Raw genomic sequence first — 144,179 nt, 5'->3', positions numbered from 1 at the left:
GAATTTGTCCCTTGCTAAAGTTCAGGTGACTGGACCTGGTGGAACTATGACAGTCCATTCTTCTCATCAGTGACTGTATTGTGTCCTGGCAAAAACTGGTTTGGTTTGAAGTATTTGTGTGCCTGCAGAGTTCATTTAAAATTATCAGCTATTATCAAGGATAGGGCCAAAATTCAAGGAAATGGCCTTTGTGTACCACAAAAGCCAGTATTATCGATCAGTGCTAAATGTTCTCTTGCACTAACATGGTAAAGACTCAGTCCTGAAAGCTTCGAGTTATTCAGTTTTTCAAGTTATTACAGCACAAAGTCTTAGCATGAATATACCCGTAAGTCATGCTCTGTTTTGCTAACTACAGTCATACAAAGACTACTCAGTGACCTCTGCAGGTCTCTTGGAAGACTTAAAGACTGAGACAGCTTCTTTTCGTTTTCCACCTTGTTACTGTAAAGCCTTACCTCTTGGCTCCCTTGTGGTCTTAAGCCAGTGCTGAGAACTGCAGGCTTTGAGTTTGCTGAAGAGGGTAGCATCTTGAACTGCCTAGTTTCCTGGCTGGCTGCTGGCCTAGGGCAACACTTGCTGGTCTCAGAGAGGTTTTCAGGACAGAAAATACTGTCCTGATGGCACACACATTTGCAATTTCTACCCAAAATGTTTTAGTTCCTGAGAAAGCAAGCTTGAGATTGACTATGAGGGTTTGTAAATGTATGCCTTTTGACCAAACCATTACGGACAAGAAAAATCCCAACCCTTAGGGAATGTTGCAGAACATCAAACATTTCACTCAAGGTCTATCTAAATATGGCTGGTTGTAACTGTACTTGGTATTACAGAAGCAAGCTTCTTTCCCTTACCAAGAGAAACTAGCAATCCTGGGAGATGTCCGGTTTTGCCAAGGTCAAGAGATGGACTTGCAGCAACTGAACTTGTATAGTAGGAGGTCACATCTCCTCACCATCCTGATGATCTCAGCTGGCCCAATGCAAGTCTGCAGTGTCAACTTAGCACCTCCCTGGCACCTCACCCTCTCCACTGCTTGAAACAAATAGCAGATAAACCAAAATCCACCCTATGCTACTTGCCAGAGAACGGTCGTCTTCTTCTCTGAAGGTATGCTGATTTCCTAATGAATCTCCCTGCCCTGATTTTGGCAACAGTCTGTATTCAGTTTCTGGTGAGGAGCAGCTGTCTTCCCTATATGAATCTTTTTTAACTTGACAGCGTCTCTTGAGGTGGTGACAAACTGTGCTTTTATGAAAACTAACTGGTAATTTTTCAGTGCTGCTGGTTTGACTGGAAGTGGTTTACCCAGAACACATTGCTGGGACCCAGTGCACTGCTGTAGTTAAGTAGTTCATCTTTGTTAGTAACGATATTTACTTCAGTCAATTCATTAGCCTTACAGTACTTCAGCAACAGAAAGAGTCCCTTTTGACAATTAGGCCCACAAGGGAGGGTTTGGGAAGATGGTTGCTCCCTCTTGGGAGGAGATGAAAGACTACAGTGGTAAAGAGAAGAGATTTTTCATTATAGATCTTAAGATTAAACCCAAGGGACTGCTTGTGCTGGAAGTCTGCCTTATGTTTTGTATCAATAAGTGATTTTCAAATGCTTGGCTCCTAGTCATGTTTTTAGGTAATGGTTCTCTAGTTTAGCTCACTCTGATTTCTTGGAGGTGGATTAGTACATAATTAAATACGTGGAACAGTGTAACGAAAACCATGATTCTATCAAAGCAAATTAATTGCTAGGTCTGGTTTTGAACTTAGCAGAGTCACTGCAAACAATAAATTTGGTGCATCTTCCCTAAGTACTTTCCCACTGCCCTGTCTATTTACATTATAATCCTTAGCATTTACTGCAAGCAAACATAAAAGTAATAATTTTCTTGTGCAAATAAAGAAATAGAGGGAGAGACCTATTTCTCGTGTATATTAACGCTTCTGTGTCATCTGGTGGAAACTAGTTGGTGTAAACTATACTTAAGCCCCTATTAGACTACAACAGATGTATAAAGGAGCCTTCTTGGAAATTGAAACTAGGTCATTTATCTTCTGTTGCATCTGTAAACAGAGTTTTTCTTAAATGGCAAAGAAGCCATTAGTGCCTGTCTAATAGCGCATCACCAAATATTCACTTTTGTGCTAAGGAGTTCATGTGGAGACAGAAATTTAGCAGAAATCTGAGCCAGAGGTGGTTTTGGTCTGTGGCTCCGTGGGCAACTCCATCTTCTCAAATGCTTGAACTGGTACTTTTCAAGACTGCTAAATGGAAAGGCAAAACTGCTGCTTTGTAGAACAGGGCAGGGAGAAGTTTCTGCTAAAGGCAGACTTTTAAATGTGAGAAAAGCTGAAAGTTCAAGCAATGCTGTGATGGGTCTTTACGGGAAGAGGCCCTGATTTGAAGGTAGATGAGTCTCCATCTGTCCCATACACCCTTTCCCTGTACTCAGCCTCAGTTTATCCTTTTAAGATTGCTACATCTTCTGGAGAGACTGAAGATGAGAGGAACAGGAGATAAAAGAGGGTCTGGCTACCCAAAAGCTAATTCTCCTTTGTTGCTGTGGTTGCTGGAATTATATATGTACCTTTGTATGATTTTCAAGTGTGAGGTGCTTATATTATGTTAATGCAGTTCTTTGGATTTGTTTTAATTTCCTTTTTGGTTGTCTCAGTTATTTTAAATGAGAGGAAAATGTTTGCTTATAACAACACGAGCTCTGAAACAGACCTTTTTAATCCTCTGCACTTTGTCCATCACTGCTGTGAACAAGGAGCAGAGAGCCATCCACCTTGGTTGCTGCTGCTGTGTGACAGTTCTTGGCATGGCTGGCTTTCCCAGAGGAGCAGTAGCCCAACTATTTACACTGTGGTTGTGTCTACAGTAGCATACTTGAGGAAATCACCCATCGTTTGACTGCTGGCAGAGACAGTAACAGTGGGAGAACTAGCGCTGGCAGGGCATTGGAGCTTTTAACCATCAAACTGGCTAATCCTCTGGGTATTCTTTGTGCGCCTCGAAGTAAAAATGAGGGCAAGCGATCCAATCCAATCCTCAATGTGGCTTTACTTTTCTCAACTTGTTTGCTGGGTCCACTTCACTAGTTCAGTGCACACGAGTACATAAGCCTTACTGAGTCCTCAAGGTTTCCTCTCACTTCATGCAAACCGATCGAGATTTGCTACTGAATTTTGTGAGAGCAGAATCGGGCTTTAATACTGAATAATCAGGCATTTACGAGGACAGGAACCAATTGTATTGATTATTTCCCCTTTGGCATAGCCTTGCTTTATGCTAGAAGCACACATAGTTGTTAACCTAGTTTTCAGTGCTGTGATGTGTCCTCCAGCATGGAAAGAACCAGTGCTGCAGTGGTAGTTTTTTTTTTGTTTGCAGTCAGAGGCTGTTTTTCTGCTCTCTGAAATGCAGGCTGAGAGAGTGAAGAGCTAGGAGAATGGCATCATAAGAGAGAGATTCAGACATCGAGTCAATCTTACTCAAGATGCTAAATCACAGCTTTTCCATTTGTCTGATGTTTCTGGCTTGATGATATTTTTTATTAATAGCTTAAAGATTTAGAAATCAGCTTCCTCTGCAGTAATATCTGAAAGGAATTCTAAAAATGCCTTGGATGGCAATAAGACCTCCTTATTTATGGATGTCTTACTTCCAGTTAACCTGGTTCAGTTCAGAGTTTTTCTTAAATGGCAAAGAAACCATTGCTGCCTGCCTAATAGCGCATCACTAAATATTTGCTTTTGTGCTAAGGAGTTCATGTGGAGACAGAAATTTAGCAGAAATCTGAGCCAGAGTATCAGTGGTTTTGTTCCATGCTGATCTGCAGGCACAGAGAGGCACCTTTGGGTGGGCACTCAACAACCTGCTCCTTTAACCCCCTCTGGACTGGTAGTGTCAATCTGAGTGGTGTCCAGCATCGTTTCTTCTGGGGGATATCTCTTTGTATCAGTCCAGCTACCCTTGCAGTCTAGCTGTATCTAGGCTCTTCATCCTCATTCTCCCTGGATACTACACCTATCTAGACACCCACTTTCTGAGGGCTCCATCTGTGCTGTTCCTCCTTCCTGCCTCTCTTCAGAAGGCGTCTTCCTGGACAGCCGTTTGCTGATCCTGTTGCTCTGATCTACCTTCAATAAGAGTGCCTGCAGAAAAGCCACGCAGATTAAAAAAGAACCCGCCTAAGCACAGATTTCATCAGGCAGCCTACCTCCTGGCAGTGTGATTTCTGGGGTCAGAGTCCTGTGTGTCAGATTTTTTTCTTGGTTTCTGTCTTACGAGATAACTTTATAATGATATTCTGCATTTTGGAAGCCTTTCAAATTTGGTAACTCACCCTAAAATATATTTCAAGAAGTTTCTTCCATTTGATGCCAGCCCGCTGGCCTTGGTGGATTATTTCTTTATCTGTTTTCTAGCCTTTGGGTTGCTTAATTCACCTATTGTTTTATTATGAATGAAACTTTTTAGGCTGTCTCAGATGTGGCTGATGACCTTGGTTACCCCACCTGAGATGCCTTTGAGAATCTGATAGTCAATTGTCACTGTCCAACCTGAATAATTTTCCTCACTGGTTTTGCCTCTGCTATTTAAACCCCTACCATTTACTGACAGAGCGTCAGGGGTGGCTTGCTTCTTGACTGTTACAAAGCCCATACCAAATCCTTTAGATAGCTGAGAGGAAGGGGAGCCCTCATAGGTGGGAAGGAGAGGGCTCCACACCAGACCCAGTGCTCTTCTGTGGGACTGGACTGTACCTGAACCAGTTATTTATTTATCCCATGAGAGGCCAACCCATGTGGTGGGGAAGCTAGCCTGGTAGCTAGTATGCTCATGTGGAGAGAGAGGTCTGATTCTCACCAGAAAAGGGAACTTGCTCCAGAGACCTTGAATAATGCTCTGTCAGTTCCTCTTACTGGCTGGGATGGTGAACCCATGCAAGACAAGAGTGGCATAGCCCTGCTCTTTCTGAGAGAAGATACTGAGGTGCTTCAGGACAGGGAAAAGTTCGGAGAGTGGAGTGGCATGGATACTTCATACAGCCCAGAATAAGGCCTCTGAGCCTTGGGATGGATGGAGGATTTGAATGTACATCCTTGGCCTTTCCTCTGAGGCGTCTGAAGCATCTGTTGCCTATTGAATGGCCTCTTGTGAATCCCTTTGTATGGGCAAATCCCTAGGCACACCGTAATGAACCTGGCCCCCTAGCTCAGTGCTGGGAATCCTGCTGTGAAGCCCAGCACCCAGACATGAAGCAGCTGCAGTGTTGAGTGCTGTACATCCAGGTACCTGTGTAGGTAGGGCCATGCTGGTAACCGTGTCTAGAGAAGCACAAGGCTCTCATCGACTTCAGATTGATTTGTGAGTCTTTGGGATACCGTAGCATGTTGTTATACATCCACGGCCCTGACTACATCATAACTGGATGGATGCATGATAATAACCAATATAAATAAATGACAATGCATCTTTCATAGAGGGAAATACAATGTGCATTTTCTGCACACCCCCAAACCTGTGTGCTGACAGTAACAAATAGCGAAGACCAGCTCTGAAGTATTTTCTTCTCTTTTGTTTTACTGATTAATCCAGATCTAGACTGGCCTTTCTGCCTGTGGTAGTCATAGTCCATGTGAAATACAGCAGAACACAGAATGATGGGACTAACATAAGTCTAAAGGATATCTTTAACCAAGTAGATATTCAGCTTTTATTATTTCAGAACAAAAGTTAGCGTTGCTGAAACTTTGCTTCTTTATGTGCTTGTGATGTTCTTACTAGCTACAAAACCATCTCTATTCAGACTGAAACCATCTTTACTAATGAAAATGATGTGAATTTTCCTAATTTGGTTGCTCTTCTTGACAATAAAATTATTTTTTCACCAATGAATTGGTTACCAATTCCCATGGAAAAGCAATTCATCTGCCTTCTTAATACTCTCCAAACATTAGCTGGGTTTGTCTATCTAATAAAATAAAAGTGCACTTTTTACAGATGGCTCCTCATTCATTCAGCAGATGAGTTTGTCTTGAGAACGTATGAGAACCAAGTGACAGCATAAATCTGTGATTGTCCTTTTCTCAGGTCTTAGAGAAGATTCAGTATCTTAGTTGAGTAACTGGCCACCAGACAAGCTAGCCTGCAACTGTAAGCCAAACCAGCATTTTAAATATGAGAATTGGAAGTTTCCAAGTACAGCAAAGATGTTCGTGACTATGTTTTGATTATCTAGTGTAACAGCTACAATGTCCTGCAGTGTGTGTTCTCAGCAGAACTACTTGTATGGTCAGAGTTTGCACGTGTTTAGGTACATTGCCAAATCAAAGCAACTACTTCTTTCTCTCTGCTCCAGTCTAGATATTTATATTGCACCAGTGCCTGCAGTAGAAATCTCTTTAGAATGTCTTTTCAGTGGAATTTTTAACTTGAAATGGCATTTTAAACGAAGACTGTAATGTTAGCCAACTGGAAATTTCCTTGGTAAAAATATCTGGGTTTAATTACATTTTCATGTCTTCCATTAGGAAAACTGAGAGCTAAAAAATCTTCCTGTGTCTGGCAACCTAAACTTAAACAAACTGGCTAGTTGTCATCTGACTGGCTGAATTTTGGAGTTATATTTTTTGATTGTAGAAAACTGGAAAATAGTTTGTGGAAGGGTTTCAGTTTTGTGGTGAAAGTTTGAAAAATTCTGTGGAAGACTGTAAATGAATTAAAGTATTTGCATTTAGTAAATATGTTTTTAATGTAAAAGCGAGCTGAACTTCCAAGTGTGTTCTGAAAGCAATCATTTACCTTGTTCTATTGAAACACATTAGTTCATACTTGCACTAATTTCAGGTATCTAATTCAGAAGGTTGGCTCCTAGGCCGTGTAATCCAGAGAGAAAACCTGCTACACAGCATGCTTCTGGACATGTAAATCAGGCTCTTGCTCTCAATTTCCTCTTGGAGGGACTTCTCTCTGTCCATTGACCATATGGTATGCCCAGGGAGATCAGCTCCAAAGTTTGGTGCTTTAAGATATCCTGTATTGGTATCACCCTCTGACGAAACCTGATTAAATAAAGAATATCACTAAGACAGTTTCTGAGACCGTTGTGATATGTGAGATTACCCATGTGTATTTGTTAACATAAGTGGGTTGGATAATTTTTTCTATGGGTGCACCACGTGTGTGTTTTTCTGCATTTGAGAGAAAGGGAAGGAAAGATTGCGTGAATAGCTAAATGAGGTTTCCAAAAATATTCCCTCCCCAGGAATGTGTGTCTGCTGGCTGTCTTTCCCTACCCATCCTCTTGAATTCTCTATCATTTCTGGCATTTTTGGATCTCACAAGGCATCCTCCTCCCACAGCATCATCATTCCTCCCTTGTCCTCTCTTGCTTTCCGTCTTAGAACCCCATGCTTCTCTTGGCATAGTCAGAATCTCTCCTTCATGCTTTCAGAATCTTTCTCCACTACCCTTCAAGCTCTGTTTCACCACTTCCAAACTCACCTACTGCAGAAGCAAAGCTGTAGAAGGACCTCAAAGACTACCTGTCTTTCTTACTCAGCTGATTGCCTGGCTATGGTCTATTGCTGAGAGTAATCTGAGCCAACACAAAAAAGAAACACAGGCACCCCTCAGTTGGTGTGGATGATAAAGAAGGTACTTTGCTATCGAAAGTTAAAATAGCTCCGTAACACTGAAGGAAAAAAAATAAAATCATAGAAATAGTGGGCTGAACGGCATCTTGAGAAATCTTTTTGTCACGTCCCTGTCCTGCAAGAGGGAATGTATAAATTGTTATATTCTGATTAGCTTTACTCCCCTTTCTGCTCTCCTTAGCTAAGTAGAGGAATTGTTCAACTCAAGTCTGCTGGGTGATGGTTAGGTTTAAGGCAGGGTCAGCACCTGGCTCCTGAGGAACCCTCCTTTAATATTACCTCTGATGTGTTTTCAGTTAAAAAGCCGAGTGTTTCCATGAGGTCTCAGTAGGAGAACTGTGGACTTCAAACAGCACCTCTCAGCAAATTTAACTTCACCCTCATGTCACATAGCAGACAGTCCCCACATGCTCATGCCACTGAGAGGTTTGCAAGGGCCCTGGTGCTTCATCCTCTCCTACTTGAGAAGCCCCACCAGACCCAGAGTTAGGCCTAGACTGTCTTTGCTTATTGAAGAGAAAGCAAGTCAGCATCTGGTGGCCGATCAACACCTTGTATCATAATGTCCTTGAAACCACTAGGTCTGTTGTATTTTCTAAGGAGGGAATTGTATTAGTTTGGCACAATTTGTTCTTGACAAGCCCAGCATTAACTGTTTGTTGTCATCTTCCAGGTGCTTGAAAAACGGCAGTTTTGTTTAGTAAGACTTTTCTGGTTTTCAGGGATCCCTGTTTTGCTACAAGGTTGGTAATTCCCCCATCCTTTTTAAAGAGAAGTAATGTGCTCTCTATCTACCAGCCGTTCAAGGTGATCACTCAAAGCTTTCAGATTACTGTAGCTAGCTCCTTATCATGTGAGGAAGGACTTCCTCAGACCCTGATGGTTTCAACACCCTTAATTTATTGAAGTATTTTTAACCTGTGTTTTCTACACTGTGGCCTACCTTGCTATTTTCTTGTTAATACGAAGTCATAGTTAACTTTTTTTTTGTGAATACAGAAAGAAGCATGTTATCTTATATTTTATATCTCTTCTCCATTCCTGCTTGGAAAAGTAACACTTTTATTATTCTAATTTATTTCTTATTGCCTTTATATCCCTTGTCACTTGACATTCATTTTTATTCCTATGTGCTGTATCTATTTCACGTCACTCATCCTTAGTTATGTGCTTTTGCTTTCATTATTTGCACAAGCCCTTTTTGATATTCAGGTCACTGTGGAGCTCAGCATTGCAGGCTCAGAGGTTACATCAAGACCTTTTTTTTTTAATCTTGTGGTTTGCTACTGCACATTCAATATAGTATCTTTTACTAACAGCCCCCAATTATCTTCCTAGAAGACTCTACCAGCCACTTGGCTGGTGAAGTCTGATCTCCTGAGATCTATTATTCCTTTTCTTCTGCTCTCATGTTTCCTTTTTCTTAGAATACTGAACTCTGTCACTTCATTCAAATTATCTCTCAATTTGTCACTCGCCAATCAATTGGAATTGGACAAAAGGCATAGTCAAGCCTTAGCATCTTCCTCTACCTAAAATAAAAAGCTGCTGTCAGCAAATTGTAGGCAGTTGGCCTACTGAACTGTTTGTCTAAGAGATGACCATATACCATCAGATATTCTCTTTGGATCCTTCTGATATTTGCTCAAGAAAAAACTCATTTGTCCCTCTCTCCCTTTTAAAGTGGTCTTTAGTAACTTTCTAATGTGGTATTCGTGCCATTTTCTTCATCTCTATTTTTAACCTGATGTTCAACAAAGCCATCTTTTCCCTTCTTTGAGAGTCAGAGACCTATCTGCTAGAGGACAGGTGAGTCTCCATGTTTATTCCTGCCTTTCTTTGCTGTAGTGATGCTCTAGTCCAGAAATTTGTCCTACCAGTGAGGTATGTATGTGTTAGTCCTTTAAGAGACGATCACTACACTGGGTAGTCTAAATCCGTCATGTCCCTGAGCACTCCATTGACCTCACTGGAGTTGTACAAGCACAGCTAAAACTGATGTTTGGACAAATTAATCTCTAAAACTTTTCTCTCTTTCTCTCTTTTTTATTTTTTTTTTGTTTTGTAACCAACAATAATACAAGGATTACAGTGGACTATTCCACCAAATTTTCTGCAATAAAGGGTGTTTTATACCATGCTACTTCTCATTTAGTAAGCAGATTCCTAATTTGGGGGAAAATGGTTTCTTTTTCTTCTGGTTAAATAAGTTCTTGGATGCTTAAAAATGAAATCTGATTCCTAATTGAAATAGTTTACTTCCATTGTGAATTTGCCAGTTTGTTATTGCAGAATTGCACATGATTACCAGGCTCTGTCACTGCTGTGGATAGTGAGGGTGGGGGGAAAATCACTGAACTATTTAATTTGGGGATAATAGTCCTGCAAATGAATGTCATAGGCCTTGACAAAGACAAAGAGATCTCAGCCCTCTCTGCTAGATTGTCTCCACCGGAAACCACCTCCTGCTCAGGGTTATAGATTTGGGTGAAGTAATATTTCTGCCACCTAATTAAGAAATCAGGTGATTTTCACATATTTTTCTCTCTTAAACAATTACAGCAAGAGCAAAAACATGCCTACAGACCATGCCCGGGTAGGCATTTTGTCACACCTCTCTTTCCGTGGAATGGTTTTTGACCTCTTTTCCATTCATATGCAGCTTGTAAACAATGTTGTTTTTTTTAATATATTTTTATTGTTCCAATTCTGGGACAGATTTATGGGGGCTCAGGGACTCTTTCACTCCTTTTTCATCCTCTCTATTTGTTCCCAAGTCTTCCAGATTCTCGGGGGCATGGTGAGAATATATACCACGTTCTGTCCTGCACTGAGGCTACTCTTCACAGTCACCTCAGAAAAATTTCAAAGTATCCCTCATCTTGGGATTATACTTGCTGCATTTACTGTATGGTCTTTTATTAGCTACAACTACTGTGTAATATCAGCAGAAGAATTAAGCAAATTCACAGCTCTTCTGTCCCAAGCAGGTCATTGATGCTTTTCTTCTAGACTGCACCACCAGTCCAAATAAACTGTGTGCTGCAGACCCTCTTCCTTGTTCAAATCAGGGATAAGGAATAGGGAAGTAAGGATTTGCTGACAGCACTTTTACAGCCTCAAATCAGGGATAAGGAATAGGGAAGTAAGGATTTGCTGACAGCTGACAGGGGAAAGACTGTTTTGGACATAGAAATGCTCCCAGAGTGGTGGGGAACTTTAGACCCTTCACAGCTTTTCCTTTTTGTGACATGTGAAGAGAGGCCTTCCCAGTGTGTGAAATCTGAGGATTGTGGATGGATCCACCTGGGAAAAGAGAGAAATGTGGAAAAATGGCAGCATTCTCTATAACAACATGCAGATATGCCCTATCTACCTGAAGGCAGAGTTTGGTAACTGCAGATGTGAAAAAGGAACCTCGTGGATTCAGATGACCCCCGTTCCATGTGAGAACTAAGATGAAAGAAAAATTAAGACTAAGGAGGCAAGCGCTCGCAAGTCATGAGCTCAGAGGGAAGGTGAAAGTTCAGACTTAGCTCTGTGTCCTACATAGAAGCTTCCAATGTAGTATAACTTGGAACTTCTTGTTCTGCCCTCAAGTAGTGTCTAATGTGCTCTGAATGGAAATTTCAAGTCATAACACTTAAAACGCGGAGGCATTACACAACTGTGACTTCTGGATGCAGCCCCAGCAGCTGCCCTGGCAGGCTTTGGGCACGATGGTGATTCTTATCAGTTTCTGTGTTGTGAGAGTGTCTAGAGATCCCAGTGTGTCAGGCATTGTACAAACACCTCAGAGAAAAAACGTCCCTGGCTGAATGAGGGTACGGCCCAAATAGCCAAGGCTGACAGAGTGTTGCTCAGGACATGGAGGTGTGGGGAAATTTAATGATTTTCCTAGCTCTGCAATTTGAGAGCAATAGTGGGGGCAGACAGCCATCCTCTGTGTTTCAGGAGGGCCTGCTATCTGTGCTGAAGGGTGGGAGTGTTCCTGTTCTACCAGACTTTAGAGTAGCATGGCCAGGAGAAAACCCGTATGCTCACCATCAAGCTAGTGCAGTGTGGCCTGTTTAATACTTTGGGAATTCAGCTTCTTGAAAAGATGGGAGCAGGAGTGACATATAATACTGCAAATGCAGCTCCTTGCTTGCCTGAGGAGACTTTATCGTGCAGTGTCCTGTGGTTGTCCTGTGTATTCAGACTGACGTTGTAAACTGTGGGAATATTTCTACAATCAACAACAGTTTTACTGCATGTTAAAAGTTTTATTTTCATACATAGTTTGCTGACAGCCAGAAGGTTCCTTTCTTTGTATTAGAGTGTATCTCATGAACAATTCTGCTTTGGGCTACAGGACATCAAAGTTAATCTTTTTTCTACTTCTCTCCCAGAAACCATGATCTGTGAAGTAGACTCCCTTGAAATAGAGTTGCCTTCAGGGTAGTACACGTTCATTATAGCATGCTGGAACATGAAAGAACAAAATAAATATTATTTGATTGTAAAATAGATTTATTTTTCCTAGCCTAATTTTAAAATGGAACAAAATAATGGTCAAATCCATATGTTCTAAGAACCACTTGTTTCAAAGCACATAACCCTCCAGCTTGCTCACTCTTAATCCAATTTATATCACTTTGTGCCTATTGTGGAGGAAGGACTTCAAATTCAGAAATTTTCCTTCGATTTCACTGGACTTTGTATTGAGATATAGGGAGCAGACCCTCTGGAGGCCAAAACAAGTGGCAAAACACCAGCACTGTGACAGGGTACCTTAATGAACACTTAACCATAACTCTTTAGGTACTTCTACTCTTCAAATTCATGGGGACAATCAGTTCATACTCTGTTATGAGAATGACATCTGCAGGATGATATATATTGGCTGAACAGAGGTTAACAGAAAAGATATGAAACTGCTGTCTGATAGGTGTTTCTGGAGAAGAAGGGACTATTATTCAGGCTGATTCAGCAATCTTGATCTGGTCCGAGATTCTTAAATTCACTCTTGATTCATGTCTGAGTGTGTCTTCACAATGCTGTACTCAGAGTGGGCCTAAGACTTGTGCGCAGGCACAGCATGGTGGTTGGTTGAGCTTTCTGGGGATCCTGCAGCATCATATGGCATGCACCCCAGCAGCATATTTTGAGTTTTTCTGAATTCATTTGGAATTTTAAAGGAGATTATTGGAAAGAAAATTCACATAAAAATATCACAGAAACATCTGGAAAGAGACTGCTAGAAGAGAAAAGAGCCACATCCCTAACGACAATAAATTTTACTGATGCCCAGCTCAGTACTTCAGACTATGATATGAGCCATAAGTATTTTACAAAGGGCTAAATTTATTTGTAATTCTCACTGGGGTTTGCCTCGCTAGGCATTTGCAACAGCTGTGTGAATGACTGTTGGCCACCTGCAGCACATATTGCCACCACGTTGTTGAGCTTCTGCTGCCAATGCAGTGACAGAGCTTCACTGCTGCTTCTATCTCAGCGTCTCCTGAAGGATAAATGGTTGCAGCAGATGGTGGCAAATTTGCCATCACCTTCAGGAGTAGCAGACTTGGGCCTCTAAATTGCACCTTTTTATATATAGAATCCAGTACTATTTTGCCTGGCAAACATTCAGAGCAAGTGTGGTTCCATGTGGCTCCTCCCTCTGTGTCGCTGGATAGGGCTCTTCATGTGCATGTGAATATCTCCCAGATGTTGTGCATTGGACAAATTTAGCATTCGAGATGGGATGTGGCATCATAGCACGTAGACAGGATTTTCCTGGAAGGAATGGAGAAGCTTGTGTTATACTTGAAAGAGTAGGCTGCTATGTAATCTGCTTCACTTAGTTTTGTGCTGTGAGAACTATTTCTTTTTGCGTGACCTCCAGAGTGGTCGGGATAGCCAGGCAGGAGTACACAACATCTAAATTTGGCAGAGTCCTTTAAAATGTATCCCATTTTGTTTGACAGATGTCCTCTGAGATGGGAAAGAACTTTTCCCTGCCCCCTAGGTTGGCTGGGGACTTCAGCAAGCCTCCTCCAAGGGAATCCTGATATCATTCTCCAGCACTGAAGCCAGGTAGTTGTATTTCAGTTCTCTGTTGAGAATTTCAGTAATTTCTCCAGGAGCTCAAGCAATGTGTTCATATCTTCATCGTTTGCCGTTATATTTTTAATATGTGTATCCTTGAGATCTAATTTGGAGATCCTATCATAATAACCTACCAAAGTTGCTTTGAAGTTGCACCTGGCATTTCTGAGTCATCAAAGTAGTCAGGGCTCAAGTTGGGAAAGATCTGGAATGTACATCTCATTAGCTTCATACAAGTGGTTTTTGTAGAGTGTGCAGGAGGATTGGCAGGACACAGCAAACAGAAATGCCTTTGATTACATGGAAGTAACCAACAGTGGAATCTGACTCCTTGCTGCTGTATGGGTTTTGCTTTTTCATCTCAGTAGCATAATCTGCAAGTGCCTTTGGCGGCTTCATTTCCACTCTCTTGGCTTTGCATGGAGGCAGGCTTTGTCCAGTAAAACCTGCAAGGAGTTTAAGCCTTTTCCAGCTTGTCCCTGGCTTTGTGTGCACCCACGTCTTTGGGTATAGGTCAACTCAGCAGCATATGGGACACTACTTCATTGAAGCCATTGATTATGTCTATATTAGTAAAATGAAGACTACAATGCCTGAGCCCAGGCATTGCATTTTGATTTTCCCTACCATTTAATTATTAAGTTAATAATATAATAGTTACTTGGGTGTTGGTGGCAGGGGGCAGCCAGCTCCCTCAGCACAAGGACCATTCATAACAGGCAGTTTGAATGCATCCACCCTGATTTGTAGGCTAAGAGAGTTTAATAGCCCATATGTGACCAGTCTGTGCCAGTTGACCTCGGGGTCAGTGTGTGGGCCTTGTCACTGTGCAGTCTACAGGGAGAGCCAGTGATGCAGGGTCTGCTTCTATACGTGAGATTGTGATAGTAAGCCTGTCAGTTACTGTCAAGAGGAGGTTTTTTCCAAGCTCTTTTAATGACTGTCTCCTCCATCACAATAGGGCTGTGTACCACTCCCTTCAACTGACTCGCTCCTCTGGCAGTGTGGAAGACCAGGGCTGGTGGTTGCTTCTGTATAAGATCTCTTTCAGCCCCAGGAATAGCAGGATTGTGCAAATTCTACTATTATATGACTTGCCAGTTAAAAGCACTTATTTTCCCCGTAATACATATGGAGCTTTCTGCAGGGTAGCCAGTTACCTGCAGGGTTGCAGTGATGCAGCCCTGCCTTGGGTTATGCTTCTGCTCTCACTGAAATCAGCAGTGACTTCAGCAGTTCAGGACTGGACCACAAACTGCAGCATTTCTGGGATCCTGCAAGATGAAAGGCACTCCACGTGGGTAAGTTATCATTATTTGTTATTATCCTCTCACTGATCCACTTTGGAAGACAGATGCACATTCTTCCCCCCCCTGAGAACTGATGAAACATGAAAATCACTTCTTAGATAAAAAAAAGCCCACAAAGTCAACACAATACATTGTGAGTTATTTGGTTTCTAATCTCTGAAAATGAGCCAGGTCAAACAGACACAGCTTCTCTGATAAATTGTTATTCTTAGAGATTTCATCCTTCCATGGAAAAGTACTGAGCTGGCTCTCTGATCTCCTCTTACACTGTCATCAGCATACAGCAGCGGGCCAGTGGAAAATTGGAGAAAACCAGCTGCATGTAGAGTGTTAAGGGCATTATTTTTAGATGCTTCATTTCTTTCTGACTCCACACACTTCCCTGTGGAAAACAAGGCTGTCTATCCTAGTGACTTACTGGCAGCTGCTGCATTATGCACGGTGAAGCTGCTCCTTAGAAATGGGATGCTAAACAAAATAAATAGGAGGAAAATAGACCTATAAATTTGTGTAGTGCACAACAGGAGAGATTAGGGAGATTTGGGAGTGGATGCATGGGAGTTCTAGAAAGTGTGCAAGTTCTCCCTTCAATAGAGGTATGACTTTGAGGGGTGTAACTCCAATTGAATCTTCCTCTTCCTCTGACTGGGGAGTTTGCTTTCTTATTTCCACTGCCTGTTGTGACATCTAACAAGAATCAAAGCTGAATGCCAGCTTTCCTTGCAAATGCCAATCTGCTGTCACAACAGGGCTGCTGAAGACAGGGATTCCCAGTCCACATCTGCTGAGAACTATGAGAGTAACTAAATGCATGACGACTCTGGTGCAGGCGGTAGTTTGAAACGCATGCACACACAGACTACTCCACTGCCTCCTGCTGACAGCCAGCCCATTATCTCCTAAAGGTGATTCGTCAGGTAAACTGGATGCAATTAGATATGCAATCTGCCTGTGTGCTGAAAAGGCTCAGTCTTCCTCTTTCTTCTGGCCTAGCAACGTTTCACCTGAGTGGGAGAAGGAGGCGTCTCTGGGATTGCAGCAAAGCTTGCATCTCTAAGTGTTAGGTCACCCTCTGTACAGTGAGAGCAACACCTTGCATGAATAAAAGACAAATGTGAAATCACTGGGAGAAGGACAGCAGGGAGCATCTCTCCCCCACTCAAAAATCTGTTTTAACCACTCACTATAGTCATTCTGGTTATCAAACTTCCCTTGTCCAGATGCCTTAAGGGGAAGAAGAGTGTAGTGGCGACTGCTATGGTGGCTGCACGTCTGGGTTAGTGGGGTGTTATGTAGATTCTGGATGTGAGTAAAAGAAGCTTTATATGAATTTTCACTTATGTCAGTGCTTCACATTTGGGATGCAGATGGATATGGCTAAGATAGCTTGTCAGAGGCCTATTGTTCGTTGCAGCGCCTGGGAAATGTTTGGTATAAGACAACGTGTTCCCCCTGCCCCAGAAACTGTTACTATCCTAGAGAAAAATGTTACATTTTTTGCCTGACTTTAAAAAAAGCTAACAGTGTATTAAATCTCTCTGTTTTTCCAAACACTCCTTCCTCCTAGCTTTTGGGGCGCTTCAGCTGCTTGTAAATTGTTGCTGTTGGCAGCACATCTTACCTCTGAGTACACATCTTTGTGAGCATCCTGACAGCCAGTGGGGGCGAAACCTGTATGTGCTCCAACCTCTCTTGCTACCCCAGGAGACTTTTTTGATGCTAGACAAGCTAGTGAAGAACACAAATGGTGCCAGAGCAGGATGATGTCTGTTACTGAAAAATTAATTATTCTCTCTTGTGACACCTTTTATGCTTGCACATGTATAGCATAGGTAGGTCTCCTGCCTTGTCCAAAGTTCAGACATACACATTTTTTACTTGGTGTTGCCAATCTTGAACCATTTAACTAGGTATTTCCTGGGTCAAATAGCCACTTCAGATTGATGTTTTTAGGGAAGACTTGCCTAGATTCGTTCAATCATTTCCAAGAATAAGGATATTGAAAATTGTTGTTTTATCCACAGTGCATTTAAAAAAATGAAAATTCTTTCAGTGGTTTTGCTGAGAAGCTTTGGTGTTTCCATGCTTGGGATTTCGCAATGGGATGCCGTAGTGTCAGGGGCATGCCTTTTGCTATTTTTCCAAGATAAATTGTCTCTATTTGGCCTGCTTAGCAACTCTTGAAATTTGACAGGCACATATAGTCAGTAGAGAGATTTAGAAAACTTGGCATTGAGGCATGCTTCAGACCACGACTTCAGAAGCTAAGCAGAAGTTTATAGGTGGCTGTTTGGGAATGCTGTAGTGCTAGGCACAGAGGCTGAGAGCAGAAAGACCATTTTGTGTGCTCTTAGTGCTCCAGAATGAATGCCAGAAAGCAAGATAGAGGAATTTTTCTGGATTACTACAAAGGGAATATAAAGTGGAGTACAAGTGGCTGAAAAGGAAGAGAGAAAGATTTCATCAGTAGAGCCCATCAAGTAATGGAGATCTGTTTTCACAAAGTATGTACAGGCTACAACTGGCTACAGTGGTCAGACTGAGCATGGGAGATGGTGAGGATCAAAGATAAGGAGGGAACTCCAGTTTAATCCCTGTTGCTTTATATAAGCATTGCTGGTACCACCTGCATTTACATGGGCTGTTTGGGCATACTCACCTCCTCCAGGACCCAGTCTCCTGGGTGAACTGTAGTCATGCACAGACTGAGACTGGTGTGGGATGCAGGTTTGCCTGGGGAGTTGTTGAAATGGCAAGATGCATTGTCAGTGATGCAGAGCGTACAAAGCAAAGTAAAAACAGTCTGGGTCTGGACAGATGAAGATTGGCTTTGCAATACAGATTCTGTCCATGTATCCTAGAGGATGTGTCCAAGAATGACAAAGTGATGTAGTTTGTGACTGGAGAACTGGAAGACTTCTACTCCACTTGAGGTCAAAGCCCTTGGTACTTATGGTCTTGGTGACAAAGGCTGACACCACCATCCCCTTGTTCCTGCCTCACAGTGTCATACAGGAGGCCCATGCTATGCTAAGAAACCCCTTTCCAGCCTGCTAGAGGAACGATAGACAGGCAGGGCCAGAATGCTTATGGGAGGGAAAACTTGCCGTGTTGGGCAAACTTGACCAAAACATGCTGGGAGCCGAGTCTGTAGTTTAGTCCTTCTGCAGTTACTCATTTGACACTCTTAGGCTACACTGAGCAAACTGGGCCTTGTGGAAACAGCAAGGCATAGGGACACCTGGTCCTATGCATGCATGGATAAGCACAAATATTTCTAGTGCTTGTTTTCTTTCTGTTTCCCTCTTCTATAGATGTCCTTTCATTCTGGTTCACTTTCTAATGTGAACATGGGTCTGGAATATAAGTCTTTGTGAGTACATGGAAAGGTTGTTCACTGTTCATCCCTCAGTGACTGAATAGTGACCGGGAAGCTATTCCCAAACTAGTCAAAAGCCTTCTTCTTTGACCCTCCTGACCACATAAACCCTGTGGTCATCATCTTGAGTTTGGAGAGGACAAAAACCCCATATGAATCTCTGAGGAAAAAAGGTAAAAAGCATCTTACTTGTTTAGATATTGTATCTATATCCTAGTATCCTAGATAGCAGTGTTTTGACTACCTGGGAAGGTTCTGGAGCTCTCCACCTCAGAGGGGGACTCAAAAGTGCCAACGTAGAGCAAATCAGTTGACTTAGAGAAGTTGAAGGATAGAGGAGATTGGTTTTGTTTTCAATCTTACAGTGGCCAATGAGATCAAGCCTGAACAATGTTTTTGTTGTTCTATCTCTGTGATAAACACTGGAAACTGCTCTTTCTGATAGAATACCTGGAAACTGCTTTGTTGTTAAAGTGCTTCAGAGCCTTCTTTTCATTATTTACAGCTTTGCAAGTGGAACGTGGGCAGCTGAGACGCTGAGAAAGATCAGGGAGGCCTGCATGCCTCAAGGTTATTCTGATATGTTTAGTCCCCTTGTTCTATACACGCTTGGGACTGATAGCATTTCCCTTCCCATTTTGGTTATTTTCTATTCCTTCATCAAATCTCAGGAGCCTCTACCATTGTTTCCTAAGGGCAGCCTCCTGCCAAGTGTCTGTTTATTGTGCTTGTGTCATTATTTACAGGCCTAGTGTCTGCTTAATGTGTCTAAGGCGTGATTTATATTTCCAACTAATGTAAATTTACACCCTGATCTTGTTAATCTCCTCCTGCCAGGCTCATGCACTTGACTGCGTAGTCACAGAACAGATTTCTCTCTATTTGATCACATTGGACTATTCAAATTCAGACCTCTACCCTTTTCAACACCTTCTAACTGCAGACCCAGAGAGCTGGCTGGATAGGTATGTACCGTACCTATCCTGATACTGTCATTTGGAAATCAATTTTGTTTGTAATTCTGGGTTTGTGCAACAGCATGTTGAGTATAGGGTCTCATATGAAGTCTCTGCAAATCAGTAGAGGCGGCACTGGGATGTAGCATACTTTGAGGAGTAATAGAGGGCATTATACATGTGAAAAAGTAATGGACTGTGTCTTTACAAGAAATAATATAACTTGGGAGCTGCATCTAAGTAATTCTTTCCTTACTGTGCTGTTCTGAGTCTGGCTGCTTTGCCCAAGCAATACAGACAGAGCTGCCATTACAGTATTCACGTCTCATTTCTCAAGGTGAACTGGGAAGAACAGGCAATAATAATGCTTCTTTATTGTGAGTTGCCTCTGCAGATCCTCATTCTTGAGAACACGCCTCAGCACAGTCTATAGAGCGTCTCCGGCACATCACTGGGGATTGCTTCATGCATAGTTATAAAGCACTTAGATATCTTCAAAGCAAAGGTGCGAGGCATGCATTGTGTTATTTTTAAAATATACTGGTGAATAATATGGTGAATATACCGCTTCTAGCACGGCACACTGCCTAGACTAGGCCTTCAGCGTCCACACATTCAAAGCAGGCAATAGCAGGCAGTAACAAGCAGCACTCAGAAGCTTTGAAAACCAGTTATGCAAAGCAGAGCACTGGCCATGTACAAGCATAGGCCTCCACATGTGTGTACATCGGCAGAGTGCTACCAGGGTCACTGACCTCTGCTATTTGCAGAGTTGTCCCCTGAAAGAAAGTCTCTGGCTATTTCTCTTCCTTCCTGCCTTTATATTATTTGGAAAATGCAGTCTCAGTTCATTGGGAAAGTGCTGGTAATGAATGGCTTCCTCTGAGCACAAGTGCTGTCAGTATCTGGGGCAATGGCACCACTCATAAAGGCAGGTTGGGGAGCGGAGGTGAACCCTTGGTTTCACTAACTTTTGGGCTGTGGGAGACCCGATCCAAGGGCTGCCTCTGCATGGCTAATGAGCAGATCAAGCTAGGTGTCTCCCCTCTTTGGCCATGTGATAACCCCAAGCATTCTGACTACACTCTGTGTTGAAATACCAAGCAGGTCCGTGGTCCTACATCAAGGATGAGGTTTTACAGCCACTTCTGTGCTACTGAGTCCCTGGCCCAGGGAATGCATTACACACAGCAGAACAATTTCAAGAGCAAATGATATGTTGCCCCAAAGGGGTTCAAGCTGATCTCTGTTAATGTTCCCCTTTTTCTGATGACACTTTTCACTCTAGGGGAGCCCTCACATAAATCTGACCACCAGTGAGCTGACTGAAAAATTAACCTGGAGATGAGATCATAGGCAGATCTGGGTTCGGGCAGTTCCCTGAACTCTCTGCTTGCTTGTTAGTACTGACAGAAGAAGTTGGGAAATTGAGACTCTGTAGGGAAAAGAGAAGACTTGAGCCTCTAGGATTTAGATCACATTGCTAACTTTCTTCTATTGAATTTGTAGTGACATGTGAGGCCAAGTTTTAATCCAATAGTTCAAGTGTCATGCTCTAACTTTTCCCTCATGGAAGCTAAACATGAATGTCTAAATTGAGCAAACTGGTACCCCCACCTGGAGTAAGATTTACAAAAAAAGTATCATAACCAAGCAGCATCTGATATGACAATGAACCGCTGATTTTTGCAAAGAGCTCACTATGCTTTGTGGGACAGGGTTTTTTTTTCTTTTAGAAATATGGCCCATAGCATAACATGAAAAAACAAAAAAGCTTTTATGTCTATACGTATAATACATATATATGTAGTACTAATACATACATATTTGTATTACTTACAAATGTGTATATAATATATATTGTGCTTATATACACATACATAAACTTAAAAGTGGCATGGCTATTACCATTGTCAGTCGCTTGCTAGATATATTTACCCTATATTTACAGTAATAGTGTTACATGTACTTTCAGACTTGATGGTAGGAGACAAATTAAAGCCACAGTTGCTTAGATAATAATTTCCAAGCATTTTGGGGCACATATTGATGTTATGTTGCTCAATTTAACTTTTAAGAGACAAAGATCTCTAGATGTTTTCCTTGTCTCAACCCCTTTGCCACTGCAGAGCACCTCTGCAAAACCTAAGCTTAGCATGGTTCTAGGCAGCTGATGGGAGAGCTAAAACCTGAGCTGCTCACTAGCATTTTGCCATTTACAAAATTTTTTGGATCTATTGGTCTCCAAATTCAGTGTTAGTGCTCTCTGTTGTTTTTTTGTTGTGCTCTGTATTCTGTTGTAGGAGGTGGCTTTGCAGAATGTTTATGGGCCGGAGGATGAGATTTCATTTTGAACTCAATTAGGAGTAAAGGGCTACTTCAGCACTGTCCTCGATAAACCCTTGTTTGACTAGCAGAAAGCTCTGCTTGCTCTGAGCCAAAGGACTGACGTAGGAGTTGTGTCAGTAGAGGACTGACAAGGCACAGCAGGAGCTGAAGAGGAAAAAATTCGATCAGGGCAATGCTGAGGAAGAAGACGGTTTTGAGCGGAGTGAGGGAAGGAGCACAGCCTCACTGAACAGGCATGTATTTGTCTCAGGTGACAGACTGAAAACTTTCTATGCCTTTTCTCCACCTCAAGGAGGAGTAGAAAGTCCCTCTCTTTTTCAGGCTTTCCAATGGAAAGGGGTCCAGGATGCAGGGCTGGTCAGCTCAGCCCAGACCCAGGCTGACATCTCCTCCGGGCGCTTTCTGTGCTAAGGGTACAGATCAGCTCAAGTCACTGCTGGTGTTGCAGTAGCTGCACTGGCTCCCAGTCCGCAGGCACAGGGCTCCTGAGCAACCTGATCTGACTGAAGATGTTCCCACCCATTGCAGCGGGCTTGGACTAGATGATCCTTAAAGGTCCCTTCCAACTCAACCCGTTCTATGATTCCCCTGGGACTGAGGTGCAGGCAATGCAAGTGGTGTGTGTGTGGGTGTGCAGAGCCCACCTGCAAGAGGTGAGTAGACACGTTCTGCGCTCCCATTTGGGCTTGCACTGGCAGAGGAGTGAGGCATAGACTTGCATTTGACCATGTGCCTGATGTGAAGATGCTGCACCAAACAGGTGCTGAAACACCCAGGACAAAACAATACCATCCCTTCCCTTCTGTGCAGGACTTACAAAGAAAGTCAAGTGGGGGGCCATACTTGTGCCGTGAAATAGGCATGTTAGGCACTGATAAAGGCCAATTTATTTGCCTTATTAAAGGGAAGCTAAGATGTTGGAGACATAACAGTTTTAGCTATTTACATAAGTAAAAAATCCTGAAAACAGAGAGGATCCTGTAATTTAACCAGAAGAGAAAGACCATTTTATACTGGCAGAAACCAGTGAGTGAAACAGCCTTGCCCTTTCACCGCTTTGGTGCTTTCTTCAATTCCCACAGTACCCCTCTCTTGGACACATTAGCACAAGTGTTTTCAAGGTCATAGAGTGAACTGGATTGGCAACCAGTCAAAGTTAGTCACCCTCTCAAAAAGGAAAGGTTTGTTTTAACCCAGATGGGGATCCTGATTTGATTCCACGTGACACCTCAAATGCATAGGTTAATGGGAGGAAGCAAGCAGCATGGGTTAAGATTGAGTAGCTGGGGGCTAAGGACAAGAGCCCTTTTTGGGATTCTGGTTTGTCTGATGGTGATGGTAAAACAATGGCCTAACCCCATCCCAATTCCATCACTTCTCTTGAAACCAAAATAAATCTCTAAGAAGTATGTTCTAGCTCAACCAGGTATAACAATTCTATTAAAATAGCTGTTTCTGTGGTAACTAATGACAAGCCTCATACTGCTTTCAAAGAGGTGCCATTCCCAGTGGGTTCATATGTGCTTCACAAGCAGAAAACCAGCAGCTGACTGGTAACAGATTCCACCTCATCCCATGGAAGAGGCCTTTGATGGAGAGATTGCTTCTTCCTGTCGTGGGTAGAGGAAGCCACTATGGTTTGAGACATCTAAAATGATCCAAGGTGGGGTGCTTGAGAATTTACTGTCTTCTACCAAGCAGGGTGTAACAGGACTCTCCCAGACCATATTTCTCTGGTAGTCTGGAGTGTGACTTCTGATATGGAAGTGGTAATATTCATCTAATCTGGCTTTTGATTTTTTTATTGGATTACTTATACTTTATTACTTATACTTTAGGGACAGGGTGAATGTTGCCCTTTAAACAAAAAAAATGGAAATGTGGTCTTCTGCAAACTAAGAATTTCTGAATAATACTTCTGTGCTCAACCACAATGAACTAAGAAGATTTTAAGAGGTTGGGAAATCAACATTTTCTACGCTTACTTATTCTTTTAGATGAAGTCAATTGTAAAAAAAATGTGCTTGGGTAATGAATGGTAAGTTATTCATGACTTTTTTGAAGAAGAAATAACAATGTGCCTTCTGTGAATATTAAGTAAAAGTAACCTTAGGGGGATGGGTTGGGCAGTGTGAGTCATACACAGGTTTTGAATTATTGATGTTCTACAACTGTCAGCCCTTACAGGCTTGCACTATGTATCTTAGTCCCTTCAAGGCAGGTGGAATAAGTTTCTGCAGATCCATGTATGTTTCCACAATAAGATACTATGGCAGCACACAGAGGAATTTGTAGTGGTGCTGATTTTTGAACTACCTCTCTTGCAAAACAGCATGTAGCCATGCTTTTCCCAGGGGCTATTCAGGCACATTTTGTGTGCTCCAGCCCAGTACATTTCCATGAGCTACTTCCCATGCACCTATTGTGAATACTCTGTGATTGCTTTAGGCGTGCGATTTCATTAGTTGTTTCTCGGAGCTGAGCTTGATGAAGGTAATGCTGATGGTTAACAGGTCTCTGCCCTGTAACCTATCCGTACCTTCAATCTAAGCAACCAGAAAGTGTGAAGATTGGGACACAAAGCATTCAAAAGTTACGAAGAGGAATTATTAAACCCCCTTTGTGTTGTCCATCCCAGCTGCTTGCATGTATGCAGTGTGATGTGGTTTCCACTTACATGCTCCTGTGCTCTATTTTCTGTGACACGATGGCCTCTTTAGCACCTGATGGTGCTCATTGACTGGGTAGCAATCCGTTATTACTGGTTCATGCAGTGTGTGGCCCCAGGCCTTATTTACTGCAAATCATCTAAATCCAGCACAGACTCCACTCTAATTGATTTCCTCAGCTCTACTTTGATTTAATTTATGCCAGTATACAGTATGCAAGCAGTAGAGATAAAATTCATCCTTCTGCCATAAGTGGAAAAGCTTATGCTCTGTTGAAGGCTTCCCTGCAAGATCTTTGAAGAGAGGTTGAGGAGAATTACAGTGATCAATAGTCCTTGGACTGCTGGAGAGCTTCATCCCTGTGTTTTATGGATAGCAGTAATGGGCAGGCACTACTAGGCTTTGCCTCTCATTAGGACTAACACCAGGATGACTGTACCAGAGTGACACAGGAGGTTGTGTTGAGGTCCTGGCCTGCCTTTTGAACGAAGGTCAAGGAAGCATTCCCAGACGGAAGGATTTCAGGTCTCATCAAAAGACCTCTGCACAGACATGCCACACGTGTTTGCATGATTCCCTGTGTCTTTAATTATAACCACAGTGGGGAAGTCATAGGCATGTGGACAACAAGAGTCAACTGGCTGTTTCTGGTGGAAGGGTGTGACAGCAGTCTTGGCAGCTGTGCGAGAATTGGATGTATGTCACAACCCCAACACTGGCTGGGGGTAGGACAGAAAATCTATTACCTATGTGCTTCCTTCTTTTAAAAGACATGTTGGATGTTTTCTTGCTGGTGCCTCTTGAAGCACAGTGGTGGCAGAAGTCCTGGTGACTGTTTTGGCCCCATAGTTGGTGGTCAGAGATGCTCTAGTTCCATCCATTGCATGTTAAACCCCACAGCAGAGGCACTCCTCCTGCTGCAAGGCCATGTGCTGGACACCAGCTTCAGGGCCCGCAGGCAAGGAGGGGTGGAGAGGGAAAGCAGAGGGAGTTGTCATCCTACTGTGCTTGCGCACAGCCATGTATTTACATGAACAGCTGTCTAATAGGTGTGATATCATTTAATCCTAACTGTCTTAATAGGCCTACATTCAGGATTTAGCATGAGGTGATACAGGAAACAATGTGTAGTTACTATTAGAGGCAGATTGTAATAAGAATAAGAGTAGTAATTTAGGATGGATGAATAGCTGTTGCAGGCAGTGTGTGTCAGCATAGAATTAAGTCTGTTAAACAGAGGTTTGATGATCGGGAAATATGGGAGGTGCAGAGAGGAGATGGATGAGCTGGGCCAAAATGTCAGAAGAAATTTTCTGCTAGTTGGGTAGCCAATAAACATATTTTTTATGTTATTTAGACTAGGACAGTATCATGTGATCATATCCAATTATCACATCTAGTCTAAGAAATTTAGTATTATTAATTAAAATGAATTAAAATTATTTTTATCTGTTACTGCAAAAGACTAATCTTGTCAACTGTTGTGGCTTCCAAGGTCGTGCCTGGGGGCCATCACAGTCCAGGCAATAGGGGAGTTGGAGACCACATGGACAGCAGCTCTGACCTCCCTACCTGCCTGGGGCAGGAGCCTGCTGGAGCTGCCTAGGGCTTCAGGGAGGCAGGGAGCAACTCCACCCTCTGTGCTACAGCTGTCCTCCTCCCTCCTCCTCGTATGGCCCCTCTCATCCCCGTTGCAGCAAATGGCACAGCTGCTTGTGGGGCCCAGCTGGCGTGGGGGGGAATGTGGGGGTGGCTCAGAGCAGGGAAGGGCAGGGCTCAGCCCCGAGCACTGGTGACATTCCCCGTGCAGTGAGCTTTGCTCTTCCCTGCCAGCCTGGTTCCCTCTACTCTCCTGCCCAGAAGGGCAGAGATGTTTTGCCTAGAGGGCTGGGATCAGCCTGTAGGGATACAGCGAGAGAGAGAGAAACGGTCTTGGTTTGGAGCAGTTCCTCTGCTCCTCTTCAGTGTGAGCTGTGGTGGTGCAAGGAGAATCATTGTTGTGCTACTGTAGTGGCCTCTACGTGCCCTGTCAAGGCTCAGCTGTGTCCAGCAAGACACCTCTAGATTTCCTCCGAGCCTGGCAGAAGTGGTAAATGAGGTGCCAGGTTGCTGTGTCTTGGGTGCAGAAGTGCAGCAGGCAGAGAAGCTCTTCCCATCTCCTTTCCTCCTCAGCCAGGCTGTCAGCTATGGGAAAACAGAGGGGGTCTTCCAACGAAGGCCACTGTTCAAAGACCCTTAGGAGACAACCTGAGAGGGGCCTGTGATCAGCACTCCCTGGCTGCTAGCAAGGGTGGAGACCGCTCCTAAGAGTTTGAATACTCAAGTACATTGATAGTCTGCTTAAAATAGAGTGGCAGGGAGTTCATGACAATCCTGCAGTCTCTTGGGAAACTCTGATGAAGCAAATGGTTCAATGCAAATAAAAACAGACAGGTCAGGAAGAAGCTTTTCAAGCATAAAATACCAGAGCCAGAAATATCAACTGAAAAATGTGCAAACTTTTTTTTTTTTTTTAATATGAAGCCTATACCAAATTATCCTTGCTGGTTGTAACCATTTCCTCAGCCCCCACACAGTAGTCTGTCTTCATTTGCTGCTATGTTTTGTTTAGATTCAAAGCTTTTATGGAATGAGATCTATCTGCTTTATGTGTTTATAAAACTCCATATATGTCTTGGGAGTTGTTTGAACAATAATAGTTAGTAAATAGGAGGTAGTTTTGGCTGAAATGCTGCAAAATGTATATGTCAGAGCCCTGTAAGGTGTGTGATTAAGCATATATTTGATTTGGGAATGCATCTGTGCATGAAATCAGATGACAAAGGTCCAGGTGAGCTCTCAAACTGGAAATTAGCTATGCTGTGAAGATGTTTCCATTCTTATTAAGCCCAAATGCTGTCTGAAAGGCTAGTCTTTCCCAGACATCTGTGGTACAAGCTTGGAGTTTTCAATAAAAGTACAGAAATAAAAAGTACAGATGAAAGTATCTGCTTTTTGCTGAGATAAATGACAGTTATTGATAAACTGGGTCAGCTGAAAAGTGTCTGGAGGTGGGATTCATGTTACTGAACTTTAGATGACTGGAGGTAGGTGTCTACATCAGAGCTGCTCCCCTGAGGTCTTTCTTGCCCTAATTTAGATACCTGCTTGAGATTGGGATGAATCATGCCCTGCAAAGCACCTCAGTTGGTTGACTACAAAGGAAGCCTGGCTCAGTGGTTGGTGACTGCAGCCAGGGGGGAAGCCTGCATTTGGGGTAGACTAATCCTGACTAAGAGGGTTTTATGCACAACAAGAAATTGATGAATATTGTGAAGGGAAAAAAAATATGTTTCCTTTTATCTTTCACAGCAGGATGAAGGGGATTGCACTTTTGGGAAATGGAGTAACTTTTTTTGTCCTAGGATGCTTTTGCTTTTCTGGAGTTGGTGCTTCCGGAAATGACATGTGCAAGGTAAAACTTTTTTTCCAGGCTTGTATTTGGGAGTATCAGAAAACCTGTCAGAGGGCATACCTTCATGGGCAGGTATAGGCTAACTTCTACCCAGAAGTCAAATAGCTGCCTTAGCCCACCTGGCCACAAAGGCACCCTGCAGCATATAGAAGACCTCAGGTCTGTCTATACATGTCTACATAGGCATGATCTGAAACATGTGTCTAAAAAGGACAACAAAAACCTATTACTGTGATTGAGAAAGGTCTGGATCCAGCTTCTCTGAGGTACATATGCAGGTTATGCACATACTGGGTAATGATAAAGGCCCTTGATGTGTGTCAAGCAGCTAAATCACAGGAAATGTTTTTGGGATGGGGGAGTAAAAGAGTAGCTAAGGATGGAAGGGCTATGGAAATAGCAGAGAAGCAGTCTCGGAGAAGCTGTCATGATTTATAATAGCTGTGGCATTACAGGGTAGCCAGAGTCAGAGAAGTCCAGAAGGTGCAAAGTCAGTATGAAACCCCCAGTCGCACTCTGGCCCTGCTGGTGTCCTACCGTTCCTGGGAAAAACAAGTGGGGAACTGAGAAGGAGGCTCTCTGGGACACTCCTGGCAGCGTGTCCATGGCACAAAGTCACTGCTGTGTGAACCAGCTAACAGCGGTGACCGTTCACAGTCTGCCCACACGACCGTGCCTTCAATTGCTACGTGACCTGGCACCACAGAGCTTTCACATGACTTAAGGGATGAACTATGGCCTCAGAAGATGCAGAGCAGAATATAGCATGTGATATTGAGCTGTTTATAGCAAGGTGTTACTAGTTGCCTAGAGGAAAAATCTTTGCTCTATAGTAAGCTCCTTTCACAGTGAAATGGGAGAAAAAAAAATAGATGAAGCCTAGTCAGATGCTAAGAAATAAGGGCTAAGATATTCTGTAATTGCAAAATGGAGGGTCTACAGTCACTGGCAATCACTGTACACATGACAAACAGCAAGCCAACGTACAGAAACAGTTAAGTGTGTCATTATGAGAAAAAGCAGAACTGACAGAAGGGGGAGACTTAGTAACTTTGAGCAAAAAAATGTTGTGCTGTCATTTGTTTTTACTTTTTTTCTGGGAAACAGGACTTTGTGGGCATATTTTGTAAATAGGATCTCACCAAAGAATCTCTCTGATGTTGTCATTAATTTTTTCCTCCTTCCATAAACAAGCCTAATAGCAACTAGCTTTAATTGTACGGTAGAATTTGCTCCTCAGGAAAAAAAAGACAAGTTGCTTGAAGAGAAAAATCTTGGAAATATGATTTGTGGCACAGTTTTTATTTAGATCCGGATGTAGGATAAGATATATCCATATTTGGCTCAAACTCTTGACATGAGACTTAGAAGAGAAAAAAAGGGGCCCCATCTGAACTAAGGACCTGAGAAAACTTAGGTTCCAGGCATATCCACATGAGACTTTCCAAGATAAATTAACAGCGGGCCAATTTGTAGATGTTCAGCTGGACTTAGATTTACAGACCAAGATGTGAAAGGAGGCTAAGAGCACTTCACACAGCTGTGGAATTTGCCGGGGAAACTGAACCTTCAGTTGTAGCAGCTCACCGGCAAAGGAAGCAGACAAAAAGGTGGAATTCAATTGCTAGGAGCCCTATTAGTCAAGACTTGCTTCTGATAGCCATCAAAGACAAAAAGCTATTGTAGCTTGGTGTGTGATATTTTTCAACTCCTGGAAACATTATTAACATTGATTTAGAAAACAGGAGAATAATGCAGAAATCCAGGGAGGGTGTTCAGCTAATTGCTGGTGCGGTGATCAAGAGAAACTTCTGGCTAGAAGAGGCTTGTTATAACTTTAAGGTTGGCCAAGAGAGAGAACCACAGCTGCCTAGTGAAAATTCCTTGGAACCAAACTACTGAAGTGCAGCTTGCGGGTCCAAAGGTGGCCTGCATGCTTTTGGTTTGGATCTGGGAGTGGTACAAGAACAGTGGACGTTTGTCTACTGAACAGGCAATAAAACTAGGAAATGCACAGTGGTGATGGACAGCAGATGGACTGTTCTTCAAGGCCTTGAGTCTCTGCCTGCATCTTGGACTGCAAGGGACAGCACACTCTGTGCAAAAGAGAAGGGTTTTTCAAGTTCCCTGATAAAGCTTTAGTCTGGAAGAGCTTTTTATTAATCCGTTATTCATTGTGGCTCCTTTTTATTGGCACACAGATGAAACACCTAAGATTTGGGAGATGAAAAAGTTCTGAAAGCTCTGGTCTCTCCCAGAGTATGCAGTTTATTTCGGCGCATAATTGAAAATTGGCCGTGACATCTACTGTGTCTGTCAGACGCTAGCGCAGACACTGGCAATTAGCAAACTTTCTCATGCAGTAGCTGAACACACTGGTCGTCACCACAGCTGAGATTAGAACCAGGAACCACACACTCCAGAGATGCAACCCCATCACTGCATGATGTTTGAACCCAGGGAAAGCTTCTCTCTAACCTTGGCAGTGCTCAGCTCACAGAAGATGAACTTCAGCTATTTTCTCACATTCAAAAATCCTGATGTAACTAGATGTTCTTGTAGGAAGTGGGAGGTCTAGGCAAATGAAAGATTTTAGGCACTCCTATTTGGGGAGCACCCGAGGGAAGGACTGTTTGAGTAGTTTGTTTGTACAGCGCTTAAAATAAAGGGACCCCGGTCCATAGTGTTAAGGGAATAGAAATAATAACAACAGTAGTCTTTCCCTTTTCAGAGGGGGCTCCTCACAGGACGGATGTAGAACACAGTAGGCTGGGATTTGACCTAAGAGAGACTTGTAAAGCTTTTTTAAAGTTCTGTGTGGTTGGACCCTTTTTGACATCTGAATATGACTCATGTTTTATCAATGTGACAAGCGAGGAGGAATGTGAGAGTTGGCTCTGCCTTTGCATATGGGCAGATAGGTTTCCATTGAAGATGGAGGGTTGGACATGTGCGCCCAAGTGTGGAATTTGAAGTACCAAAAATACATTCTGTACATTCTGAGTACATAGTGACCACACTACAGGTTGTTGATATCCAAATTTCTTTTGTACCTAGTGGTTTTCTCCATGAAAGGAGCTATCCTTTTCCAAGGACTCTGGCAGCCCTGGCTTTGTACAAATGCTACACCTTCAGAAGGTGCCTGCATTTCATGGGGCATTTACTACTCAGATGTGCAGGCATTGACTCGTAAAAGAGCTGAGCACTCTATGTTCCCAGCCCAGCTTGACTCCCCTCTGGTGGATTTGAGGCACACAGAGGGAGGGAATTCAGCTGTTAGTATCTCCCTTTTTGTTCAAATATAACTGTACAGAAAAGTATATGAGTGCTTTCAGACTGAGTGTCCTTTGCCTCCTCAGTAATGAAGATGGCAGGATGGACAATGCAGTGTTTTCTTCCTTTAGCCTGTTAACAGCCCAGGCTACTGTGGAAGCTGCTCTCTGCCTGTTCTCTGCTGAATTTCACTCGAGAGGCAGCTGCTATTCACATGATGGTGTCACCAGGAGCATGCCTGGTGGAATCACCAGGAGCAGCAGTGGTCAAAGTAAGCTGGACCCATTTGTGTTGCAAGCTGCTTTTGGCGTGTTGTTCTGATCACCTCCCCGTGTGTCAGAGTTCCTGGGTAATGGCCATATAAACACCTTGCCTCAGAAACCCATCTTCACCTCATATGGTACATAGTCATGGGTTGGGTGGTACGGTGGGTTAATGCTAAGATAAAATGCTTACCTAAGATGTTGGAAAGGTCAGTGATGACTTCAGCAAAGAAAAGTTGCTGTACCCCGATCCTTGCTGTTTTATCCTGCAGTTTGTTCAGCTCTGTTTCCACAGAATACTTCTCTTGCCTTTTTTCCTGATTGTTCTGTCACTGAATTGTGTAATTAATGTCTGTAATATAGCAATCAAGACGTGCAGCAGTAACAGAGGCACTCTGGCAATCGAAACAAGTGAAAACCCCTGTAAGATTAATGCTCTTGTTCTTTCTCCCACGGTAAAATGTCAGTATTTTAGGACTGAAAATGTTTTCAGCTGTGCACAGAAGGGTTTTTATTTAAGTGACCACAATTTCAGAGTTTCCATTGTGTTCTCATTCTCCCTCTCTCTTTCTTTATGAACAGGCTAGTATCATTTATTTAAAATTCTCCCTGTTTTCATTGGAATGTAGTTAATTGACTTGGAAGGAGTATAATCTCTTGAAGAAAAACATGCTTACCATGTAAATAGCTCCTTCTCAAAAGGTTTGCAAAAAAGCAGATTATGTACAAATTCTTAGAATGCTCTGTTGTGCCAAACACTGTTGAATTTGCTTGAATTGGTCAAGTCCTGGCATTAACGCATGACATTTATATGATTATTTATGTTGTTTATTAACTAATGTATAGCTGTGGTAGTCTAATTACTGCTGCTCTTAGTATGGCCATGTAAGCTGTTCGCAGCAATAGCACAAACCGCACGCAATTTGGCTGGTTTCAAGTTTAAGCAGGGAAGTAAAAATTACTGGGTTTCAAGCAGAACTGTTTGGCCCATGAACCTTTCATCAAATCTGCAAGAATAACTTATTTGTTTTTGGTTCCCCCCCTCCCCGTCTCCCTACACACACCCCTATATTATGGAGAAGCTTAAATGAATGTTGTGTTTTTGTTATGTAACTTCAGGTCAGTGGCTGAAAATCAGGCATATGATAGGTTTCCTTGTTACTGATTGACCAAAACCATCGTATTTGAGTATGCATAGGCATAGCAATGTATCTCACTCCTGTGGCCCATCCTTCATGAAATGCTGAAAAGGACCTTGACACCATAGAATGGTTAGAGTTGGAAGGGGCCTTAAAGATTATCAAGTTCCAACCCCCCTGCCATGAGGAGGGACACCTTCTGCTAGACCAGGTTGCTCAAAGCCCCAGCCAGCCTGACCACATACTTCAGGCTCAGAACCAGCTCTGCTTGGCAGTCCAGGTGGGACACAGCTAGCTTAACTAAACTGTAAATGTTTGGATTCAAAATTTAGCTCCACTGCTAAGTTGCCTCAGGGGCAGCTGAAGTCTGTGTTCATCTGCCTCTTTGATCAGAAAGCAGCTAAGAACCCGTTTGTGGGTGTTATGGTAGGAATACTGTTCTGACAAAGCAACAAGCCTCTCTCTCACACCTAACCTTCCTAAAGATCTTGGGCTTGGTGCTCCCCCTCCGTGTTACCTGCTGCACTCTTGCTCTGACCAAATGTGCACAGGAAACACTCCCTGTACCACAACACCCATCACAGGAAGGTGGATTAAATATATGTCTCTGATTTCCAAGCTCCCCCATTCATCCCTGCCGTGGGACATTTGGGTTCAGTTTCCTCTCCTGCCTGACCAGATAGGGATCCATCTCGCAGGTGACCCAGGGGAGCACTTACTCTGCAGCCCCTTTGGAGCTTTTTCTGGGGCACAGCATTAGTAAAATCAGTTGAACCAGCAGGAAGGGTTGGGGGAGTCTGGATTTAGATGCCTGTGGAAGCAGTTGAAGTCACTGTTATGCCAGCTCCATGCTTGCACTGAGCTGGTGGGACCTGGTCCAGTCCTATGAGGCATTTCTATGTGTTGGATCAGAGCTGCATTGGCAGTAAAGAGGCCTGCTCTGCTCTTGGGTGTGCAAGTGGGTGCAGTCCCATGCTCCGTGGCAGCATGGGGCTGGGATTGGCACCAACTTGCACCCTCCTGGCTTGGGCAGAGCTAACCACATGCTGTGTCCAGCTGTAGAGATGTGCCCTGTAACTCCCTAGCCCAGCTGTTAAAGCAATATTTAGAGAAGAGGAGCCTGCAAATAGGTATCTATTAACCACTGCATAGGAAGACCAGGCGCAGGCAGGTTGTATAGGTATCTACAGCAGCAGCCTAGGTAGGAGCGATGAGAGGGCAAAACCACCCCACTGTTTCCTTTGTTAGCCTTGGAAAGTCTAGGCAGGTTGCTGCTGCTGCTACCCAGTGCGGAGTCCGGGTGTCTGGGACTGTGACAGCAAGAATCACTGCCCCTAGCTGTCTTCCTTGGAAGCCAGCAGGACTAGCAAATCCTGGATTTCCAGCCTCTACCCTCTGATTCTCCACCTGGCACTGCCCCTTTGTCTGCCTCTTTCCTCCTGGTGCCCCTTAGTTTTGGAGCAGCAAAATTCAGTTTTGCCTACACTGCTGAACAGCCTTTAGCTGGCTTTGGGAGGCAGAGGACTTTTCTGAAAACTGCTGATGGCATCTGAGTCCTGGAGAGGGACAATATTGAGACATACCCATGTTTTTGGCATTTCCCTTGTCTGGCTCAGCAAACTGTGCTTTGTGGCTCTTGCTTTAAGGCGTGCTGTTCTCATGCCTCCTTGTGGGAACAGAGGCCCCCGTATCTTGGATGCTGCGAATTCCCCATGGCAACCCAGCATCTAAAAATTGGGCATGGCCTCATGAAGTGTAGCAATGCCCTGGAAAACCTCACTCAATGTCAAAGTATAATGGACAAAGGCAGGTCAGGGAAAGAAATTCACGGTGTTGGAGTTATTAGGCTTTGACAGATACATGGTCGTTCCAGTTTTTGTTCCCTGTTTCTTCAAAATGGGTTTACTCTACCATACTTTGAACATTTCATTACTTTTAAGCAGCAGTGTAGCCTCAGGAAAATGAATGGATGGCTCAGAAGGGGAAGTTTGTTGAAAGAGATGGCTGAGGGGGGGAAATGAGAGCACTTGTGCTTCGGTTCTCACAGATCAGGGATGTATTTAACTGAATTCTGCAGTTCCACTGTCCAAAAGTACACAAACAAACATGTTTTAATCACACACAGAATTACTGTTTTTGTGCAGTTAGGGAGGGAGGCAGGCAGGGAGTGGCTGGACAGAGAAGGGCTTTTTGTTCTCATTTTGCCTTTGGCAAATGCACCGCCACTCGACTCCAGCAGCGTTTGCAGAAGAGTTGAGATTCTCTGCTGAAAGGTGCAGAGTGCTGGGGCACTGCAGCCTGTTCTGGAGGCACGAAGCCGATGCCTGTGCAGCCTGGGCCTAGCTGTGTTACGGGCAGAATAGCAGTGCTTTCTGCCTATAGTGCCTGTTTGGAAAAAGAAAAGGTTCACCCATAATTTTTTTCTTTTTTTTTTTTTTTTTTTCCCAAGCAGCAACATTTCTAAACAAATCATTTTTAACCAGCTCGAGAAAAGAAAAATTAATTCTACATGTTCTCAGTCCATTCTCCACTACCATCTATCATTCAGGATAACGATATATTTTCAGTTTATGATTGAGTCAGCATTTGTTGACAATTCCCACTAATTTGTTTGAAATATTTTCCAGACCTTGGTTCTTCATAATTGCTCAGCAGAGGGAAAAGGAGGGGAGTGAGTACCTTTTCAGATACCTGGTGGGATTTGGAAGCTTGGAAGACATAGAAAGCCATTGCAGATGCATCAGACAACCACGCAACACGTTATTTCAGAAGCTGTCTCTCCCACCATTTACCAACAACCAGGGGCGCAAACTGCCCTACCTTCCTGTGCTGGAGTTTTTAAGCCCTTTCAGGTGAAGTGCTGACTTGCTGATTTGCAAGTGTTGCACAGGGAGTGTAAAATGTCCTGTTGCGCATCCCCTTAAAGGTAGGCACGAATACTTCTGTCCACAGACATGCCACGGACATGTGGTCTGCAAACCATAGTTTCACAACTGCTACCTGTAACAAACCTGCACCAAAAGCTGTCAGAGCACCATGTGTGACTAAGCAGCCTTAGGTCTGGCCAAGTGGACCATCAACGTTCTTGATTTCTGCAGTAGTAAGGTTTGGGTATGGTAAAAGCACGCAGATTGTACTGAGAAGGTGACATCCTTTGCTAGGACAGAGGAATGGAAAAAACATCAGATTCCTGCTTTCTGGGGAGAAAATTCCTTAATGATTTCAAGCCTAGGGGTTGGGACTGGATGTGCTAGGTACCCTAGCCCAGCACTTTGAAGGTGCACTTTGCTTGTCACCCCAATTCTAGCATGAACGGTGTGATGGTGGGCTGAAGGGACAGAGGGGAGTGCTTGAGAAGGGAAGGTAAGCAGAAATGGCAGAAGAGGGACAGGGATTTAGGGCATAAGGCTGTTTTATTACAGAGCAGTGGGAAAGAGGACTATGGAGAAAGATAGGGATAGCTAAGCTAGCCAGGTTGTTATGGGGACTGCAAGGTTGCTGTGGAGGGAGAGCTTGGGAGAGCTCCTGGGACCCGAATTTGAGTTCAGCAATATGTTCAAGGTTATTTATTAGGAGTATTACAGGCGTGCCCTGGAGCCCTAGGCTGGGACCAGGACTCCACTGTGCTTGCTGCTGTCTTTTCCTTCCAGAGCTAACAAATCATGTGGGCAGCCTTTTCTGCTGCGTGCTAACTGTGCCTCTCTCCCCTTCAAAGCCCAGTGTCTGTATGAATCATTTCTAACGTAACTAATATTTTATTATTAGTTATTTGGAAGTAGACAAACTGAAAAACCAGCAATATCTTGATTTGGCTTTTCTCTTAATGAACTACTGAGAATGTGAATAATGTTTGCTATACACATATAACAAGGGGCTGGGGAGTCTGTGGTGTCTGACCGATTTACTGAATAATTTCTGGTGTAGGTTTGCAATGCCGGTTCTGGCACACTGGGAGGCTATGCTGCCGTGGGAGGAAGAGGAGGTCAGACAGGAGGAAGAGGGATAGTGCAGTCAGGCAACTGCCAACAAGGCCTGAATTTTTCATGGGAGAAGGGATGTTAGCATGGGTCCAGCTCCATCCTCGGACTGCTAAATCCTGACTTTGTTACCAGGAGCCTGTCGGTAGGCTGTGATAAAGCAGTAATGATTTTTGTTTGCCAGGTAGCTGAAGTGTGAAGAAACCTTCACAACTGTGGTATATAACACATTGCATGTTCTGGACCTTTCGAAATGCTCCACTTGGTCTTTCCTCCTACCTGGAAGTCACTTGTTTACTACTGCCCAGAGAGGGAGGACCATCACCCTCTTGTGGGAGAGGGATGAACTGAAGCAAGTGTAAGACAAGCCATGCAGTGGGGAATGTCTGCTTTGTCCTTGCCCAAAGATAAGGAAAGCAGGTCAGTGTTGACAACATCCCTCCCAGTTGCTTATCTTGGTCATAGTCACAACCTTTAATATTCAGTTTTTGTACAATCACAGGGAGACACTGCCTTTTGGGGTGGCTTGTCCATTTTTCATACATAGACTCATAGAATGGTTTGGATTGAAAGCAACCTTCAAAGAGTGTTTGGTTCAATCCCCCTGCCATGGGCATGGACATCTTTTACTAGATCAGGTTGCTCAAAGCCCCATCCAGCCTGGCCTTGAACACTTATAGTGACAGGGCACCTCCAACTTCTCTGAGCAACCTTTTTCAGTGTCTCACCACCTTCATTGTAAAAAAATTTTCTTTCTTATGTCCAATCTAAATCTGCCTTCTTTCAGTTTAAAACCATTGTCCCTACACATTGTCTTGTCACTACAAACCTTGGTATAAACGCGTTCCCCATGTTTCTTACAAGCCCACTTTGTATATTTATAGGCTGCAATAAGGTCTCCCCAAAGCCTTCTCATCTCCGAGTAATGATTTTTGTTTGCCAGGTAGCTGAAGTGTGAAGAAACCTTCACAACTGTGGTATATAACACATTGCATGTTCTGGACCTTTCGAAATGCTCCACTTGGTCTTTCCTCCTACCTGGAAGTCACTTGTTTACTACTGCCCAGAGAGGGAGGACCATCACCCTCTTGTGGGAGAGGGATGAACTGAAGCAAGTGTAAGACAAGCCATGCAGTGGGGAATGTCTGCTTTGTCCTTGCCCAAAGATAAGGAAAGCAGGTCAGTGTTGACAACATCCCTCCCAGTTGCTTATCTTGGTCATAGTCACAACCTTTAATATTCAGTTTTTGTACAATCACAGGGAGACACTGCCTTTTGGGGTGGCTTGTCCATTTTTCATACATAGACTCATAGAATGGTTTGGATTGAAAGCAACCTTCAAAGAGTGTTTGGTTCAATCCCCCTGCCATGGGCATGGACATCTTTTACTAGATCAGGTTGCTCAAAGCCCCATCCAGCCTGGCCTTGAACACTTATAGTGACAGGGCACCTCCAACTTCTCTGAGCAACCTTTTTCAGTGTCTCACCACCTTCATTGTAAAAAAATTTTCTTTCTTATGTCCAATCTAAAATCTGCCTTCTTTCAGTTTAAAACCATTGTCCCTACACATTGTCTTGTCACTACAAACCTTGGTATAAACGCGTTCCCCATGTTTCTTACAAGCCCACTTTGTATATTTATAGGCTGCAATAAGGTCTCCCCAAAGCCTTCTCATCTCCGGGCTGAAGAACCCCAACTCGCCCAGCCTTTTTTCATAGGAGAGGTGCTCCAGCCTTCCCAAATGGGAGGTCCCCACTTTTGTGGCCCTCCTCTGGACCCAGTCTAACAGGTCTGTGTCTGTCTTGTGCTGGGGACCCCAGAATTGGAGGTAGTACTGCAGGTGGGGTCTCACAGAGTGGAGTAGAGGGGGAAAATCACCTCCTTCTGTCTGAGGTTCACATTGCCTCTCCTTAATGAGGTTCACATTGCCTCTCCTTAATGAGGTCCACATTGACCCACTCCTCAAGCCTGTCAGGGTCCCTCTAGATGACAACCTCTAGTGAATCAACTGCCAGGTAGGCACGAATACTTCTGTCCACAGACATGCCACGGACATGTGGTCTGCAAACCATAGTTTCACAACTGCTACCTGTAACAAACCTGCACCAAAAGCTGTCAGAGCACCATGTGTGACTAAGCAGCCTTAGGTCTGGCCAAGTGGACCATCAACGTTCTTGATTTCTGCAGTAGTAAGGTTTGGGTATGGTAAAAGCACGCAGATTGTACTGAGAAGGTGACATCCTTTGCTAGGACAGAGGAATGGAAAAAACATCAGATTCCTGCTTTCTGGGGAGAAAATTCCTTAATGATTTCAAGCCTAGGGGTTGGGACTGGATGTGCTAGGTACCCTAGCCCAGCACTTTGAAGGTGCACTTTGCTTGTCACCCCAATTCTAGCATGAACGGTGTGATGGTGGGCTGAAGGGACAGAGGGGAGTGCTTGAGAAGGGAAGGTAAGCAGAAATGGCAGAAGAGGGACAGGGATTTAGGGCATAAGGCTGTTTTATTACAGAGCAGTGGGAAAGAGGACTATGGAGAAAGATAGGGATAGCTAAGCTAGCCAGGTTGTTATGGGGACTGCAAGGTTGCTGTGGAGGGAGAGCTTGGGAGAGCTCCTGGGACCCGAATTTGAGTTCAGCAATATGTTCAAGGTTATTTATTAGGAGTATTACAGGCGTGCCCTGGAGCCCTAGGCTGGGACCAGGACTCCACTGTGCTTGCTGCTGTCTTTTCCTTCCAGAGCTAACAAATCATGTGGGCAGCCTTTTCTGCTGCGTGCTAACTGTGCCTCTCTCCCCTTCAAAGCCCAGTGTCTGTATGAATCATTTCTAACGTAACTAATATTTTATTATTAGTTATTTGGAAGTAGACAAACTGAAAAACCAGCAATATCTTGATTTGGCTTTTCTCTTAATGAACTACTGAGAATGTGAATAATGTTTGCTATACACATATAACAAGGGGCTGGGGAGTCTGTGGTGTCTGACCGATTTACTGAATAATTTCTGGTGTAGGTTTGCAATGCCGGTTCTGGCACACTGGGAGGCTATGCTGCCGTGGGAGGAAGAGGAGGTCAGACAGGAGGAAGAGGGATAGTGCAGTCAGGCAACTGCCAACAAGGCCTGAATTTTTCATGGGAGAAGGGATGTTAGCATGGGTCCAGCTCCATCCTCGGACTGCTAAATCCTGACTTTGTTACCAGGAGCCTGTCGGTAGGCTGTGATAAAGCAGTAATGATTTTTGTTTGCCAGGTAGCTGAAGTGTGAAGAAACCTTCACAACTGTGGTATATAACACATTGCATGTTCTGGACCTTTCGAAATGCTCCACTTGGTCTTTCCTCCTACCTGGAAGTCACTTGTTTACTACTGCCCAGAGAGGGAGGACCATCACCCTCTTGTGGGAGAGGGATGAACTGAAGCAAGTGTAAGACAAGCCATGCAGTGGGGAATGTCTGCTTTGTCCTTGCCCAAAGATAAGGAAAGCAGGTCAGTGTTGACAACATCCCTCCCAGTTGCTTATCTTGGTCATAGTCACAACCTTTAATATTCAGTTTTTGTACAATCACAGGGAGACACTGCCTTTTGGGGTGGCTTGTCCATTTTTCATACATAGACTCATAGAATGGTTTGGATTGAAAGCAACCTTCAAAGAGTGTTTGGTTCAATCCCCCTGCCATGGGCATGGACATCTTTTACTAGATCAGGTTGCTCAAAGCCCCATCCAGCCTGGCCTTGAACACTTATAGTGACAGGGCACCTCCAACTTCTCTGAGCAACCTTTTTCAGTGTCTCACCACCTTCATTGTAAAAAAATTTTCTTTCTTATGTCCAATCTAAAATCTGCCTTCTTTCAGTTTAAAACCATTGTCCCTACACATTGTCTTGTCACTACAAACCTTGGTATAAACGCGTTCCCCATGTTTCTTACAAGCCCACTTTGTATATTTATAGGCTGCAATAAGGTCTCCCCAAAGCCTTCTCATCTCCGGGCTGAAGAACCCCAACTCGCCCAGCCTTTTTTCATAGGAGAGGTGCTCCAGCCTTCCCAAATGGGAGGTCCCCACTTTTGTGGCCCTCCTCTGGACCCAGTCTAACAGGTCTGTGTCTGTCTTGTGCTGGGGACCCCAGAATTGGAGGTAGTACTGCAGGTGGGGTCTCACAGAGTGGAGTAGAGGGGGAAAATCACCTCCTTCTGTCTGAGGTTCACATTGCCTCTCCTTAATGAGGTTCACATTGCCTCTCCTTAATGAGGTCCACATTGACCCACTCCTCAAGCCTGTCAGGGTCCCTCTAGATGACAACCTCTAGTGAATCAACTGCCCCACTCAGCTTGCTGTCATCTGCAAACTTGCTGAGGGTGCATCCAATCCCACTATCTATGTTATTGATGATGATACTATATTAAATAGTACATAAGCAAAGGTATCTGTGCACAAATCATACACTGGCTATTCATTATCTGTCATTCCTTATTTACTCACCTGGAGTGTAAAGATGGGGGGATGACAGCAGATTTATTCCTTTTTCTGAGATGTTCAGTCCTGGAATCAGAACCAGGCTGGTTAGGTCCCTGAAAACATTTTCAGCCATTAGGCACCATGTGAACAAAGTTGCCCTTGCTTGGTGAGTTGGTACCACATGGCAAATTGGTGTAAAACTACTCTGCTGGCTGTTCCTCAGTAAGAGCTGTTCCTCAGTAAGAGCTGTCCCTTGAGCAAAAAGGATACTGGACTAACCAGTTTATTCTGATTCATGGGATACACTGGTCTCTGTGGAGTCCTAGTAAGAAAAAGCGTCTACCTGGCAACTTACAGTTGGAGCTGAAGTCTGAGAACAGGCCAGGTGGATGATAATAAGCAGCAATGGAGGAAACGTGCCACCACAAGACTTCCTAGACTCAGGAAGTGATGGCAAAAATTAGTGAAATAAAAATTCACGGAGGGGCCTAATAAATGAAAAAAACAAACTAACTCTCTGTCTTTAGTAGCTCAGGAGGTGTAGATTGCTGGAAACTGGAAGAGCATATTGTGGAGGTACGTTACATGCTTCTCTTATTCTCATAGTTCTCCCTAGATGTATGCTGTTGGACACTGCCCAATGCAGGGCATTGGACTAGAGGGACATCTGCTCTAAGCTGGCACAGGCTGTTCTTAGGTTTGTCCATGTTCCAAGTTTTCTGTTGTGCTTTTAAGTACACTACTGCACCAAATCTTTATTAATCATTGAAATATTCTGAGTAGAAAAGCCTGTGAAAGACACTCATCTTTATAAATATTAATAATAATAATCATCATCACAGTGGTAGAGCTCTGAGGCTTCAGTGGCAGGCAGTTCCTGTTTTATTAGCCCATATGTGAGCATATAGGATGCACATGGCTTGCAAAAAGAATGGAGAAACCCAAGTGCATATTGTTTCTGGTGAGCAGCGGAAATTTCATTTGGTGCCAGCCTTGTAGCACTGGAAGCAGCTTCCGCTAAAGAGAGATAGCTTCCCCTGAGGTCCAACTAGGAGAGAAAAAGATCAAGTGTCTTGCAAAGTTTGAGGACCCCAAGATCATTGACCTGTCTCTGATGCTTTTCTGCAGGGAGACTCTCTCTTACACCTCTTGTGTACCCCGACATGACATTGGAGGATAGTTTGCAGCAGAGCACACAAGTGGGTGGTGAGCAGGCACGGGGCCACTTGCCTGAGCACTGCAGCAGTGCCAACACAGAGCTCCGTGGGGGTTAATTTAGTCAGCAGAGCAGGCAGCCGCCTGGGGTGCCAAATGGGTGGAGAAGCAGCAAAGTGGCTATTGCTCTGCTGTCTATGCCTGTGCCAGAGCCCTGGGGAGCTGAGGTAGGAACTGGATTATGTGGAGTGGTGGTTCCTGCTGGAGGGCAGAAGAGGGAGGGAGAGAGAGGACCCTCCCCAACCCCTCCCCTGGCAATGCTGGATCTCATTCCCTTGGCAGCAGCAAGAGCTGGCTTGGAGATGTAGGACTCTCCTGTCCTCACCAGTCTGATTGATCGACCCTCGTGCCCACAGCCTGAGAGCTTTTCCGCCCTCTCCCACAGCAAAGACATAGGTCCTTCTAGCTCTCTGGAACAGGAACAAGTTAGTCCTCATTCCTACTGATGGAACATTCACTTTTGCCTACCGTGATGGGAGGCCTTGAGTTCTTAATGCCCAGCTGGGTGTCTCTGTAGCGCAGACAAACCCCAGGGACAACTTGTGAAATTTGTAGGCTTTCTGCAGGCAGACATTTCCATGCTTAGGTTAGCAGGTCCCTGTTGTGAACTTCAGCACCTACCCCAGGTCCTTAGGTGCTGACCAGCCTTGAAACTTACAAGGCTTGATGGGACTCCAGCAAAAGAAGTCTCATGGCTCCATAAAAGTCGGGAGACTGGCACATGGAGACACAGGTTCCCCCATGATGAAATCCCTCATTTGCTGCAGACTGGCGTTTGCTAATTGGAGAGCAGCTGCAGCAATACAAGTGAGAAGTGAGTCCTCGTGCCTTCTGGAGACTTTGTGCCCTGCCTCTGCCAGCCTCGTGGGCAAGCCTATCAAGTTGAGTGTGTGCTCAAGGGCTTTGTTGAACCTCTGCTTAAAAAAATGCCGTATGCACAAGTGCTTTTTTGAAGCAGAGCCTTAGATGCCACAAACATAGTGGTCAGGAAGTGTCATGTTGTTCTTGCTGGGGATGTGCTTTGTCCCTATCAGTGAGAAGTTTTAAAGCTTCTTAATTTCTCTAATAGGCCTAATGCAACAGGCCAGACTCTGCTCTTGAAGCACGTACATGATTCCCCTGAAAGCTAATGGAAAGTATATACAAGTCCAGTAGTTGGCCTCTCCTCTGAAGTCAGCTTCTTCATATCAAGCTAGTTAAGTATTTTATTCTCTCTTGCTGATTGGTTTGCAAAGTACAAGCCGGCTTGGCTTCCCTCAAAAAAGACTGTCCCCAAATTATGATTTATAATAATCTAGATTTATTTCATTTCATCTTTAAATTCATGTCAAATCAGAGGAGGGTGGTAGTAAAAAACAAACATTTTTCTGAAACAATAACAAGGGCATCGTTATGATAATTGCAACATAATTTACTCCATCAATCACATAGTTGTGTGGGTTTTCTTCTTTTTTTTTCTAAAAAAAAAAGGGGAAGGATAAATGGTTAGAAAGCCATGCAAAACAAAACAAAACAAACAAACAAACAAAAAAAAAAAACCTCATGAATTTTTAGCCAAATGTTTGTCTGTTGTTAATTATAAGAATCTGAATTTGCTGGCTGACTTACGGCTATCTTTCCACAGAGAATAGCAAACCATATGCCCCTTAACTAGTACTAACCTGCCAAAGTTATGTTTTTTGCTGAAAGCAATCTGGAGTGGCTAGCACACTCGCTGCATCTGTTTTGCAGATTAAGAGAGAGGAACACAAAGAAAACTATTGTACTCCTGCATTTTTATTGGCATGTCATGTAATAGCCCGGAGGAATATCAAAATAGTTAAAAACTGAGATGAAAGTGATGGGAACCTGGTAAGATTATTTTTGTTAAGTAAGTGTACAAATTGTAAACATATTAAACTGGGTACAAATGCCTGGAAAATTCTTCTCTTACATTCCTTTTCGTCTTTTCTCCAGCCTGATTTTGTACCTTGATGAAATTCCTACAAAATGCTATATGTACATGTACAATTGAACGTATGTTAAGTTCCAACCCTTAAATTTGTGCTCCTTAACAAAGGGCAAAACTGTATTTTTTGCAAATTTTGTTGCTTTACTAATTCAACTGCTTTACTAGTTCATATAAGGCTATAGGCTTGACTTTTCATCTGTAACAGAATTCTTGCAAGAAACTATACTGTCTCACTGAGAAATATTTCTTAGTCTGTTAAATTTGTCCAAGGGGGAAATTGCAACATCACTTAAAAAAAATAAATAAATCTCTGTTAAGTTCATTTTATAAAACTGCTGCTAAGCATCATCAGTTCATGACAACCCAAAGAGAATAGCCCTGGAAGCTCAGCCTGCAACGTTATTCATGTGAATGATTCGCCCTCACAAATCACGGGCCGGCAGAGCTCTGCTTATCTGAGCAGTGGGATCTGCAGCACGGAGCGTGGGTCCCCACTCTTACTCTGGAGCAGTCTTATTTTACACAAGCAGCCTTATGAAAGCCAACGACCTCTTCAGATAAAGGCGCTCTCCATAGAAACAAAGGGCTGTACCTTTCTTTGGTCCAGGTACGTACCCTATATTTAGGTCACAGCGGTCCTGCTAACCCAAATTTCAGCCACTCAGTTGCATTTTGCTAAAAACAGAATTCCATTCTTGACTAGTAGTCAGTTTTATTTTCTAGGCAACCAGTGCTATCCTGCTTTTAAGCTTTTTTGAATCTTTTACTCTTCTATCTTCCCACGTAGGTTAGGGGAGCACTTACAGACATATATACTTTAAGCACTCAGACATGCTTATGGTTTGGGCATGGCTGGATAGATTTTTCAAGCTTCTATCAGTGAAAGGAGAGTGAAAGCTAAATTTTCCCTGGCAGGATTCAAGCAAAAGGCTAGCTTTTTGTCTATAGGCATCTTCTTTATTTTAGTACCATATTTCCAAGGGTTTTTTTTGGTCCTACTTGGATTGATACTTAAGCACTGCATGAATTCATGTGCTTGAGCACCAAGCAACAGACTAAAAAGTGTTTTTCCCCTTCAGTCCCTTCTTTCTCTTCATTGAGACTGTGAAGGGATTGGAGATACACTTTTGAGATGCTCCTTTGATTCCAGTGAAGAGCTCCTTTCCTGTTACTTGTCTCTTGATGGCAGATCCGAAGGGTGTGCTGCCTACAGCACGTATCCATGCATTTCTGTAGCAGCGTCTCACAGACATTACTAAGTTGCAGAGGAACTTTTACACTGTTTTCTCCTGGACTGAGCAGGGCCATGAGAAATTCTTCTGATGCCTCTACTTAAGGTAGACACTGTCCTGTGAGTCACAACTCCTGAAAGCCATCTGCCTGAAGCAAGGGAATACCTGTCCTTATCTGGTTTGCTCCATCAATCTCACAGCCTTCTCCTGTGGTGTCTCTTAACCTTGCTTCTTTGGTCTTTCATGATCTCTCTCTTTTAATTCCCTCTTTTCTGTAAATACTGTGTTCTGTTTTCAAGAATGATATTGCAGGGCAAGGGTTGCTTTTGCTGTGGCAGTCACTATTATCTGGTGAGCATCCTCTCTCCCAGTCAGGGACCAACCTCTCACTATTTAAACACAGACACTTCACCACACATAGCAGGAAGTATCTTGTCCAAAAGACTTCATAAGTAAAAGCAATACTAGAAACTCTAAGTGGCAACTGGAACAACTGGTCAAAGGAGCTCAAGGTAATGCTCAGGCAACACTAAACAATATTAAAGGTTGATGACCTTAAATATGTTGGTTGTTCTTAGCAACCTGACTAAAGCAGATGTGCAACCCTCTCATGGGCTCATAAGCTCACAAACTCTTATGCTAGTTTATTTATTGTTAAGAGTTCATCACACTTACAAGCTCCTACTGGGGTAAACACCACTTGAGAAGATTCCCATTGTTATGATAAGCATGACTCCAGTGTGCCAGGTGCCTAAACTCTGTCATGCCATAATTGAGGACTTTTTAGCTCAAAGGATGTTGGAATTAGGCCTGATTTTGTGTTTGCTTTTTTTTTTCCTCTTCCTAAAAACAGGATTTCTTACACTAATTCATGCTGGACAATTACAGTGCTCTGCCCAGGAGGCCTCAGCAAGCTCAAGGAAAGGAGCAGAGTGGGACTGTAAAGCAACAGGGAGGTGATCTAGTGAAGAGGGTGGCTTGTGCCATCTCAGCATTTACCCAACTCCCACAGTCTAATGGGAATAATTTCATTTCCTTTTCACTCTAAGAGAAACAATGAGAAACTTCGATATGTTGGTGGTGGAGCACAGTAATGTACTTTTCAAAGACAGGCACGTACAAGGACGTTAGGGAATGTTTCTGCTCTGTTAAAAAAAAAGGGGAATTGTGGAGAGACACAAACAAGTGGTTATTTGACCTACTAAACAGAGAAGGAATTGTTTTCCCTGAGCCATCTTTTTTTTTGTGTGTGGTTTCTCTGGTGTCTAATAATACCTTGCAGTAATTTGCACTAATTTAAGTGTCTCTTTCACTAGCCTGCCCATTTCCATGAAACACTGGGTGAATTTAATATCTTTGAAACCTCTGTCAAGTTTTGTGAATTGGCCAACAGCTTCAAAAGGCGTCAGTGAGAATCAGTAGTTTGTGTGAATATGTAAGCCTGGTTTCCTTAGAAAACCAGGATAAAAACCTCATTAAAAAAATGAATTCACTACCTGCAGCAGAGCAACTGCAGTTTAGAATCGGGCCTGATATAAACATCGTGATTTGTGGTTTATGTATTAACCACACTTTACAAGGTGTTTCTCCTATCCCTAGCTCCTAGAACAATTTTTTTCTAGCTGTAAATTGATAGCTGTAATCATTTTAAGAAAATGTAACAATATTTTATAGAACAGGGTGACATTTACAGGAGGCTTTGTCAATTTAAGATACATCTCAAATTTCCTCCCCTAAGAAAGAAAAAGAGTAGTCCAAGAAATTTGCAAAATCATGAACTTCAAATTGTCTTGTCTTCGAAAAATGTCTCAGTTATATTGAGTATGAGCCAGAGAGCACCAGCCTCTGCTTGAAAATATTTTACAGCAATGTTTCATATAAAAAAATAATTACAAAGAAGCATTTTTGGGGTGGGAAAGGAGCAGGTTTAAAAATGTGACTTTTTATTGGATCAACTGATTTAGTTTATTCTAATTAATACTCATCACAGGTAATAAATAATTGTTTTATCTTTTCTTGCAGACTGCAAATAACTCTTCTAAATCTTAGTTCAGCAGGATATATACAGGTATGTCTGGGTCTAAGCAAGTGACAATTTCTCATGAAGTCACTCATATGCTGAAAGGTCAGCTCTTTTTTTTTTTTAATATATTTTGAAACTGCGTCCTCAAATTACTAAAACCCCAGAGTTAAACCATATAAAACTGATATTCTTCATGGCATCATGTTATAAAAGAAGTTAGCTAATAAATGGGCAAATTAAGAAATACATATTTTGGACCAACCTGATCTTCATCATCTTCATTTTTCAACTGTGTGCAGGTTTTTGAACTCTTTAGGATAGAAAAAGTAAGACCTGTCTTCTAAAATTTGATTTATGTCACCACGTAGCTTTCATTGAAGACTCTGTATATGACTCACATCTTCCATTCCACTTTTATTATGATTTTAAATGGGCATTGTTTCCATCTCGATTATTTTAGCTTCAGAGAAAAATGAAGAAACGAATTACCATAAAAGAAAAGAAAGTTATTACAGGTTTTTTTTTTGGTTGGTTGGTTTTGGGGGTGGTTTTTTTGGTTTTTTTTTGGTCAGGGGTTAAAATTTTGCCCATCAGGCTACACATTTTGCAACTTTTGTGACGTGGTATGAAGCTGTGTCAGGGGAAGCTGGACATTAGGAAAAGTTTCTTTAATGAGAGGGTGGTCAGTCACTGGAACAGACTCCCCAGGGAAGTGGTCAGATCACCAAGACTCTCAGAGTTCAGGGAGTATTTGGATTATGCTTTTAGTCATATGGTTTAATTTTAGGTAGCTCTGTGAGGAGTAGGAAGTTGGACTCCATGATCCTCATGGGTCCCTTCCAGCTCGAGATATTCTATGATTCTATGATCTTTGTTTAAGCTATTTGCACCTTGTACCAGGAATTTTCCGAATATCTACTAACAACAGAACTGGCTGTGAACAGAAATGGTTTAAGTCTGCATGAGGGAAGAGTATCAGTCTTGCTCTGTATGAACTTGCTTCCGTGAGAACGATTTGCCTTGCTGCTGAGCTTTATACACCGGCCAGGCCACTATTTGGGGACCGAAACCTAATTCAACTTTTATACCCTGAGTGCTTTTCATAAGCATTATTTCTCCCAAGGCCAATGCTACTGCATCACAGGCTGTATCACTGGTACATTTTGTTCTTCCTCTATCCATGAGGGAACACACTCATTCCAGCAGCATCCTGAGCCTGTGCTGGCCGGTCACAAAGGGTTGTAGCTAGCACTACTCGCCCCACACAGCGGCTCCTCCTGCAGCTCCCCTCCCCTCCTCCCAGTTCCCTCCAGTTACAGGTTGATGCCGGGCTACCTGACACAAGGTGCACGGGCTAGATAAGCTGGGGTAGCTTCAGCTGCATTCTCCTAGCTGAAAAATTGGTTTGCAAAATGTAACCTCTAACAGAGGGTCAGAGAAGTCCTTAGAAGAGGAGAAAGATTTTTTTATACGTGCCTAGGGGGAAACCCAGAATGAAAGAGAAAAGGATCATTTGTTTTTGCACAAAATAATGAACTCAATTTAACCTATCACTTAAAAGGACAGTTGTGATCGTGTATTGAACTATATAATCTGCAGTGCGAATGAAAACTCATAATGCCTGGCTTGATAAAGCCCAGAAAGGCTGTAAGCAGAGAGATTCCAGTTTCACTTTGAGAGACAGGGATCCTGCAGACACCTCATTGCCTTGTATTACACAATTGTCCAGAGACAGATGCTCGAAGACAAACATTGTGCCGCAGGGGGATACGGAATACGCCGGCACATGATATCTTCATCTGCCTTAACCCTTGGGCCATAGCTACAAGTTCAGAGCTTGCTGGCATGTTTTGCACAGATTTTCAGGCTGTACTTTTTTTTATTTTATTTTTTTGTTGCATTCTCACAAGTTTTATTATATAAACACTTTTGAAAGAAAAAAAAAAAAAGGCAGAGGAACTGTAGTTAAGAGCTATTAAAAAGACCAGTTATAGTCTGTTAAAAGTGGTACTTCATCACTTTAAAGGTAGCTGAGTCCCTATAGAAATAAGGGTCTATAAAACTGGTTGAAAGCAAAGGCGGGTCTGAGGAGACCTAATGATGGTTAAGCACCATACCATGCTTGTGGGCGTGCTTGTGTGTATATGTGTGGTTTTTGAAATATGGAGGGTGAGCAATCTCCCAGCCTGCAGAAAAACATGGAAGAGAACAAAGATACCTTTCTGCAATGTGAGTGGGAAGGATGTAATGGTATGAGGAATATTACTTTACAAATAACAGACACAAATGGACAGAATTAAAATTAAAAAGAGAATAGGCCACTTTGCGTGTAATTATGTTTCTACAGCTGCAGCTTGAGAGTCACAGGAGATCTTGTCCTGCTAAAGAGGGCAGAGGGCTTCAGTAGTTTAAACTTGAATGCAGGGAGGAACTAATTCCATTGCAGCATGAGTAGCCCACTGCACACATTTTATTATTTCTGTCAGTACAAAAGTATAGCTGTATTGTATTTACCCTGCCTCTCCTGGGGACTACAAGAGGCCTCTCACACAGCAGAGAGAAAAATCTGTATGAACCGTATCTGAAAGAACAGGGGAAGACCACTAAAGGATGTACTGGTGTGTGATTAACAACCGAAGAGCCTCTGAGAGGCATGGTGTTTGTTAGTGGTAGGCTGCAGATTCTCAGCAAGACTTCCGACTAGTTCAGAAAAAAAAATCAGGTTCATGCAGTACAATTACAAACAAATACTAGGAAGATAAAAACATTCGTCTTGTGATTTTTGGCTTCTTTCCCTTCCTTCTTCTGCCTCTTTTCCCAATTCTCAGATATGTTGCTGGTCAATGTCCAACAATTAATTCTTCACATCTGTTTATTGTTCATTGGCTTGCTTGGTTATTCTGCATTCAGTTATCTTTCCTTATTCTCTTACACTACTTTCTCTTTTTATTTTTTACTCCCTTTCCCCCTCAGTTCCTGATTTTGCTTCAGTTTAATTGCCATTCTACTCCTGTATTTCTTCTTTTTTTCTAGGCTTCATTCTGGTTCCTCCATGATTTCATCATGTATTAGCTGAAGGCAAAATTTCAGCTGGTATTAGTGGCCATAGTGGTCCTTCCTCTGAAAAGGAAAATTGATTTTGTTCTGTCCCAAACCAGGACATTCAGAATGATTTGCTTCCTCTTCTTGAGAAGTCAGTTTTTCATATTCCTTAGAAACATCAAGGAATTCTCCTTGACTGAGGTGTGTTAAACCACCTCACAGGAAAATGTGATCTGCTGTCAATGTTGGATCCACTGGAAATCCAGCATCTCATGCTCACAAGGAATGCCTCATGCTTCATAAGATTATGAATCACTGTATGGCAAAGAATAATTTAGGAGGTTGCAATTTTTTGACAAGTCTTTTTGATAAATCTGCAATTGTAGTGTGATTTCAGTTGCTTTCAAAATCCAAGGAACCAGGCTATCTGCCCTTCTTGCCTATTTTCATGTTATCTTCCACCTGACCACCTGAATGCCAAAGGGCCTGGCTGAGAAGAAAATCATACTTCTGCAGGGTATGTGTGCAGACACGAAAAATGCCTCACTCTTCAGTGGAGATCTCACTGTAACGTGATCTTACCTCTGCAAAATCATTTAAATGCTGGCTATCCAGCCTAAGCTCGTTGACTAGGAACTCTCATGGGGTCCATATAGAGAGATAATGTCCTTGGATGTGTCCAGCTGCCTTTTGGAACGGTCTCTTTTTCCCTATGAATTGTACAGACAATGTAAGTAACTCATTCTATACCACAGAGAATTTTTTTTCCCCAACTGAGGTAGGATGAATCTCACTCCTCTCCAGTTGTCTGCAGAGCTTCTTCCCGCTCTCCCGATACAGACTTGTCTGCAAGTGGGATAATTTCTATGGTGCATGAAGTGATGCCTATGCACAGACTGAATCAATTATACAAATGTTGTCAACAGGGTAATGGTTATTATAGTAATATAAATGTAAGATTGTTCTTGAGAAATAATTTATCTCAGAGCTCAGGAGCAGCTGATCTACAGTACAATTGGGTGCTAAAGAAAATTAGATAAAAACAAACAAAGCTCAGATATAAAATAATTCAACGTTATGTTAACCTTTAATTTGTCTTTCAGTTCCTTACAGTTTCACAGTGCTTTCCAGTCTCACAGTCATATTTTTCACAATACATAATTAACAACATGACTGTTGATATCAGCTGAATTTTGGGCCCATTGTCCGTCAGAGTTCTGTGTGCCCTTTTCTAGGCCATTTCCTTGAAGGAATTATTATGGGGCTAAGTAATAGCTCTTCTGGCAGGTCAGTTTTTGGATGGTGCAAAAACTGTAGGAATACTCATTGCCTGGGTCTCGCAAATAGCTTCCAGAGGCACTGAGTAGGCCTGAAAAAAACATCAGCCCAGATAAAGTTTTTCGATAAAACCAAAGTCAACTTAACAAGGCGTTACATTAGAAAGCAATTGTTCTGTGCAGTGTGGACAATCAATTTCTCCATATTTCTTTCACCGGAACTTAAAGTTAATGGCACATTGTACAACGGTGAATTCACGGAACGGTATCACCAAGCCTTCTTGCAATTAATCACACATTTTTCCAAACACATTTCAATATAACTCTTGGAGAAGTTTTGGAAACTTTCTAGACGTGGTCTGAGAAGCCATTCTGCTGACACATATGCGAAGTGCTAACCAGCCTCCTGGCCCCTGTCTCACCTGGGGAGGCAGAGAGGTGCCGAGCCAGTGAGTACTGGGGCTGTGGTGCATGGACGGCTTTGGGCAGCCCACTGGGCTGGTGAGGTTGCACTGCTTTCACTGGATTCCTCTCCACCACAAGGATTTGTCCTTTTCAGTTTTGCAAGCTGGTGTTTGGCAAGCATATGGGGCTACGGTGTACTCTGTTTTTCCTTCCTGGGAGTCCCCTTTAAAGGAGATGGGTTTAAAAGGTGTGATTGGCAGCAGGCTGTAGTGCAATCGTGCTCCTCTCCACACCTGTGCCCATGACTGACAACAACAGCAAGCTGTGCCTACCTGCTCAAAGCTCAGCTGTCCTCAGTGCCTAAAACAGTTTTTCTGATCATTCCCTTATGGAAATCAGAGGATCACAGACTCTGACAAAATACCTGGCACTTACGTAGGTGGAGTTATACTGATGTGTACAAACTGACAAAGCCTTGATATAGGAACACTGCTTGCCTGAAACAAAAATGCCTGTGTCTGGGGAAAAGCCTGGGCTTCAGTCTGTCCTCAAAAGAATTATTCTGAGGACTAATGGAAGAGGAATCTGAACACAGACTTAGATATCGCCTTCCCATCACTGGGCATGGGAGAGGATGTGCAATTCTCAGTGCTTCCCTAGGAAGACACACTGCCTCCCTGGAGGGAAGGTTTGTTGCTATGTCTCTTTGGCAGGGTGGGTTTATCAAGACTAAGCTTTATCACTATTTGTTTTGTGCAGAAAACAAGAGACATTATCCTGCAATTGTAGATTCCCTTTTGATTGTGTTGTACTGGAAGATGGACTTCCAATATATAGTTAATGAATATCTGCTTGTACCATTGCTGATAAGACTCCTTCTTTGGAAACAAAGACTTGTTGTTGTTGTTGTTGTTGAATTCTGATTGTGCCAATAAAGACTGTGAATGGTTTCCATCTATTTCCCGTTCAGAGCATCTAGACATCTGAGCAAGTGTATATAGGCTTGTTTACTTGGTATTTCTAAAGGCCTTTTGAAGCCTAGATGAACCAGGGCTAGATTCTGCTCATTCCTATGCCTTTATCCCTGCTGTAGTGGGGTTACTGTTGTGTAGCTTGGAGCAGAATTTGGCCTCGCAGATGGGCATAACTGCATTATAAATTAGAACATGATACAATATGTAACCATGACAAATGCTCTATTAGGATACAAGACCAGACTTTGGTGCCAAACTTGTAATAATTTACCATCTGGCTGTTCACCTCAGGCTTCTTTGGAGCAAATTAAAAAAAAAACACAACAAAAAACCAACAAAACGAGATTGTACATTTGATACCAAGTATTGGCCTGCTGTATTTGCACAGAAGTGCTTGTCCGAGGCTAACTGCAAGCTGACTGACAGCTGGGGCTTTATAGACATCAAGGCAACATTTTTGTGGCACCTCTTTTCCAGGATGATTAAGGGAAAAGAATAGCCATCCAGCTCTGTAGTTTATTTTAAAGTCCTTTCCTTACCTGCTGACCAGTCCTTCTGCTGGGAAAGGGAGGATGCCACTAGTGAAAAACAGACTTCAGAAGAGCAAGGCTCAATTCATGTCAGCACCTGTTTCTGGTGTTCACACTTTGAATGATGACACTTTTTGGTCTGGGAAGCCCAAAGCATCAGTTCAAAATAGAGCCTCTATCCATGGATAAACTCAGAATGGAGTTATTCCAACTACTATACAGGTGACTTCTATGGTAGGTAGAAATCTACCTTTTTTTGTCACTGATTTGTTCTTTGTGGTGTGTTCAACTGATCATAACAGTCCCTTTGGTGTAAGAGAAAAAGAGATCTATGAAAAATTTAAAGTGAACCTGCGGTCCCTGAAAAACAGAGAACTTCTTTTGAGCAAGATTAAAGAAATACAAAGAATTCTTTTGGCAAACAAGCCAAGAAAACAACCCCAGCACTGCAGGTGGCCTGGCTGCAGCTCCGCGTGCACTCCCGGCAATCCCTTGTAAGTCCAAAGGAACTGCTGAACTCCATCCCAGCGCTACAGCAGGAGCCAGGGTACTTCCAAAGGTAAGAAACATTATTTTCTGTGAAAGCTTTACGCGTTCTTCACATAGAAAATGAGGGTTCAGCAGTTTTGGCTGTGTGCTCCAGGTTCCCGCCTCTAATCTTATCCAGAGTTGGAACAGTGTGTACAGGAGAAAGGAAAAAAAGAAAGTTAGAAGAGATGTTATAAAGTGTCCAATGTGAGACTCTTCACTGACTTTAAACTGCTCTATGGTTAAGAGAAGGCTTCTCTGATGATGGCTTATTTGCCTATCAACATTTCTTGCAGCAAAGCATGAAGTGTCCTGGGTGAGGGGTTTGGTGGCCTGCAGGTGTGAGCAGCTGGGTACTGCTGTGGGTCTGTGCAGGAACTCACACAACTTGACATGGGCTGGAACGAGGCTTGAGTCTGGACAGGAGTAAATAAGAAAAAAAACCTCAAAAACATTTCAGGCTGATTCAGGCACAATTGGGGGATATATAGAATTATGTTTTCTGACAATCTGCATGGGCTGTTATGTGCAAACATTTTTTTTTTTTTTTTATATTACTTTTATTATTTTGACTTTTGGAGATTTTCCTCATGAGATCCAGCAGTGTAATGTCTGAATCAGACAGGTAACTCCCTCCAAGCATCCTTCTCAAAGCGACAAGTAACACGTTGTTCTGAGTTCTCAACAGCAACAAGGTACCACAATTACCTTTACATCACTAGTGCATTGCTCTTCTTTATGACGTTGTACTGACCCTTGTTCTAGTTGTGTTGGGTATTTTTTTTTAATGTGTTTTCATTTAAAAAGTATTAAGAGCAACCTAGCAAAATTATTTGGCTCAGCTAAGAGCTACAATAGCTTAATCCAGATTTTATTATACTGAGACTTCATTATACGAAGTGAGTCATTATGCAGTAAGAAGTGAACCTTGAGGAGTTTGAGGTTTTTCAAATCACAAACTAATTTGGGATTTGTGAATAGTGAACCTTTTACCACTGTGGTATTCAGTCATTTTTTTCTGGAAGGGAGTAACAAATTAAAAACCTGTGGCTAAGGCGAGTCCTACGTGTGAGGGAGAAAACTCATCCCCAGAGCTATGCTGGCAGAAATGCATGCCCTACACATGGCAGGTACACTGTGTTTTCGGATGAGAAGTTCTGTGTCTTTTCCCCTCATCTTCTTTTCTTTCATGTGTATTGATTTCTGTTATACCCACTTCTTGTTCCATTTTCATTATGCCTTTTTTTTTTTTTCCCCCACTGTGTTTCTATTTCTCCTCACCTTCTTCCAGCAAAATGCAGATTTAATAAAATCCATCACTTAGTACCGGACCACTCACGTAGGTTCCAAAAGAAGGAAGGTGAATTTACTCAGTCTCACATCAGAGGAAGAACAAGAGGCAAAACAGCAGGCCCATGGCACGTGGCTACAGGAATAATCCTGTGCTAGACACCGGGAAGATGCTCAAACATATTCCTGAACCACACAAATCATGGCCACTTCTAACTGGGAGTAAACCTGCAACATGAGCTGTTCCAACAGTACAGGATTTCATCCTTTCTTCTGCAAGGGTCACACCAACATGGAGGAAGGGATGCTGGTGAACTTGGGCAGGGACCCAGGCTGAGCGAGCACCAGCGTGCCTACCCAGTGCTCCCCGAGTCCTGGAGCTCCCCAGGATGTGCTGGACGGTTCTTCCTGAACCACTCCTGATCATCCCAAACCACTTCCTAGCCACTGGACAGCCACGGCTGTCTCTTTGGCAAGAGGGTTTAAAAGACCGGGTTATTTTCTGTTGCCTATCAATCTTCCCTTCCTATGAGCTGCATAGCACGAGGTCCCGAAGCCTGCCATTTCAAGAGCTACTTGCCAGCCACTGGATCATTCTCAGGCCCTCTTTTTACTTCTGTTTAGTATTCCCACATCCTTCATGAAGTGTCATGTCAAATTCACCCAATTCCTCTAGCCAAAAACACAAACAAATCCCAAATAGGAAAAAAAAAAAAAAAAAAAAGAAAAAAAGGAACATTTCGCTTTGACTGTCCTTAAGGGAAACATTCCCGTTTTTGAAATTCATAGCAACAAACAGTTCAGAGTGTGCCTGAATTTTATTTAAAAGAAAACAAAGTTATTTCCCTTTTGATCAAATTAAACATCTCACTTGGCCTACAATGTTTTCCATCCTCTGTATTTTGGTTTACTACAAATAAATAAAGGAAAAATTTACTATTTCAGATTGATTTGAAGCGATATGAGGATTTTATTATGACCTGCTAGTTAACTGAAGTGTCAAGAATATGCTGCTGTTCTTGCTCAGGGTTCCAGAAGATGAGGCGCTGCTCAGTCATAAGGAACTAAGAAAAAAAATCCCCTTTAATTTGTCAACTGCCCAAGCAGCCTAATATTCCTAGCCATCCATACATTATCTCTTTACGTTTACAGAGAATATATTTTATTTGCTGTGTAGCTACTAAATTACCTTCCATTTTTTTTTTTTTTCCCACCAGTTTACCCATCTTCTTTTGGTAAAAAACAAGTAACTATCCCAGCTGAGAACTGTTTATGTTAGTGCCAATAGTCATATGAATTTCACATAATACAGAATAATTAAAGAAACACTTTCAAGTTTCCACATGAGGAAGAAAGCCATAGGGTACTGGTCAGTCATATGTTTTAGTACTTTCTTTATTTTTAGAAACTCCCATAAATCAAATTATTAATAAATAGAGGGAAGATAGAAACAGCTTCTTTTATTAAAAAATTTTTTATCACAGTGAGATTCACATACCACATTTTCCCTTCAGGGAGAGAAGACACTGGGATTTAATGCAGCCTTTTGTGGAAAGTTTTCTTCCTCAAGTCCATGTTGTAAGAGATGGCTCTGCCCTGCTCAAACACTGTCCAGATCTTTGAGAATGCCCATTCCAAGCCTGTGTGAGCGTAGGTTGATCTTTAGAGTGTAATTACTAGAATTTTGTTTCACCTATTTTTAAAGGCTCCATTTAGTAGCAACTTGTGCTAATTCCTCTTGGTGGTAACTTGCAAAGTCCACAGCAGAGTTTTCTTGCTCTTGCAAGTGTTAGATGTCTTAGGACCTTCTTCTGCATCCTCGCATAGAGGAAAGAGTTCTCGTTAGCTAATGCAACTTGATGATATAAAAAGGCCTTCAAGAGTAACTGCAGTTACTTAAATTCAGTGACTACTGGCTGTGCCATTAGTTGAACATATGCTCAAGTGTTTTGCTATGCTGTGGGCTAGCTTGGGATGGATTTATTGCTGGTAATTTGTGGAAGGCAATATAAGTGGGAGGTAAGGTAATACCAGCTTGAATTCCTCATTTGTGAATTTCTCCTTCCAGGTCATGATTAAAAAGTGTTAAGTATTATGCAAAAATTCAGAAGCTATTTGAATTTATAGGGTGAGAGAATAAATAGCTCCCTCATTCCCTTCCTCCCTCCAAACCTCAGCTCCAGACAATGAAAATATCAACACAGAGCAATATATTTCTGGGAAATCTCATATGGTATTACAAGGAGAGTGAAGGAAAGATCTAAATGGCACAGAATGAAATACTCAATAAAACAGCTCATGGTCTAGCACTGACCTCTTAGGTATCACTAGCCTTGTATTTTAAATGATGCTAGGTAGTTTTTTTCTTTCCTGCCCTTTTAGCAGCTCTGATCTTCATATTATTTATTGCCAAAAATGTTAATTTGACTCCTTTTTTTAAAAAAAAAAGATTTTATTTGGCACTGGAACAAATGCTTTAGAGAGCTGTAGCTGATATAGCTGTAATACATGTATTGCTTTGAGTATACTGCAGTCATTTTTTAAATTGTGTCAAAAAAGGCAGCCATATCTTTTTTTGACCAGATTTATTGTGCTGCTTATTGCTCAATAGTCTGTTATTTTCCAGATGTTCAGTAATTTATTTTTCTTAATATTTGTTCCATTACTACTAGATACAGTAGTCAGACTTATGAGGGGGTAATTTCTGGGACCATTGAATTTCTTGTTAATTGCTACTCATTGTTGTTGCTATTATTATCAAAGCATCTAAAAACCCCACCACAATCAGGACCCATTGTGCAAAGCACAATGTGTACGTTTAGGAGGAGACAAGATTAAGCAGCCCAGTATAATAATACAACCTCCCCTTTTATTGAAAATCGGTATTTTGCTTTTCTCTAGCGCTGTGGTTCCCCCAGTCCCACACAATGAAGAAAGAATTATTGGCATGGCAAATTCGTTGAGTAACTCCTTTGGTACACTAGCATGAACACCACACAGCTAAAAAAATCTATCTATACCTCACATAATCCCTCACATATTCTTTCACAATGGTTTTTACTGATTGGTGAGCATATAGATGTATTTTCTTAATGTTTCTAGTTAAGTGTGAATGTTAGAAAGGGGATAAGCACCTTTTGGAGCACTTAGAGACACAGAGTTAGCCCCTCAGTTGTTGGTAGGTGGATTTTCCGCAGTATATCTTTACCTCGCTCAAGTTTTCTGTTTTTCTGTTTGCTCCTGACTTTGCTTACTTCAACAGCATAGTGAGGGGATCTAGTTTCTGACAGCTCATTCGAGGCTATCTAAAAGCTTGAAACGAAGGGCAGTGAAGGACAACACAGTTGTCCTAGTTGTGAGCCACCAGCTGATGGTAAATCTATGGTAAATCTGCCAAATAAGTGGCAGTGAAACACTGAAGTTATCTCTGGCTGACCTTTGTTCTGCCAGGCCCAGTCTGGCTGTTTAGGGTTATTCAGGCACCACTACAACTACTTGTGATCTGCAGGGCTTTGTCTTTACCACCTCTCTTTGATTTTCCCTTTATCTTTGCCTGATGTTATTCCACTTCTGTCGGCTGCTTGTGTCATCTTCCTGAGAAACATCTTCAGGCGGCCACAACTGAGATGCAGGCTGGACCCTGAGCAACTCTCTCTGACACATACAAGAGGATTTTTTTCACTGTGACCTTCAGTGCCTTAATTTAGAGCTAGGACCTCTGAATCCCATAGTGCAGCCCTTTGGAGTAAAGATGCTGCTGTCTTTTTGTCTTAAACTCATGTTTTGAAGCTGTAACCCATTTTAAGATGCAGAGGAAGGAGCTCTGGGCTGTGACTCCCCAGTTAACTGCACAATGGGAGATGCCAGTTTGCCCAGACTTGGCATGAACACCAAGCGGACAACTTAGCTTTGCTGCCAGCCCACAGAGCTTCACACTTGCTCCTTTTGATCGGGGCTCTTTTGGCTTGATCAGTGGCGCCCAACCTTTTCAGCCTGGCAGACCACAATAATCTTAAAATACTCAGTAAGCTGTAGCGTGCAATAACCAGAACAATTCTTAATATTCATGGACAGCTCTTGGGTAGCTCATGCATTACTCATCCCATGCATCCAGGCAAGTCCGTGTGTCCCGAACAGCGTCTAGGAAAGTAGGAAGCTGTGAGCATGTGGCTGCCCGAAATAGCTGCCTTCAGTCTGCTTCTGCTGGAGCAGACTGCAAGAAGTATTCTCATGGCAGAGGCCTGCGTTGGCTTCCCTCTTGCTCCTGAGAGCTTCTTGGAGTCAGCACCCGGGTATGTTGCGAGCCAGATGAATTTCTTTGGCAGTGGTGGTAGCTCAAGAGATTTCTTAGAGGCTCTGTGTCCCATGTGTCCTTAGGAGGATGTGATGGGAGAAGCTCGCAAATATCCCAGAAAGGAGCCTTGTAAATCTCCCAGGAGCTGGCTGCAAATGTTCAGAATTGTTCTGTTGGGCTGTAGATCTTCATATTCTTGTACCAATATCCCCCGGTTGCTGTGGATTTCAAACCTGCAATGCCAAAAATGTGGGTGAAAAAATACTCCTCCTGGATAAATCTGGTGTGTGTTGACTATTGCTTGGCTATGTAATTGCTAGTGTGACTATCACCAAAAGCTAATGTGGGTCTTGATATTTCATTTCTGAGGCTACTTCCTTGGAGGCAATGTAGCAAGCTCCTTCAGTAAAGTGTCTCATTCCTTCTCTACTCATGCAGTTTGACCCAACATTAAGCTCATTCTGGCATGGCAGCTGAAGAGTCTTCGAAAAATATCTTGATTTGAAATCGTGTCTAGTAACTATACTAGTTTTGATAAATAAGATGGCGAATGCATAGGTTCTTCTTGGGTTTCTTTTTGTGAAAGGAACACAGTACTAAGGGTTTCATGTGGTCCAGGGAATGTATTTTCTATGACTATAAATTTCACACAAGAAGCAGCACTGTCATGTAGCAGCACAAGTTTTGTTCTCCACGACTTCTCAGTGGTGGTTTTGCATCTATAATTAAGATGTCTATTCCTACCACATAATTTGTTATATTATCTGCTAATGACCGAAATGTTTCATTTCTCTGACACAGAACTCAAGGATACCAGCACTATTTCTTACAAATAGCACAAAACTGTGTGTCAGGTCTCAGAAATATGTGGGTTTTGCCTCTAAGTTAGACTTATATTCAAAAGCTAAGATGGGTCACTTCCCTGTGTTGTTGTCAGGACTGTAAATCAGACTGGCTGAATCCCAGGGCTAAGAAAGGCTGATGCTCCTTATCGGACCAGTTGGGTGGCAGTTTGCATTTTGGAAGAGACTGTCTGAGGTGTTAGCTTGCATTTTCGGATACTCTGGCTGAGGTGGGACTTTGGTGAAAGAGCTGTGAACAGTTTCACAGTGCCCATAGCAGCAGAGTTGAATCTCAACTAGCAGAGGTCAAAAACAACAGCAGGGAATATTAAAACTATAAGTAAGTGAAAGGGTATTACTCTGTTTATTCCAGGATCTGAAAGCATTGATCGCAGGGGAATATCCACATGTAACTTATGAACTGGGGCTTGCTTTCTGCTAGTTTGCCTCTGACACGGTCTGTGAGCATTTAGGTGTCATTCCTTCTGTACAGTTGAAAGTGGGGTCTGCTCCCAGGGTTACCTCTTGCATTTTCAAAGAGCTGGTATTGGCTAATAGCTTTCTCTAGGAAATGGGATCCTTTCAGCTGACCCTCTCCGGGCAGTGGGTACTTTTGTTTGCTAGGAGATCTGGAAATGAGTTCAAGTGTATGTTCCTTGTTTTGTAGCGCACTGTTCAGTGCCAAATGCTGCATGCTTTACTTGTCTCAAGCTGTTACATGTTGCTCTCTAAGGGTTTGGACTAATGTTAGTTTTTAATTCCCTCTCCTTTTTCTCTTTCTTTCTCTCTTTCTTTCTCTCTTTCTCTCTTTCTCTCTTTCTCTCTCTTTTCCTCTCTTTCTTTCTTTCCCTCTCTTTTCCTCTCTTTCTTTCTTTCCCTTTTTTTTTTTTAATTTTTTTTTAAACTAGAAGCACAGCAAAATAGATAGAAACATTCTAGACCTTTTTTTTTTTTTTTAGTTACCCAGTCTCTGCACATATAGTTCTCATAAAAAGTTTTTCAAGTAACTGGTGATTAAGTCAAGAGCTCATTTATACATTTAGCCACCTTGGCTAGATGTTGGCAGCATCAGTTAATTAGGACATGGCAAGGATATGACAAATATTATCAAGAGGTCATCTGCCTACTAAAATAAACTCAAATTATTGTAAGATCACATAATGAAATTGTAGCTTGCTTTCTTGACATGAATCCCACTCCAGCTTGGTATTCATTTACTCTTTGCCTGGCTTTGTACTTTCAATGTTTATAACCTTTCTTCTCCTTCCTCAGATTACTTGCAATTTTTCCAGGACACTAAAAGACGCTGAAAATTGTAAGGATTTTTTCTGTTCTGTTCTGGAGGGGTCTGGGGTATTTTTTGTTTGTTTGTTTGTCTTGGGTGTTTTTTTAATGTTTTTAAATGTGTCTGACTGTAGCTGAAGAATCCAGACTCCAGAATCTTTTCTCCAGGATGCTATACCCCTTTGACAAAAGCTTTCACAGGTAACTCATCCCAAGATACAGAATCACAGACAAATGAATTACTTAAAGCGTGGAACAATTCCTCAAGGACTGCCCATGTGCACTTTCTTACCCTGTGATAAGCAGGGGTGGTTTTCCTGCCTCTCAGTGGGGATGGGGCCAGCTAACCTGTGCTGGCTGTGGGAAAGGCTTGGTGTGCATGTGCAAGCCCTCATCGGAGAGCAGCCGACTGACTGGAAATGCACACCCTAGTTTACATCGTGGTAACTATTCCTGCACATGTCCCCCTAGGTATTTTGGGGACCACGCTTTTCCCTGGTTCCCGCTCCTTGTTCCCATGAGGGGCTCGTGTGGCTGACTTTCTTTCTTGCCAGCTGCGGAGATCTGCTGCTGGGCTGAGCCTTCCCTCCTCCCACCCACTCTCCTCTTCACCAGCACCTCATCTGTGTTGACATCTTCAGTCTTTTCTGTTTCTCCTGTGTCCCAGGCAGCTGACTTCCCTTGGTTCCCTTCCCACTCAGACCACTGGCTGCCTTCCTTGCCTCCCCTGCAGCTCAGCGCTGTTGTGTTTGCTCTCCCCTGCTCCCTGCCCAGGAGAGGTGGTGGTCTCTGAGGGAGCACAGCCTGGACCCTGTTAAGTGTCACCCCATCTTAGTGCCTTACATCTGAGCTGCTGTGGACTCGGAAAAATCCGTACATTCATTCATCTTCCTCCTTTGTTCAACAGCCATTTTCTGACAGAAAAGCAACTGCTTTCTCCGTGCTGTGAACACACTGAACTAGCAATAACTGTTTTGTAGTTTTTCTGCCCTTGCTGTTAATGGAGAAGTGTTAAGTGTCTGTGTGTTCTTACTTGGCTACTGGCCACCCTTTCAATTCCTAGTGCAATTTTTCTTTTGACATTCAGAGCTGCTCATTGTAAAAACAGACCAGGTATGTTTCAAGCTTTGGCATAGCCTTAAATCTTACTGTGACTTTTAGGTTATTCCAGCCTTTGCTGATGGGCTTATTGTTTCTTTCCATTGTCGCTGATTCTTTCTAGTCTGACTCTGCCAGTTCCCAGTCAGCCCTGTGCAACTCTCCAGCCCTGACAAGGATCTGTTAGGTCTTCTCTGCAAAGGACTGAGAGAGAAGAAGGAACAGGGTGCCAAGAAAGACATGCAGGGTGGAAGGGACAGGTAAGAGAACCTGAGGTAGGTGAGTGGCAGGAAAATTACCTCTGATGCTAGTTGTCTTATGTGAGAGTGGAAATATTTTGTTTGATTATCTATGCTGCCTGGTGGTATTTCAGGCATGTCAATGGATATCTTCTCATAGTGGCAACATGGAATGCAGGCCTACATGTGGCAGAGAGTGTGGGAAGGTAACTGACCTTTGAAATTGAGATGATCAGCTATCAGAGGAAAAAACAAGATGACTGTACTATGTGTTTATGTGGACATAGAATCATATTGACCAACCCAGCCTTAGATCTGTTTGAGACTATCTGGTGGTTCTGAGGTCGTCTTCTGCTGTCTTTGAGAGTATGGCTAGTATTACAGGACTGGAGGGGCCATTGGGAATGGCTAGAATGACCCTGTTTTTTGTAAGAAAATCTTAGGCAGTTTATGAACCTTTCAGCAACGAGGAGGCCTGTTCACAACCTTATGTGAAGGCTGGATGTTTTCAGAAGCCTGGAGGTAACTCTGGGGTGGGGTGATCCCATGGAGATCATGACATGTGCAGCTGGCTGTGATGCCCACCCTTATTTCCCAAAATATTGCCCAGGGACTAAAGGAGAGGCAGGGTTTAAATAGAAGAGGGTCAGGTTGATTTAGAAAAAGGGTAACTCCCTCTCCCAGGTCCCAGATAAGTTTTAAGCTCCAAGGACTTAATTTGCATCTCAAAAGTGTTATTGGTTGACTACCCTGCTATAGAGCTTTCATAAGACTGTAGGTGGGATCGGGAGGTTCTGGTGAGCCACCTCGCAAAATCAGCAGAAGAAATGATCCATTAACGTACTGCTTACAGCACGGTCCACTTCCCTGTGTCCTACTTCTTGTACAGGGAGCTTGTGGCAAGCTAGGACCAAGCTTGCTTGGTCCATATCCAAGTGGGCCGAGGTAAACTGTCCCCAACACTCCCGTGGAGGGGCTGTTGGGTTGCTCCAGCTGCTCCCACTAGTAGGGTTGGGTGAAGCAGCACTGAGTTTTCACTAACCAGCTAGCTGGTGAATCTTCTATAGTCTCTTGTTTCATTTGTGTATTTGCTGGTTGTTTAGCTGGTCTGGCAGACAAGGAGGAAATAACTGAGTAGCGACACTCCCTTATGCACAAAGTATTTGTCCATCTTTCCCATTCTAACAAAGAACAGAGGGTGACAAGCACTATAATACCTCACCTAGTGCTGCTCATTCTTAGGTGGCAAAGGGATATTTCTGCTTATCCTGCTATGCAAAATCTCTCACAGAAATGTTTGCTCTTATCAGCAGGGTTTACTATGAAAAATCAATATTGCTCGCAATAAGCTAAACTTTTTACTCTTTTGCTTAAATTTCGTGTACTTATTTTAGGCTTTTGTTAATGAGACACACATTGCGAATTTCAGTGGTGTTAAATATGCTCAGTTGCCACTAACTATGCATGAATGTGAGTATCTCATGCTTTTAAAGTTCAGCCCTTAAAGAACATGTGTGTAAACAAACACATGCAGTGATAAACAGTGAAAAAAGAAGTATGTGAAAACTGGCTTGACTTCTGTTCTCAAGATCTGTATGCAGTGGAAGCGTTGGCTTCTCTAAAATTATTGGTACCTGGAAATCTCATGCAAGAGGTCAGCTGGGTGACTTTTCTGATTCCTCCTATTCCAAGATTCGATGCACTAGACTGTTGCAATGCAGCTGGAGGTGATAAATTTGTGCGTCACTCTGACTAATTCTTCAGCCAGAAGGATGAAGGGACTTAGGATGGAAGCATTTTGAAACATGAGTCACCCATACACAGTGATGATTTTCTGTTTGCGCTGTGCAGGATCTACTTTCTGCTAGAAAACACAAGCATGGAGCCCATTAATATCTCTATAAGAAGTCATTTTTCTGAGTTCTAATGGCTGTACTTTTTCAATACCAGGTGTTCCAATGTTACTGGAATTATTGCAGTGTTTTTTTTGAATTTTTGAAAAATGGTAGATTTCCAACATACTGAAATACTTCTTATATTACTGAAATTCAATGAGCTGGACACCCAGCTTCAACAACAAAACAAAAAGACCTTTGGTTCCACCTGGATATTTTAAATTAATCTAATGGAATTCATGCAGTGACTGTGTTATAAAACAAGAATACCCCCTAATACTCCCCATATCTGTCAGGATAGAAGAGGAGAAACCACTTAATTGACCCAGGCCTTCAACTGATGAAGCTTGCACTGGGACAGCTCTTAAAGAACCAAGGTTGTAGAGTCAGGTATCATGAAATCAAAAGTCAGTTTGCTTCCTGTTACAGTGATTAGAACTGGAATCACTGTTGCAGTGATTAGGACTGGAAGATTCCTCCCAGAGTTGCTTTCAGGGTTGGTTGGCCCATGGACAAGACCTGTGTGATCCAAAGCCTGATGGTTGAGTTACTGGCTTGGCACATAGGAAATTTGGTTTTAAGTTCCTGCTTTGCCCAAAGCAGACTTGACGTTTTTCATGCCAAACTGTGTTTCACTCTGGGTGATTTGAATTTAGGACTCCACATGCCAAATGTGGTACCGCAACAATCAGGGTATGGAGCATTTGTCTTGAAATAGAAACATTTCCATTAAAACCCTAGGACCGCTGACAAAGCGACCTACTTAGATGAAATGATGTTCATTGATGAAGGTCATTTCTTAGATGGAATGACTTTCTTGAGAACAGAGCTGTTCTGGACCTGATGCTATCTGAAATACAAATGCCCTACTGGAAGCTGGGAAGGGTCGGTGAAAAACCATGTGGAAAGAACTCTTGACCCCCAAGATTGTCCATGGCACAGGACAATTTTTAAGAGAAACACCAAGCAGGTGCAAGTGGACTGGTCATCTGTCCCTTGGTCCAGTGTATTTACACAGTCCCTTCTTTGAAAAAAGGGAAAAGCCACCTCACCTTTTATAGCTATGCAGACTGGCCAACCTGCTATAGGTGGCCCTACTGAAGTGGGAGATAGATCAATCTAAAGCAAAGCTATTTTGTGGTGAAGTTCATTAGTATGTGTTGTCTGTCCTAAGAATAAATATCTCTGGACAGGTCCCGAGTCCTTTCTCAGTCTGTTTTTGTTCAGCTTTTAGTGAGGCAAAACCACTGTTGAAGCCAAGAGAATTTTCTTCTCTCAGTGGAAAACGGCAATGACGTCAGGATCTGGCCTGGTGAAATAATGATAATTCTCTGCATTTTACAAGCTCTGTTTATATGATGATCTCAATCTATTTAAAAGACATAAATCAGGCTTCAGTACCTGTCTGTTAGCTGGATGGCAAGTGGACATTTTTGCAAGCTGAGGCAGAAGGAAGCTGAAGGCTGCATCTGTGGTCATGTCATACGCTGACAACCTTTCAGTCATTTTTGCCAATGGTTGGTCTATTAGCTTCAATTGACTCTCCTCAATATCAACGAGCCAAGAAAGAAAACATGAGGAGGTGTGTATATAGATTATATTTACATATATTTACTTATAAAATGGTGGCTTAGCACGTCCAAGTACAGGCGGGTTTTAGAGAAAAATGTAATGATTCAAAGGTCCAATTTTAACTTTGCTAAAAGCAGCGAAATGATGCCCCTGCCCTACATTAAACTATGCTGTGATCAAAGAGGGCAGATGCCAAGTACTTGTGGTTTTACAGCTTTCAAATAAATATTGCTCAACCCCATAAAAAAGAGCATAAGAACAGTGAGTGGATTTTACCTTTTTTGTTTGTTTATTTATTTATTTCCAATATGCTTTACAGGGAAAGGAGGTATTGCTGCTGCTCCTTCTCAGAGTTTCTGCAGAGCACGCAGCTGTGAATGCCACTTGACCTCAAATCCAGTTAATTTAGGTTGGCACACTCGATTGCAAAATGTTTTATGGGCTGGCAGATAGCGGGCCCTGGCAGATCTGCCGTGGAGCTGCAAAGTTCCATACCCAGCTGAAACTTTTTTTAATTCAACACTGTCATTTTTAAATAACAGTGCAATTGCAAAACAAATTGGCAGGTACTTATGAACTGAATACTGCCTGGGGCTCTGTCTTTTCATTTTGCTGACCAGTGGGCCTGGTCTTCAATTTAGAAAAGCACCCAGTAGTTAAAAAGCACTGGTGAAACCTTGTAATGCAGAGCTAACCGCATCACTCATGGAGAGGGAGATGCTTGCTCTGACTTGTTGATCTTTACAAACTAGTTAGCTTCATGGTGGAGGGTAACATTTGAAAATAAAAGTGTTCCAAAGTGTCGATCTATTACAGCAAGCACCTGAGCATGAACCTTCTTTGCAAAGTTTAAGCATGCTGCCCGAGGACCTGTGTGAAGCTTCAAGGAATTTTGGAATATTAATCTGGAAGGGCCCTGTTGGGTCACTGGTCCCCAGTGCTGTCTTGGACAACCAGCTCATATGATCTCTTTCCTGGACAGCAGATTGCATCAGATACATGTGGGCCATCTCCTATAAATCAACGTAGCTCTGCTGAAGCTGATCTGTGAAGCTTCAGCTTTTGCTGCGTGGCTTTGTAAAAGTCCTTGCTGCTTTACCTATACATTTGCATTGCTGTCTCCCTAAGCATAGTAACCAGAGGTTGAACAGGATGTTTAAAACAAGTAGAGGCATTCAAGTTGTCTTGTATGAATAGACAGAAGCCAGGAAGTACCAATAACAGCATCTTTGAAGATGTTTCAGTTGCCATGAACAAGGATGATCCGGGTAGGAAACTACTACAAGAAGGAGCACCTCAAAATGATTTAATTCTCCAGCCATTAGCCCTGAGTGATATTCACACAACTTGTGGTCTTGTGTTATATGATGTGGGCCTGACCTGTACCCTGTTTAGTGGGCATCCTCTGTTCACTTAATTTACCCTGCGATGCAGCCACAGAACAGAGGGTGCCTTGCAAGCTCCATGAACATCTCCAGTCACAGAACTTTGTGAGTTACACCACTGAGATGTGATGTTGAGCTGTGGGGACAAGGGGACTGCATCTATATATTACAGGTTTCCACTTACCTGTAAGCTCTCTAGATCTTAGCACTCACTGTGGCCATGATAAATCCTGTTGTGGATGCTTTGAGGATGATGTCCGACTGCTTAGGTAATGCACTCACTTCCTTACGGGAGACCTGCCCAAGACATTTACCAACACCTGTATTTCCTAGTTAGCACTGCAGGAAAAGCTGTTTATAGTCCTTGGGCCACTGTCATTATAAGTGATCTATTTCTGAACATTGTCTGGAAACTGGAGTCTGCCAGCCTGCTCAACAGAGCATAATGTTATTTTCCTCCAAAAGAGTTTCACATAAAGCACTAGGGACTCTAACCCAGGACGAAAAAGGCAAGGATAGCACAAAGGACTATCCGTGCCTCTTTTGTATCAGTTAAGGGCCACAAACAATATTTGGAAAATTATGTGAGAGGCCACTCTTCCCAATTTGCAGCACATATACAGTGAAGAATCCAGTCAGAATATAGGAATCTTCAGTGTGTTTGAAAGTCCCTAGTACTTGCTGCTGGCATCTATATTTATTCCTAAAACCATATGGGATAAGATACCTTCCCTATTCCAAAAAAAACCCAACCCACTATGTATTCATCTTGAGTGAATATGTCTTCAAGGCTTTTTCAGAAGGGCTTTACTTGCTCTAAAAGTCACTCGTATTTAAAATATAAGTTGAGACAGGCAGAATCATTAGTACCTCCTCCAGAAAAATGGCCTCTGTAGCTATAAGAAAGGAACTCAACATGAAAGGAGACAAACAAAAAGTTTCCTGACATAAAAAAATCTATGTAAATAGATGATATACCAGACAAAAAGATGCTAGTTGTTGTCTTTCAGCAGAAGTATTTGTGAGAATATTTATGCAAGAATTTTATGGCTTAGGGTGTAGGATGTTGAGGTTTTGGTCACCTGGTGTGTATTTGTCATTTTGCCAGCATTGAAAGAAATGTCTGGATATACTTCTTCATTAATTCAGTTATGTTGGTCCTTGTAATCATGAAAGTTCATGCAGTGTGTTATGACTCTAAGAAAAGTTAAGGGACCCATCGCTTTTTAAGGCAAAATCTTTTGTTTCATGGCTTTCTCAGAAATGTGAATCATCTAGCATTGGGTGAGTCTTTTGGTCAGTTGTCTCTGCACATTGACCGGTTCAGCTGATTTATGGCCACATGAAGCCTTTTTGAAATTTCTGGCTAAGCGCCATTAAAGTTCTAAAACAATCTTCGAGGTTTTGAGTCCCTCTCTTTCTCCTCTAGGGAAGGGAAGCTTGTATAAATGTGGTTATTCTGGGAAAGCCTATGGTTTTAATTTCTTTCCCAAGGGGGCAGAGATGTCTTCCAAACCTGGTATTGAGGAAAAGGACCACAGGACTACCTCAGGAAAGAAGATACAACTTGGGAGAAGATACAAACTTGGGAGGTTGGTCTGCATTTTCTCTCTCCAAAGCTTTTTGAAGAAGATATGAATATCTTCATATTAGATATATATATGTGAATATCTGGAACTCTGTCACCTGGACACTTTCTTTCCTTTACAGGGATCTTTCTTGCAAGTGAAATATTAGAAGCTAGTGAAATCATTCCAGTGCACCCACGCCAAGTGGGTGGAAGAGGTATGTGAAAATTAAATGTATTATTTGGAAGCTTCTCTGGATGCTTCTTGCTTTCCTGGGGGAAGGAAGGACCTAGAACTGTTTGATTGTATTGGGTTTTTTCCCACCTTAATTGGCTTCAATAAGCTTTATGAACCATTTCTGTCCAAGCAGTGTTCTAACACATGTTCAAAACCTGTTCTGTTTTGAGGGCAGGCTGGTACTTGCTGGCAGGTAGGATGTAGAAATGTTCCATAGCTCTCAGTTTCAGGCTTTTTTTCACACTGTTTTGGTATTCCCAACAAACCACTCCTGTGCATCTCACATGTCAGGCGTATCAGCACACACCAGAATTCTTGGTTTTACAAGTATCTCCCTCAAAAGCCTGATATTGTGTGCACTCATTGCTTTCCCCTTCTGACACAGTGTGAAGCTCTTCAGAAAGCCCAGCTTTGCAGCCAGGTGGTTCTCTGGTCCTGCTTATTTGGCAATGAAACCATTGCTTCCCTTTGTGTTAAAAGCAGGAGCCAAAATGTCCTTGCGGCTGCTCGCCTAAGAGGCTCAACCTACCTCACACTGTAAAGAACTCTTTCTTTGTCGATGCTCTGAGTGTGATACCAAGTGACCTGCTGAAAAAGAGTGAGACTACTTGTGCTTTTAAGAGCATTTTTCAAAAGCTTAACAATTTTGCTTATCTGGTGCTTTAGTCATAACCCGGAGACACGGACTATCCTGTAAACAAGGGATCAGATTGCTTTAATGGAATCTCATTTATGAACTGGAAAGGTTGGCTGCAGATGAAGAAAGTGAGAAACATAAGAAAAGTAACAAATACCCGGGTCTTAGCAAATTGCTGTTGTTACTGAGGTTGACATGCTTAGCTGTAAGTTGGGTCAGTGGTTCCCTCCTGGCCTAATCATGCAGAAGCAACTAAGGCAGTAGGCAGATGAAGGTATTAGCCTCATGCAGTCTTAATGCTGAAAGAAAGTTGTATGGCCTCAGTACTGCAGGCCAAATGATCCCGATCTTCTCTTCCATTCTTAAAATCCAAGGCACTGACCTTCTCAAATACATGACTCATCTGTTGCCAGGAAGGTGAAAGTCCAACTATTAATGAGTTGCTTCATTGTATACAGTCTTCAAAGCCAGGCCTCTGCAATCAGCCCAGCTGAACGCTTTGGACGTCTTCCCATCACTTGATCCTAATCATGGGTCTGCACCTGGTCCAGCTTTCTGTTTGGGACAATATGTTAAAAATTCATTGTTGCACTTTTTTTTTTCCCCTTTTTAATTGACTTTTTCTTCCCCTCTGAGTTAAATGAATGCTTTATAGGATGAGAACTGAACAACATCAATGGAATGAATTGTGCAGGAGAGCCACAGGCATGGCTCATACTCAGGAGAAAGCAGGAGTATCCAGCTGTATCCTGCTTGCCTACTTTGATGTCTTTGGCTGAGAGAGTGACGCCTGATTCAGACCACCTACCCTCCAGACCCTGGCTCCCTAGGTGGTCAAAGGGGAGAAGAAATTATGTACCCGACACAGCACACCTGTAACATGCCTCGTGCATCCTTCATCACTGACTGCACAGGCAGCAGGCTTTTGGCACCCCTGGGCACTAGAGGGTTTCATCTGTTTGTCCCTTCCTTGATCTAAAATGCTGTAGGATGGGCCTGCGTCCACCTGAGGCACCACAGGATGCAGTTTAAGTGCACCATGCCAGGAGAATGCTGTGTTTGTGTTTGCCTTACCATTTCTGAATAGGATGAGATGATGATGTGTATGCTTTACCTACAAGCATTAGGCCGTGTCAGGGTAATCTCCACCCGGTCTGGAGGGACCACCTCTGGAGATTAATGCGGCTGAGGTAAATCCAGGTGGGACTTCAACTTTTTGCACACTATATTAGGGTTTTCCATGTTTTGTTTTAAACTCCTCTTGGGGTTCTTTGGGGTTTTTTTTGGGGGTGTGTGTGTGTTATTTTCAAGTGCATCAGGAGGCATGGGGAGGCTGAGAAAGCGCTTTAGAGGTGATGCTAACACTTTATTCTTCAGCCTTTGGAAGTAATGGGGACTTAGATCTCCATCGTAAGCATCTATGTACGCTTGACCGTGAAGTGAGTGACAGAGAAAACTGTAATAACAACTATGGGCATGAAGGAAACCCATGGTCAAAGGCTATATCTGCTAGGGCTTGCCCAGCTGCTGGTTATCATCCATGATGCATCTGGCTTTTCACAGTACATCTGTTTAGCATAAATAACTTTTTTTATTGATGTCCTATGGTACATCCAAACAATGAACAGAAGAAAAAAGAGAAACTGTAAATAAATTTTACAATGTCAGTAAGAGCATTCACATTAAGGGAAACTATTTTGAGTGAATGCCAGTTCTTAATAAATTGCTATTATTCTGGTGTTTTTACAAAGACCACAAGGAAAAAAAGAAGAAAAAACCAGAAACAGTTGAAAAATGGAAACACTAAATGTCACTGCTCAATCACTCCTTTTAATAATAAATACTTCTAGGCTGTTGTCCTAGCAAATGAGATGCCAAGATATTTTTTTTCATTTGGTGTCTATCTGAAAGCCAGTGGCATAAAAAAAGACCATGAGTCAGCTGGCTGAGATCCCTTTCCTGAATGCTCCCCGGGCAGCTGTGTTTCAACCCATATTACTGGCCCTGGGTCTGAGGAGGCTTTCTGGCACCTCGGGGCACACCTGCCTAAGCAAGAACTTTGCAGAGGTGCCTGCACTGACTCTGAACCCACAAGCTCAGCCCTCAGAAGGAGGAGAGCCCTGCTGCCATTGCCCAGCTGGTGTGTCACACTAAGGACCGGCAACACTTCTTAAGACAGCAGGTTTTGCTAAGAAGGATGACTACCGTCTTAATTCCCACTTACTGATGCCTTGTTTGTTGTAGTTTCTCAGAAATGAGATCTTACAGTCCACTCTGCTCAACCATCCGAATCTACCCCTGGAGGTAAAACTCACCCTTTCTGAACATTAACTCCTGGGTACTCTTGGTTTAACTCTCTAGGACCACGTGAACTTCACAAGGAAATTTCCAAATCTCTGTATCAATGAGGCTTCAATGGCAAACCATAATTGTGGGCAGCACACTGCACAGTGACAGTAGTCTTTTCCCACAGAGTTTTTGTCACTGAGCATCATGGGGATACAGATTCACATTTCAGGGGTCCCAGCAAACATTCTTCTTTTTTTCCCTCTTTTTAATTTTTTTTTTTTTTAAGTGACCAGGCTATTTCATCTGTGTCTATTTTACAGCCCCTGTGAGTTCCCTCAGTTAATTTTTGTCTGCAGGGGTTCTGGGAAGCTGTGGTCCTGGTTTGGCATCTCCACACCTAGAGGAGCCCTTTGCTGATAAAAGCTGCTGGCACCACAGGAGAGGGGTATGTGATGTGTGGTGGTCCTGGAAATCTTACATTAAAAATATGGATGCCCCATTTGGTTTTGGAAAATCAAGTGTTGGGCTGACCATGACCAATGCTGATTGAAGGTCATGGCCGAACACGCAGGCATACTGGAAATGATGCCAGAGGACAGGGCTCTCAAGCCACAGTGGTGCCATCATTTGCACTTCAAAGGTTTGCAAACCTTGCAGATACATGATACTGCTTCCTTGTCAGGGAGAATTTCCTGGGTAAGATAGCTGTGCTCCTGCATATTGGTGGAGGTGGCACTAAAGTTTGGGAGGTCAGGCACCTACAGACGAGGAGATGTTGGGCTGTATTCCAGTGACACAGGCACCAGTAGCTTGGGACAGTCTAGGGAGGATCTTGCCATCCTCTCTTTTTCTGATGTGGTATCTGGAGCTGCACCCAGAAAGTCTAGTGTTTGTGCAGAAAAGGTGGTTTTTCCAACAGAGAGAGGGCTCATCCTCCAGGAGCGTGAGGAAGCCAACTCTCTTGGTCATGGTCTGCTGTACCCACCACAGTCTGCCAGCCAAAGAAGCAGACCCGGAGCCTGAATGAGCTCTTTTGCCTTTTCACACACCCCAGAAGGCTTTTATAATGAAATAAGGCCAGAGCCCAGTGAGCCAAAGGGAATTAGAGATGTTGTATGTGCTCACATGCTTGCTTCATGGGGCAATTTTAATGAGTAATTGATTGCTAATTATATGTGCTGCTTTGTGGTGAAACATCATGGTACTTTGATATCGACCAAGAACTGAAAGTTTCTGTTATGCTTTTATTTTTTAAAAACTTTTGGCCTGCTGATCTGTATGGGGTATTTTGTGCCTGATTAATTTAATGTATTGTCTTGGGTGAGTGTTGATTTACTTGCTGAATTCAAGATCAATTTTAATGAAGCTCTTAGTGCGTGCTGGTTTGGGGACGCAGGGTGCCATGTTATTGGTTTGTCTAGATTGCTGACTGTTTTGTTAGACTTCAATAAGAAAACTTCTGGCATAGTGACAGCTTCCCACTTCCCTACAATTGAGTAGACAACAACAGAGCTTAAAGACAGAATTTTCTACAGTATCAGGTTCCAGAATGCTGATGTTTCTTTTCCAGAGAGATTTAATAGCAGGATGAGACAAAAGGATACGCAGCAGGCCTGAAAGGTCCTTCCTCTCCTGAGTAGTCCCCATCAAGCCAATGGGTAAATGTCTGCAGAAGAGGACCACACTGAAGTTCTGTTGGTAGGTGAACAGCAATGCTTGCCAAACAAGGCACCCCATTCAATCTGTTTTCAATGATTTAAAACTGAGCTAGAAAATGTGAATCCAGTCAGGAATTTAGCATTTAAATTATACACTTGAGATGACTGAGCCTTTTTTTTTTTAAATACAATTTAAAAAATTATAATCCTGAGGGATGTGGAAGGAGTTAGGGCATGGAGACGACATGAAAGCAGAGTCCTTTCACATGCTGCTTGACATTTCAGTAATTCTTCAAGCAGCATTTTTTACTTCTTTTAAATGTAAAATTTTCTTAGCCAAGTTTGCAGCAAGAGAAGACTGAAGTTTAATCTTTTTAACATATGCGGTCTTGGTATTGAGATAGTTCTTTATGTTTGTGCTGCTACCAGTGTACACATATACTCACCTGGCTTCAAGCTTAGAAGATACTAGCATTAGAAATGTTGCAGATGATGCAGTAACTAAAGCATTTGGCTATGTGGTGGACTCAGGTGATTTTGAATGTACAGATGTAAAATTAAAGTGTAAGTTATATACTGGATACTCACAAACTATAGGATATATATATTGCATATATAAAATTAAATATAAGTGCATTTAAGAGTGTTTCTAGTAATAACCTACCTCGTTTAGGTAGTAATTCTAGTAATAACTTATCTTGTGATTAACAAGATTAGCAAGCAATAAGTGCAAATTTTGTTCTTAATCAACGCTGCTAGGAAATAATGATTAATGTAATAAACATGTATTAATAGTGGACAGCTGACTTGGGCATCAGGGAATTAACCTGAACCTCAGAAGCTCTCTCTTCATTTCCCTGCACTGTTAGACTCTTCTTGACTGACTGCTGATAGTACCCCTTCAGCATTCGGGTATCTGACTGTTGTTAAAATCAGTGGTAGGTAATGTTTGAAGGTGCTGCCAGGGAACGCAGGAGTGAAGAATATTCAAGTGGTTCTCTAAAACTGTGGGTCGAGGTAACTATGGAGCCTTTCACCCAGAAAAATTGATGGTCCTGATCTTCAAGCACCTAAATCTATGGATTCAGCACTAGTGATGAAAAGCCACCTTGCCACCACTCTCTCCCAGCTACCCCTTCACCACCATCTGGCCATTTTAGGTGCACCAACTTGTTGTGCATCTCTCCCATGCTGCGAGTGGGTGCAGCTCCACTCCCCAGCCCAAGGCAAAGTTCCTCAATAGGAGTCTCAGTTTCACTACTCTAAAGGGCTGCCACGCATCTGGTATTTTTATTATTTGTCATTTGATTTCCCACTGGGTGTGGCCCTTTTCCCACCTGGAAATGGTGACTTGGCAGGTTATAAGTTTTTCTGTGATCTGGTTGTCAGCCTTGACAGCCAGAAGGTGCTACTTCATCTTGACTGTATAGTCATAGGATAGATAAACACAAAAGTTCCTTATGTTATGAGTTGAAATCATGGTTATGTTTTGTTTTTCTTTCTGCACTGACTGCATGGAAGCTGTGTAGTGTATCTCCATCACCTCAGGGTGTGATGGATGGATCTAGCACTGATGACATGCATGTAGGTGCTAAGTTCAGCGCTCCCTGATGTCAGGCACAGAGTGGATGTTGAGGCATCTCCAGAGTAACATTGATAGCTCTAGAATTGATCAGTGGCTCTGGGACAGTGTTCAAAGCACAGAGCGTGAAAAACACCTAGGGTGGGAGTCCAGAAGTCCTACGCATGTCCTGCTCAGCTGCCTTGGCCCAGGCACTCAGCTCTGCTCCTCTGAGTCTCAGTTCATTTGCTTTCAAGGCCATCTCCCAGAGCCATCTAATTGTCCCCAGGCTCTCTGCAAGGAGCCTTTATGCCTAGGCACTGGGGTCACAGCAGGAGGGAGCCCACAAGCTGTCAGGGCCTCTCAGGGCTAGATGTGACCACAGGGAGTGGCAAAATGCCAGAGTTTTGCCATATGAGTAACATCCACACACTGCGCTGACTGTCCCTAATGACTGAAGATGAAAATTTCCCCATCCTTGGGTTTCTCCTTTCCTCCACACTGGCATGCCCATTTATCTTGGAGGCTACAGTTTTGAGTAGCCCTCCCAAAGGTCCCCACCAGTGAGCTGGGTGGTCAAAGCCATTTACGAGAGTCACATTGTCTGCTTCGGCTAATATGCTTTAATCCAAGGCTATTCTTCTTCCTCTTATCTGATCACAGTCCTCCAGCTGTGCAGTATGTGCCACATATAAATTTAGAGAACATAAATAATTTGCTTTGTTGAAAAGCTACCCATGATATACTCATTGCCTCTTCCTCTTTCAATCCGCACTTGCTCACAGTGCCCTCCTTGCCCTTCAGTGCTTTCGCTCCCTCGGCATGAACATGCATCTTCATTTTTATCCCACTTTAGGACCCACTAATAACTCTTTCCCCAGTGCACCATCAACACGCTGGAGGAGAGCACAGGAGTGGTAATTCAGGGCGGTGATGCAGTGCCACGCTGGGAGGAATGCTCAGATGGCCGTGGCGTGCCAGCACGCTGCTGGCAGCTGGGCACCATCCACCACAAGCAAGTCGCCCTGCCGGCATTCAGCTGTGCTGCTAGTGCTTTAACACGAGAATATCATCACAAAATGGTGGCTGGCAGGCTTTAGTCGCAGGAAGATATCATTTGGGCTGCAGTTGTTGGCCACTTGAAGCAGGTACACTGGTGTCCCAGCTTTTTGCAAATCTTGCTGTACTGTTTTCAGTCATTGCATGTGGCTGGTGGGAGCTCCTGGCAGAAGTCACTCTTGTGCAGAACGATCTAGTAACTCAGAAAGTTATTGTTGTCTGAATAAAAGTGTTTGAACTGAAGCTTCAGGAGGACTAGTAGCGAGCAGAACATCTGGCAAATAACTGGGACCGAGTAATTGAATTTACTAACTCTGCATCAGGGAAGGATTTCTTGTGTGATTTTTCAGCATTTTGTTAGTACGAGTAAGATTACTTCCCTCTAGTAATCTTGGTAGATGATGAAAATAGTGGAAAGCTTCACTGGACTTCAGATCAGGCCCTTAGAAAAGACAATGGTCATAGCAGCCATCTGCCCTGAGACTCAGCTTCCCGACATATTCACCTCTCTGTTCTTTACATAAGGGTACATTCTCTCACGCATGGAGGGCTGGACAGATGTGGCTCAGGCTCTTCCCCTGTAGTCTGACCCAGTCACATCCCAGCAATTGCTAATGGGACAACTCAGCTTGTTCAGCCCCTCTGGGCATCTGCCTTGAATGCCACCCACATGAGCTTGAAACATCAGTGGGGTTTGTTTAATTGGGGATCAAACGCAGGGGTTGACAAAAGTAATTATTACCTCCTGTTTGTAAATGCACATACACTGATGAGTGTGAAACTGGACTGGGGTAGATTAGCCCCTCTTTGTCATTGTCCACATCCCTTACCTTCTGCTGACTCCCACAGAAAGTCCTCTTTGTTGGCATGCCAACCGTTGTTTCCTAGCACGCTTCTTCTAGAAATCCCTGCTAAGTGTATATTGTCTCCCCAAGAAGGTATGAGTGTGGCAGCACACAGTTTCAAGTAGTCAGTATATGCACAAGCAACTGTTAGCTAGGGTTTTTTTTCAAAGAATTTTTAACTTCATCTTTGGTTGCCTCAGCTGAAGGAAAGGTCAAAGGAAGGTGTAGAGAAAATGAAAAGTGTGTAAAAGCTGGAGGGGCTTTCTGCTGCGTTGAGGGACCTTCTATGCCTTGCCTGTTATGTAAAACCCATCAGAAGGAGGGGGGAATAAACAAAAGAATTTTCTTCTCAGCATGTGCTGGGACCCAGCACTGCAAATAAATGCATTGTTAGTTGAAATCAGTGTTTTGGTTTCTCCCTTCCTTTGTGAGATGCTGTAGAGGAAGCAGATTAAAGATTGCCAGCTTTCTGGCAAAATATACTGGTGGCATCATAATGACTTCATTATGGTCTCTAAATGAGCTAACAGACTAATAATGTATTCAGGAAAAAATACACATTATGAACATGCACACAGGTGTAGGGTTAACCCCTTCTTTGGTGCCCCTTGCTTTGAATCCAGCTACTGCAACTTAAGCCACAGTTCAGCGCCTCTACTAGCTGGGTAGCAAAGGATTTAATTCAACAGCTGCGTGCCAACTAATTGCAGCTGTATTTCCTTCTGAGTTCATCTACAATGCAAACAACATGGCAGCTGTTTGTTTGTTTGTTTGTTTGCTTGGCTGGTGGTGGCTGGGAATGCTGCTGCTAGGTGGAAATGCCAGCACAGTGGTGCAGAAGCTCTGGGGGGTTTGCAGCTCAAACCTCCTTTTATTAAAAGGTCTTTCAAAAGTGGATTATATGACATACCCCTCCTTTGGTTTTCCCTTATTGCTTCACATGCTGCATAAAACATGTTCACTGGAGGAAATGGAGATTCAACAGTAGGCCAAATCCTTCTGCCCAAACACATTCTCTACCTGCCTTGCTGATGTTTCCTGCACCTCACCTTCAGCATCACCAGACCCAGACTCTTACTGTCCTCATCACAACTCCTGCCCCCTCATCTCTGCCTTCATCACTTTCTGCCTCTACTTATCTGTTGCTTAAGTCTCTACATAATTATTCATTTCTGGATTATGCAAAAATCTTCCAGAATGTCCTTGTTGGCCATATATATCTCTTCCATGTTTTCTCTTGAGGTCTTCTGGACGTGGTAATCTGGACATTCTGGTTACAGAATAGAAGCATGGAAGCACAGGATACACAGGATGTTCTGCACAAACATACTGGGAAAAGCCAATGTTTCCAAAATGTGTGGGACTTCTATTATGTGTGAAGAGCAGCTATGAAACACTTGTTCAGGCTTCTCTGATATGGCTCAGAAAACTGAGATCTACCTGCCAGGTAAGTGGTACCTACAACGATAGGTACTAGTCAGGCACCGTTGCTGTATGGTAGGATGTACTCATATAGTGGGAGTTTCTGGGATGTGCAAAAGTCTGTCAGCTCTGCTGCTGAGGTCTCTCTGCATCTGCCAGAAGTCCAGAAATCCAAACAAACATAAGAAATGTCCTGAAATATCCTAAAAATTGGCAGAATTTCTAGGTGGAAGAAGAGCATAGGTTCAGGAAAATATGAGCACACGGGAACAAAGCCATCTTTAATGTAAGCCACGTTTAATGTACAGACTTGCTACCCTGTTCCATGAATATGTGAACTTACGTATCCCATTTGCTGATGGATTTGTATCTGGATGCAGTGACTGATGGAAGCTCTTATGTCATTGGGATCATCTATATGGTGTCTCTCTCTCCCATATGATGTTTAGTACAGAGTGAATTCATACCAAAGCCCGTGGATGGCGTGGCCAAGGCAAAGACTTTTCTAGGGTCTCTGTCTTCTGCTTGTCCTCTGTTTTCATGAACTATGTAGGAGTTTTCTATTTTGAGATGCCTGTTCACTTGCCAGATGTGGCTGAATTCAGTCAATGGATGCAAAAATTATGAAATAGGACAAGAGATGGACACTAACACATGGATAATATGACCATATCGGAATTCTTCCCTTAATAAATGAGGGCAAAATCTGCTAGCTCACTTCCTGGTCTTCCACCCCACAAAGAGCTGCAATGCCCTTTTTCTGGCCTTACTCTACCCACCACCATACCCAATAACTTTCTATTGAAAACATAGTCTAGTGAATATTGTGCTCACTGTGCCAAATCTCTCTGTTCAACCAATACTCTGTGTTTTGTTCCCTATTACATGCCAGCTATTTGTCCACATAGTCCTATTGGAGAGGTGCCTCTCTCCCTCATTCTTGTTGCATCATGTTTGGTGAAAAGTCATTTCCCACCTGCCTTGTTGCCTGCACCTGACATCAAGGTTAGGGTTTTAATCTGAGTTCTTCCTGCTCTCTTACATAGTGCCTCTTTGGTGAGAGAGCTTCCCAGGAAAACCTGCAAAGTTGCTTCATTATTTGCTTTCAGATTCCCTGTCCCTGGGCTTATGGGACAGCAGCTTGGCTGTGGCAACAGCCATACACTATGCTGCTGACTGTGCTCTGTGGTATTTTCTCCTTACTTCCCAGCACCCCTAATCTACATCCATTTATTGTCTTCAGTCACTGTCCATGAAGTCTCTGGACCAGAGTTTAGTCAAGGGGTTTGCTCTTCCTAGCACAGTTGGATACTAACCTAAAGACTGAGTCTCTTAGGCAACATGGTACAGCAGTAAGTAATAACATCCCATGGGTAACAGTAGTAACAAATCCAGCCCTTCCCCAGCAGAGGAATTGTACGTTGGGATCATTTGTGAGACAAGCACTGCACCTGCAATAGAGAGGGACCCATACCATAAGTCAAGCTGCTATGGCTGTGTCCAGTCCTCTTTCTGAATGTGGGGCAATGGAACCTAGGAAACTGAATGGTCAGCAAACTGGTTGGAAGAACCATTGCTTAAACTGGCATACTGATGGGAAAGTGCAAGAGAATGAGAAGGACATGTCTGAGGTACTAATTATTCTGCAAGGCCAAGATAACCAGGAGATGCCAGGCCAGTGCTTGTCAACCTGGTCCGCTGAAGCTCACCAACCCTTTCTTAAGGAAATAGCATCTTCTAGTGTGTTGTTGCTGATGGTTTACACTTGCGATCAATTTAAAATGAAATTAAAATGGCACTACTTTTCCAGTTTTGATCCACTCTCCTCCCATTTTGTTGGTTCTTTGGCTGCTTCTGGGGGTGGGGTGCATTAAAGAAAAGACTAAGTACAAGCCTGATGTACTTACTTTCTGAAACCATATCACTGGTCTTTGGTAATCAGGTTGAAAACACCTCCTTTGAAGAGCTAGACTGCAGAGCCCAGGAGTCTAGCTGGCATGCTTCTAAATGGACTAATCTTCTTAAATTGCTGAGGCATTGCTTCACTATTTTTATTGGTCACACCATGACAAGAAGTTCTCTGCAATGACAAATTCCCGGATAGGCTGTGAGCCTGATCAACAATGCTGATTTACTATGCTCCATGCTGTCCCTGCCAAAACTGATGACTATATGCAGATGTACGTGTAAGAAAAGGCGTCTGGGACTCGTTTATAAACAGTATATAACAAACAGTTCTTCTGTAAAACAAGCTATTGTTTATGTATGACTGCATCACCACTGCTTCTTTTTAAGGTTTCTGTAAGAAGCGGGCAGTTGCCTTCAGCAAGTACGTAAGTGGCTTGGCTGTTCCATAAAAAGTGGAAAACAGAGAAGTTTTTTGATTGAGGGTGAAATTTAAGGTATAAGTGGCTATTATCCACGTCTTCTCCTCCTCTGAGTCTGCAATAAAGTAGACCGAGGGGTAATAAAGCTGTTGAGCTGGCATGAATGACTCTTGAGATGATGTTCTGCTTAAGTCTTTATTCCTTTCAAGCTATTTTCTTGCTTTAAAACTGCTTTTTAATGTATGTAGCTTAGGAGCTATTTGTAACAAGCAGGAAACTCTGGCTGCATCAGGTACCATTCGTGAACAACAAAGTCACGTTAGAAGAGTGTATGGATTTTCTTTGGAAACACAAGGGATTTTTTTTTGTAGGAACTCGGTTTATTAAAACAGATAAGGTGTATAAGAAGCAGAAAGTCCTTTTCTGCTGCCACTAAAGATATTCAGGCTAGGGTTTTCAGATCGATTCAGGTACTGGGCAGCCTTAAATCACCCAGAAAATGGTGGTTTGTGTACAATGTTATTCACTAAAATGACCTGGGGCAAGCCTGGACTTCAGAGGCCTATAGTCAGACCCTCAGTGATCCACATTGATTCTACCAGAGCAGCCCAAATTCATACTGGATGGAGATATAGCTATGAAGACTGAGGCGACAGCAATTGTTTTTTTTATTTTTCCCATTTACTGCCAGGTCTTCAAGAAGCTGGTGATCAGCTCCTGTTCTCAGTTCATGACTACAACCTGGTTGCACTGCAGCCTAAATGGCCCATATCGTCCTTCTTTTCTGATATTTTTCCTCTGGAACATACAGGAAAAAAAATATAGCACACAATGCATCAGTTTCCTGTTCCAATCCTATGAATGTTTTATGGAGATGAGCCAGCTTTGTTCCCCATAGTGTGTTTGCATAGGGTTTGGATGCAGAGTTTTCCTATAGGGACAATGAACATGTCACCTGGAAGAGCAGCTGGTTTGCACGCAACCTCAGCTACCTCTGGCCATTGGGTGCCAGAAGTGAACAGTGTGGCACCCACAAAATATTTCATTCATGATAGCATAAAGCTAAGCAGCAGCTGGGTTTGCATGCTACAACTACATTTCTGTTTGCCTGCTCTACACATAAAACTTGCCACCAGCACGGAGAATGTATTCACAAGAGAAAGTTTATTGATAGGAAAACAATTGAAGGAACTGAGCACTTTCCAAAACCAGTAAGTGGTCTTCAAGGAAGGTATCTTTGAGAACCAAAATTCTTGTTAATGTTCAACACCTCTTATAAGGATACAGTACTCAGCAGAAATATGCAGGAGTGAGGCAGAACAAGGCTGTTCATGTAGGAGAAAAAAACAACTATCCTATAACATGCTATAATGCAATCCTAAATCCTTTGGAGGTGATGCAAAAACTTTCACTAATTCTGAATAAAATTTGGATGGGAGCTATACAAAGTACAAACTGAATACTCCAGGGAATCCAGGTCCTAACAGTGGGATCATCATTTTCTTTCAAGAAAGTGATTGGGAAATGGTGTTCACTTCGGGGAAGGCTCTTTATTGGAAAGATTTCATCCTTATTAGACTAGTGTAGAAATGAGAACCATCATCCATATCAATGATGATAATACAGATTCTCAAACACAATTACATGCTTACACTGAGATGGAAAAATGAAGTGACCTGAATTAAAACTGTGACGGTATGAAGAAAAGTGAGAAAGGTCAAAGGAGCCCTCCATGTGCAAAAGGGGATAATACGTAAGAGGACAGGGTTAGAAGAGGAACTGAAGGTCCCGGGGAAAAAGACCAGAGAACTGATGAGATAGCTGGTGAGGGGGACTCTGTGAAAATATTCTGAAAGGAAAGAGAAACCGAAACATTGTTTGGAGAATGTAGGGCATCTGTGACAGCTTCCTGCCGATTATACACTGTAAAAATGGCAAGTCACTGGCTGCTTTCTGCGCTTGATATTTAGAGGAGACTCTGCATTTCGTCTCTCAACATTCTTTCCTGCCCCCTTGGGTTGGCATCACTCTGTCATGCACTCACAAGACATCATTTTAAGGAAAAGAAAGATTGAGGGCTTTTTGTTGGTTTCTGTTGGGCTACTTTTTTATTTATTTTTTTTTTTTCAGAAAGAGCCTAGCATTGACCTAAAGCTGTTCCCAATGAAGTCAGTGGTAAAATTCCCACTGACATTTCATTAGAGAACAGCTGTAGTGTCATGGAGGCTTTTTGAAAACACTGCCCTCTGCACGCCAAACAAATCAAGAGCAAACAATGCAAACCAGATCCTGCAGTTGAATTCATTTCTGTCCCTGTTTCTGGGCCAGAAGCAATAGGAAGTGTGTGCAACTAAGTGAAGACTCTGGAAGTGATGGGGTGTGGAGGTGTGCAGTGGGTGTATTTTAGGATGTCAGGGGAAAATCCTTCCAGCAGAGGTGCAGAATAGTCACATGCTGACTTTAAAGGGCCTGTTGTGACATGTGGGGATGATCCATCTATCCTTCAGGTTTATTTGTCCCTATCTTCTAATTTGGGTTGGAGTCATTCAGATCACATTAAGGTAATGTTTTTTCACCTCCTGCTATTTTAGTACTTTAAATATTAGAGATCCATAACTTGTAAGTCTACCAGGAAACTATTTTTTCCATATTTCCAATTTTGTTTGTGTTATGAGAAACAAGGCCTGTGAGGAGAGACTGTATCCTTCAATAGGTCAGCTGATATTTTGATGAATGTCGTTACAAGCTCATTTAGAGCAGTGTTTTCCAATGTCTCCCGATTAGTAGACCCCTACAAAATTTTTAACAGAGGTGAAGCACAGCATAAGCACAGTGATAACTCTCCTTCTCAGCCACTTTTCCCAGATCCCTTGTAAGTAGTTCACACGCTACCATGGGTCTGTAGGCCAGAGGATGGCCATCACTAATTCGGGGGCTCTTTTAAAGCTTTTGCCCTTAGGCAGTGTAAAAGGACAGTGAAAGAGACCACCACTGCCCCAGACAAGTGCGAAGTTAAACAGACAAGATCTGAGTTATGAAATACAAAGAGGAAAGAGACTTTGAACTCTTTTACTTTCTAATGAGTGAGTGAAAACTGACATCTTTTAAAGCTAATTTGCAAAGAACAGTGCCACTAGTTTCCGTTAGTCCCTCAGTCCACCTCTATCATTACTTGCCTCCAGGGAGACTGATCTGTGGCTATCAAAAATAGACCACGTTTTGTCAAAAGCTTTTTTGTATGCAAGGCATCTGTGTGCTCTGTTTCAAGTTCTTTGGTAGATAAACTCAGATTCCTCCTTCCAGAATTGTTGGGGTAAATACTTGAAAATATTTTAAGCAACCCTTCGTATTGAATGCAGGAAAAGTGATCATGGGGGACCTTGGAAGTCTGGCCATTCACAACACTGCATCTGTAGTTCAATGGCTTGCAAATTGTGTCACATCTGAAAACTATCCTCAGGCAAGAGCGCAGTCTAACATGTCCAAATGTAACTAGGTCACTCTGTAAGTATATTCTGAATGGGGTCTTGGTTTCCCTATTTGTGCAAATACTTACTTGTCTCACGTGAGTATTGGTGACAAGTCATTGATTTATGCTGAGATAATACTTTGAAAGTGCAAAACATTGTACATGTCACATATTACTATTGTAATGGTCCAGATCCTTCAGATTTGGTACACTAGCTGGCTTTGAACCGATGTGGAAATGCTGTGTACTCTATTCTTAAGGGCACTATAGGCATAGTTAATTCAGTTTTGTTTCTAAATACTCAGTGGGTGCATGCATTGGAAGCACTGACTTCTTTCTATTGTGTTTAGACCCAATGTGAACCTAAGTGCTCTGAGCCTGTCACCTTGTGCAGCCATGAGAACCTGGAACTCCACGTCCTAGGGTCGCTCCAGTGCTCCACATTTTGTTATATATGATAAATCAAATGACAGGTATGTGCATTTCGGGCTGCTGACTGGGCAAGAGGATACAGAAAAAAGTCAGAGATAATGGTTTTCTAGTGACTTGCTTCTTAAGGTCTAGTTCAACAGCTTTTATGGGTTAAGATGTAAGGCATTTGTCCTAAAATAGTTGCAGTATGGATTTAATCTCAAACATCAAGTCATGCTGCTCTTTTCTACTACGCCAGCTTCCCCCCACATGTTTCTGACTGTTACTGTCCGGTTTTCTCATGGCTCAGTCTAGGAGTTTGCAAGCCTGTTCATCTCCCAGATGACAAATTTTCTAGTCCAAGTGCTTGTGACTGCGGTGACCATGACACCAATGTCTTCCTTTGTTTTACTTCATATCTTCTTATGCATTACTGCTGGTTTCTTTTACTGCTGTTCTGTAAAACCCCTGTCTTCTACTTACTCCTTGGGCTCAGAAGCCTCAAGGTGGTCTGCAAGACTGTTGTTTTATCCAAATTACACTTTGGTTAAGGTCAGCAGCTGCCTCCTCCTAGAAAGTCACAGTGTCTTCTATTAGCTGAGTGACAGCAACTGCTTCCCAGGTGCTTTCAGAGGGTGTGCTCTGGCTGAGCTCTGGGCCTGCTGTGAGCCAGGAGACTGGGATGCTGTCTTTTCACCTAAGAACCAGCAACTTCCATTTACAGCATCCTACTGAATCCAGAATTCGCCACTGTGCCGGCTGTGGCAACCCTCCCATGCATTTCCCTCTGGTGTTGCACACCTCTTTCTCAGATGTGAAGATCCCTGGGTGTTTTGCAAGCAGCCACTCATTTGAGATCACCCCACAAATTTATACCTTGTTTACACCCTACCAGGACCCTATAGTGGGATTCCTTTGGCTGAATTCTGTGGGATACGGATCAGGCCCTTAAAGAGGAAAGAAGACGTCCATCCATTTTCTGGAAGGTGGGCATCTGTCTGGAGGAGAGAGGAGCTGCTGGCTGTACATTTCCCCTTGAAGTCTTCAGGGTGCTCACACAGGGTGAGAAGTTTGAGATGAGATCGCTTCCACGGTTGTTCATTTTACAGTTCTATTAAAAAAAAATACATGGGGGAATTTTCTAGATTCCATCCAATCCATAATAACTTTTGAAAAGTTAATTTGCTGCAGCTGCTTTATAACTTCTCCTAAGGCCACAACTCAACATGATTACACAACCGCAGTAACTTTTATGGCCGAGTGGAAACACTATCCTGGTTTTGTTGTTCTACAAAAGCCAATATTTGGTTTAAAGATTCCCTTGGATTTTTAATCCACTTTGCTAGGAAATCTCACTCACCACCAGTATTTTTAGAGACTTCACCTGCTTTTGTACCTGCTTCTTGCCACATTTCTGACAGGTCTACTGCCTATTGGAAAAAAAACTCACAACTGTCCTCCATCCTCTGGGGTATGAAATACGTCATTGGTGTTTTCTGTTAGGCTCTACTATGCAGGTCTTAATGGGGACTATTCCTGTTCCTCTTTCCTGATAACCCCCTCCTGTGTGAGAGCAGTGTGTTGAACACAGCATCTAGCTGGCCGGCCCCTGGGTATGCTAATAAAAGTTCTGCTTCTCCAATCAGCCAGTTTTGCCCGAGGAGTCTGTCAGCAAAAATAAAAAGGATATTTCTATTTAAATACCATACAGTGGCTGCGCATTGAAAACATTTTTACCGTGGTAGCACACATGCCACTACCAATAAGAGTGTATTGCTGTTATAAGTTGGCTGTTAAAATTCAACCAGGACTAAAAATTGCCATAGTCTCAGCCTAAAAGGTATTTGTTTATTTTGACAGGTTATTTAAAACAAGTAATGAAAAATAATTAGTGGTTTTGGACTTCTGCCTTGCATTTTTCTGTTTCAAAACGTCTTAGATTATATTTTCTGGTGATTGGATCCTGACAGAAGGCTTATATCTTGGGGAGGAGTGGGAGCAAAAAACTAGCAGGCAAATTCTGGGGTTCCTTTATAAGAAAAGAGTATCTAGTTCATTTTCAGGATGAGAACAACTGCAAGACCTTTCTGCTGAGCAAGTGTTGAGTTTTTCCCCACTGAGAATACAAAAGGGATATTCAATGACTTTTCAAATCAAGTGTAATTACAGAGGTATAATAAACATCAGTACAAATGATCATTTTTGCATTTCTCTGTTTGGATAAGGGATTAGAGCCTTTCCACCTGTAACATGCTGAGCCTCTGAAAGGCCTGAAGAGACACAAGTGTGCTCCTGGGTCCTCTTCATTCGTAGGTGGAAGTTTTTGGCTGAGAGATGAATCCCCACATGATCAGCCTTGTAAACTAAAGGCAGGCACCAAAATTTGTACATAGATAATTGCCCTGAGATCCAGGGAACACAGTGCTCTCCCAAATTCAACGGGAGGTCTGGCTGGCTGTGTAACATTGCCGTATAGGTGTTGAATCTGAGACACATAGTCCAAATATTAAAAAAAAAAAAAAAAGATGCCAAAAATAAGGGTTCTAAATCTATACTTGGACAAATAAACCAACACCTGATTTTCAAGCTACTGAGCACCCAGTGGCTTGGCCCCAGGTTTGAATACTTTGGCTTACGTGACTTGTCCAAAGCCACACAGGAAATCTGCTGCAATTCCAGGAATAGAGCAAAGATCCTGTGCTTTAACCGCAAGCTGGCTATGTTTTATTTGTCAGCAGTCATTCCCACAAGGAAGCTAAACCAGGGATCTCACTACATCTAAAGTCAGCAGGGTTACCTACTGGTAATGAAGCTAAAAGACGTTCCTTGTTCTCTGAGCAAGTAAGTTTTCTACGAGACCCTGGAGCAGCAGCTGGGTGCTTTGAAGAGCCTGTCTCCTTAGGACTCATGAGATCAGACATCAGAGTGAAAGGACAGTACACCCACTTCTGCATCTTCTGCATTTCAGGCTGCTGCACGGGTTGAAACTGTGCAGATCAGAAAAGCTGTTGTAGGCGTAGAGGGGAGAGGTGGGGCAAGTCCTTTAGTTTCTTTAATGAGCTGTTTCAGGGGTACCTAGCAGGACAGAAGCTCCTCTGCCCACAGCTGATCTGTTTTCCATTGGCAGCTGTTAACATGCTGCTTCTCTGCCACATGCGGTGGGCAGTCTAAGAGTAGTTCTTCCAGTCCTGACCTTGGAGATATCACTCCTGGCTGCTACCTGCCATTGCCCATAAGGCTGTGGAGCCGGCATCAGCTTCTGTGTCACACTCTGGCTCTGAACCTGCTCTGAAGTCTAGGAGCGCCCACCCCCACCCTTCACTGTTAGCATGCACGTTCAAGAGGACCGGTGGTCAAGACCACTTCTCATTCTCTAAAGCAGAGAAATTGGAAGTTCAGTGGCCAGAGCTGGAGCCCAGATTTTTCTTTCAGTGGGCTGCACACAGGAAGGATGGACGAAGCCAGATATCCAATGGGCAGAGTCCCTTCAAGGAGGGCATCGATACATATTGTGGATGCAAAGTATGCTTGAAGCCAGCTCATATGTAGGGATGATCTTACACTGCTTTTAGGAGTTCTTCACATAGACATAACTGCCCTCATGCTACCAGGCTATGCGTGCCGGATGATATCAAACACATTCAGACCAGTTGAAACCAAAGACGAGCCCTAAATTGATATAACTAACTGTTTGTTGATACTATAGTTCTTTACCAGGGAAATCCAGCTTTTATGAAAGAACTGGTCGTTGCCTCTCTAATTGCATTTAACTACACTTCCCATAAATATCAGAATGGATTTTATAATCTGTTATTTCACATGAGCTCGAACTGTTTCATACAGAACTGTTATGGAGGTGAGAAGATGCTGCAGGAAAAAAGCATTGAGCCACAGTTTTTGTAAAGAAAATGTTGAGACTCTCTTCAGGGTATATGCATTTGACATTGTATAATGCCAGACAGTGGTTTCCAAATGACATCTTATGTAACTCCTGAGTCAAGTAAGATAACAAAAAGGTCTGTGTTGCAGTCAAATAACCATAACTAAAATCTCTCTGAACATTGTACTTATATACTTATTGCTAAACCAGTAAGGACAATTACAAATTACAAAGTAGAAAATGTTTGAACATTCATTACCATATTTCTTCTATCAAGGCAAACCGCACATTCCTCTTAGACACATGCCAAATGTGAGGCTTTAAAGAAAATGTTTCTTGAGTTATCCAAGTATAAGGAGCATCTGAGTGATTTTCTTAATTGTTCAGATTGTTCGGCGCTAGTCTGAACAGATTTTCTTCTCTCTTAAAAGAAAATACATTGAATTCTGGACTAAGACCAAACACAGAAAATTTCAGGCTATGCAGTAATATGAAGGGGGGTGGGGGATTTGTAAGTGACAAGTGGGTTACATTGGAAGTTCCATCTTGGTTTCAACAATAGACTGGTATCTTGATACTCGCATTTAAGAAATGTGGATTTCCACATACTAACCATCTTTCATGAATTACTGCAGATCTGACAAATTTGAGTTATTGTGCTCCTCCTGGGAGATTTTTCAAGCCAATTGTAACAACAGATTATATGAAACAGCTGGTCAAACAGAATGAGGACCCAGTTCATTGGCATTTGATGAATTAATAAGAACAGGCACAATACAAATTTCAGCAATAGCTAGCAATTCTCCAGGAGAATAAGAACCAAAAAGAAAAGAGCAGGAATCAAATTGCAGCAGCTGTTTGGCCAACAGGTTGGGGGTAACTATTTCTTCATGGCTAAGGCTTGGAAAACTCTTTTAAGATTCCCTGGAAAAGATGCACTCCTTGCAACTTGTGCAGATGATAACAGAAGTACAGTGCTTAAATAAATTTCTGACTGTTCTTTTGAGGAAAAGCCAGTGAAAGAGGTTGCACATCAGACTTGTCTGCTAATGCAGGGACAGAGAACGGGCTTGGGTGTCTCATTGGGAATGAGCGGCTGTAGGGACAGCAATCCTTTTGCTGTTACCTTTATGGGTCTGGTGGCAAGAGGAGGGTTTTAAGAACCAAAGTATATGACTATCTGAAAAAATGAGGAGAGGTTTTTTACAACAGCTTTATCATGCCAGTGGTTTATGTAGCAGATCATACAGAAGTTCTGATGTAGGAGGATATCTTTATAGGGGACAACCTGAGGAACTGTATGAAGGTGAACCATCAGGAGCAGGAGCTGAAAAACCACCTGATGAAATGAATAATGAATTATCAGGACTAGCTGGCGTAGACCCTAGAGTACAAAGGGAAACCAAGGGGATACAGTTTAGCTGATGCTTACAATGTGCTCTCTGTCACATTATCTGTCATATCAGCCACCACACCTGGTGGAATAAAGAGCCACGATAACAGTGATTTCTGAAAAGCTTTTGATGAGGCCACTCAGCACAGGCTGTTAAATAAACAAATGAGTCATTGGACACAATGGAAAGAGGGAAAAATGGAGGCAGCTCATCAGTGTGATCCCTCTGGGATGTCAGCTGGGACCGGTGCTGCTCATCAGACTTAGCAGTGACCGCTAGTGAAATTCCACAGCCATTCCTAGACAAACAGTACAAAAATCATGCATGGCTTTACACAGTCTAAAGTGAGCTGCAAAGAGTTTCAGAAGGCACTGACAATACTGCATGACCAAGTGATAAAACTGCATACGAAGTGAAATATTCAGACGTGCAAGATAATACAGGGGGAAAAAACCACCCTAGCTATGAACAGAATGGGGATCTAACTGAGCTACTGCTATTCAGAAAATTGGTCTGGGAGTCACTGGCTAATTCCCTGAAAAGCCAGCTCCGTGTTCAGTGATGGTCAAAAAGAGAGAAAGACAGGTAGCAATGATTAGAAAGGCAATAAAACAAAAACCGAAATAGATTATGCGTCTGTTCAAATCCATTATGTGCAGTTCTGGTTACAACAGCTAGAAAAAGATAGAAGGGAGGGAAATAAAGCTGATGAGAAATATAGAATGGTTTCTGTAGGAGAAGAGACTAATAGATTGGAAAAGAGATGAATGGTAATGTAGGTCCATAAAATCATGAAGAATGAGGAACAGGGAAGAATTACTCATTGTTTCTGGTAATAAAAGAAGTCAGGAGAAGCTAATAAAAGTATCAGGCAGAGGTTTTAAAACAGACCAAAGGAAGGACTTTTTAATTCAATCTGTAATTAAGTCGTGAAACTCTTAATCACAACATATTACGGAGGCCAAAGGTTTAAATCAGTTAGAAGACAGATTAGACAAATTCATGTAGGATAGGTTTGTTTGCAGCTTATAAACACTGGATACAGCCTCCGGCCCAAGTGGTAAATCACCGATTGCCAGAAATACAGAAGGTGTGTCAGGGGAAGAACTGTGTTGTATGCCCTGTTTCTTACACTCTTTCCACAGATGAACATCTGACACTTTTGGGGGTAGCAAGATGCTCAGATCCAGCAAAACATATCTATTCTGTTTGAATTCAACTTCGTGTAAAGAATAGAAATCGTCAGAGTAAGAGAATTTTAGGAGCTGGTATTTTCCTTCTCCAGCTCTTACAGACATCTATTTGACCTTCTGTATAAATTAGTGTGAAGATATGCGCAACCGAAGCAGGAAATTAATGACTGTTTCAGTAGCTGCAGGTGGTCTGAATCTCTACCCTCCCGGCGTGTTGCTTGCTCTATGCCAGGGAGACCTTTGGGAGGGGAACTCTGAATAATGTGAGCGTCACAAAACGTAGCTGCAAGTCATGAGCAAATGTTCTTAGCTTCTCGGGAAGGTATACTTTCCCATGGCTGTCCTCAGGCTGTGGATATCTAATGGGGAGATGGATCTTGAGCCCTAGGCTTTGCAAACTGCGACATGGCAGCTGCGTAAGAGGGAACAGGCTCTGCATTTGAAAAGTGGGTGTTTGAAAGAAAAGTTCAGGTCAATCCCCGAGGTAAACCTGCCATTCTTGAGGACTCCACTGTTGTTTGAGCGATTGTGTATATGCCTGCAGGTTTGATGGATTCCCTTTTTGATCCACTTAGAACAGGTAAACCTGTATCCATACCCTGTGTCCTGGGCTGTGTAGTAGGGAAGCTCACTGCTCTGCCATCTGTGGCTCGCATGAAATCAGCATGGATTCAACTGGAACAATAATCACAATCCTTTACCAGTTTTGGTGTCGAGCAAGTTGAACATTAACTAAAGGTTTATCTAGTTACTTTACAGACTGTACATCTGGGGATCTTGCAAATGGAGAAGGGATTGTAATTGAACCCCTCTGTCAAGACAAACACAGCTTGTCATTGCTATGGAGGTAGCCCTCATGACAATGAGGCTGTCATTAGGACCTCATCAGATATTTAACTGCAGTGTGTATCTTTATTACATGCAAGATTTTCTGACAATACCTGCTCATGCTGTCATTTTTCTTTGCGTCAAAGAAATATCTATGTCCACAAGAAGCTCTGCCTCAGCCTGAGCTAATTCATATTATTACCTGCTAGATGCAAAGAACCCTTAAAGAATCACAATACTGAGACTGAACGATGACTGGAGGTTTTGTGTTTGTTTCTGTGTGTTTAAGTCTTCTACAGTATTGGGGAGATCTTCCCCTAACTCTGGACATATCCTTGTTCTCTGATAGTGTCTTGTTGCCATTACACTGAATGCTATTACTATAGTCTCCAGGGCTTAAATGCATAGACTATGGAGAAACACCTTGGAATTTCTGTTAATTTGTTAAAGTGCTTTTAAAGGTAAGAAGATGTGTTTGACTGATAATATTGGATGCTTTCTTCAAACAGGCATTTTTTTGCAAAGGCAATGCAAGCTTCTTCACAGCCCTTCAGTGTGTTCAGCTCTGACCCAGAGTAATCCAAAGTACTGCATTGCCCATGACATTTTGAGGCATAAGGCTTACCAGAAGAAATCATTAAAGAGGCAACTCAGTTTCCTGCAATAGGATACATCATCATTATTACCTAGATGGTAACAGTATGTGAAAATGTATAGAGTGTTGTACGGGACTTGAGGCAATTATATTTCAAACTATTGGCTGTTTTGAACTCCATCATTCAGCTCTTTTAGTCAGGAGTCATTTTCAGGAGTGACCTGGAATAGTTTTTATTTGGTATCTCAGTGGGATAGCACTCCATCTACCACCAGCAAACACTCTGAATAATTTAGATGTTCTACACCCACACAACAAGGATTTTCAAGCCAAGTTTTCAATAGATCTTGCACATATTACTTTTTTGAGGAAAACGTGCTTTATATTTTTCACTATATGATACAGAGTTACATTTTTTAACTCAAGATTTCCTTAGACAAATCTTTCCTCACCAAATGTAAAATGACCTATTGTGATCTATTTGATGGGACTCAGTTGTGACATTGTCCCATTCTCAATGTGGATTTATCTAGGATAGAAAACATTAGTTGTCCCTGGAGTCTGAACTTGGTTAACAATAAACACTCCATTGAAATGTCCACAAGACTTTTTTCAACAGGAAAAAGCCCAATAAATTCTCAGCTGTTCAAAATGTGTAAGAATGTGTAATAAAACACTGCATAAAGGTATTGGTTGAAAACCTAAGTATTCAGTTATCATGCAGAATGTCAATCAAGGATTTTCCATGGGGGACTCTGCTAAGCTGTTTGGCTGGTTTGCTGACTAGTAGTCAAATATTTCAGTCCTTGAGCCTTTTCTAAAGTTATTTTCACAGATTAAATTGGAATAAGGGAAGCTATTAATTTTTCAATCATATGATCTTGTATTTACTCTTGTAATCAAATCATATTCCCTCCCCCTCAGTTTTACTAAAGAAATGGGAATCTCATACTCTGCCTGCAGTTAAAAGAAAAATTAAATTACAGTGAGTTTACTTTATATGGAATTGCTTAATCAGAATGCAGAGTTCCACTAATCATATTTAAATATAGTCACTGTAAGCCAAACATTGACCTTAGGTTAAAAAGATTTTTATGGCTTACTTAATGTAGACCCATTTATAGAGCACCATAAAGAATTCTAAATCATGTAGGTGCAGGGCGAAATGAGATGATTAAAAATGTGGCAATGAACTGCCGCAACCATTGTCATGCCTTGGAAATGGTATTATTTTAAATTGCGCCAGCTGTAGGGCCACTGAAAGTCTAATAAAAATGATGCAAAAGAAGCCGGAAAATAATGATTTTGGGCTCCAGGATGGAAGAGATTTCCAGAAGGTAAACATGAAGTGCATTCTATGTGCACCTTAGACCTTTATATTTCCAACACGCTCTTCTGACCATCAACACAAGGTAGATGTGTGAAGGTAAAGATGCATGTGTAAAGACATTTGCCTGTCTTTGTCTTCTTGATTTTTCTTCTTCTGATTGTAGCTGTGTCAGTGACAATTCTCAAAGGCATAACATGCATAAACATGCCTTTGAGAGACATGCAAAACTAGGCAAGGCAGCTAAAAGATGCTTAGCTGCATAGCTATCAAAAAAACTGAGAGGGAACTAAATGTTTACCTGACAGTTGTGGCACTGAAAATTTCCCCAGAAGGTGCTAGCATATCATGGCTACTGTGATTTTACCTACCTTTGCTCATGGTGGTGTAGCATCAGTGTAAGTTTAACCCTATGGTAGTTAGAAGAGTAGTGATTGTTGGTACTCATAATGTAGTAGTTGTAGTAAAGAAGGATTCAAGTGAGACTCTGATCAGCACATACAGTGTCACTGGGTGTGACTGAAAGTGAGCAAACTTAACTAGGTGGACCCAATACTGTGATATGGTGGGTTTCTTATGATGGCCTTATTTCCATTGCCGTTCCTTACAATTACCTGTGCAAGTATTTATCTGAACTTCAGTGCCATGCAATTGGCATTATAAGTCACTGTGTCAGAAGCAGAGCCTACTTTTTTTTTTCTTACCTACTAGAAGGATACCCATTATAATCTTAAAGCTCTAATATTATCCCATGTAGTTTTTACAACAAATGTAGACACTTATAAAAATCAAACTTTCCTTGCCTCATAGTCTGTTTGCAACAACAAACTCCTTTCCCTGCCCTGCTCTGTTTTCATTTTGCTCTCAATTTAATGCTCCCTGAGTCTTGTTTAGCTAACATTTCTGAGAATTGGAGGCAGAGGTGGGTTGGCATTTTCCTGGGCTCAGAAATGGCTTAGCTAACCAGTGAATGAATTTGGGCCAGATAGCCTCAGAAGAACTTTAGTGTTGACGGGCCAAAGCTGATGTGCTGCATCCCAGCAGTCCCCTGCAGCTGGGCTCACAGGAAACTAGCATTTAAATTCTCATCTGGTTCAGTCAAATCATTATAAGCCATGTTAGTTCTTCACTGTTTTATCTTTCAGTGCAGTAGCCAACAACCTCTCCTAGGTTCAGAGAGGCTCCTTGGGGAAGCTCATGTTGCAGCACTGAAGCTAAGCTGAAACCCTCTATCTGTCTGTCTGTCTTTCCAGTCCTAAACCAAGATATTTATATCCTGTGCCTCACTGAAGCAGAGCGCTGTGCCGAATTTCATGGATCCCACAAACTTGCATGGATGTGAGCAGGCAGAATTTGGCCTTGACCAACAAACTGTGAAGCTGAATCAGCCCTTTTTCCTTCCAGTCCTTCACAACTTTGTCCACGGGATGGCTTCTGCTGTTCTGTTCCTCATCCAGCCAGCATGGCTTTCCTGAGGCCTTGGGATGTTGTCCGCTTGTGGAAAGAAGAGGCCAGGTTCCTTGTAGGGCTTAGGGAATGCAAATGTGCAGTTGGCAGCTGGTCAGGACACCAGAGCTTGGGTCCAAGAGAGGGAAAAGGTATGAGACAAGCTATATATAGTATCTGATCCTGGTTTCTCTTTTGTGCAGCCAGCCCACTCACCTGTGACCTGTTACAGCCACACTCAATTGTGAGGCAAGATCTCCTTGGCCTTTGCAAGGGAAAAGACATGCATCTTAAACTCAGGTGAAGACTAGAGAAAAAAAAGTCAGCTGCTCCTGGCTGTTATTACCCCCTGCTGTGCTCCTGGGATCCAGGAGAAAAGATCTTCCCACCACTGAAATGGCCAGCACCCTGTATGAAGGCAGTAGCAGCAGCCCTGAAAGAAAATACAGGGACTGTGGATGGGAAAAGATCATCCTGAGCTAGACTCTGGTAAGTGAGAGAAATCCACGCAGAGGAGTATGATTAGCCCAGAAAATGTCAGGATGTGCACATATGGAGTAAATAAGTCAAAAGGGGAGCATCATGGGGATAGTATTCCCAGGGAATTGAAAGAAGAAGGAGTGGAAACGGTCAGCTGTAAATGCAGGTGCCCAAGTGACCCTTTTCTTGTGCCGCATGTCCCATCCTTCTGCTACAATGGGACCCAGGCCAGCAGTGACTTGTGCCATCATTGCACAGTGGAGTCCTTCCTGTGCAGGTCACTCAAGAAAATCAGATATGCCAAGAAGAGAGAGCAGAGACATTAGTGAGAGGACAGAAAGAGATCTCCCAAACTTCCCACAGACTCCAAAACCTCTCCTGGTTTCCTCAAACCTCACTGTCCCCATCCTTGGGGTGGTGACACACAGTTTGAACAGCTGTGCTGATGTACACCCACCTCAAGGGGATGCAGCATGGGCTGAAGGCTTGAGAGCATCTGAACTGGTGAGACCTCTGTATTAGCAGATCTCTCACCATGGAGATGGGGTAATGAAAGGCAGAATAAAAGAGCAGCTGAAGAAGGGAACAGGAGATACAAGAGTCTTCAATGGCCTAAAAGTAAACAGCTGTGAAATTAATGTGAGACAAGCATTTTCACCTTTACTATCCAGGATCCCTAGACTATGGGGAGACACTTCCTCCCTCACCCAATTCTTTAGTAATGGGGGTTCCTTAATTCTTGGGGACAGAGAGAAACAAGCCTTGGTGGATGTACAGTACCTGTAAGCCTGATGCCCAGACCTGTGAGGGTCCAAGGCAACTGCCTGCCAGAGTGAGAGAGGAAGCAGGATCTCAGAGAACATTGACATCCCATGTGTCTGATAAAGACAGTGAAGAACACTAGAAAATGGGAAACCCTCTTATCCCTGATGACCTGGCTACATTTTAGGAGCACACTGCCATTTTCCTCATACAGACTGGAGAAACTAGATGCTGAGACTAAGGAAGGCTTAGGCAGAAACAGACCTTCATGTTTCTCTGTAGTTTTCTCATTTGCTCATTCATGCTTCTCTTGATTTATTTGCTCCCACATATCTCTTCTTTCATCCTTCTGTCTCTCTTTTTTATGCTCTTTTATTGTACGTGTTCTCTTTCTCCTTCCTGGGCTCAGATTTTCCTGTCTTGCTCAGAGCCCAGGTTCCTACAGCAATGAAAGCCGTCATTTCAACAGGTTATGTTGATACTTGTCTTGCTGAAGAAATCATTAAGAAATTATGATTTTGAAATGCTTCAAAGTTTCACTGAGAAACCAGCAGATGTTACCCAGCTGTCACAGCCTTCCCTTGCCTCACAGTTTTTCCAGCATTCGAACGAGGAACAGAAGTCAGTAATGGTAACACGCTGGTTGGTAGCACTGACAATCAGGACGTTGTCTGTTAGATGTGGTCAGTGTCCTGACTTCCACCAGAAAGCAGCACTAGGATCCATCTGGTCACGTGCAGATATTGACAATGTAGGCATTTCCAGCAGGACTAGTCACCCTGTGTACCCTTCATAGTCAATAAAGATAAATAAGCACTTGCAGAGCACATTTCATCTTATCCTAAATCAATCGTCTACTTTGGGCCAGATGAGTCACACCCTAAAAACACTTGTTTTGTTCTTGCCTAGTGTGAGCAGTTTAATGCAGATGTCCATACTGTATTTACTGAAACTAACAGGATCCATCTCCCCATGTTGCTGTCTCAAGTTCGAGCCCAGAATGGTTGGCACTGAGTATCTCTTCAGCTACTGATCATAAAGCACGTCATGCTGTGAAATAAAAAATATTACAAAATTGGCTACTAACAGCAGATTCAGAGTGCTCAGCCCAATGGAAGAAAAAGTTACTCAGTTCAGCTCTGCACCTAAAAGGGATTTGCAATTTTAAATAGCATTTTGGCCATTTCTTATGGATCTCTGCAGTCCTTCTCCATCCCTCCTCTCCCCTTCAGTGAAGGAGTACATAGAGAAGGGCAAACTAACAAATTGCAGAGAGCATAATTTTTTTTAAAAAAAAAAGCCATCAAGCAGACAGCTAACAATAAGAAAGTGAGTCTATTAGAAAGGTGAAATGGGAAGCACTTAATTCTCAATCACCACCTTTGCACCTTTGTCAGGAAGTGCCATGTAAGTCTCATCAAGGACCTTGTCTCAGAGGTACAGGAGCCTTTCTTTTCAACTTTTCAGCTCTGCCTCAGATAGTAGGGTAATTTTATCTTAACATTGGCACTCTGTAGAGTTCCCTATGGAATATCTTGAAGCTACACAAACACAAATCCTAGAGAAACAATATTTAGTTTTCGAAGACAATTGAAATATTTTTAAGACCAACCACTGTTTTGGCCCAGGGTATGCACTTTCTGCATGGCAATCTCCAATTTGTACCAGATGCAAAGGCAAAGATATTTACTACACATACCCCAAACTGCACAAATTCCTTTGTCTTTGTGTTCACTTAACCTCAACTTCCATTCCACATAACTTACTTCACCTCAACTATGTTTCTTGGAATAACATTGCATTTTGGTCAGTTCATTATTGGCTTTGTTTGTCTTCGGTGCACTGTGCGTTACAGGGTTGGCTTGAAACACGAAACACTGTGGAGAAGGAATCCAATATGGTAATACAATCACTTGCCTACTATTGCAGGAATAGTTTCCATTATGGCCCCTATTTTTCACACTCTCCTAACTTTCCAAAACACTCACCTTTGGAGATGGAGTTTTCCATGGTTGGTGTTTGCCTGGAGGTTAAATTTGCCTGTGTGAGTGGAAGTTTTAGCAAAGACGTCTAGTCACTTTTACATTATGGCAGGGTGGAAAAACCCCCTACATTTTTTCCAGCTTGGGAAGAAAAATGTCTGACCACATTTCTAAGAAGGGAGACAGCAAATCTGCTGAGGGTTGAACTTTGACAGGCACAATCAGTGGAGAGCCCAGTCATATGTTACGGACCCTGCTTTTTGAACTCATCTTTGTATCTCCTGGTGTCTATAGGGTGCTATTTGTGTTCAACAGACTGCAGGATCACAGCACAAACGATCAGTCACGCCAACTGCTAGCAACTAATTTGTGTCCCTTTCTTCCCATGTAAGCACGAAATGAGGAACTATATTAACAGCTCTGTCCCCAAGGGTCTGGAAATGCTAAAGGTAAATTTTTAATCGTGTTAACTGAGTCTCTCAGAATGTATGTAATAAGTTTGTGTATAAAGGACTTGTTCATCCAGTTGAACAAGGAGAACTAATCGGTGTTAAAAGAGTTAGTAACTTTCGTCTGTCATTTCTTTTCTATTTCTTGCTTAAGACATCTATCTGATCTGTGTGAAGGGCTTGGAGCTGGCCTGTAGTAGTTTATAAATCCTACATGAAGTCTGGATACAGAGCTAATTATCGTGTGACTACATCTGGTTATTGGATTATTATCTGCATGAATAAGTTGTCTTAGTTTAATAGCCAAACCATTAAGAAAACAAAAGGAGAGGAATACCAACAGTTCCACAAGAGCAACATCTTAGCTCACATATCGGGAACTCTTAAGAAATAATTCCTGAGGTAAAAGCTGTAAAGAGGCTATGTCCACATAACGTGCCTGTCAAAAAATTCGGGAAGATCGTCACTGTTGTTGAAAGGGCAGGCTGCAGCCACAGAGGTCTCACTGACTGACACTGTAAAGTTGTAGGTGAGATAAAGCTGCAGTTTTCCTCATAATTTTGGGGAGGCAGACATGCATGAAGAATGTTTGAAGCTTTAAAATTAAATATCATGCTTCTACTGCTGAGAATACACTTTTATGTCACCTGCATTAATGAGCAGTCATAAGCAATTAGTTGGAAGTTAGCTTCCCGCAGCAGTAGAACTGTTAAGAAGTTGTAGCTAGGAGCTCTGGTAGGAGGCTTGGCAGTAGGTGTGTGCTTGGTGAGATTAGAGAGGGGAATGGCCAGAGGTGGTCCTGCAGCCATGAAACCGTACGCTTTCCGTACAGGTAAATCATTCCAGCCATAATTCCACAGCAGGAGCAGCGATTGAAAGAATGTAGGTGCCTCTGGCTGTATCTGCATTGCTCTCTGAGGTGCTCCAGTGAACAACTAGAGCACCCTCTCTGTCTCTGACAATGCATAGCGTATGGCATTTCTGTCACAAATCCCCACAGCACTTCAGGCAATGCTCCCTTAATACTTATCCTCAGTCCTGGCTTATCTGCCCCATGCACATCCTTTTTAGCTGACCATGCCTGAGTGCAAGGCTAGACTAGACAACCACCTGAGGTCACCTCCAACCTGAATTATCCTGTGATCCCATGGGCTCATTGCGGAGCAGGCCTGCTGTCTGATTCTGCCATGCAACTCGGAAAGGAGAGTGATGCTGCCGCGTCCATGTGGCCCAGCAGGTCACTTCTGTGTGGCCAGTGACACTGTTGGAGGTCAGCAGGGCTATACACTGGATGGATTACTCTTCTGTTCCCTCTGTCCAGGCTGTAAAGCATCTCCTCCTTTTTGAGCTCATAGGCTGGTTGCATGTTGCCCTGTGGTGTCCACCAGATATGACAATCACAAAAGATTTGGATGTACCTGGGCCTCCCTGATGACTGCAGGTGGCCCTTGCGCACCCTGGTCGGAAGTGCTGATTGTACATGTTGTGCCTGTGCTTTCTGGAAGTTGTCCACCTGTCACCTGTGCCAAGTGTTTACTCTTTTGACTGTTGACAAGAGATATCAGGTTCCATGATGCGCTTATCTCCACTTTCATCTTTATCAGTGCTGTGTGACCATCTGCAGCCACCACCCAGATGACCATGGGGAGTTCAGTCATATCCTGAGCTCATGCCAAATGTGTCTTTGGGTGCCTGAGAGCTGCCTAGGACATCAGTTAAGCACAAGACCTGGGGCATCTTTCTCACCAGCCTGCCCCAGGGGTGAGCAGCTGTCCCATTCAACCGGAGACAGGGATGGGATGTGGCAGGGATGCTTTCCCCATGGGACTGGACAGAGGTAAGGACCCTCCTACAGGTCAACGAGTCCAGAGAAAGAAAGGTTTTGTAAAAATACTTGCTGGTTGTAAAGTGTAAAGCCTTTTCCTGTGGTCAAGGACCAGCAATCCACATCAGCCTCACACAGAGAAGCTTCTGGCAAGAAGATGTTCCTGAAAGCCAGCTCACATTATACCACGTCTGGGACCACTGACTCCACAGGGGGAATTCAGTCCCAGGGAAGAAACATAGGCTGGTCTGTCATATCCCTCCTACACCTCCCCTTACATTGGGAAACTGCTCATAGTGGTGAGAAACTAACTCCAGCTGCAAGTCCAAGCTTGGAACGGGGAGGGAGAAGGTGGAGAGAGGACCAACAGTAGCCACAGACTTGCCAACCCTGCACACACCACGCAGGTCTTGCTTAATCAGAAGGGAAGGGGCCAAGGCAGCTCACATGAGGCACCACGCAGAGAAAAAAGCTCCTCATTGATCACTGGGGCAACGTGCAATCCTGGAGGTCATTCATATTCTCTGTACCCAGAAGAGATGGGTCATGATACCGAGAGAAAGGCTGGGAGCATAATCACAAGCCACATGCTGGCCTGGCCTTTTTTCTTAAACAAACTGTAAGTCAGACCTCAGATCCCTCTGCCAGCTATTCATGGCAGCGGCTCCGGGCTAAGGGCTATTTGCTCTTCCGCTTGCTAAAGCCTGTGGTATCAGAGTCTGTAAAAGAAGGTGCACGAGGATAAAAATCAGAGGACTGAAAAAAAAAAGGACAGCTGAAACAGGGCCCCAGGGCGCTCAGTTACCCTGCTGGTCCCACTTCAAGGAGCTCCCTGACCCTGATGGCCTGATTGCCTCTGGTTTAAGGGCTCAGCCTTCATGTTGAGGACATAGAGTTGAGTCTCCTACCACTTCGCCTGACTGACTTCCTGAAGCTGTGGGCACGGGCCCTCAAGGAGCACGCTGTTGGACTGACCTGATCAAAGCAGAAATAGGCTGATCTGTGGGGGAGTGGGGTGACCTGAAAGAAGAAATCCCATTGGATTTGGTAGCTAGAGCACACTCCTTGCCTTCTACTAAGGACTTTCAGTGCTGCTATTCAGCTTTTTGAAGGCATTTTCTGTGATATCTGTCCTCCAGCTCCGTGTGGTCACTGTGCAGGTTCTGTTGCGGCACGAGGTACTACTTGATTCCAGGACTTCTTGCTCTCCTTAATTTACTCCATGGCCTCCCTAATGCAGTTGCAGACCTTCTGGGGGTCAAGCTTTTGCCTGGTGGTCTTTTGGGGAGGGTAAGATGTGGGGTTTCTCCAATATTCAGGCCTGGATGCACATGTGCCACCCACAGTGAGCAGACTGTGCCATCAGTGGTAAAACTGTGTGAGGCAACTTGCCTGCACCAGGTGAAGGAAGTTAGGGCAGCTACAGTTTTCCTGAGTAAGACAATCATTTCCACTACAGTGGCACGTGCAGGGCAGGAGTCCATGTATTGCTGTGTCTTTAAGCCTATGTGGTAAAGGAGGGAGTGAACATCTGTGTTTGGATCTGATCCTGAGAGCTTATCCTCTGGCTTTCCACTTGTGCAGCTAAGGCTGCAGGGCTGTGTCCCATGGCTCTCTCTTGGGCTCCTCCACCATGATCCATTAACATAAAATCAGGTTGCTCAAAACCAGACTCATTGGCTCCCTTCTTTTGCTGCTTAGGGTGTATTCTTGGTGGTCATCCTGGGGAATAGGGGAGTTCCCATCAAGATATTCTGAAGCTACAAAAATGGCAGCGTTATCTGGTGACTTCTTAGAGGAAGAGTCCTTGATGCTAAACAGACTGACTGATGGAAGGGCTGGTGGTGTGACCTGGGTAGGTGGAGGTATGGTATGAGTGCTTAGCTGAGCTAGGGCTGGTGGTCTGGCCCTAAGGGCAGACACCTTGCTGCCAGGAAGCAATGATCCTAACCAAAGAGTGACTATCATTACTAGGCTGGTGGTGTACCTATAGCAAGATGAGTCCCACTGTCAGATGGATGTGCTGACATGTCACTTTCTAATAAGAATTGTGACTTTTCCTTCAAATCTGCTGCAATCTGCTGGCATGTCAGAAGTTACATTTCTCTTATTCAAGGGCTTTCCTGTCTGTGGGCTTCCTCAAAGTCTTCATACTTGAGGCAGAACTATCTATCCCTATCTCAAATGGTGGCTCCTGCTCTTGGTCTTGAAGGTATCTTTTAACTTTTTCCCCTTTGCCCATCACTGCCCTCCAATTTGCATCTCCCTCAGCAGCCAGTTAGGCCGGGGAATCTCTGTCTTATCACATGGCTGCTGCAGCTCCATTCTGTGAAATCAAAGCCCTGCATGTAGTTCTTTCCCCTGTTCCCTTCAATCTCCTCCCCATTTATTGAGGACTACGTGGGCCTTATCTGGCCGCAGAGCCCCACCCTCGTGTGTCAGGTGGTTGGCACACCTGGCTGTGGAGATGTAGATGAGAGGACCCCGTGTCCTACCTGCAGTGCCCAGCTTTTGAAGAGACATGCTGTGTTTGAAGGGACCAGGCAGGTGGGTAAGGTGTCACGGCCCACATCGCTCTGCCCTTCTGCACGTAGGTTGGCAAACTCTGGTGTTCTAGAAGTACTGTTGACTCCTGATATGGAGGTGTCCTAAGGGTTGCTGCAATGGGTTGGGTGCTTCTGAAATGCTGATTTCTGTCTATACTGGGGTGGTCTCAGGTATGTGCACTTGGGGACATCAGGGAGGCTGCTCACTCCCACCCTGCAGCAGTAGCTGAACGGTGCACAACAGTCACAGCTTGGTGGCAAGGTGGAGCTGCTTCACCTCCATCCCTCAGCTAGGGAGACATTACATTTAACGGCAGAGGGAGACAAAACCCCACACTGTTACCTTATTGCACAGGTTTGGGAGCGTGGTCCAGCGGCAAGAGCCTAGACAGACAGGAGCTTAATTGGGTTCAGGTCTGCTATGCACCTCTGCATGGTGGCCATCGGCTCGCTTGCCCATCTGTGAAATGGGGCTAGTGGTGCTTATCTTTGTTTTCAGGAAGTTCCAGGTCTCAGCGTGAACTGTATTATGCAAAAGAGGAAGGTTTCTGGTGTTATTTCTTCGTAGTGAGCAGCAGACCTTGAATGTTGACCTTTACATGTTGTTGGGGTTTGTTGTTTTTTTTATGACTCTCCGTACTCGCCTCACCAGGCCTGAACTGAGTGGACTGGTCACAATTGAAGGTCACAATCATTTTCCTGCCAGCTCTAACCATGTAAGTAGGGGTTAGAGCAGTGCTGGAGGGGGGTATATTTATGGGCATGCAGATGAGCTACCATTAGGATGCATTTTCTGCTGGTAGGTGGAGGGATGGAAGCACAGCTCTGTGGGGACACGGTGTGGTCGCTCCCAAAAACGGCACCCGGCGTGGATGAGCTGAGCCTCTGGCTTGCTTTCTCCTTAGCTGGGTGAAGGTAGAAAGCAAGAGCAACGACCAGTCTCCGTGTCACCATGGGCAACTCATAGGATTATCTGGTCCTCGGCACCAGCCTTGTGGGTGGCCAAACTCTGACGCCGACCAGCTTGTGAAGAGGAAAAATATTGATTCGGTTTTCTGCACCTTGAATCCTGGTAACTCCGCCCTCGATCTGCTCAGCAGGATTCAGAGGAGAGTTTAACTGCATCTCAGCCAGCATAAATCATGACTCCTCCTGCCCGGCTCCATTGGTAAATGGCACCACCCTAGGCTCAGGATTTGCCTTCAGAGTGTTTACATGTTTACTATGTGTGTAAGCATCTCTCTGCGAGCATTAACCTAACTGGGAGAGTTATTCCCACTCAAGCTGGCCCCCTTCATGTACCTCAATGTTCCCAGCAGGCTTGTACAGCTGCAGCTTCCAGGAGAACTTCGACAGTCTGTTGGACTCTCCTGGATTCAGGCCCCATCTTCAATAGATAACTCATACATGATAATACATGCTTTAAATCAGACGTTGGACAACTGATTCCTCCTTCCCTGTGGTTTATCATCTATCTGGTGGGATGCTCATGTGTCAGCAAATAATTCTTCATTAACTCAACTGGGCCAAGTTCAGGATAGCAGCGTGCTATACTGCTGCAGGTGCTGCTATCCTGATTTCTGAATCAGAGCAAGCCCTGAGGAGGGACAAGGTTTTGACGTCCATGGGCTAACCCCTGGATTAGTCTGTCTTGGAACTGGTGCATATGCACACCCAGGAGCTCCTGTCAAACCTCGCACAGCAGCCAGCAGTAGGGGCAAAAGGAGAGTACCATGCTGGAGCTTCCAGTGCTCTCCAGAATGCAGCAGCAGTATTTTGTTAGCACCCTCTCTGTGGACTGGATCCATCACCATGACAGCTGGCTAAAGAGACAGTAACAAAACAAGGAGTTCACCAGCTTGTCAAAAGTTTAGGTTTGAATGAGGTTTTGACAGACCCACCTCATGACTTCTCAGTAACCCAGGCACCATGCAGACTGCCCTTGAACTTCCTCTTCTCCCCCCACCCTCCTCCACCTGCCTGACTGAGGGAGGGAAATGGATGATGAGATGTTTCAGTTTTAGTATGGGGTGGAAGGCAACTAGATTTCATAAGAGGATTACTGTTTTCTGCCTAGTTCTCATTGTGATGCTGTGCAGGCTGTGAGTCTTGATCCCTGTCCTGCACATGTGTTTCAGATCATTTCTCTGATTAGAGTTGAAGATGCCATAAAAGTTACCGGGAACATGGTTCTGGGATTCTGGTTAACCTAGGAAGAGTTCAGATACACAGTGATATGAATCAGGACCAGGTTCTATTGCAAAGATTGCTCTGAGCTCCTGAATTCCTCCTGTTAAATGGGATAGTTGGTTTCAATACATTATTAATGATTCCCGACACAGCATTTGATCTCCAGTTCCACAAAGTTCAGGACTGTTCAGTTGAGCCTTTAGTCCTTACTCATCTCATTATGTGAGCTTCAGCCACCTATGATGTGATATTAATGACCAATTAAAAATACTGCTCATCTATGAATTAATAATAAGGATCCTTGTTTAAAAGAGCAAGTGCAATTTGAGGACACTGTCAGATTTGCGGGGACTCTCAAGCAGACTTTCATCATGCAGGTAGCATGGATGTTAGGTGTAAAGTAGAGCTTTTTATAAGAATGGGAATTTTGATGCATGTTCTGTGGAGGATGGGGTTCATAAATCAGTCTCTCAAAGGTATCAGGGGTCAGTGGGTCAGCAGAGACAGCCACAGCTGAGAAGACCTAGGTTCAGCCTCTTGTCCCAGTACAGAGTTCACAGAGCGAATGGAGAAGCCATTCATCTTCTCAAAGCTATTTCGGTTTCTAGCTCCCATGGATTTCAATAGGTGTTACACACCTTAGTATCCTTGAAGGTCTGTGCTTTCAGTTGCTTTCCTGAGAGCTAGCAAATCAATGTTTGCATTTGAACTGCTTCAGTTCATGGTGGTCCTGTTACTAGAAAAAGGCCCACAGATAATAGAACAGAGCACTGCATGCAGTCCCGCAAACACAGAGCTCCTGGGATGGCATCCATAGAGGCGGCTCTGTGCCAGCAGCCAGGCTCTATCTCTGGGCGATATGTGTCTGTGTCCTTCAGAAACAATGTCCTTACCCTTCCTTAGACTCGTATCAGCTGTGGGATGCCGCAGGGTATGGCTCGTGCTGTTCCTGCCTGGTGAGATAAGGCTCCCTTCAAAGTTCCAACTTGTTAAAGAAAATCTCACACCACATACAGCGCGTCTGGAAGCTTCCAGATTGTTTAGAGTTACACGAGCAAAACTGTATCTGTATTTTCAGCAAATAACTTCTAAAAACATGTGAGCTTAAATTACATTGAGGTTGTCAAAAGATGACAGCAAAAAGAGCGGTCACTGTAAGACTGAGCTGGTGCTGTGGTTAAAGCACCTTTGAGATTTCAAGACAGAAGTGTATCTATCAGTACAAGACAAATAAGCAAAAGGCCTGTAGCTTATCAGATTAGAGCATCACTTCTTCCTATTTGGCCACTTATTTCTGCCTGTTCGTTTCATAGTTTTCGGCTGCATACATAAAAAAACCTAGGAGGAACCCATTTTTGGGTCACCAGAGGGTGCTGACCTGGACTTTTGTTACTGGACTGATATCTGAAGGGAAAGATAAACATTTCACTCCTTTAATAAGACCTCAGTTAGCCCTTCAAATGGTATTTAGAGCAACGATGCCAGTTGGAGTAGGTGGGACCTGCATCCTCTGTGGTGTCCCACATGCTCCAAGAGAAAAAGCAAAAGGCGTCCTATTGTCCTGATTTATGGAAAAATATGTCTCTGGAAGAGATTAAATCCGCTTTTGCTTCACTGGCAAAAGTGACCTAGATAATTTTATATCTAATCAGGTTCCTTTTCATTTATCATGATGTTTAGCCAGAGCTGTAGGTCAAACAAACAGCTTTATGCTGTGTGCCAAATGCAGACTGATATAGAGCCTTTGAAATAAGAAATGTGAGCAATCTTCTCCCCACAGGTTTGGTCCTCCTGATAAGTGGGCACACAGCTGAGACATCACTTTTCAACCCATTCTTGAGCACTTCACTGGTGTATTAAGTTTATGTTAATTTTCAGCAATGAGGGGAATACTCATCAAAAATAACTGGGCGATATGTGTCTGTGTCCTTCAGAAACAATGTCCTTACCCTTCCTTAGACTCGTATCAGCTGTGGGATGCCGCAGGGTATGGCTCGTGCTGTTCCTGCCTGGTGAGATAAGGCTCCCTTCAAAGTTCCAACTTGTTAAAGAAAATCTCACACCACATACAGCGCGTCTGGAAGCTTCCAGATTGTTTAGAGTTACACGAGCAAAACTGTATCTGTATTTTCAGCAAATAACTTCTAAAAACATGTGAGCTTAAATTACATTGAGGTTGTCAAAAGATGACAGCAAAAAGAGCGGTCACTGTAAGACTGAGCTGGTGCTGTGGTTAAAGCACCTTTGAGATTTCAAGACAGAAGTGTATCTATCAGTACAAGACAAATAAGCAAAAGGCCTGTAGCTTATCAGATTAGAGCATCACTTCTTCCTATTTGGCCACTTATTTCTGCCTGTTCGTTTCATAGTTTTCGGCTGCATACATAAAAAAACCTAGGAGGAACCCATTTTTGGGTCACCAGAGGGTGCTGACCTGGACTTTTGTTACTGGACTGATATCTGAAGGGAAAGATAAACATTTCACTCCTTTAATAAGACCTCAGTTAGCCCTTCAAATGGTATTTAGAGCAACGATGCCAGTTGGAGTAGGTGGGACCTGCATCCTCTGTGGTGTCCCACATGCTCCAAGAGAAAAAGCAAAAGGCGTCCTATTGTCCTGATTTATGGAAAAATATGTCTCTGGAAGAGATTAAATCCGCTTTTGCTTCACTGGCAAAAGTGACCTAGATAATTTTATATCTAATCAGGTTCCTTTTCATTTATCATGATGTTTAGCCAGAGCTGTAGGTCAAACAAACAGCTTTATGCTGTGTGCCAAATGCAGACTGATATAGAGCCTTTGAAATAAGAAATGTGAGCAATCTTCTCCCCACAGGTTTGGTCCTCCTGATAAGTGGGCACACAGCTGAGACATCACTTTTCAACCCATTCTTGAGCACTTCACTGGTGTATTAAGTTTATGTTAATTTTCAGCAATGAGGGGAATACTCATCAAAAATAAAATCTGAATAGAGAAAACAGAAAAAAAAAAGTTTTACAGATCAGTTTTAAGAGAAAGTCTGTCTTTGCTGAGAAGTTCAAGACTTCCCTTCTGAGGAAATGAAATTACTCTAGGTGACCCCTAAGCTATGGAAATTGTGTTTTTATTTTAATCATGCAGAATACGATAATTCTGAGTGTGGGCTGGCAAAATCAAACCACAGAGATAGGGACCCCTCTGTTTCAAGCCTCTTTTTCTTCAGCCAACCCATCCTCATTTGGATTTTGAATGTTTGGGGTCCTTCTGGAAGAGAATCAGTTTGCTATAAGGAACCTCTCCATTTTTCTCTGTAGGATAGGATCAGAGGTGAGCTCATGATGCAGCACCGAGACCTCAGATCAAATGTGAATGTATTAACATGGAGGAATATGCACAGCTGAGGTTCATCTTCTTATATATCTGTATCTGTATATACATACAGATGTATGAATGGTCTGCAGCATTTGAATCCAGGTCTGGATTCATTTTTTGAATGCTGCCTGAGCTGAGGGAATTGAGGTCAGAAAGGTCAGGTCTGTATCCCTGTCAAGCAAGGCTCCTGAATTATGTCACTGGAGTAAATTTTTAATGAAGGAACACAGGAAACTTACTCAATATAGTGCCTTTGTAAGCTCATTAACCATTTCCTGGATAACATATAGAACAGTATTTTTCAGATTGGAATGCAAGGAAGTTTTTAATCATTCAGCATATCCACCCTTTCAGTCCTCTATCTTGACCTTTTCTTGAAAGCTTGCAGGATACATTGCTCTTAATTTATGTTTCTGGGCAGACAGAAATCTCCATTTGCTGAAAACCAAGACCTCTATAGACAAAGAGGAGACACCCAGCTTTTGTAGCCCATTGCAAAGAAGCATCTGCCACTGAAGAAACACTTGTGGTACTCGGGAGGCAGTGAAAGTTCTCATATTGACTTTAGTGAGAGAAGGCTGAAAGCCTCATCCTTTTCTAAACCTAAGAAACCTTCTGCTTCTTTCAAAGCAAATATCTGCTCCGGAAACTTCTTAGCTAGGGGCTGGAGTAACATAGTGCCATGAGGGATTTGGTGTGACAAATGGGTAAATACCGCATTTAGATTTGGATTAAGGTCTCAAAGATGCCTCTTAAGCACCTCTAACAGTCTCGGAGGTGGTTGCTGAAGCTAGTTTCACTGCAGACTTTCTAAGTGAAGTAATAGAATTGGCGTCCACCAGCAGATGGTGCTTCTGCCTGAGATTTGTTTTCTTTCATGACCATTGAAAGATACAGCTTCTCCCATCAGCACTGTAAAAGATACTTTTCAGGACAACATTTTGCCCATTACATTGTAGGGATTCCATATTTTAGACAGGTCCTATGTATGCCTTTCTGTCTGCTCTTCCCTTACTTCCAGCGTGGCTTTTCTCGAGTAAATGGACAATTTCTGTTTTAAAAACTATCCCATAGAAGGTCATTTTTTTGCAGTGGTAGGAACTTCAGTGGTAGCGAAAAGAGAGATGAGTGATATTTTTTCACTTGGGATATCTCTGAGGCAACTTCAGTGGAGACACAGATGCGCAAACCAGGCAAGCAGGCTGTCTTGTAGTCTACTGATTCCCAGCTCCCCAAGGACAACAAACTGAAGGTCGTCAGCTCTGAAAGCATCTGGAGCAGATGAGGAGGAGACAAACAGACAAATAAACACCCACTTGACTCCAGACTATTCTTATTAATGTTGTTGGGACCAAATGGCTAACTTTTAGCTGCAATCTGGTTGTCCCTATTATAACTAATTTGCATTAGGAGCCTTGTACTGGGGTTTTGTTTTTATTTTTTTCTGCCATTACAATAGCAGTAAATACTTTAAAATGAAGAACCAGGTTCACTCTCACTGAGTTAGATAACGCAGAGTCATGCTACACCCAAGTGTCTTAAGACTCTTCTCCTCCATCATATAGATACCTTGATGGTTGATATTTTACACACCACAGTGTGGACCTGGCACGTTGTTGAATGGACCAGGGCCCAAGCTCAGGTACGGTGCTGCTTTTGGGCTGGAGGGTTGCACTTAATACTGGGCTTGTAGCTAGCTCTGGTGATGGTAAGGGTAAATCTCTGCATTGCAAATGCATGAGGGATGGCAATCCCTGAAGAAGGGCACAAAACAGGAGTTTGATTCAACACATTAGACTGGAATATGAAGCTACCCCTTGTCCTAGAGAGCTCATGTTATTGAACCCAGACCCGCTCTCGGCGGCGTGCTTATGGGCTACTGTACTCTAGTGCCTTCCATGCTGTTCTGGGCAGCTTCATCCCCATCTCGGAGATACCAGCATGGGGTCTGTGGTTACCCCACTGAGACAATGGGACCTCTGAACGACATGAGTCAATTCAAAAGCAGGGTAAGCGTACCAACATAAGGTGAAAATTTTGTGAGCACATTCTTACATGAACCATAACAATCACATACTTACACATGCAAAAAGGTGTGTGTACTCCCATCATGCAGGTCTGCAGATATTCTTGAGCGCTATGAAAAATCTGTCTTATTTTAAAAGTGACTGAAAATGGTAGTTTCTCCTCTTTCTTCCATCTCAGATATGACCAGCAAAAGGCAGCAGCAGAAATGCTGACCTCATACTTCTCAGAGAAGGCTCTTTGAAGAACTGCACATTATACAGTCCTGGAACTAAAAAAAAAGCAGGACCAAAATGCACTTCCATGACTTTGGTGGGATAAATGTACATGTCATGTCATAACGCTTGCAGCATATGTTCCTGGCCACCACAATTCAGGTGAATTCAGGAAATCTAAGGTGAGTCAACAGTCCATGGCTCTTTACTGTACCTTTTACTGGAGCCTTCGATGGAGATGTCAGAATACGGTTTCTAGAGTGCTGGACATTAGCGGATCCGGGAGGGTAATTAATCGGATGGAATCCAATTAAAAGATTACTCTCCTGTTCTCCAGATAGGGTGCTATATAGATGCACAAAATTATCTGTTGAAATCCCGCAGGCAGCTTACCCAGAATAACCTTCTTCTGGATCCACTCCAGCTCCCAGCAGGGGCTCTAGTTCAGGAAATCATCTTTATTCAGAACAGCACTTAAGCATGTGCTTAAAGTTAGGCATGTACGTAAGAGCCACTTCCAACAAGGCTGTACTTAATTGCACCCTAGCTGCCTTCCTAAATTGAGATTAATGACAACGGGAAGGTTCCAGCTGATTTCGGAAAGCTGGGAGGAGGCTGCTGCTGTCTCCTCAGAGTCACTGCACTTCTTGACCATGGGAATACTCACAGAGTTATGCTGTGCGTGACGTATCTAAAATCCCACATTCTTTCAGGCCTGGGAGCCATCCCAGGGTGTGTGTGAGGATGTGTGGCCTGGAAGATCAGCATGAGGAGCTCGCCTTGGCTCCAAGTGCCTTACCAGGGTGCCAGATGGGGGATGGCGGGGAGCCACCTCCACTCATAGGGGGTCAGGACTGGGTCCAGAGCAGGCTGGTGCCAGGGGTGCCGGGGTACCCCCCATGTACCCTGAGCCGATGGCTGTGGCATGGTTCTGAGGCCGGGCATCAGGGGAAGGTGGCAGGAAAGACGGCGGCACAGGGAAGGCCATGGTAGATTGCAAGGCCAGTTTGCGCAACTGGATTGCGGCCATATAAGCAAATGGGCCCAAGGTCAAGGCAGGCCAAGGAAACAAGAAATGTGCAACATATACCCGGTTAAATTATTTCTTAACTCATGTGCTGACACACTTGTTTTTCTTCCTTGTCAGTGAGCTTGAGTTGTCTTTACTTTTTAGAGCTCTAGGGGTGATGTGGGGCCTCAGGTTATATTTTAGCCTCAATGACCTCTATGGATTGTTGCGTGTAAAACATAAGATTTTTTTTCTGCCAAATAAATGTCAGTGTAACGTAACTTTCTCTGTCAGTGGAGTGTGGCCCAGAAGATGCATGAGGTTGTGTAGGCTGCTTGCTCTGGTTTTCTATTTCAATAAAATGTCCTGACCTGGCCTTTGCTTCCCCTTTCACTATCACTGTCTGAGCAGTATCAACTGCTTCCACGATCACAGGGCTCCATTAAAGTCCCATCTACTAGGCTGTATCCAGGTCTATTGGTTGGGAAAAACAAGCAGCACTTTTCTTTAATATGCAAGGATGGAGTGCATTAAACCCAAAATACATAGCAGCTCTAGAACTAACTTGAAATTTCCACAAAATGCTGATCTTGTCAACAGGTTCCCACCTGTGCAGCGTAATGTGGCACAAGCACTCCGCAGGGCTTCCCAGTGCCTCCCACCAGTGTGGCTCCAGTGCCACAAGCCAAGAAGAGCAGCTCTCAGATCTTTTCTTTCCCAACACGGGAGGCAGAGCCACACGGGTTTGTGTGGCTGAGGGGTGGCTGCTCTGCTCAAGCAATGTGCTTGCTCACTAGCACCAAGGTTTTGAACGTGGGGCCCTACCAGACAGCACATGGCTGGCTAGCAGCCTTTCTCCGGTGTGAAATCCAGGGCCAGCAGCAGCTCCAACAGACCGACAGCATTTGCCCACCAGGCATCTGAGTGGGAAGAAGCCTTGGTGCACCCCTGGAAGAAGAGCAGTGAAAGCTGAACTGGCACTGAGGGCTGTGTCTGCACAGGCGTGGATGGAGCAGTGAGTTGAGCTCTGTTCTGCTCCTACACTAAGTATCACAGATTTGCACCCTAACTTTCTCTCTTATCAGACTTTCCAGCTTAAGCTCAGCTTCTTGCAAGCCTCAGGCTGTATCTTGGGATCTCCAGTCTATTTCTCCTCCCCTGCTCCTTAGTAAAGCACTCATATAGTGTTTAAAAAGAGAAGACATTCAAATATATAAACATGTTTGTATGTATATAAAATATATGAACATGTAAGTAGGCATGCATTTGCATGTAGGCATATGGAGAAAGGCAGGGTTTTAAACACAAAGTTGCTTAACTTGAGACTGTGCTCTTTGCAGGCACTTCAATCCGGCTTCTGTGCGAAGGGGACTGGTTTGCACTGCGCTCTGGACAGAGGGAGACAGACACGCTATTTGGCAAGCACTTTAATTCCCAGCTTCTGCCAGTCACAGACTCCTGAGAGTACCTGCTGGGAAGGCACGCTGCTCTGACAGTGCTTCCTCTCACGGCCTCCGGGAAACAGGGCAGTGGTACCTGGTTACCTGCCAGACTTCCAAAGGGGCCTGTCCTGAGCAGAAGCATCTCACAGCCATGCAGGAGGCAGAGCTTGATCACTGGCTACATGTGTCTGGTAGGGGAGAGATCAAGTGTGAGGAAAGGCAGAGTCTTTTACATGCAGCTGAAAGCTGGTTTAAAGCACGGCTTGTTGCTCTGGAGCTGGTGAGGTTGTCTGTGTAGACCTGTCCACTGGACAAGTAACAGATCTGCTGTGCTTGGTAATATAAGGAAATGCTTCCAACAGAACTTGAAAGGCCCAGAAGTGTCATGTAATTTTTCAGAGACTAGCGGGGCTGGAATTTAATCCCTGCCTTCAGTCCTCTGTCTTCTAAACAGCAGTGCTTTAAAATGTGCCTTGAAACGCATCCTTGGCAAGGAGTTGCAGCAGTCCTCCTGGAGAAATGGCTGAACTCTCCTGCCCATGTGAATCAGACCATTTGTTTTGCTGAGGAGCTGTGAAAACAGATGATTCACTCATACACGCCGCTATTCAGCAACAAGTCCATAAGTCTGTAGGCATATGAGTTAACAACATCAAGCCCTACGAAAGTAGGGATTGGCAGTAACTCCAGCTCCTGTTTAGGCTCTCCTTGCTCCATTCCATCCAAATTCCCCGCTGGTTTCTCCGGACTTCACTTGAGCCAGGAATGCAGAACTAGCCCACTTACAATCTGGGCCGTGCTGGAGGGATGGTCCATGGGAGGGCTGGTACCAAAGTTGGCCTAAGTACCCCTGCACCTCTGTCCTGATCCACCTCTCTGCTGTGACTCTACATTGGGGTCGTCAAACTCAGGGCTGAAGCCCACTCTGACTTATCAGTGGGGTACAACAACGTAAGGATGTCTACCCTGGGGTCAGCCACAAGTCCATCTAGCCTTCTGTGACAAGAGGGACACCCTGGCACACAAGCACCCTGTGGCAGGTTGTGATCTCTCTTCTGACCCCTGCAGAGCCTCCTAGCAAGGCTGCTCCCCTGCCCACCCCTTTTTATTTACCTCATTTGATCTGAAGCTCCATCAAGTCAAGACACTCTTGCCCCCAGAGGGAGAGGTCTGATGGGAGCACCCTGGTCCTTCCCTTTGTTTTCTCTGTTGTCCTCTGGACAGGTTGATTCCCGTATGATTTTTTTTTCTCTTTTCCCACCATCCTCTTTCCTGCCTCTCCCTCCCCTTTACCAGACAGGGTGAGGATGTTTTGTTAAGTGAAGAAATCATTCAAGGGAATGGACAAACCTGGAAGCTTAAGAAAGAACATAAAAGTGGGGCAAGCATGTAGTCACACTTCTCCAGGATAATCCTCAGCAGTCTGCTGTGACAGGGCATGATGTGAACTTTTTACTCATATACTCTCGATGCATTTTTCTTCTCTGAATCAATCTAATCGCTTTTGAATGCTTGCCAGCTACTAGTATCTACATTGTCCTGTGGCAAGAAGGTCCGCAGCATAGCAGTGCACCATGTGAAGAAAGAAGGGGACAAGTTCTTTTTGTAAAGACTCAGAGACTCGATCAGGATTTGGATCCAGCTTATAGGCCACCCTCTGCGGTTGGGATATGAAAGGAGAAGGAACAAGACTTGAAGCCAGGCAGTATTTCTGTGGGCATTCAGCCCCGTCAGGAGCTGTGAGCTGCCCCTGCCCAGAGGAGCTGTTGCAATCAGTGACCTCTGCCAGTGCGACAATCTCCTGCCAAACTCATAGGCTGTTGCTGTAACTACTGCTCTCCCTTCCCTCTGCTTTATGAGGACAGGACTTTGCAATAAAATGTGGTTTCAGCAAAGGTGCCTCTCCCAGTTTCCATTCCCCAGAAAACTCCTCGATACTAGCAGCTCACTCTCAAGGAAACCCCAGGGTCAAGTAAGTTTGTGCAACTTCTGTCACCTGCTACCCAGGGCAATCCCAAAAAAAACCTCAGGTCAACCAAGTTTGTGCAACTTCTGTCACCTGCTATCCAGGGCAATCCCAAACAAAACCTCAGGTCAACCAAAGCACATGCCTTTGGCCCTCTCGGACCACCTCAGCTCTGGCTTTCCTGTCTCTGGATGCCTTGCAGGGGAAGTGAAGAGAACACGTGAAGAGCTGTTTCATCTCCCCAGCCCAGGCACCTAAAGAGCCAATGCATGCAGAAGGAAGAAATGTTCATCCGTCGCCACGTTCAGCTGTGTGCATCACTGGAAGTCAAACTGAGGTGCAGGTACAGATGATATCTAAGTCTTAGGCTGGGCTGGCTCCCTGTACAGGGCAAGCATTTCCATTTGAGAACAGCAGTCACTACCTTTTATGTCTCAGAAGGTCTTATTCTTCTGGCTGTTAAGTGAAGTGCACGGCACACACTTCTTTAGTCAGTCTTTAGCTACACAGTGTTTATCAGAGCAAATGCCAGGACGAAAACACCCAATTGAGGCTGATGGATCATGATGCAATTTTATTTCCAAGACCAGGGGTGTAGCTGTCAAGTGAATAAGTATCAGAGCTGTGCAGGGGCTTCCAGGGCAGAGGGTCCAGATCCCAGGCTAGGTGGGGGGCATGAGGGACAGTATGGTGGTATGGGACTCCATACCACCATTGGTGATTCTTGAAACCACTGATGGCAAATGACCTGTGGTTTTCAGAGATACCCTATGGAGCAGAGGGCAGGTGGGCACAGCCAGTACCTTGCTGTGTGCTCTGCCCTGGGCGACACTTATACTCCCCATCCAACTCCAACACTGGAACAGGTTGCCCAGGGAGGTCGTGGATGCCCCATCCCTGGAGGTGTTCAAGGCCAGGCTGGATGGGGCTTTGGGCAACCTGGTCTAGTGGGAGGTGTCCCTGCCCACGGCAGGGGGGTTGGAACTAGATGATCCTTAAGGTGCCTTCCAACCCTAATCATTCTATGATTCTATGATTCTATGATCCAACTCTTTACCACCATCTCTCCACCTCTTTAACTGCTCCAGCTGAGCAACTGCCCGCATTCCTCCATATGGGCTCGGGGACTGTGGGTGAGGAGCTGAGGGCAGCAATGTCGGGTGGTACCGGGTGCGCTTGGGCCAGCAGGAGGTGTGTGTGTATCTGCAGGGCTTTGTGGTTGCTGCCTAAAACCCAGCAAGCAACTGACCTGCAGCTTCCCATCCAAAGGACAGATTCGGCTTAAGCTGTTTAGGAACAAAAGTGTTGCTGTCGGTTATTACCATTAATTTTGCCTTTCATGATACTGACCTTGAGCAGGACCTTGCCTTCGGGTAACCGTGGGTGGTGCACTGCAGTTTAGCTGCAGGCAACAATATTCTAATTACTGCTGAAAATACGGTGAAAATCCACTCCATATCTAGGCAGGAACCTGTGTGGGCACTTGAGATGTCTTTTCTTCTCTGAGGGACACACATAAATAGACTCGAGGTGCCACATCTTATCTTCCCAGCCAGAAGGACATTGTCCTCAGGCTGTGGCAGCGTGAAGGGGTCAGAATGGGAGCTTACAGCCCAATCTGCCTTTCAGGAGACCTCTGGCTGCCTGGGCTGTAGCGAGGATAGCGTTTCCACATGACAGGTGATCAGCCTGCACGCAGGCACGCACCGAGGTGTTAGTGAGCATGTGGCTGTAACAGGTAGCCCTTGTTAGTCTTACCCTGGTGTTAGCAGAGAGGAGGAGGGCAGCGCCGCCAGCTGCTGCACAGTTTATCAGCAGTGCACGCCGGCACCATCCCCATTGCCCATGTTGGGAGTGGAGGTCACTCAGCAGCTCCTTTTCTCCAGGGCTGATGTGGGGATGCCCTTTAGCTGCAGCGTGCTAGACAGCGCTCCCCTCAGAGCTACCTGTCCCCAGCAAAAGCCATCCCTGCAGCCATTGTTTGGAAATGTGCTTATTTTCCGTCTTGCTTTCAGAAGGGTGATCTCAAAGAGCCTGAGGAGTGAATTTCCTTAAGTCACTAGAAGCTAAGCATCGGAAATGGTGAAATATTGGTGTTTGCTTTTTCATTTAAAGGCTATGTGCAGGTAACACCCTTATTTATCCTCTAAAGCTTTTGCAACAGCAACACGTAAAACCATAGCAACAAAGCTGAATGACTGCAGTCTCCACCTGGCCGTGATTTCTCCATCCCTGCATCTTGGGCTGAGGGGAGTAGCACGTTTCTCAGCAGGGTGGCAGGTGCCTGTATCTCAGCTGCAGTGCAGTCCTGGCATAAGGCACGATCAGGGTTTGGGACCCAACTTGTTGTTTTCTAATCCCCTGATTAGATTTTTCAAGCATTCAGGGTTGAGAAGCTGCTTAGTCTGGAGCCCCTCACTGTCAAATGTATCCTGATGAGATACACTCTTTTCTCAGACACAAAGGGTTTTCTCAAAGGTTTGCTTATGCTTCTACTGCATAACAAAATATGGTTAAAATTCACTTTCCTTCTGAATGCTCTTCCTCTCATTTCAGTGACAACTGGAAAATGTTGCTTTGTCAAATATATTTTTATTTAGTCAAAAAGGTCTATTCCTAGTATCCCTCTCCACTGTCTGTGTTCTTTTCATTGTTTTAATACAAGGTATTAGGGACAGTGCATCCTGATGTGGGTCTCTGATGTGACGAGGGAGTGATCTTCAGATATGGAGTTACTCTAATATTTAGAGATGAGTTTTTACCAGCTATGAACGTTTTGGGGACAGCCTGTCAAGATCCCTCTGAATAGCAGCCCAGCGTCCAGCAGATCAGCTGTTCCTCTTGGCTGGCACCCATACCAGATCCAATGTGAAAGGATGGGGGTTTTCGCAAACGTACCCCAAGTGTTATAACAGGTGATCAAATGGTATAATCCACAATTAAGTCTCAGGGTCTCTCAGAAAAACAGAATACTCCCAACTGTTGAACCATCAAATGTATTTACCATCAAGCAGACAAAGGCCCAAGAAAACAGGCTAAGGATGAAACCTCTAAACACTGCTCCCTAAAGATGGAAGAATAGTTACATAAGAAATAATTGCAAAAGGATTTCCTCACTTAAAAAGAAAACACAACCTGTATAGGGCAAGACATCAAAACGGTTGATGAGAAGCTCAACCTGAGCCGGCAGTGTACGCTGGCAGCCCAGAAAGCCAACCACATCCTGGGCTGCATCAAAAAAAGTGGGGCAAGCAGGTCACAGGAGGTGATTCTGTCCCTCTACTATGCTCTTGTGAGATCCTCCCCCCAGAGTATTCCATCCAGGGAGCCCTTGGCACAGGAGGGACATGGACCTGTTGGAGCGAGTCCAGCGGAGGGCCACAGAGATGCTCAGAGGGCTGGAGCACCTCTCCTGTGAAGACAGGGTGAGAGAGCTGGGGTTGTTCAGCCTGGAGAAGAGAAGGCTCCGGGAAGACCTTTTAGCGGCCTTCCAGTACCTGAAGGAGGCCTACAGGAGAGATGGGGAGGGACTCTGTATCAGGGAGTGTAGCGATAGGACAAGGGGTAATGGTTTTAAACTGAAAGAAGGGAAATTTAGCTGAGATATTATGAAGCAATTCTTTAGTATGAGGGTGGTGAGACACTGGAACAAGTTGTCCAGGGTAACTGTGGATGCCCCATCCCTGGAGGTGTTCAAGGCCAGGCTGGATGGGGCTTTGAGCGACCTGCTCTAGTGGGAGGTTGGAACCTGGTCTAGGGGGTTTGGAACTAGATGATCTTTGCGGTCCCTTCCAACCCAAACCATTCTATGAAAACCCCCAGTAGTCCTGGAAACCATAACCCTGGGAGGAAAAGATGTACCAGTCCTAACTCCCTTATCCTGGGAAAGAAAATAATACCCATCAGGCAGAAAGAAAATGAAACCATAAAGATTTGCTTAGAGGAATGGCAAACGGAGGCAGAAGAGTTAAATGTTTGAGAGGTGGAAGTCAAAGCTCCTGGAGAGGTGGTAGCTTACATATGCAGAGGCTCGACACAAGAATGCAAGAAAGGGGTAAGAGACCCAGAAGAACAGCTGCAAAACAAAAAGTAAAGAGGCAGCATCTTTAATCACCAACACTGTCACACGAAAGCAGAAGGAGCTGGAACATGTCCCAAGATGTAGTAAAAATTGGATTATAAAGAAAAATCAACATAAAGAACATGTTCAAACTTAATTAATAGATGTAATCTTGATGAATCTATAGAGGAAGGGTTTCAGCAGTCAGAGTTAAAGCCAGACTATAAAAACCTAGTAGCCTCGGTAGGCCTTTTTGTTTTACAGGGTGATTGACGGACAGTCAACTTGAAAAGCAGCAGCACAGACCCAGGGACAGAACTGGTTTCACTAATGTTCTTTTAAGCAAATGTGTAAATACCAGAAGGAATCTAGGAGGGCTATCAAGAAGGTAAAGAGTTTAAAGAAGTGGGAAACGAATTAAATGCTATCAGCACTCAAAGTATCAGTAGTTAGCAGTACAGCATATCAGTAGCTAAAGGCTGAGAAGATTGTGGGTTAAGTCTCTGTATACAAAGGTTTGAGGTCTGAAAGTCACAGTAAATAGTACAATATTAAGATTTAACCAGAACAGAAGAAATACCGAAGGAAAATTGCATAGGTACATATGGCAGGATACTAATTTCTCTCCAATAACCACACTTAACTGATATATTCTTTTGTTTATGAGAATTAACTTTATAAAAATAATGATCTTAAGTAATGAACCCTATAATTAATGTATTATGTATGATTAATTTCCTCACTTGAAAGAAAAGGAAGGAAAAAGAAGATGGCAAAAGCTGTGTATAAATATATCAGCTGCTGATTTAAAATGCAGTGTAAAGTTTCTCTGTTTATCGTAGAGAACACAGGGAAACAACTGATGGAGGAGTGGAAAAAAACGACCCAGTACACTGGAAGCTCCTATGATAGGAAATGTCTGGGGAACAAAGATCACTGTCAATAACAATCTTATGTGAATCTTGTCTTCTACTAGAAATACAGCAAATTAAGCACCTCATGCCAATCCCATAGCTACTGATCTATGTATGTTATGTGTATGCAAATTTGTGTTTATTTATGAGTATCCCTCTATGCATTTACAATAGATACTGCAAAATGTTGGGAGAGATTGAATTGCTAATGAGCTCACACTAACCCTCCTATGAGATCTGGATCTAATCACAAGATCTTCAGTATGTCTGCTATCTTCTTCACTGCGTCACCAGTAAGACTGACAAAGGGTTTGTAAAATAGTCAAGAAATGAATACATTGCTAAAGTCAGTGAAGGGTCATCATTCATGAAGGTTATGAATGATAGAATATCTTTCAGTTCTGTGCCTACTGGACATCTAAAAAGAAAATGTTTTTCTTGAGTGGTACCTTCAAGACCAGAGGGCTGCTACATGTGAAAATACATCCAGTTGTAACATTGTTTACACTAACTGTTAAATGCTGTGCATGTTTACATGTGGTGTACCTTCTGTTGATGACAACATCCTGTCACGGGATGGACTCACTCAACAGCACGTGGGAGGCAAGAGCAGGTGTTGCCACATCACTGCCTTGTCAGTGGCTGCAACGGAGTTGGCAGATGCGGTAGAAGCACTAGTCTCCTTGGTTCTTCCATAAAGCCCAGCATCCAGATCTGCTATGGGTTGTCATTTAGTCTATCTTGCCCATGGCAGTGGTCCAACTAGTTTTGGAGTCCACACATCTGGTTCATATCTCTCCAGTCTGGCCACAGGGATATTATCAGACACCATGCTGAAACCTTGCTAAAGCGAAGGTAAACCACCAGTATCACTCTGCCTTCATCCACTGAAATAGTCCTCCCATCATCTCACAATAGTCAGCTTGACCAGGCACAATTGGTAAATCTATGCCAGCTGTTTCCAATCACCTTTTGTTCTTCACATGCCTGATAATGGTTTCCAGAAGGATTTATCCCTTAATTGTCACATGGTCTGAGTTGTGGTTGATCATCCTTCAGCTCCCTGAGCCATCATTGCCCTTCTCGAGAATGAGCATGACATTTGCCTTTTTCCAGCCACCAAGGACTCTTCCTGATTGCCGTGACCTAGGCACCCGCAGCTCAACCAGCCATTCCTACCTCTCTCCATTGAGACCAGAAGCATTTTGCTTAATATTAGTCTCCATTTGGGAGACTAAGATTAAGGCAGTTGCCTTTCCTGCCCATGACATTTGGCTGCCCCTCCTTCTTTTTAACCAGTTCCACGCTGTCTGTCCTTGATCACTTCATTGCTTTAGAGACTAAGCAAATCCTGAGCAAATGTGACCTTCAGGGGGACATGCAGCAGAATGGGATTATTCAAGAACTCTTCTGGCGTGGTTGAGAACAGAGTTGGCAGTTAAACTTCAGGTCTGCTTGACAACAGATGCATCTTTCATATCCGTAACTATGCCTATGTGTGAGTGTATGCCTGCAAGTATTGGCCAATGGAACAGGAACAGAGAGTAGAAGAGGTTGGTTGAAGGAGGTACAGTAAGTCCTTTCACCCAGTTATTGGCAGTCCAGGGCAGCACTTCCCAAGCTACTCTGCTTGGGAACCTCCAGCCCCGCAGTTGGGAGCTCCTTTGGTGGCTCCAGGAGACTTAATCCACCCAGGACCAACCAGGACGTGTGTCTGGCTGCGCAATGCAGGAGGGTGGACTTGCCGTGGTCCCTCTTGCTTACGGGTTTCATCCAAACAAACCGAAGCAGGTTGCCAGCTACCTCGACTTCAAGGGGCCGAGCTGAGGGCACATGGGAAACGGCTGGAGAAAACGGGGGATCTGAGAGGAAATGCTGCCAGCAGCTCGCCCCCATGCTGGGAGGTGTTCACACACAGAAAATCATCCAGAAGAAACGATAGCTGTAACCATGACAATGTCAGTAGCGCGGCACTAGCAGGGCTTCCTCAGGGATTAACACTTTTCCCCACCAAGAGCATACCTCTCTTTTTTTTTGATGTGTGCTGTTGATTCCAGTGGTAGTCCACGTTTGTTTTATCTTCCTCAAAGCAGAGCTACCTGAGAAATGGCTTTCTCTGCAAATTGCTTAGGCAGGACTACCTGTGAAGTGACAATATTTTTACAGAGAGCCTGTCCCAGCACATGCGCTTGTGGAGCACTCTGTACTACAATGTCACCCTAATCCCCCTCCCTCGGATGTCCCTATCATTGCTAGGAACTGCTGTTGACAAAAAAACAAAGTTGCTTCATTTCACTGAGCGCACTGCTATTTCCTTAGGTGTGACTCAGAGCCTTTCAGTGAGGTGTCAGCGTGTGCCATTTGCTAGAAATAAAATAAAACATTAATTAATTCTGCTTTTTTTTCTTTTTTTTTTTTTCTTTTTTTTTAATATAAATTTTTGTTTTTTCTTGCTCCAGGTCACAAGTGAGGTGCACACAGAGCAGAGCTCAGAGAAGCTGCTCCTGACTGTGCATGAGGACCTGCTTCTGACAGCAAGAGCTTCATGGAAGGGCTGGTCACTAACGAGCATGATCCTGGTGGAAGAAAAGGAAAGGGAAATTGTGAGCACTGAGCAGCCCGACAGGCTGGCAGGCCTTTCACACTACCTACTCAGTGCCCATATCAGCCAAGAGAATTATTATTATTGTTATCATTATTTTGTAGAGCTCATCTTTATGCTTCTTCTGTCTGGGTCAACAAAGAACAAGCTGTATCACTGTCACCCCTAGAAAGCACTACAGTGCTCTTTCAAAATATATGAAATTGCAGTAATAAGCATAAAGAATAGTACTCAGCATCTGACACAATGACTGATGTAAGCTGTCAGCCAATATTTGACTTTCCAGGTGAGATTAGATTTAGCATTTAATTTAAAATAAACAAAAAGCGTGCAGTACAAGGCACTTACGGGCTTGTGCAAGTTAGAGGCTACTTAAACTTTAAGATATCTCTGCTCCTTTTGAGAGTATCATCATATTATCCAGTGGAGTTTTAAAATCCTGATTATTACTGTGAATTTCCTTAGAGAAGGACACAGGAAAGGTAAGTTTCTGCTGGTAATTCTTTATTTCCTGTTGAAAAAGCATAGTAAATCTTGTTCTGGATCAAAGAAAAAGCAGAGAGATTTTATTTTTAAAAAGTTTCAAGACGATTCGCATTTGGATTTTCTTAGAGCTTGCTTACTTTCATTAGATCACCTTTATCCCCTATGTTTGAGTGTGTGTGAGTGTATAAATATATGTGTAGCTCTGTCCTTCTGTATGTACGTGCCTGTTCTGTGCATGCTGATACTGCAAGGCTAGTCCAACAACCAGAGGAAGGTAGGTTGCTGAACTGCGGTTCGAGAGACACCGCCATTTCTTACTGGTGATGAAAATCCACCACCGCTTACCATGGGCTGCAGCAAAGCTCATCATTGCTTGAAGATTGCACTGAAATCGAGAGGCTTTTTGTGGAGGCTTCGCCACACGTTGCAGGGCTTGATGGGCCTGCAGCACTGAAGGAGAGGCGTGATACAGGAGCATCAGGCTGAAAGGCTGCACCAGGCCCTTTGCTTTTTGCAGGCTGTGAGTCAGTCAGACCCTCCTCTTTGTGCAGGAAAGGCAGAAAAGGATGGTGGCTTTTCTCAGAGCTTCTTGAGGGCTACTCCCTCAGCAGGGAAGGCAGCGTGCCTCAACTCCTGGAACGTAGGTCACAGAGGGGCCGCACTCACTGGATTTCACCAAAGATTATTTGGCTTCCCGCAGACCGAAAGTGACCTGAGTGAGGAGAAGTGTAAGGTCTCCTTGGATCTCTGAACATATTGAACCACTCAGAGATGGGGACTCTCAGCTGATCTAAAATCGGTACTACGTTTTCACTAGCGAGTGGCAGGTGTTACTATTTAATTGTCACAATGCAGACAAAAGAAACCAATGTAACTGTTTTAGTATAGATATTTGATTAAAATAAGTATTGTGTTGTCTTCAGTAGCCGTAACTTGCAAGGATGACTGAAATGCGAAACTTCACTTGGGCGGTGGAAGATATTTTCAAGGAAACCTTCCTCACTTACATGAATGGCTGGAGGAAAAACATGACAGAAGCGGCGAATAGATTGCAAGCCAAGGTTGATGCTGAAAACTTTGACTATGTTATCCTTTATTTGATGGTGATGATTGGGATGTTCTCCTTCATTATTGTGGCGATCTTGGTGAGTACTGTGAAATCAAAGAGGCGAGAGCACTCCCATGACCCCTATCATCAGTACATCGTTGAGGACTGGGGTGAGAAGTATAAAAGCCAGGTTCTGAATCGAGAAGACCTCAAGTGTGTGATCCACGAAAACTTGGGTGCAAGGGACAAAGGAAGCCCTGGATCACCTTAAGTTTTTGGAAATACCAGCAATGAGGAAATCATAAAGGCACGTGCAGGGAACTCACTGGAATTACAAATGGCTGTCAAACTGTTCATTAAATTAACAGACAGGTCAATGTGTAATGGAGTGCTGAGGAAATCAACATTACTGTTTCCCATGAGGACTTTGGCATAGCTGGTCAGGGAACATCCAGGAAAAATGTGTTATGCTTTGATGTTCTGTTCTTCAGGAAAATAAACCCAAGAGAATTAATAACTTCATTTCTTTTTAGAATTTTTTAAATCCAGAAGCAGATCTGGATGTTCCCACCTTAGAATAACTGTGAATTAGTGGTCAAAAATGCTGATTTAGATCCAAACTATATGATTTAAGCCCATCTTAAAAATAACTTGAAAATGTACACTAAAATATCAAAATATCCATCTATTGGCTGAACAATGTGTTATGGTATGAATCACAGGAGCTAACCTATACCTACACACATTCATTCCAAACTATTTTTTTAATTATCTGCCTCCCATTTTGATTTCATTATTCATTGCCAACAAAGATCTACTCATGGCCTTTTGACAAAGCCTGTTTTATAGCAGAAAAGCTGCTAAAATAATGTAGCAGTCTCATCTAGGAGCACATCCTGGCTGCCCAGCGCAGCTTCCAGAGGTTCAGCTGCTCAGTCTGTCTCTTCTGCTGCTCCTTGGTTCTCCAGAGCAATCTAACTGGGATGCAAGCTGGGTGATGGAGGAGCTGGTTACATCCCATCAGCCAGGGCTCAGTAAACCACTGAGATCCTGTCTTAATGGCCTTAAGAGGCCTTTTCGTGCCTCCTAAGTGTTTCCCATGTTGGGTACTGGCTTCCACTGGCTGGGAAATGGGTTTGCAAGATGGTTTATCTTCTCCTGTGCTGCTGAAGTATCACAACACTGGCTCTCTGCAAATAATTACAAGCAGAACTGGTGACACTTGTAGTATTAAAACGTGCTTCCTTTTCTAAGACTCTGGGTTTAGCTCCCATTCATGTTGCCACACTATAATCGCTTAAGCTAAAAGTTCCCATGCTGGCTGTCTATCGTGTGGGCTTGTTGTTTATTTTGAGAAAGTTTTGGCTGAAACACTTCAACCATGTCTGGCACTGCATTTCCAACAATTTTGTTTTTGCTCGTGTTAAAAAGAAATGAAAAAGCAAAGGGCTTCTTTTGTTGGGAAGCTCTGGCTTGTTTTGGAGGCTGCTCTTGAGATTTGGCACAGCAGCGACTGTCATGCTCCAGATGTGCCTTTTGCTGGCACAGTAATAAGCCTTTGGATAATCTCAGTCCGTGAGCACTGGGGAAGGCTTGTCAGGACCCAGCACGGCCATCTGCTGAGCTTCTCCCCATCCAGCGTCTCCCTTTTCCCCCCACCTCCCCGGGTGGGCTGTGAGTGCCTGCCGGCGCCCAGGCTCTGGCCATGGGTGTGCTCCGCACCCAAGCTGCATGACTCCCCTCACCCTCAGGGACCACCGGATGCTCCAGCACCAGTACTGTGCTGCACGGAGCGGCTGGTGGGACCCTGGGACCACCTGGGCTATGCTACGCTCAGGGAGAGCCCCTTTTGGCAAGGGATGCCCCTGGAGAACTTGCCCAGGTGGACCAGCCTCCCCAGCAGCTGAGCGAGCCCCTCGGGCCCCGCTCCCCACCATCACCGAGTGGCAGCTTCTGCCTCTGGCCTGGCCCTGCTGCTGCTGGTGGGCAGGCAGCTGCGAGGCAACGGAACGCTTTGCTCTCGGACCAACACCCCTGGGGCATGTGGGAATTGCCTTACCTCAGAATAATTATTTAGTTTTTTTTAAGAGTCACATAATCATAGAATGGTTTGGGTTGGAAGGGACCTTAGAGATCATCAAGTTCCAACCCTCCTACCATGGGCAGGGACACCTCCCACCAGAGCAGGTTGCTCAAAGCCCCATCCAGCCTGGCCTTGAACAGCTCCAGGGATGGGGCATCCACAGCTTCTTGGGCAACCTGTTCCAGGGTCTCACCACCCTCTCAGTAAAGAATTGCTTCATAATATCTTAGCTAAATCTCCCCTCTTTCAGTTTAAATACGTTACTCCTCATCCTATTGCTACACTCCCTGACAAAGAGTCCCCCCCCATCTCTCCTGTAGGCCCTTCAGGTACTGTAAGGCCACTCTAAGGTCTCCCTGGACCCTTCTCTTCTCCAGGCTGAACAACCCCAGCTCTCTCAGCCTGTTTCCCCAGGAGAGGTGCTCCATCCCTCTGAGCATCTCTGTGGCCCTCCTCTGGACTCGCTCCAACTGGTCTGTGTCCTTCCTGTGCTGAGGGCTCCAGAGCTGGACACAGTACTCCAGGAAGGCTACTTTCTCCTGCGGTCTCAGGCGGCAGCCGAGCCACGCCGGGTTTGCGGAAAGGCGCCCCGCACCGAGGCGAGGCGAGGCGGGGAGACCCGGCCGCCCCACCGGCGCCTGCCCCGCAGGGCCCCGCCGCTGCCGCTGCTGGGAGATGTAGTTTGTCGCGCCCTCCCGCCCAGAGCCATGGCCGCCCCGTGAGGTAGGAGACGCGGTTCCTAGGCCTTCCCCCGCACCTTTCCTCGGCGCGGCTGCTCGCGGCGCCGGGCTGGCGGCGGCGGCGGGGCGAGATCGGGCAGGAGCCGGGGCGGCCTCCCCTCACCCCTGCCCCCCGCCCCGGCCTGCGCTGCTGCCCGCCCTCCGGCCTACTCTGCCGCCTGCCCCCTGCCAGCCAGCTCCAGCGACCCAGGCAGCCTTCCCTTTAGCCTTCTCCCGCCCTCCTGCCTCTCCCCTGCTTCCCCTGCCTGTCCTCCTGCCCCGCTCCCTCCCTGCTCCTGACCAGCCTACCTTCCATCACCGTTCTCCTGCCCCCATTCCTTGCTCTCCAGCCTTGCCCTCCCTGCTTGCCCCCCTGCCCTCCCTGCTTGCCCCCCTGCCCAGGCCCCGTTCTCACCCTGGCACCAGCCGGGGTGCGAGGTGAGGCAGCAGCAGAAGCTCCTTGGCCATAACCTGTGGCTTCCCGGCCACCTCTGGGACGCGGGGGCGTGAGGTTTGCAAGCTGCTGGAGAGGCGCTGGCTGGCTGTAGGCCGCAGGCAGGCCCCACATCAGTTGTCTCCCAGCAAATTGCCCCAGGGTGCAACACTGGATGCCCAGGTGCCCCTGGAAAGTGTGCCTTACTGCATGTGCTTCTTCCAAGTTTTACTGTTTTCCTGAACAAAAAGTGAAGCAAGCGAGCAAGAAAGAGGGATCTGAAGTTATCATTTGTTGCAGGAAATTGGTTTTCCTCAAGTGCAGGTGTGGATCGTTGGCCATGCTGGGCACTGGTGCTGCAGGGACCCGGAGGGGTGGCTGGGGCAGAGCTGTGGTTGGGATGGAGGCAGAGGACACTACTAGCTAAGGTAGTGACTGCAAGTGAGGTCCTGCAGCTTGCAAGGACCCCAGGACATGGCTGAAATGATGCCCTGGGACCTGTGATGGAACAGTCTGATGTGCCACTGACTTTTTGGGTTTGATTTGATTGGATTTTAATCCAGGCACCACGTTTGATATATCCCATCTGCTCTCTTTTATTTTCCAGAGTTTGGAGTATGTGAGGAGCTGCCAGAGGAATCACTAGTATTTTAATTCTTGCTTCTCAGGTATGAAGATCTTGTATGGCTTTTTGGTTTTGATGTTCCTTGAGTTAGTGTTGGTTCAGGAATTTTTTTTACCAGTGACACTAGTATAAACTGAGGAATTACATGGGTCTTTTTCAGGAGTGATGTCTTGACCTACCTATACACATAGGCTGTAAATGTGCACAGGTTTGAGTGCTTCTGACTTAATGTAACTGCTACATCTTGTGGCAGTGGTTTGTGGTGGATTCTCAGTGCAGCAGCTCTGGCTCAGTTGCTTCCACCGTGTTTCTCTGTAGCTTTTGGGCTTTGCCATATTACCATGTTTTCCTATGGCCCAGTAGTATTTACTTTTTTTGAGAAGGCTTGATCCTGCCTTGGAGATGCTTAGCCTGATGTGTGACACAGTGGGTCACGTGTAGTGGTGGATTCTCCAGTGACTGTTTAGGTGGAAAACATGCATTTTGCTTCCTGAAATATGTGCATTAAAGAAATTGGCAATAGGTGGAATGATACCCCTTTTCTAGCTCAGGACATACTCAGCCATCACTCCATTTTAAATGCAGTCAAATAACCCTGGTAGCTTGCTGCTTGCCAAAGCCTTGTGGCTGGTGACTTTTATAGCTTTTCACAAAATGGATAAAATGGAGGTGCTCAGAAATCCCCAGTAGGCAAAATAATATCTTGATTCCTATTTTGTTGAGTAGATGGAGTTATTGGCAGGCCGAGTGAGACTTTCAGCCAAGACAACTCAAGTGGTCTTGGGAGTACCCAGATGGCTGTGTAGACTTTTTCTGGTGCAGGCAGGCCGGTCGATACTCTGCCGCCGCATAAGCAAACAATAGCAAGAGTGGCTGGGCTCTGATGCGGTTGCTGTGGTGGACTGGAGCTGTAATTCAGTGCCTGAGAGACCTGGATTCAATTCTGTGCTCCACCACAGACTTCCCATCCGTCTGGGGCCCAGCTCCTTACTCTGTCTGGGGTGGTCTGTGTTGCACAACACAGCATTGTGCACAGATCCTGGGGCTGGTATCAGCTGAAGTCTAGCCCTAGGACTTGGTGCAGCCCTCCCTGGGAGCTCTTTAGCCCTGCTGAGGACACAAGCCTCTAGGGCTGCGCTGGGGACTCCGTCTGCCTGCTTTTGACCCAAAAGACCTCACAGCATGTGGAGCTAGCGGGGGATTGCTAGTACAGCGCAGAGGCGTGCAGTATGGGCAGGCCCTCTCTTCCCTTTCCTGTCTGTGGCTGTTTGATCTGCTTCACGGAGGGGTCTGAGTGTAAATAGCTCAGTGATTGTGAGCTACAATCCCAGTGAAGAAGGCCACCCATACGTGTGAGAGTGTTATTACTTCATCCCTGCCCTGCATAGGAGTGTACGAGTGTGTGATTAGCGTCTGTCACGGAGTCTCCAGGGATTCACACAGAGCCTAGTGCTCCTCTTTCTCTTTCACGTGCCTCAACACAAGACCTCCTTGCTAGTGACAGAAGGTAATAGTGACCTTCTGTGGGGCCCACTCTCCGTTCCCAGTAGTGCTGTGTTTGTTAAGGGAGCTTGCATTTTACTGGGGAACGAACAATGCCTGACTGTAGATGTGTTCTGAACTCCTATCTGTGCCTTATCTGCCTCTGAAAAGGCAAACATGAAACTTCAGCTGTTTATTTGCCTTCATGCTTTTAAGATATCACAACCTTGAAAGTACAGTGTCTGAGCTTTTTACTTTTGAATTGACAAACTCAGTGCTAACAAATGCTGTTTTTCAAATGTGAAGTGAACCCTGCCTTTTTCTCTCCTTTGCCCACTTTTTTCTCCCTGCCCCATGCCCCAGCTCTACCCATTTTTTTTTCTCTCCTGGGGTTTCAGCTGCATTTAGTAAGGTCTGGATCAAGATGGAGACGGGAAGAGTCAAGAGGTGAAATGGGGAGAAGTGCTTGACCACCAAGAGGCTGGTGGCACAGGATATGGGAATGCAATATGGAGAGAGCGGTGGCTTCCCCGCTCAGTTCCAACCACAGAAGACACTCTGAGGACAAACCATCAAAAGTGTCAGCTCTCACAGGAAACATTTTGGATCAAAACACCACTCTCCAAAACAAAGAGAGAATTTCTTCCCGTCCTTTGTGACTTCAGTGCAGCTACTCATGGTGGATACACAGTTCAGGCAGATTCAGGCTCATGTCTCAGCAGAGCAGAAATATTGTGGAAGTGTTACACTGAATGCTTAAATAATTGACTCAACCAAGAGTGTTCTCAGGAGTGCATGCTATGATACACATTACATACTGCTGCTTCTTGCTGGTGGGGCAGTACCCTGCAATCAGACCCCACAGATGGGCTCATATAACGTTTGCTGACTCTAAAACTTTTTCTGTACATAAAAAAAATCACTAAAACCCCATTTTCAGCATCATATGCCAGATGCTAGCCTATCTTTGAATGGCTGAATTCTTGCCTTTTTACAACATGTTGCAAAATTGATTCTGATTGAAGCACAGAATTTACAGCAATTTAGGAGAAGAGTGAGGACTCTGTCTGATGAACCCCCTACCTAAGTCAGCATTCTGAGATGAGGACACCCCAGTTGGGCAGTGCAGTCCCTTCAGATCAGGCCAGGCTTGTGTAACTTGGGTTCCATTGAGAAGCATGTAGTCATCTGACCTGTGCACCGAGAATCAGATTCTGCTCTGCTGGGAGATTTTTGCTGTGACCATCTGGCAGGGGACTTCAAATCTTAATGGTCGCTGAAATTCTGGAGGAAAAATCAGAAGTTAAAATGCCTGTTTTTTTGGAGGCGTAACGCTACTGACTCATTAGTTTACAGCTGCCCTGACATTTTATCAACAGGAGAAGGGAGCTGCACAACTCAGGATCAACACAGTAAATACTGAATGACAAACAAGTTGGCCATGCCACTGCTTCAGCATCGTTTGATCTTGGTAACAGAGATCTCTGGTGGCATCTCTCAGCGGGAACGTATCCTCTGCAGGGTGAGGATTTTGCAGCTGGGGGAAGAGGAGAGAAGAGGATGCCCTAGCTGGAGAAATAAGGGCATCTGTGAAGAAGCTGGCTGAGCAGTGCAGAAGCTGCAAGAACATTTACTTGACTCCCTGTGTCTGAAGAAAGGTCAGCAGCAGCTATTGTGGCGCGGTGATGATTTATTCAACCTAGCTGCTGGTGAAGGTTTGGACTAAGCTGTAGGGCTTCCTCCTGCTTTTCAGTGTCTGTTGTTACACATACAGGAAACACCTCGAGGGCATCAGGCAGGGAAACATACCTAATTTGAAATCCAGCAGCTGAAACGGTGTCAGTGCTGGTGGGGCAGCAAGCAGAGACCGGAGGCAGTGTTGTGGCTGTGGGCTGCAGCCTTCAGCATCCCCTCAGGCACTTCTCAGCCCCAAAGTTTAGCTCTGAAACATACGTTGACCACTCAAGGGATCCTGTGAGTGGTTGGTTCGCTTTTGTGTCATTATGGGCTGCACGGAGAATTTGATTTATTAGTAAATCAGAGAGAGCTGGTAAGTGATATTAGATGCTAGGATTCGTTAGGAATTCGGGCTCTGAACAGGGCAGGTGGGCTTCCAGACCACAAGACAGCTCTCCTGGGTACGCTTCTGTCTGCTGCATCTCAAACTTCATTGCGGTGATGTGATGTGCACGTGTCAAGCTTTTGAAAGCAGCCAGCCTTGGGGTTTTTGGTTGGGATGTGCTGCGCGGGGTGGAAGTGCAGCCTCTGCTCTGCACAAGCGTGGCACCTGCCCAGGGCCTGTCAAACCCCTGTCCTTCAGCGGCACGGACGTTGCTGCTGTCACTCAGCTCCAAAAAGGCCCACGTAGGTCATTCCAGAATCACGTGGCACTGGTGCACTGCCAGGTGCTGTGCAGCCGATGAGCTTGTCAGAGAGAAGAGCAGGGTGGACATGCTGAGTAGAAACAGATTGGCTAATTCTTTTTTAATTTCCATTGCTTCAAGATGCTTCTGCCCTGGTCTGTGCCTTTAGGAGTGTGACGCTCATCGGTGCTGGGCGCAGCCTGCTGTGGGACAGACAATACCATCACACAGCCAAGATGGTGGCATTTAACTGGAAGGTGAGCATGTTTCCCGTTCATGAAGCAGCAGATTTCTGCTCTTTCAAGCAGATGCATGTGAGATGCGGTCGGGTGGGCCCTGTGTGTAAAGAGATGGTTTCCTTGCCTGGGTGAAGGTCATTTAACCACTATATTCTCTGCATCTCAGGGACAAAGGACTTGATGTTGTTGTTGTCCTTTCCTGCCATACACGCCTGCACCTTGTGGGCTGGCCCCTGTACTTGCTGTCAGGGCCTTGCACTTCAGGCCTTGGTGGCAAGCTCTGCTCTGCATGCCTCTGCTCCTCCTGGCTTTCCTCTAGCCAGCCTTTTCTCCAGCTGCTCTTTCCTCAGCTCCTTTCATTACTGGAAAGTGTTTTCTTCACTGATGTCTTTTAGTGTATTGGGGCCATAAACACTCTGCCGGGTACTTGTGTAAAGCACAGAAATGTTTGAGCAAGTGCCTCATGTGCTAACAATTTAAACATGTTAAATCAAACCATTTATCAAGAAAGGAATGCTAACCCCAAGCCTTGGCTTTACCTTTCTGGTGTTGCAGAGCTGTGGTTTAAAGAGATTGCCACTTTTAATATGTGGGGAGATTGACAGGGATGATAGGGGTTTTTTTGCAAACTTAGAGGGGAGTGGCCTCAAGATTCTTGAGCCTCTGATTTGCAGACTTTAGGGGACACAGTAATGGTGTATGGATACAAATTTTTGTCTAAATTCAGTAGTTTGACTGTAGCCAAACAGCTTTTTGAGGTGCTGGAAGGCTTGCTGAGGGTACAGGGGTGTACTGGGAGTCTTGCTAAGGGGGAGCTGGCACAATGAACGTACTGTGTACCCCGAAAGACCAAGCTGATCCTGCAAGCCAGAGGTGACTCTTTGAAACAGTGTGCTGGAAAGTTCATGTACCTTCAGTATCCTCCTGGCCAATATTCCATTTGCCGTAAAGCAAGCAAAAGCAACAAACACCTGTTCAAAGGGGCTTCATATACAAACTTGAGTGAAGTGAACTTGGTTTTGTCCTTTCCCATAGAGGTTGATCTGCCTAGTTTAAAGTTTCCTACAGGAAAAAAAAAAAAAAAAGGAAGAAAAGAGAAGCATTACGATTGCTTTGAATAATGCTGTTGCTGTAGGAAGCTGCATCCCATCCCTGTAGGTTCATTTTTAATTGTCCAAAGTGTTCCAGTAACTGCTTAAATATATTGTTTTGCATTTCAGGCTTTGGAAAATTTCCCATTGCTGATGTACATTTTGGCAGCTAAAACGTTGATTCTTTGCTTAGCGTTTGCTGGAGTAAAAATGTACCAGAGCAAAAAAATTGAAGAAAAACTGAAGAGGGAACGTGAAGAGAAATTGAAAGCAGAAGTAGAGAAGAAGGATGATTGAAGAGTCTCTCAGGTATAGAATTTATTTGACACCCGGGCGTTCGATAATGGCATTGACATATTAATCCCATTATGCTTTGACTTGGATGCATTTGGATTGTGCAGTTAGAACTATCCCCGTTATCTGAGTTCTTGTAATATTTGCCTCCTGTGATGTTTCAGTGTATTTGCCCACCTGCCCATTCTTTGTAGGAATTGCAGTTACCACCAGAAAACTTGGGAGCCACGGTTTGTGATTTAGGAGATCTCAGCACAGTATTCCTCCTCGGCTCTTAATCTCCCTCCCTAAATTTTTGCGCCCAACCAATTGCACAGGAAGTCCTGATGCATAAAGAGGTGGTTAAATCGGGCAAAAAAGGCATGAGAGGCATGATAGACAAGATGGTGCAATAAGACCTCTTGGCCTTAAGTCACATAATTAAGATCGTCATTAATCGTAATTAAGAATCAGCCATTCCGTGTTACTTAAATACATGGCAAGATGTAGGTAGTTTGGCTGGAAGGGCCAAATCTCATGCCGTGGAACTTCCCAAGGTAATAGAAATGCCACAGGTAACATTCATCTGATACCCTTCACAGGGAAAAATGGACATCATTCTGCATAAAAGAGAAAAATGAACATTACAAAATACCTTAAAGTTTTGGGCTTTCATTCTCCATGGGCTGAGAATTCATTCCCTTCCCTCAGCTTTCAAAGTTTAAGCAATCATTGCCTTATTGGATCAAGTCCATTAGCAAAATGAGTGCTGACTAGTGCTAAGATTATATTCCCTGACTTGCTTGGTATGTGATTTTTGTATCGGTTCATTTCACATCTCTCTGTTCTGCAGAAAAATGGGAATGCTATTCTTGCCTGCCCTTTGTAAACTCAGTGGGAGTTTGATGTAATGTTACTCTTTATTAAACTGAAAAACTTACTTTCCCTTTTTGAGGTCATCACCTCACAGATGAAGAGAGTTTCAGTTTTTAGAAATGTTTACTAGTTTTGATTTCAAACCTATCACTGTTTTATTTTGTGCAACAAGGATTGGAAATTGTGACTAGAAATGGGCCTCTGGAAATAACCATGGGAACAAAGTGGTTCATTCGCATAGAGGAAGCAAGAAAAACAAAGGTGTTTTTCACTCTCCTGTTTACATCAGACTGAGGACTTGTCTCTGGGCAGACATGTGCCATTTTAAACTTTTATCTTAAATCAATTTTGCTAGCCACTGGAAAATGCTATGAGATGACTCCTTTCCATTTTTGCAGAGTGAGTCGGGGTAAATTATATGGAGTTTTATTGCTAAGAAAATGAGAGATGGGCTGCCCTGCAAGCGAGGAAGCCTGCTACTTGTGCTGAGCAGACCGCACTGTGCTGCGTGTGCAGCGTTGGGTCCCAGGGAGTTCTGCCTGGCAGAACCCACAGCCCAAGGGGTTGCTGCACCAGGGTGACGAGCTCATCCCACGAGGCCTCTGTGTCCAGCAATGTGATGTTGGCCTTGTTGAATGTCTGGCATGAAAGCATCTCCAATTTTTTCAGAAGATACCCTAGTTGCCCCCATCACCCAGTGCTGCCCACCAGAGGCCCAGTCCTTCCTAAATTCTGCCATCTCTCGGACTGTCAGCCGTGTCTTTCTATAATGGGATTGTGAGAAGGGGTGAATCCTCCTGCCCTAAAAGCCTTCTCTGGTGTCAGCATGGCAGAGCTGCGATTAGCTCCGCGTGCCACGTGGGCAGGCAGATTTAGCCCCTGTGTTGTCAGCATATCATGCCTGCTGTTCTCACTGCTGTCTCCCCACCCTGCAGATTTTCTCACACTTGGCAGCTTGCAGTGGATTCCTTTCCTGGGAGAACAGAGTCGTCCTGTAGATGAAGGATGTGTCAAAGGAATCAAACCCTCAAGAGTAACGTTCGCTTGAACTGTATCTCAACCTTTTATACATACAGCAAAATATCTAAGCCTCTATTTATGGAATAAAACAAACCTTTGTAAGAAACACAGCAATGGCCTTGGTTGCTGCTTACTCGAATGCTACAGTGAGAGCTGCAGGGGAGGCAGTTTTTTAATATTGACCGCAAGGAGGTGGCTGATTTTAAAGAGAAAAACACTCCAAATTCATCATGGGTGTGTACAAGGTTCATGGACAGACAGAAGGAAATGGGGAGGGCTCTATGCAACTTCTTCAGAGCGACTGCTTCCTGCAGGGGTGTAAATCTGAGACGTGTGGGCCCTTTATTGAATCCAGGTAAACAAATGCAGAGGAGAGGAGATTTTCTGGAAAGGTCTTTCTCAAACCACTTTCCATACCTAGGACTTCCTTAGAGTAATGCAAATCACAGTGTCAGTATGAAAACCTTTGAGGAAGTTTCATGCTAGAAAGTTTCTTACTTTTTCTATGCACAGTGTAAGAGAACTGTGTATGGTTCTCTATTTACTACTCGCCTTGTGAAGCAGAGGGGGTTTTCATTGCCATTACTAGCTGTTCCTGCATGTGCAGTAACACCAAGGCCTGGAGGATAAGCTCATTCGGTCACAGTAGGTTAATCAACAGAGCAGATTTTGTTCACAGAAATGTGAAAAAGGCATGTGTGGCACTGCTAATAGGTGCATTTGCCTTCACGTTTCCATTATAAAGCACTTCCTAGGTCCTTGTGTCTTCTGGAAGTGAAGGTGAAGCTGAAATCTGACAGTGGAGAGAGCAGAGGAGGGAAGAGGAGAGGTGAAGGACCCTTGGAGAAGCCTTGGGAGCCCAGCAGGATGTAGGAGGCCTCTGGGATGGCTCGCTCCTGCCCTCTCCCTGCGGCTGTGGGCTGAGGTGCCAGCTGGGATATGCTGCCATATCCCCCTTTCAGGTGTTTCCTGAGTTTGTGTGCAGCCGCCACAGCTGATGCTCAGAGAGCTCTCACTATAGTGGAGTTACTCACCAGGAACTGCAGTGGTTTTTGAAATCTCTCTGTTCATGCAGTCACCTTGGTGACTGGGGAATATAAGTATTGCAGCAGCCCGTTCCCAGGATAGAGCAATATCCTTGCTATGGGAAGGATAGGGAATTCCCAGCTATTCCCAGGCTAGGGAATACGTAGTGCCATTGTAAACCAGCCGTTTCCCTCTATGGTCTTAGCAGGTCATCTGTCTATGCAAAGCTGGAATTGAATGGTAATTTAATTAAATGGCTCTGCGGTGTTCAGTGAGAACAGATTCTACTAACCACCTCCATTAAACAGCTATTGAGGGAAAGGCGCCAAGGTACTTAACTAAGCCACACGCCCAAACCTTCACAGGAAATTGTCAAGCCTGTGTAGTGTCCACCAGCCTCAAAAGTAAGCAATGTCTTGGCTCCATGCAGTCACCGCTTGCCTTTGAATATTGGCCCAAATCTAAATTTTTTTCAGACTCTCAACCAGGAGTAGATTTTTCTAAACCAATAGTAATAACGACACTTTTTTGGTTTATAAACTGAAAGCAGAGGTATTATCTGCTTCAATACAGTTGCTCTATAAGCAGAATCAAAGGTTTACAGTCTTCTTTTAAAGCAAGTCATTTAGGATCAAAGCAATTGGGCACCAGTTAGCATCCAAACCAATCAAGACTGGCATTTAAATCTGGGGACCCTACCTGGCCAAAGTTATGCAAGAAGGGAATTAACACAAGGAGCCTTTTTTTGTCCCTGGCTTGAATGGGGGAGAAAGCATCTGAGAGGAGTCTCCTCAGAAGTCCTCCACATCACCACCTTCTTGCCTCTACAGCCAAATCAGAAAACCTCTTTTTGTACATGTAAGACTTCAAACCTGGTCCAACCTGGCTGGTTTTTACTTTAACTTTGGAGTAGTGCTACAGCGTAGATAACCCCCAGAGCTTGTGATGGCTGTCACAGCAGGCTGATATCCTAGAGTTTCCAAAATAAGAAGAGATCTTATCCATTCCCTAACCCGAACCACTATCTGTTCTCTGACATGTCAGGGTAGAGTTTTGATCTCTGCTGTCACTGGGTAGGTTACAGCAGGGTTTTTTTACCCTTGGGCATCCTATGTGCTGCAGTTGCAGCCTTAAACAGGAAAATATGCTGACACTGGGGGGAGACAGCAGCTCAGATTTGTTTCAGTTTCTTGTTCAGAAACCAGCTGGGGACCTCGAAGTCTGGTTTCTTACTGAAAGAAGGGTTATACCATTAGTTCTGGCAAGTTTAAAAGAGGAATAGAGAATTAAATTTGATTGAGTTTCTGCAAGTGAGAGGAGGCAGCAAGGATAGAGATCTTTGAAGTGTTCAGCGTGTATGAGTGTGCAGCTTGTTGTACAGCATGGGATCTACACAGGTTCCTCTTGTAGATGTTCCCATCCCAGAAAGCAAGCCAGGTCACACTTTTCCGGTGTCTCCCGAATGAGAGAGTCTCTTCTGCTTCCCTGTTCCATAAAATTACTCTTTTGAAAAAGAGCATTCATGTTGTATAGATGGGCAGCAGCTTAACCTTACACAGTGCCTCACTTGCCAGGTCTTTCACCACCAGATGTTGTCACCAATGCCAAGTGTTGAAGACTGAGAAAATAAAAGGATTAGTGGCTTTTAAACTTCTAGTGTTTGCACGTTTAGGCTTTCTTTTACTGACACGAAGGCTATGTGTTTTTAAACAGAATCTGAAATCCTTGTGTAGTAATAAAGGAGCTGTTGGGTTTTTAACGGAAAAAAAACAGATTCTCACAGGTTCTGAGACAAGCTAAATGGCTGCTGAAATAGGGCTCTTCCAGTCTGAAGGAGCTCAGTGGCTGTGTGGTATCTCTCTGATCCTTAGAGTCAAAACGAAGAAGCATTCAATGGGACTGTTTTCTCATTATCCATTTTAGACTTTGGATGAAATGAGCTCAGCTTGATTTTAGTACCACTGAACGCTTTTAGTCTGAAGGCCACGAGACTTTCACCAGAACCAACAGCACTGGTGCTGTAGGAAGGCAGAGCTCCCTGAGCAGCGCCCCTGGGCAGGAGAGATTGTTCTTGAGCCATTTTGCTGCAAGTCAGGGAGCTAAATATTTTTCAGCTCTTCCAAGAGCATCACATGCAAACAACTATTTCCAACATTTCCTTCCTCAGTTTTCCTCTTGGGGATCAGCCATTCCAGCTGTTTTTTCTTGCTCTTCTCAGTAAAGACACTACAAATGTTCTGCCTGAGGTGGAGTCCTTCACAGTTCTCCTTGGTTCCAGCTCTAACCTGTGACACTCAGTCAGCTTCTCTGCCTACCTGCTGACCATCAGCCCCCTGGCCTCAACTCTGGCCAGAGGAGCACGGTGGCAAACTCTTATAGTCCCCTTTCCAGCTCTGCCATGGGAGAGACCAGTAGACTGAGCTGAAACAAACTTCTCTTGTTTCAGCCTTCACCAGTTCTTCACAGTCTTTGGAAAATTGCTTTCAAGGATGCATCAACTTGCTGCATCCTTTCCCTATTTATTAACCATGTACTACCCTCAGCCTTCAAGTCAAATTTAGTGAGGGGCTGAGAGATCTCACATGGAGGAGCTGACTACCCTGTGACAGTCTTGTGTCTGACATAGAATCATAGGATCATAGAATGGTTTGGGTTGGAAAAGACCTTAAATCAACCCCCCTGCCACGGGCAGGAACACTTTCCACTGGACCAAGTTGCTCAAAGCCCCATCCAGCCTCATCTTGAACACCTCCAGGGATAGGGAGTGCTCCCAATCACATGGAAAACAAACCTGGCGATATGGCTGTGCAAGTGTACAACCCGTGTGAGCATGTGGAGACAGATCAGGTGAAATTTGTAAAACCTGAGTTTACGTTTCCTCCCGGACATGTGCCAAAAGCCATTTCAGATAGGCTGGCTGGAAGTGGCTACCTGGTTTGGGGACTCAGAGGTGGCTGGATGTTTACACACAACCCACATCACTCCACAGTTTGGCTTTGGCTTTTGAGGCTGGTTTGTCTTGGCTACTGGAGCAAGCCCAGCGTATCATCTAGGCTCAGCTGGACCTTGATTGCCATATGTGTGTCCCAGTCTTTGGGGATAATCGGAGCACCAGCTGGCCTTTCTCCATCTGATAACAGAAATGCCTGGTAGTTGCCAGAACAGTTATCCCCATAGCAATGGGCTCCTCAAATGTTCCTGTAGAGAAAAAGTTTGGGCACAAATAAGTGATTAGGCATGTATTCATGTATATCTCCATATGGCATCGATTTCTCCCTCTCTGAATCTGACAAAAGAGCTATTGAAAATGTCTGTGTGTACCAGCGTCAAAGACTGTGCCTCACCATGAGACTGTTTCCAGTCTATCCAAAGGCTCTTGAGATGGCTGGCACAGAGCAGAGAAGGTGTATAGCTGCTTTCTATTGATCACTAGAAACACAGTATGGGTGACTATCTTTTTTTACTAGTCTCTTTTTTTCCTGGGCTTTCTCATATTGCTCGGTTTTGCTCTCCAGTGTCTCAGCTCTAATGGTGTGGCACTTTTCCAGTCCCACAGCTCTTTTGATTTGCTGTGATTCATATTCCTCTGGCCTAAACTCAGGCTAATTTCCTGGCTTAGTGTTTCTCATTGATTTGAGGAGGCTTAGAGCTAGCCAACAGAAGTGTCAGACACTGACAGTTAAGTGCAGTTTAAATCATATAAATGAGTCTGGCCCTTGCATGTATTTTTTTTCTAAAACAGTTTTCTTATTTCGCATTTCTCACATAGAACCTTGTTTCTGTATCCCTCCTTCTTTCCTCTGCGCATTTCTCTCCATACTTCCTCCACACAGTTGCTGCAGAAAGAGGTGTCAAGGAACGAGTTCACAGAGACAGAAGCTGGGCTTTGAGTGATGTTAGTCGTCTTTCCACTGCCTGGCCAGCCTTCTCCCAGTTCTTGGGCATGGCATAAAATAGGCCCTACTCTGCCTGCTCAGTCACAGAAGCTCATACCTCGTGCCCCATCTTTATATTCCTGGCTTGGGCTCTTGTCCCGAGTCCATTTGTCCTGTCTGTACTCTGGGTTACAGCATGCTATTAGGACAGATGACTTGAAAATTGGGAAATAAATGCGTTGAGCTAATCATTACAGGCCTGCTTCACGAGCTGGAGAAAAAGAAATGGTTTTTCTCCATGAAGACGAGGCTTGGAAAAGCATTTAGAAGTAATTAGTGAGTGAGACATCATGAAAATTCAGGTGATTTGCATTCCAGCTAGCTTAGAGCAGAGGGACATCTGTTATAGCTTCTTCATCAACATATGCATTTGCATCTGCCTCTTCTCTTTATGCAGAGACACTTTCATCATTTTATTCTAGTGGTGTATTTCAGTCACACAGGGAGAGTTGTGAGTGGGAACAGAGAGATTTGCTTTGACATCCTGCAACGGTCAAGTGTACTGAGCCTCACTACAAGGGCTATTGCTAGCAAACCTAATAAAATAATAGGTATTTAAAATCCTACCAAGAAGATATTAGACTCATGTGTGCTATTTCAAGTGCTCTTGAATAAGGTGCATGCTATTTGGTAACATCCTCCTATTAGCTTGTTTAGTCATATGTTAAAGGAATTGCTTGTCATCCTAAATTACCCGTTGAGTCAGAACTGTATGAGCCACAATATTTTTCTTCGGTACAAAGGGTTACAACGTTTTGTAGAAAACATGGGTTGTAATTACCCTTATGCAGCAGCAAAGGGGAAGGGAGGAAGAAAGAAGACGACTCATCTCAGAGGATTTGAGATAAAATACCAAAGTTCATTTGATTTCAGACTCGATTCTTCTTCCTGCCCACAGGTTTCTATACTCATTAAATAGGACTAAATGGGTAGAAAAGTTTTGCCAGTCCTCGACGTCCCAGCGGGAGGCTGGGAAGAGTGAAGGTGTTTAGCGAGGCTTTCACAGCCCTTTGCAGGGAAAGGATATTTTTCCCTCGCTCTCTGGGAGATATGGCACCAAACACTTCCTCTTTCCTCATGCCTGTTTTCCATGAAACCCTTCATGGAGGCTTCACCCCTCGTTTTACCAAAGTGTACAAAACAGGAAAGCCTCGTGACTTCCTGTGGCACAAATCACTTCCTTTTGGTACTTCCTCGTTGCTAAAATGGATGGAAAGCGGTTGATTCTGTACCTGGTCCCATGGACTCCCCTGCAAATTAGGGGTGGCAGAAGACACACCCTACCAATGAAGAGGTGTCGCAATGTGGCCCTAGGTCTGTGGCTGCGTAAACCATGGCGGCAGAGACCGGTAAGGCTGAGCTGCAGTGAGACAGCAGTCCAGGACTCTGCTCCGTTCAGGTTTGGTCTCGTTCCTTCATATGAATCCAGAACATGGCAATGAAGTCACTGGGACCGCGCTGGTTTGACTTACAGCACCCTGTTACTTCTGCCCGGTAGTATAGTGCAGAGTCATCGGGTGAAGGTAAACAGTCATTGGGAAAATGGGGTGTGCATCCCTTGTTTCTTAAGAAAACCCAGCTAGGGTGCAATTACTGCCCGTCCTGGTGGTGAAAAGGCGCTGGAGCTCTGTCTTTCCTCATGCTGATTTCATACCACTTCATATTCATCGATATTTAGTGGAGCAATTGCTGCTTCAAGCCAATGTGAAATTATGGTCAGGGCCACAATACCAGGACAATAAAAGCATTCCTGCCCCTCTCCAGTCTCTTCCCTTTTCCCCCTACTCTTTCCTTCTTTCATTTGAAGCACCTATTTTTCCATTCTCTGCTACAGCCATATTTGTAAAAAACAGGCAGATGCTTTTGCTGATGAATATGAAGCTGAGAAAAGATGATTATTTTTCTCTGTATATTCACATCTCAGCTCTAGAGAATTACGTGCGTGGATTCTTCTGAAGGCAGATGAGACTCCCTTTTTTAGACGTCTCTCTGCCACACCAAATTACAATGCTCGTTTAGATGGTTTCCACACACAGGCAAAAAACTGCACAGATTTGCCTCAGTGTATTGAAATATTTTAGTGAACCTGTGAATCATCTCATAACTTACTTCTTTTATGTTTTTATGGTCTTCATTCTCTTGGAAGTACACAATAAACACATACCCAGTAATGAGCAACACAGAGAATGTAAATTGGGAGCCACTTCCAAAAAAACAAGAAAGTGTTCAATGGACTTGAAAAAACTGCTGTTAAGAAATGCTACTTTGCATCACTCATAAATAATCTTTTGAACTCAATTTCGTGAGAAATCATTACATCCCCATGATTGATGTCATAGATAAAGAAAATCTTCAATGATGAGTGCCATATTTTATCCTAAGAGACTGAACTTTTCATGTGTTAAAGCCTGAACCAACTGCTAATTGTTAGGCTTCAGAGAGGAACTTCCCTTTT

At 43.9% G+C, this 144,179-nt stretch overlaps 2 protein-coding genes across 5 annotated transcripts; both read left to right on the top strand.

Annotated features, from left to right (window-relative positions):
* The first annotated feature begins 61,545 nt into the window (after positions 1 to 61,545).
* Positions 61,546 to 126,145, top strand: KCNE2 (potassium channel, voltage gated subfamily E regulatory beta subunit 2). Of its 4 annotated transcripts, none has more exons than XR_001411502.1 (9): positions 61,546 to 61,902; positions 62,006 to 62,072; positions 63,094 to 63,229; positions 69,555 to 69,652; positions 69,771 to 69,845; positions 74,362 to 74,489; positions 79,157 to 79,361; positions 85,483 to 85,605; positions 86,439 to 87,704. XR_001411502.1 is itself a non-coding variant. In XM_014938273.1 (9 exons), the coding sequence occupies exon 9, from the start codon at positions 125,453 to 125,455 to the stop codon at positions 125,828 to 125,830; it is 378 nt and encodes a 125-aa protein (XP_014793759.1). In that variant the 5' UTR covers positions 61,546 to 63,229; positions 69,555 to 69,652; positions 69,771 to 69,845; positions 74,362 to 74,489; positions 79,157 to 79,361; positions 85,483 to 85,605; positions 86,439 to 86,605; positions 123,883 to 124,507; positions 125,435 to 125,452; the 3' UTR covers positions 125,831 to 126,145. The 4 variants fall into 4 exon arrangements, 3 of the variants coding, with proteins under 3 accessions (XP_014793759.1, XP_014793758.1, XP_014793760.1); XM_014938273.1 differs by adding exons at positions 123,883 to 124,507; positions 125,435 to 126,145 and having other exon boundaries at positions 61,546 to 63,229; positions 86,439 to 86,605; XM_014938272.1 differs by adding an exon at positions 123,883 to 126,145 and having other exon boundaries at positions 61,546 to 63,229; positions 86,439 to 86,605.
* Positions 126,146 to 128,305: 2,160 nt separating this feature from the next.
* SMIM11A (small integral membrane protein 11A) lies at positions 128,306 to 136,873 on the top strand. Its single transcript, XM_014937968.1, has 5 exons — positions 128,306 to 128,365; positions 129,402 to 129,462; positions 133,406 to 133,521; positions 134,724 to 134,903; positions 136,679 to 136,873. The coding sequence occupies exons 3-4, from the start codon at positions 133,501 to 133,503 to the stop codon at positions 134,889 to 134,891; spliced, it is 189 nt and encodes a 62-aa protein (XP_014793454.1). The 5' UTR covers positions 128,306 to 128,365; positions 129,402 to 129,462; positions 133,406 to 133,500; the 3' UTR covers positions 134,892 to 134,903; positions 136,679 to 136,873.
* Positions 136,874 to 144,179: the final 7,306 nt, after the last annotated feature.

Source organism: Calidris pugnax, unplaced genomic scaffold, assembly GCF_001431845.1.
Source record: "Calidris pugnax isolate Ruff unplaced genomic scaffold, ASM143184v1 scaffold25, whole genome shotgun sequence".
Classification (NCBI taxonomy): domain Eukaryota; kingdom Metazoa; phylum Chordata; class Aves; order Charadriiformes; family Scolopacidae; genus Calidris; species Calidris pugnax.
This window is presented reverse-complemented; position numbering and strand designations above follow the sequence as displayed.

Bases quoted from the DNA above. Each gene is read 5' to 3' on its own strand.
- KCNE2 (XM_014938274.1), top strand. From the start codon at position 125,453: ATGACTGAAATGCGAAACTTCACTTGGGCGGTGGAAGATATTTTCAAG.
- SMIM11A (XM_014937968.1), top strand. From the start codon at position 133,501: ATGGTGGCATTTAACTGGAAG. The intron at 133,522-134,723 runs GTGAGCATGTTT...TTTGCATTTCAG, and splicing joins TGGTGGCATTTAACTGGAAG to GCTTTGGAAAATTTCCCATT.